We start from the raw sequence: 144,179 nt of genomic DNA on the forward strand, positions 1-144,179 counted from the left end.
GTCAATGGTCAACCCCATGCCTTCCCTGTTGATAATAGCTTTTGCCTTCTATTAATACATGCAGGCATTTTCCCTTTCTGTTGCTTTCCCTCCTGCTTAATTTGCCTTGGGATGGAGCTCCCACAGTCCTGAAAGAGAGAACAGAGTTTACCAAAGGAAAATCCACAGGAAGAACAGAGCAACTGTGGACTCTGGAGGAGGCCATGAACATTAGATTAGAGCAACAGCCCAAAGGCCAACCAGGAAAAGCAGTGGGGCTTGAGGCTCATGAGCCGAGCCTCACTCCCACCTCACCATGCTGCCTTAGTTGTGTTCATTCATCCAACAAACCTTCGGTGAGCCCCACGCTGCATTGCCTGGCAGTCTTGTGGGTGCAACGACACAGCAGTGATCGGGACCGGACAAAAACGCCAGCTGCAAGAGCCTATAAACTCAAAGTAACCTTTATAGTATAATGAAAGGTGACGAGCACCATGGAGAAAAATCAGTCAACAGGACAGGGCGAGCCGGAAGGGAGACTGCAGACTGTCGATGAGGTGTTAGGATGGGTCTGCCTGTGAAGGTGACTTTGGGCAGATTTGAAGGAGGTGAAGAAGCGAGCCACTGGGATGGCTAGGGGGAGAAGTTCCAGGAGGAGGGAACCAGAGGGGTACAGACTCCAAGGGCGGAAGGTATGTGGTAAATTGGAGGAGGAGGAAGGAGACACATGTGGCTAGACGGCAGTAAGCCACAGATAGAGGTCAGAGAGGTGGTTGGGCAAAAGGCCAGATGGTACGGTGTCTGTAGGTCACAGGGAGGATTGTGGCTTTTGCTCTAGGCAGGATGGGGAATCATCTGGAAGGTTACAAACAGGGGAGCAATGAGAGCTTCCCTGTTTGAAAATGGAGCTTTCTGGATGCCAGCTTGAGAAGAGAATGTCTGTTCTGTGGGAAGAGGGATCTAGTCTTGTAAATTTATTTGTCCTTTGAGACTCTGTCTCCTTCCCCACTGCCCCCAGCAAACTAAGGAGCAGTCACCTGTATAAGAGTCTACTTGGGAATTAGAACAGTGGTCTTTGTCTAAATCTCAAGGCCAGAAGAGACGTTAATGACCATCTCTTCCTGTTCTCTCACTGTCCTGATAAGCAAACCAAGGATAGTTTATTGTTTATTGTTATTGCCTGTTTATTGGGAGCCCACACCTTGCCCAGCTTTGTAGTCATTACAGACGAGCTCATGACAAAAACAAATCGTGCCCTTTAGAAATGTCCATTTGCCAGATGGGCAAGTCAGCTATTTCAAACAGGCATGTGTGGTATGATAGAGGTGTGTGTGGTACTGCTGAGGCACAGAGGAGAGACCTCCAACTCTGCCTGCAAATCAGGGAAGGCCTCATAGATGAGGTGACCAAAAATCAGTGTCCTGCTTCCATACTGAGCCGGGCCTCAGCTCTCCTGCCTTGTCCGTCCAGCTCCCGTCTTTCTCCTACCTGCTGCCTCCTGGCAGGCAGAAGATAGCCTTCGTGCAAGGGAGTTCCTGCTCCGATCACTTAGAGAAAAGACAGCACAAGGACCCAAACTGGTCCTGTCATTCATTCCTCTGACAGAGTTGCAATTTGACAGAACTAGGAAAGAGATTTCAAAGATTGCAATCTTGTGGCTTTCCAGGTCTTTTCAGTCACAGTGGCCATTGTGCCGTGGCCTTTAGACTTGATTTTCTCAGGGTGGTAGGAATAGTTCTGAGAATAATTACTACACGGTTGCTTGTTTGCAAACCCACCCAAAGACCAGGAGAGTGAGCAGTTTAATAAATGCAAGAGTAAGTACAGATCAGCCGTCCTGTTGTACTTCTTGGCTTGTTTGGTTCCATCTAAAGTCCTCCAGCCATTTATGGGCAGTAGCTCATGAAGCTTGCAGCCTCGGGGGGGTGGGTTTAGTACGGGGCTCCTGAGGCAGACTGAGCTCTGCTCCCAGCGCTTCCCTCTTGTGCGTGTGGCTGGGTTCCTAACAGCTCCGTCTCAGCTTTCATGGTGCACGCCTGCCTTCTAGGTTTGTTGATGGACCGAAAGGATATCCAGAAAAATGATTCTGGAGCCTGGCTGCCTGTGTTCAAATCCCAGTTCGTCACTTTGTTGCTGTGAAACATTCTCTATGCTTTGGCCTCAATTAATGTGAGCCATAGTTAGAATTATTGGCTAAGAGCAGAGGAGTTCAAAAAGACATGCCTTGGGGCGCCAGCCTGGTTCTGTAGGTAGAGCATGCGACTCTTGATCTCGGACTTGTGAGTTTTGAGTCCCACACTGGGTGTAGAGATTACTTAAAAATTAAACAAAAGAAAATACCCCCCCACACCTTTAAAAGGACACTCCGGGGCGCCTGGGTGGCGCAGTCGGTTAAGCGTCCGACTTCAGCCAGGTCACGATCTCGCGGTCCGTGAGTTCGAGCCCCGCGTCGGGCTCTGGGCTGATGGCTCAGAGCCTGGAGCCTGTTTCCGATTCTGTGTCTCCCTCTCTCTCTGCCCCTCCCCCGTTCATGCTCTGTCTCTCTCTGTCCCAAAAATAAATAAACGTTGAAAAAAAAAAAAAAAAAAAAGGACACTCCTTGGGGCACCTGGGTGGCTTACTCGGTTGAGCACCCAACTTTGGCTCAGGTCATGATCTCACAGTTCATGGTTCGAGCCCCGCGTTGGGCTCTGTGCTGACAGCTCAGAGCCTGGAGCCTGCTTCGGATTCTGTGTCTCCCTCTCTCTCTGCCCCTCTCCCATTTGCACGTGCGCGCGCTCTCTCTCTCTCTCTCTCAAAAATAAATAAAATGTTAAAAAAAAAACATTTTAAAGGACGCTCCTTGTCTCTCAGGTTTTCCTCAAGCTCAGAGTCATAAAACTCAAAGCAAACTCCATCTCATCAGGCACTGGGAAACGACATCCTGTCGGCTAAATCTGGCCCACTGCCTGTATGTTCACAGTCCACAGGCTAAGACTTGTTAGAGAAAAAAATCGAAAGAATAATATTTCATGACACGTGAAGATTATATTAAATTCAAATTTCAGGGTCAATAAATGAAGTTTTATTGGCACACCGTCATGTTCATTGATTTCTGTACTAGCTGTGGTTCTTTCTTGGTACAGTGGTGCAGCTGAATAGTTGCAACAGACGATGTAGACTGAAAAGCCTAAAATGTTTCCCCTTTGGCCCTTACAGGGCCTGGTCTGACACCTGATCTAGTCGAACACAAAGGTCACGGGCTCGGAGGCTTTTTGTGTTGGCCGATTACTTTATTAAGCCACCTCCTCTGTTGTCCAGGGAAGTTCTCACAAATATCCCCACAGAAAGTCTGCCTCCTGGGGCGCCCCGGGGGGCTCAGTCGGTTAAGCATCTGACTCTTGATTTCAGCTCAGGTCATGATCCCATGGTTCCTGAGTTCCAGCCCCCAAGTCGGGCTCTGTGCTACCAGTGCATGGCCTGCTTGGGATCCGCTCTCCCCCTCTCTCTCCTCCCCTCCCCCGCTTGCCCTCTGTCTCAAAATAAATAAAATGAACCTTTAAAAAGAACATAAGAAAGTCTGCCTCCTTGGAATTTCTCCTTGTTGGTCCTAATTCTTTGAAATAACAAATATAAGAGTTGTTCTTTATCCACATAATGACACTTCAGCCACACCCCAAAAAAATCTTCTCTTGTCTAAATTACCCATCCCTAGGTCTCTCAACTATGCCTTACTGTTTCCAGATCCCTACCCGCTGAGGTCGCCTTCCTCTGAAGGAACGCCAAGGCTAGGGCCACCCTTATCTGCTCTCATTAGCTCTCCCCTCTTCCTTTGAATGCTGGTAATGACGGACTCAAAACCTGCCTTCACAAGGACCAAGACTTTGTTTCCTTGTGTTGTCCTATATTCCCAGTACCCAGCGTGGCGTCTGACACTGAGGCCTCAATTATTTGTTGAAGGCTGTTGAATGGCTACTCTGTAACATACCTCTTAAAATGCTACACTCAGAAATGGGTGTACTATTCCCAATGTCATCTGAATTTTGTGCTTCCAGTACTGCTGCTCACGACCATCATATTATTTTTATAAATAAATGATATATCCAATTTATATGGAAATTGTTGGCATGTAAAACCCACTGACTTCTTTTAAGTGAGTGAGTGTGAATCTGGGTCTCCTTCATTGTGTTCATGTGAAATGGATTTATTGAACTTTTATATCTAATTTTAATTTTATTTTGTTTATTTCAGCACTTCGTTCCAACTTATCAAGATACTTTTTAATCTTCTGTCTATTAGCTAATGTATTCTCTGCTCCTCCTAGTTTTGAGTAACAAATTGAATGAGGACCCTGGCTTCAGCAATGTTGATAACAGACATGGTCCTGTGGCAAGCCACAGGAATCTTCCCTCCAGCTTGATCAAAATCCATTAATCAAAACACTTTGTTTAGTATACATTTGACAGGAACTGTTAGAATCAACGCCTGAGCCAAAAAGAAGGGAGTTGGGGACAGAACAGCAAGGGGAACTCTGGGGGTATGAGGACTTCAAATGCTCCTGAATCCTCCAGAAAGTAGCTACCACCTACTCCACTGAAACGAGGAGTGCCTGCTGATTGATACACTTACATATGAATAAGTAAATTGATCTGGGATTCCATTATAATGTCACTACAACAATGAAATCAGAACCTGTAAAACTTGGTATCTTCTCTGCCTCATTAAGTTTGAGGATGCAGAGGGATGCCTGGCATCGGTTAAGCGTCTGACTCTTGGTTTCAGCTCAGGTCATGATCTTGCAGTTTGTGAGTTCTAGCCCTGCCAGTGTGGATCCTGCTTGGGGTTCTCTGTCAATAAATAAATAAACTTAAAGCAATTTTTTTTCAGGATGCAGAGAATATTAGAATAGCAGGTGACGTAGAGACATGGGCAAATCTTTTATTGTTGAGGCTTATAGTTAGGCCTCATGAATGAAGGACAGTAGAAGCTTACAGACTGTGTTTATAGCCTGGTAGGTGAACCTCCATTTTCATTCAGGAGAAGTTTCATCTAGCCCTGAGCAATAAATATTTTTAACAACTTTAATGAGATAGAAATTATAAATCATAGCTGGCGAGGTGTGGAGAAACGAGAACCCTCTTACACTGTTGGCGGGAATGCAAACTGGTGCAGCTGCTCTGGAAAACAGTGTGGAAGTTCCTCAAAAAATTAAAAATAGAAGTACCCTATGACCCAGCAATAGCACTGCTAGGAATTTATCCAAGGGATACAGGAGTGCTGATGCATAGGGGCACGTGTACCCCAATGTTTATAGCAGCGCTCTCAACAATAGCCAAATTATGGAAAGAGCCTAAATGTCCATCAACTGATGAATGGATAAAGAAGATGTGGTTTATGTATACAGTGGAATACTCGTTGGCAATGAGAAAGAATGAAATCCTGCCATTTGCAGCAATGTGGATGGAACTGGAAGGTATTATGCTGAGTGACATAAGTCAGTCAGAGAAGGACAGATACCATATGTTTTCACTCATATATGGATCCTGAGAAACTTAACAGAAGTCCATGGGGGAAGGGAAGGGGGAAAAATAGTTACAGAGAGGGAGGGAGGGAAACTACCACAGAGAACAAACTGAGGGTTGATGGGGGTGTGGGGGAGAGGGGAAAGTGGGTGATGGGCATTGAGGAGGGCACCTGTTGGGATGAGCACTGGGTGTTATATGTAAGCCAATTTGACAATAAATTATATTAAAAATAAAAAAAATACAAATCATAAAATTAACTCATTTAAAGTGTATAATAATTTTTAGTTTATTTACAAAATTGTGCAACCATCACTGTGTTCTAATTTTAGAACATTTTCATCAGCCTAAAAAGCTTAATACATATTGGGACCTACTCCCCATCCTTACCCCCCACATGCATATCCAGCCCTGGCTAATATAATTTCTGTCTCTAGAGATTTGCCTATTCTGGACATTTCCGATAAATGGTATCATACAGTGTGTGGCCTTTGTGTCTGGCTTCCTTCACTCAGCATTGGGTTTTCCAGGTTCATCCATGGTGTACAGGCGTCAGGACTTCGTTCCTTTTTATTGCTGAAGAATATTCCCTTGTATGGATGCACCACATTTGGGTTCTGTTCACCTTTTGGCTATTATGAATAATGCTGTTCTTTGAGTCTAAGTCTTTGTGTCATCATTTGTTTTCCCTCTTCCTAGGTAGATACGTAAGAGCAGAATTGCTGGGTCTTGTGATAAATGATGTTTTAACTTTTTAAGAAACTGCCAACCTATTTTCAAAGTAGCTGCACCATTTTGCCATCCTGCTAACAATATATGACAGTTCCAATTTTTCTACATCTTGGCCAATGCTTGTTCTTGTCTAGACCTAGGTAGTATTTTAAATGATGCCAGAATGACATTTTGTCTGAGGACTGGTTACTTTTTATTATGTATTTCAGGTAATTGATTTTAGTTGGGGAAGGCTGGAGGTGATAGAAGTTTTAAAAGACCATTATTATGGGGGTACCTGGGTGGCTCAGTCGGTTAAGCATCTAACTTCGGCTCAGGTCACGATCTCACGGTTCCTGGGTTCGAGCCCCACATCAGGCTCTGTGCTGACATCTCAGAGCCTGGAGTGTGCTTCCTATTCTATGTCTCCCCCTCTCTCTGCCCCTCCTCTACTCACACCCTGTCTCTCTCTCTCTCTCTCTCTCTCTCAAAAATAAATAAACATGAACAAAAGATGGTTATTATGAATTCCAAGATCATTTAAAATGTATAAAAAACAGGATGAAAAAGAAAAAAAATCAGGGAAAAAATGTTGATCCATTGAGCATTAATATTGACATAAAACCTATTATAGTGAGTGACAAGTGATATTTGATACTATAAAAAATATCAGGAAAGCATGTTAGTGCATACTTAAGATTTGCAAGGAGTTCAGAGCTCCAACATAATGGCTACACTTGAGTAAAAAGGTGAAGCTGTGAGTGGGCCCATGGTCCTTAAATAAAGCAGAACAAAAGTGCTCTAACTAGAGCTTATGTGGACTTTTCTTTGCCATTTTTTTGGATTGAGTGTTAAGGTAAAGCCAATGCCAGATGAGTTAGGTTCTGCCCCGGGCAACTTTGCCCGCCAGGGAACAGTTGGCAGTGTCTGCAGACATTTTCCATCGTCATGATTGGGGGTAGGATATTACTGACATCTAGTGGGTAGAGGCCAGGCCTGCTGTCCCATGTCCTGCAATGCACAGGGCAACAACTCCCACAACAAAGATTTATCCAGCTTAGGAGTGTCAGTCGTGTTCAAGGGGAGAATCTCAGTATTAACCAATGCTTCTGAAGGTGAAATACTTAGAATCACTTCTTAAGTGTTTTTTCCCCTTACTTTGCTTCCCAAGTGCAAGGGCCAAGTCATTTCCTGACCCTTCCTGGGGGGTTTGAAGCTTCAGCTGGTGGAGGTGAAGCCTGGATGGTATATTTGTGGTAGATATTTCCAGTTATTTCTGTCAGTGTCTCTTTCTCCGTTCCTTCTCCTTGCAACCCAATGGAAAACTACTACTCTTAGGTATTTTGTAAATGCCTGTGGCCCATCTTTAAAGGAAATTAATGTTAGCATACATAATTGGAAGAATGGATACTTTTTTTTCATTTTCATTTTATTTTTTTAATTTAAATCCAAGTTGGTTAACATATAGTGCAACAATGATTTCAGGAGTAGATTCCTTAATGCCCCTTATCCATTTACGCATTTAGCCCATCCCCCCTCCCACAACCCCTCCAGGAAGAGTCTCTTATGTTTATCCCCCTCCCTGTTTTGGTATTATTTTTGCTTCCCTTCCCTTATGTTCATCTGTTCCATGTCTTAAAGTGCTCATATGAGTGAAGTCATATGATATTTGTCTTTCTCTGACTGACTCATTTCGCTTAGCCTAATACCCTCCAGTTCCATCGACGTAGTTGCAAATGGCAAGATTTCATTCTTTTTGATTGCCGAGTAATACTCCATTGTATATATATACACCACATCTTCTTTATCCATTCATCCATCGATGGACATTTGGGCTCTTTCCATACTATGGCTATTGTTGGTAGTGCTGTGGGATACTTTTTTTTTTTAATGTGTATTTATTTAATTTGAGAGAAAGAGAGGGACAGAGAGCACAAGCAGGGGAGAGGCAGAGAGGGAGAGAGAGAGAGAGAGAGAGAGAGAGAGAGAGAGAGAGAGAGAGAGAGAATCCCAAGCAGGTTTCATGCTGTCAGCACAGAGCCTGACTCAGGGCTTGATCTTACAAACCGTGAGATCATGCCCTGAGCCAAAGTCAAGAGTCGGATACTTAACGGACTGAGCCACCCAGACGCCCCAAGAATGGATATTTTCTTATTCCTGTTTCTTATCCCACGAAGAACCAATCATTCGGTTCCTTTCTTTGTGGCAATGCCCTGGATGTTTGGGACGAATCTCTGGGTTATTGGGGCCCAAATAAGAAAACATTTATTTGTATTTTCAAGGAAATGCAAGTTAAAATTATTTTTTGACATGCATATAATAACTCTTCACTTGATTTTGGCAATACCGAGGTCTCACTAAAATAATACCAGCAAACTCTTCTGAGACTGCAAAGTTTACAGTGAGCGTGGGCCCTAGTAGAATCTTGATCTGTTCTAGTTGAATTCTTTGGGCACCGTTTCTGTTCTGCAGCAATTGTGTATTTAGGTGAGTGGAATTTCTTCTCTGAACCATAAATCCTGTATTTAAATGACTACAAAAGGTATAATGCCAATTAACACAACACAGCGTGGAGGAAAGTACATGAGCTCTGGGACATATGGTTCTCAAACCCCAGGTCTGCCGCTTACGAGCTAAGTGACTGAGCATTGGTTGCTGGTAATAGGCGCGCGAGCGCTTTGAGCAATAGCTTCTTCATTTGTAATTTGGGAATACTATCCAGGTCAGAGGTCAACAAATTACTGCCCACAAGCCAAGTCTGGACTGCTTTGATAAATCAGGTTGTATGGGGACACAGTCATGCCCATTCATGTACATATTGCCTATAGTTGCTTTTGCACTACTGAGGCAGAATTCAGTAGTTTCAATAGAGATTGTACATCTGTAGAGCCTAAAATCTTTACTGTTTGGCCCTTTGCAGAACAAGTGTCAAGTGAAGCTCTAGGTCAGAGATTTGATGGACTTGGGGCGCCTGGGTGGCTCAGTCGATTAAGTGTCTGCCTCTTGATATCCGTTCAGGTCATGATCTTGCAGTTCATGGCTTCAAGCCCTGCACAGGGCTCTGTGCCAGCCGATGGGGGCCTGCTTGGGACTCTCTCTCTCATCTTTCCCTCTGCCTCTCTCTTTCTCTCAAAATAAGTACATAAACTTAAAAAAAAAAAAAGATTTGATGGACTTAAGTAGAGTTAGTATATGTAAATCTCATCTCAGACAGGATCTCAGAAAAATATCCATACCTATTCCTTTTTAGAGCCAATAAGCTATTTTTAACAATACCCATAATACCAAAGCCAGGATGTATTCAACACCTGTGAATATGTACCTATATGTAAGAAAATATTTAATTCTTACAACAGCCTGGGTAAGTATAATCCTCATTTTGTATATGAAAAAGTGGAGTTTTGGAGAGATTAAGTAACTTCTTCCACATCATACAGCTAATTAGGGGAATTGATGATAAAATATAGGTGTTTTGGTTTTTCTTTTCCTTCTATTTAAACAACCCATTTATACCATGTAAGACCTTTTGCAGGACAGTTTTTTTAACGTTTATTTATTTTGAGAGAATGAGAGAGTGTGTGCCTCCATATTTTAGCAGGCGGAGAGAGAGAGAGAACAGGCTCCCTGCTGTCAGTGCAGAGCCTAACGTGGGGCTCAATCCTACAAACCTTGAGATCATGACCTGAGCCGAAATCGAGTCAGACGCTTAACCGACTGAGCCACCCAGGTGCCCCTGTAGGACAGTTTTTGAAGCATTTAAAAAAAGCAGCTGACTATTTAGGCAAGTGACTAAACCTCAAAGGCCAGACTGTAAATTTATTTTGAATGTTTGCCATCGGTTGTTTCCTACAAGCTTTTATATGTGTATTAATTTGTTGCTATGTTTCTCGTTCTCCATACTTTATCATCCCTTGTTTCTCCTCTTTGATCTTGTGTTTTCTTCTTTCTTCAAACTCTCCCCTTTCTTTCTTAATTGAAAGCATTTTTTTAAACTTTTTTTTTAACGTTTATTTATTTTTGAAAGACAGAGAATGAGCGGGGGAGGGGCAAAGGGAGAGGCAGACACAGAATCCAAAACAGACTCCAGGCTCTGAGAGTCAGCACAGAGCCTGACGTGGGGGCTCAAACCCATGAACTGTGAGATCATGACCTGAGCCAAAGTCGGCCGCTTAACCGACTGAGCCACCCAGGCGCCCCAACTGAAAGCATTTTTTAAAGGGAGGGTCATGCGCGTCTCCTGCATCTGTGAAGCCATAAACCAAGTGCTTGAAAGGAACAGCTGAGCATTACCATGTGGCTCTTCTGAAGCTAATTGTCACCAGTGCTGTTGGATCCAAGGCATTCTTCATATTCATAAAACACTGCTGCCCCTACAGACAGGCTCTTGGCTTTGTGGCTTATTATTTTAGGACATATCTCAGAGCTCCAAGGAATGTCTTTAAGGATGGAAAACCAACTTTATGGTCGCTTCTTATGATGGGTTGTGGGCAGGAAGGACATTCAGCATGGGCAGAGTCTGTCTTATATGGCCATTGGTACCTGGCTGTGTATTTGCATGTATGGTCGGTCATTCGGCATCTGGAGATGTGTTTCCACGCTGGTTGTCTAACATCTGGGGGTGTGTTTCTATAGATGATCATCTGGGAGTGTGCGTCCACAGAGAGGGAGCCCTGTTAAGCTTTTTAGCACACTCTCATCTTGGGAAAGTATTTCTTTCTCTAAGTGAGCTTCAGTGAACCTCCCTTTACTTTTCTACCTATTGGTCCTTGGACAACTCTCTGAAGGTACCCCCAGACTAAAGTTTCATCCCTCCCCTACATAGCTGTTCATTAGTATATTTGGTGAAACTTATCTCATTCTCCAGAGCCTTCAGTATTTCCATGATCAAAATTGCACAGTCCTTCCAGTGTTTCTCATAAGACAAAATTCTGACCTTATCAGGGGGATGCTTATATTGATCCATTCTAGTGCATCGCTGTTTTTCTTTTCCCAATATAAGTTTTTTCTGACTTCAAAGAAAATGAATATTCATTATAAAAAACCTGGACAATGTATAACTCCAAAAGAAAGGAAGGAAGAAAAGGAAGGAAGGGAGAAAGGAAGAAAGTTGCCCTTTATCCCACTACCCCCAAAACACTCAAAAATTTTAGTCCTTGTTTTCCAGTCTGTGCATGTATGAGTGAATAGTGTGTGTTTTCCACAGTATTCACGAACATTGTCCTCAAGACTACATTTCACTCTTTTGTATAGATACATGAGAATTGTTCTGTGCCCTTTTTGAAGTGTGACTGACAGAGGCCATCACAGTGTTCTAAGCTGAACTGACCTTGGCAGAGAGACAGTGGGATTGGCCCCTGCCCTGCCCTGCGTCTACTTCTATTCTCATACACATAAATGGGGGTCTTGAAAGTAATTTAGTTTTCTTCGTTCTGAAGTCAAGCCTATCTTTGGCATCTAAGCATGTTTAACCCATCGATCTATAGGGGAGAGGCACATTTCCAACCGTGATGCATATATATATATATATATATATATATATATATATATATAGGCTATAAAACATCCCGGAGATAGAGTAATAAATAGGAAAATAATAAAAAGGAATTTTAATAGGTCTTACCACTCCATTTTCAATCATCTTATTCTCTCTTCCTCCTCAGTATCTGTTCCTTTCAAAGTGATAACCTATATATTTAAATGTTGGCTTTTTCTGTTTTGTTCACATAAATGTGAGCTTTTTAGAAAATTTAGTGGCACAGTTTATCTGCTGCATTACATGTTTCGGACTCCTGGGTTATTCTGTGTACTTGAAATAAGTAGGAAATACAGTGTCTGTGCGTGTGTGCGTGTGTGCGTGTGTGTGTGTGTGTGTGTGTTTTAATGCTTTAAAGCAAGGGTTCTTAACCAAGGGTTTATAGATGCCTTAGAATCAATGGGTATTTGAGGAGCAATGGTTTATGAATCCTTGGAATTTTTACTCAAATTTGTGTATGCACATTTTCCCCTTGAAATAGGGCCCTTACCAGAGTTTCTTGTGGCCCGTGATGATTGCTCCAAAAGTAACTTAGCAAAACCGTCCTGAAAGGCTTAGTTGGTGTTCTCAGAGTGTTGCTGTCGTCTCAGGAAAACAATGGCTAAGATGAGGGTGTAATTTGAGAGTGCATTAAACTTTCAAAGTGGTGGCCTTTTTGTTTATATGACTTGTCTCATGGCATATCAGGTATCAATGTGTATCTGAGAGTGTGCTGCCCGCATCCAACAAAGCCTTTTCTCTCAATTATTTCTGAGATTTTTCCAGGAGGTATCTTGAAAGCGTTGAGATAACCCCCACCCCCAGTTTGCCCAGAGGACTAAACTTCAAGACAAATATTCGCGCTCCTGCCACCCTCGCAATGACAGCGTCTAATGCAAACACTCATCAACCGACCTTCCTCTGCCGAAGTCTTGGGGGGTCTCACGTGCCTTCCTAGGCCGAGCGGAGAGGTGAAGGTGAGGGGCAGCTGGATGCACTAGGATAGGAAGGAGCCATCTACGCTGGGGTAGGAGGGGCACGTGCACTCACAGAAACTTTCATTCTAGTGTTTCGCACGCACTATGCCATCCAAAAACATAGCTATGGCAAGACATCATAGGTGGGCCAGGAGTTTGTGACTTGTGTCTTAAGGAAAACCATATTCTTGGCATATTCTTCAAGACGAAATGCCGCAACATAAAATCCTAAATTTTAGAAGACTGAGGTGTCTCAGAGGTCATGCAGTAGGGCTCCTTTTTAATTCCAGAGTTGGGCTGCTTGGTTAAGGGCACAAGGCCTGGAGCTTGGATTTCCTGGGTCTGTTCCTGTCAAATTCAACAAACGACATTGGACAAGGCACACTGACACCTCATTGATACTATGGAAATAATAATAGAATTTCCACTTCAGGGCTGTCATGGTAACTCAATTAGTTAATATTTGTAAACCACTTAGAAGAGTGCCTGGTACATAGTAAACACTCAGTAAAAATAAACCAACCTTCCTTCCTTCTCTGCCTGTCTCTTTCTTTAAACGACTTGTCCAAGCTATCGCATAGACAGTGGCCCATTTGTAATAAGTATTTCATAATGGGCAAGCCAGGCTTGAGAATTTGCTTCAGACTAACTCAGGGTCAACACATTCTAAAGAGCTAAATAGTCAATATTTTAGGCTTTGTGGGCCATGAAATCTCTTGTGACTCCTCAACTCTGCCTTTGTAGTGCCAAAGCAGCCCTGGACAATACACAAACAAAGGGGTGTGGCTGTGTTACAATAAAGCTTTATTTACAAAAGCAAGGAATGGACAGAATAGTTTGCAGGCTCTTTTTTTCCCCTCCTGCTTAGATCAAATAAGAAGATACTACTTAAATATCTTCTGTTCCATAATGTAGAAGTTACATATATATGTATATGTGTGTGTGTATACATATATATATGTATATTATATATATACATATATATATAGTAAGAATATATATAAAAGTTATATATAGGGGTACCTGGGTGACTCAGTTGGTTAAGCATCCGACTTCAGCTCAGGTCGTGATCTCATGGTTTGTGAGTTCAAGCCCTATGTCAGGCTCTGTGCTGACCGCTCGGAGCCTGGAGCCTGCTTCAGATTCTATGTCTCCCTCTCTCTCTCTGCCCCTCCCCTGCTCATGCTCTGTCTCTCTCTCTCAAAAATAAACAAACATTTTTAAAAAAAAGGAAAAAAAAGGTTAGATATAGGGGGACACCTGGGTGCATCAGTTGGTTAAGTGTCCGACTTCGACCCAGGTCATGATCTTGTGGTTCATGGGTTCGAACCCCGTGTCGGGTTCTGTGCTGACGGCTCAGAACCTGGAGCCTGTTTTGGATTCTGTGTCTCCCTGTCTTTCTGCTCCTTCCCCACTTGTGCTCTGTCTCTGTCTCTCTCAAAAATAAACAAACATTAAAAAAAATTTAAGTTATATATAGAAATTAAAATTTATAAATTAGCTACTAAAAATCTTGAAAAGTAAAAATCACTTATATTTTGCCACCCAGAGATAACTAGAGTTCACATTTTGGTGAATAGTCAATGAATATTCTTTTTTTTAAGTTTTTATTTTTAAGTAATTTCTATACCCAACATGGGGCTTGAACTCACAACCCCGAGATCAAAAGTCACGTGCTCCACCAACTGAGCCAGCCAGGGGCCCCAAAGAATATTTTTGTAGTAGAAAGAGGCTATTCTCAGGGCACCTGGGTGGCTCAGTCGGCGGAGCATCCAACTCTTGATTTTGGCTCAGGTCATGGCTCATGGTCATGAGATGGAGCTCCTGCCCGTGTCAGGCTCCTTGCTGGGGATTCTTTCCGTCTCCCTCTGCCCCGCCCCTGCTCATGCACACTCTTTCTTAAAAACAAAAACAAAAAAGATGCTGTTCTCAAACGCTTCCGTCTGTAAATCTCTGAGAACTTGGTTTATTTGTGATTGGCTTAACCTTAAGGTTTAAATCTGATAATTGGCAGGCAGGGCCACTGTCTGGGTCCAGTACCTGTGGCACTAAAGGCCAGGGGATGGGTGGAGAACTAAAAGATAATAGATGTACTCTTTTTGGAGTTGTCTTCTCTCTTCATTGAATAGCAGACTTCCTTAGGTGATTGTCATGCCGGTTGCTTCAAAACTATTTAATCGACGGGGCCTGGACCTATGTCACCATGTTACGTATCAGCGAAAACCTTTTGATCCTTGTCTCGCAAGTTTTATACATGCACACAATAGATAGTTGAATTTCATAGTGATTTTACAAGTTAATGTGGGGGCACACACATGTACTCATCTTTGTTCTTGTCATACTTCCACTCCTGAGACTCATTCATGATTTACTGAGCACTTGCTGTATACTGGACAGCAGACTGAATACTTGGCGCGTGTCTTTCCCTTGCATCCTTCCCCAAACGTTATGATATATGCATACCGTTCTCATTTTACAGACCAGAAAACTGAGGCTTCTAGAGGTTGACTCACTTGTCCAGGACAACGCAGAGTCAGTGGCCACCGGGGATTGGCACTCGCGTCCATGGACTCCTTTTCGCTCTGCATACTCGCTCTAGCTTTGTCCGGTGCTAATTATCCCCTTTGTTTTTGCTTCAGATGGTGGTCTTCTTTAGAGGAGGGCAAGTTAAAATTCCAGCTGTGAATTACTTCTGTCACTTGACGGGCAGAGATGCACTTAAGACAGAGTTCAGTTATTTGCATAGTTATTAGTATGCGGCTGAAGTCCCCTCCTTACACTTGTGATTCCTTCCGTCACATTTGCCATTCCATTTCGCACAGGGGAAAAGCCGTCTCTCTCTTCTGGGCGAGGCGGACTTTTTGTCTCTGCTTTTGTTGATTGAGACGTCCCAGCCCTGCTTTCCTTGCTACTTTGCTCTCCAGTTATGGTGTTGGCACAAACCATAACTGCAGCATCATGTTACTCTCCTGTGCTAAAAATAACCGCGATCCTGGGTGAGACTTCATATATAATTCATGGTTTTGATTTATTAATCTCTCCATTAAGTCAGCAAATGACATTTTTGCTGGCGGCATTCCAATCTGCATTCTCTTAGACATTTAGAATTTGCGTTAACTTGAATACCTTCCGTGTGTGTATTTACATGCATGTGTGTGTTTGTGGTTGGAGTAACATCAGAATCATTGCCGTGTATAATTCCTTTAATCTTTCACTTAACCCCTGACTTCAGATTCATAACATGAACGTAATATCAGAAAGAAGCAAGCGTCAAATGGATGTTGATGATAATAAAAATGCAGAAGCCGAATGGAAAAGGATAGTTGTGCCTTTTTGTATAGGCTTAAAGTCAAATCTATATTCGGCGAGCGAGAAAGGGCAACACTTTGAAGCCCATTTACTCATTCAGTGTGTGTTTATAGAGCTCCTCCTAAGTGCTGGGACCCGGTAGGCTGATCAAGAGGATGAAGGTGCTATAGTTAATAGATCAACTTTTCTACTACCCTCTAAGTCTTTCAAGTAGATTAAAAGCCTGTCCTACTCCTACTCATGCATCAGACTTGGTTTCATTCACCTGAGATTTTAAAAGATACCTCGAGGGGCCACTGGGTGATTCCCTCTGTTGAGCGTCTCCTCTCGATTTTGCCTCAGGTCATGATCTCACGGTTCGTGAGTTCGAGCCTGGCATCGGGCTCTATGCTGACAGCTTGGAGCCTGCTTGGGATTCTCTCTCTCCCTCTCTCTGCCCTTTCCCCACTCACTTGCTGGATCGATCTCTCTCTCTTTCTCTCTCTCTCAAAATAAATTTTAAAACATTTAAAAAATAAATAAAGACACCTCGAAAAAAGTGAACACATTTTAATTGCTTTATGACACATCTCTGAGCGCTAGACCCCGACAGTTATTCCAGCGCCTTCCATGAAACCTTCGCCACTACCACCACTTTTCTTTGGGCGTGGCCAGGCTCTTCAAAGCAGGAAGGGAGGACACAGTGATAACAGATCAGTAAATGAAGGAGGAGACTCACTCACCAGAGAGTCCTGATGTTCTCCCATCTCATTCTACCAACCATCAACTCTTTGGAATTCTGACACCCTGCCATCCCAAGTGCCCTTTGAACAGTGGCCATGTCCCTACAGGGGCAGTCCCGCCTTGGATTGAAAACCATGCCACTTAGATATAGCATTTTACTATGGTTTTACCTGTTATTTATGCAATAATTGCCCTTTTTGCTGCTGAGTTACCAAATTCACTTATTAACTTAGACCAAGCTAATTTTTTTAGGAGCCGTATCCATCATGGGGGTGATGGGTGATGGTGGATCAAGGGCATTAATGAAACCACACGTGAAATCAAAGTCTGGAATATTATTTTCATATTATAATAATGTTTTTAAAAAGTTAGAATCAGGGCACCTGGCTGGCTCAGTCAGTGGAGCAGGCAGCTCTTGATCTTGGAGTCATGAGTTCAAGTCCCATGTTAAAGGTAGAGTTTACTTAAAAAAAAAAAAATATATATATATATATATATACACATATACATGTATATATGTATACATGTGTGTGTGTATGCACATACATACATATAGTCAATAGCCAAGATAAGTGCATTAATAATGAATTTTTTGATCAAATACTGAATATGTACTTTTGAAATAGTGTGTTTGTTCCCACTGGTAGCTATGATTCTCATTTCCTCAATATCCTTTCCTTTCCCCTCTCCTGTTAACAGCACTTTTCTTTCTTGTGGGGACCCAAGTCTGTATGGTTTCTATGGGGCTGACCCTTCCCCATCCCCCTTGCTGCAAACACAAGAGTGAGAGGACCAAGACCTGGCAAATGAAAGTACTGCATACCCTGAGCTAAATAATTAGTTCCAGGAAAAGGTGTGACCTCTTCCAAGCCAGTGAGATTCCCCCTTGGGCTTTTCTTTATTATGGTGGGGGGAAAGCTCTGGGTTTTCTTCTGGGGTTGTCAGGTTTAAGCAGGGCCACCACACGGTACAGCTCAAGCCTTGAACCACCTATGTTTATCTCTTCTATGACATGGGGAGGAACTGGCTGAAAATGAGACTGGCACAGAGGAAAGCCCTGTTTAGAGATCACTGTCATGGACAGGTTCACGTCAGTTGAACCACTGGATTGAAATGGGCTGGAAGTTAGCTGTACTCTTTGAACTGCCTGGTTACATGAGTGTATGAGTTTGTTCTTGCTGCTGTAACAACTAATCATACACTTAGTGGTTTTAGACAACACATATTCATTAGCGCATAATTTGGAGGCCAGAAGTGTCAAACAGGTCCGCAGGGCTACGTTCTTTCTGGGGATTTTAGAGGAGAATCCATTTCCTTGCCTTTTCCACCTTCTAGGGACTGCTCACATGCCTTGGGTCCTCATCGCTTTGACCTCTGCTTCTTCCATCACGTCTTTCTCTTTCTCTGCTTCTGACTCTCCTGCTCGCCTCCCTGTTTTCCCTTATAAGGCCCCTACTGATTATATGGAACTTGCCCCAGATAATCCCAGATAATCATCTCCTCTCAAAACCCTTAACTTAGTCACATCAGGAAAATTCCCTTTGGCATCTAAGGAAGCATATTTTCAGATTCTGGGGATTAGGATATGGACACCTTTGGGAGCTTACCATAATGAACCAATTCAGTCCTTTTTAGTTAAATATGGTCTGAGTTGGAATACTGTCATTGGCAATCAAGAGCCTTAAAAAGCACTATATTAAAGAAAATGAAATACTGGGGCAATTTAAGGACATTTATATAGATATTTGGAGTTAGGAAGCATTTTTTTTTTTCCCGGAAAGATGAAAGAATTGTACAGAACATTAAATTATACGTATAACTTTAAATGGCTCCAGTATTTTCCTGTCCTTTAATCTCTTTATATCTTTTTAGACCATCTTTTTCACTTCTTTTATGCTACCAACTGGGAATTTTCTGTCACATGCTCTTGTTCTCATTCAAGTTCACCTTTAAAATGTCTTGCTTCCTATAGCCTGTTACATGCTACAGAGCCTTTCTGCAATATATTTTTCGTCCTGTTAGCCATTTTTCTTTTTCCTTCTCAACTATCTCTTCTCTCATTTTTCAGAATATTCATCTTTTCCTTTCTTAAATTTCAACAGTTTTCCCTTGTTCACTGTTTCTGTGAATATTTGTTTTCGGTATGTCTTTGAGGGTGGGAAATCGGCTCACAGGTTTTGGTTTGTTTGTCTTTTAAAGAAAATTGTATTCTTCTGTTGTTCTAGAAAATATTTTATGATAATTCTCTTGGCTGGTATCACATAAACATGAATTCCCATTTCACAATAAATGAAGAAACAAATCTTTCTTCCCCAAAATTGTTCTTATTCTTTCCTATTTCTGAGTAAATAATATAGCCCAGATTACTTTCCTGAAAAGCTTTTAAAATCATATTTTTAATCTTTACTTGTGCATATTTCAGTTGCGTCTTATTTTTTATTGAAATATTATTTTACCAGGCCATTTTGACTTTTTGCTCATTAGAATACATAAGGCAAGGAAAAGTTTTCCTGAGCCTTTTAGGGTCCTTGACTGGGTCTGAAAAGTAAACTGACAATGACGGGTTATCAGGAGAAAGCACACACGTCAATTTAATGTAGGTTTTACGTGGCACAGGAGACTTGATGAGGAAATGAAGCCTCAAAGAAACAGCTTTGTGTATTGTTGTGCTGAGTTTGGGAACGAGGGGGCAGATGTGGAGGAGTAGGTGGGTTAAGGAGGAGTGTAAGGCAAGTATAGCAACTGGGGGAGGCGAGGCCTCTTTGCTGGGATTCTTCTCAGCGTCCCTTTGTCTTTGGAGATCTGGATGCTCCTTTCCTCGGGGTCTGCGGGTGGACCCTGGCACCTGAGGTCTCAGGGCCTGTTTCTGGGGAGCCGAGCAAGGAGGGGAGGAGCTCCCATTGATCTTCCTGCTCCTGCCGTTCACTCAAGCTCCTTCAGCTCAGAAGAATTTGCCAAGGTGCCATATTCTGGGCAGTGGGTCCTGAGTGCCATCAAATACATTACACAAAGTCTTTCGCGATGCAGTGGAGTTTAACTACATTATCTCTGGCACTTTCATCCAACAAATGAAATTTGTTTTCTCATTGTCCTAATGTGTGAGAAATGACTGTTCTAGATTTTATTTTTAGTCACCATCTGACCATCTTCAAAATAAACAAATTATGAAATAGTAAAAATAAATGAATTTTTAAATGATCTTATTTCTCTGTATGATTCTCTTCATTTAAGCTTTTTTATTTATTTAAGTAATCTCTGCCCCCACCTAGGGCTCGAACTCAACCCCGAGATCGAGAGTCACATGCTCTTCTGACTGAGCCAGCCAGCCCCCCCCCCCCCATCGGTATGATTCTATGATTGTTTTCCACTTCTTGTTCTGGTACATTCATGTGTTTTTTTTTCTTTTTCCTTTATTCATGTAAATTTTTTGTATATCTATTTGGTCCACAGTGTACCATATTGTTACACATATGACATGTAACTATATCCAAGCTTTGCTCACTTGTGAGGTGTCTTTTCTGGGTTTTTTTCTTCTGCTTTGTTTGTTTATGCAATGGACAGTGCAACTATAACCAGTCTTAAATATATTTTTTAAGTAATTCCTTGGAATATATCCCTAAAGGTAGTAGACCAGGCCAAACCATATGGTCATAATTAATTATGTCTAGTAGACTTTCAGTGCTGTCAGAGTAAATATCCCAGACACTACATGAGATTTTGATGGAAGAAAGCTTACACAAAGAAGCAAGGAGACGACGTTATTCTTTGTCGTATGAATAATATCGGAAGAAGTGTTTATTGTTTTTAAATGAGACTAGGATCTGAGGAATTTGAGGGGAAAAGAAATAAGATGTATCTCCTTGGGAGAATGTTTCTGGTCTTTGTGATTACTTTCTCTTTCTCTCTCTCTCTCTCTCTCTCCCTCCCTCCCTCCCCCTCCCTCTCTCCCTCCCCCTCCCTCCCTCCTTCCCTCCTTTTATTTTAACACTTTATTTTTAAGTAATCTGTCCACCCAACATGGGGCTTGAACTCACAACCCCGAGATCAAGAGTCGCATGCTCCACCAACTGAGCCAGCCAGACACCCCTACTATCTCTTCTTTAAGTGTCCCTTTTCTCCAGTGTTGTATGCCACCACCCACCCCCCCCACACACACCCATGATGTTGCATCTCTGATACTCTCTTCCTGCCCCCCTGTCCCTCTGTTGGCTCCTTTCCTCACTGCATCCCCTGACTCGGAGTATCCCCCAGTGCTGGCCTCTCCATTCTCTTCCTCATTTACTCCACACTGTGCCTTTATGTTTCACATATTGGGATAATTCTGTAGATCTGAGATCGACTCACAACCCTTCCCTTAGCCTTATTATCATTCCTACAATGTCTTCTCCTCCCCACTGCTGCTACCACTCCCTTTTTGCAAAACCTTATCATTTATCACCTAGGTGATTTAAATTCATTTCTGGATGGTTTCCTTGCTTCCTGGTGGTTTCAATCTTCACTCTTCCCTTGCAAGCTGTGCTTGTCTACACTAGTCACTTAACATTTTTGAGTCTTGATTTATGTACGTAGAGTCATGGATGAATAGCTCATTGCCCCTGACATGTCATATATATTTCGTCCTTTCCCTACTATTCTAGTCTTTCCTTCTTATAACTCATTCCCCATCAGTTTTCCTGTTGTGACAAATAAGCCTGATCATGTCACTCTTAAACTTTTCTAACTTCAGTGACTTTCCAGGATGTAGAGGGGTAAGGTCTAAGCTCTGTGAGAACATATCAGACCCTCCATGGCCTGTTCACATTTCGCACCGTATCATCTGCCCTCAACTGTTAGACTCACCATCCGCACCCAGCCTTATCACTCTTCTCGCCATTTCCCCAGCATGCCAAGCCCTTCCAGCCTCTGTCTTTGGACATGATGATCTTTATTTGAAAGACAATTCTACCCCCAATGTGGGGCTCGAACTCACGACCCCAAGATCAACAGTCACTCTACCAACTCAGCAGGCCGGGCGCCCCCATGATGATCTCGTTTTTGCCAAACTTACAAAATTCGCTATTTTTTTTCAAGATCCATTTTAAAGCAACCCTGTTTAAAGCCTTCACAGATACTTGAACTCTCTCCACGCTCCTGGGACTGTAAATCTTGAGCAAGTAAAGCAATAAGTTCAGAACAAAGGCAGTGAGTAGTGGGTGGCGGAGACCATCTTGTTCCGGTGCCTTCTGCTCAGCCCCCAGACAACCTTTTTCATTTCTTCTTTTCCTTTTCTTTTTTTTTTTTAAGAGAGAGAGGGAGAGAGCACAAGCAGGGGAGAGGAGCAGAGGGAGAGAGAGAATATTAAGCAGGTGCCACACCCAGCATAGAGCCTGACGGGGGCTTGACCCCCTCACCCTGGGATCATGACCTGAGCCAAAATGAAGAGTCAGACTCTCAAACGACTGAGCCACCCAAGTGCCCCCAGACCCTTTTTCAATTGGGGTGTCTCACCTAAGCCACAGAAAATGATTTGAGTGACAGTTTTCTCAGTTCTGCCAGAGATGGCACATAACTAGTATCATTTTATTACTTTTTTTCCTTTTAAGATTTTATTTTTAAGTAACCTCGGCACCCAACATGGGGCTTGAACTCATGACCCCAAGATCAAGAGTCACATGCTCTACTGACTGAGCTGGCCAGGCGCCCCAACCACTACCATTTTAGATGCATAGGAGAGCAGTGAGGCCATTATACACAATGTGTGCGTTATATGTAATGGTTGAGCTTAATTTTCTCAAGGAACTCAGGTTGGAAAGACTGCTCCGGGGCATTTTTGGATCTGTCATCCTTTTAAGCCTCACCCTCCAAGCTCTCACTGATGGGGTGAGCACCTGGTATTAGGATAAATTCCCTTGATGCCTAAGATAACCACATTCAGTTTGGGTTGCTAATAAATATGACCCTTTTCTGCTATAGCAGCATCAGAGAATATGTATTTGTTTGTGTTTATTGAATTCGATGGATACACCGTTGGAAGTCCTCCATTTTCTTTTTTCCCTGTACCAAGTCAGTCACCACACACATTACTCTTTATTTTCATTGTCACTCAGAGGCTACCTCTTCTTTTTGTTTCTACTACCACCATCCTTGTCTAGGTGTTTCTCATGTCGACCCGCATTCCCGCGGCCGCCTCCTGATGCCACCATTTACGTCTTTCACTCCCTCCCCTTCAACGATACTGAACTCATGTCAATTTTTCCTCCAAACAGAAGGCCATAATATCATTTCTCTCCCAAATACTATAGCGCTGGCTTTCACATTATGTTAAAACTCACAGGCCTGGCACTCAGGGTGTCCTATGAATTGGCCCCGTAAATGGAGTGCAGCTTGCTTCCTTCACTACACTCTGAGAGGTTTCTCTGCTGTGAAAACTTGTCTGCTTATGGTGTACGACCATCCCTTCATTTCTGCAACCTCTATTAACATTTAAAAAATGTTATCAGGGGCTTCTGGGTGGCTCAGTCGGTTAAGTGTCCAACTTCGGCTCAGGTCATGATCTCACGGTTCATGGGTCCGAGCCCCTTGTTGGGCTCTGTGCTGACAGCTCAGAGGCTGGAGCCTGCTTCGGATTCTGTGTCTCCCTCTCTCTCTGTGCCTCCCCCACTCATGCTCTGTCTGTCTGTCTCTCAAAAGTAAACATTAAAAAAATTTTTTTTAATCAGATTTGGGACACCTGGGTGTTTCAGTTGGTGGAGCATGTGACTCTTGGTCTCGAGGTTGTGAGTTCAGGCCCCACATTGGGTGTGAAGATTACTTAAAAATAAAATCTTAGGGGCACCTGGGTGGCTCAGTGGCTTGAGCCTCTGACTTCAGCTCAGGACATGATCTCCTTGTTTGTGGGTTTGAACCCCTTGTCGGGCTCTGTGCTGACAGCTTGGAGCCTGGAGCCTGCTTCTGATTCCGTGTCTCCCTCTCTCTTTCTCCCTCCCCCACTCATGCTCTGTCTCTCCCTCTCTCTCAAAAAATAAATAAACATTAAAACCAAAATAAAATCTTTAAAAAATTATCACATTTTACCAAATGATCTTCCCAATGTCCATGTTCCAACCATTTTGTCTTCTGAGCCTTATAACCTGTATTAATTGCTTCTTTTCTTTCTGATTTGCTTTTTATTTTTCTATTTTACATACATCATTTCATCTGGGTGATTCTTTTATGTTTAAAATTATTTTACTCTTAATATAACACACATACAGTGATTAGGAAAAATAAGCAAAGGATGAATTTTAGAGTGTTCAAAAAATTTTTTTAAATCATTACTGCCTTCTAAAACACCTTAAAACCATGTCAAAATCTACCTCCTTCCCAAAGCCTACTTGACTCTTAGATCTAAATACTCACTCTTTACTAATTTTATTTCTTACACTACATTATTGCCTTGTCTACATACTAGTAAGTGGAATTATTCACTGGAACTCTCTTCATCAAGAGCCATTAATTAACCTGTTAAGTACTTAAGTGGACAGCAAAGAGGAGACTTTTCTGAAAGTGTTCAGAAGTATTCTTACCCCAGTTTCTTTTCTTTCTTGGAACAAATTTCTAAATACAGTAGTTCCCCTTTATTGGTGGTTTTGCTTCCTGTGGTTTCACTTACCCATGGTCAGCCATGGCCTGGAAGCAGATGATCCCCCTGATGAATCATCAAAAGGTCAGTAGTAGTCTTGTGCTGTCACATGCCTATGTAATTCATCTCACTTCATCTTGTCACACAGACATTTTATCTCCTATCATCATAGAAGAAGGGTTGTGTACAGGGCAGTATGATATTTTGAAAGAGAGACTGCATTCACATGACTTTTATTACACTATATTGTTATAATTGTTCCATTTAATTATTGTTGTTAATCTCTTATTGTGCCTAATTGATAAATTCTATCATAGATATGTATGGATAAGAAAAAAAAACATAGTGTGTATACACACACACACACACACACACACATGCACACACATCTCCATAGGTTTGGTACTATCCATGGTTTCAAGCACCTAGTGGAGGTCCTGGGATGTGTCCATCATGGATAAGTGGGGATTACTATACTTTTTCAGAAAGAAAGAAAGAAAGGAAGGAAGGAAGGAAGGAAGGAAGGAAGGAAGGAAATTAAAATCCACAACAGATCACTGCTGACTGTTAACAAATATAGTAACAGGCAAAACCATTTTCAAGTCACTGTTGGGTCATTGGTATTGTCAATGGAAACAAAAAGGCCTTCTGCGTGTGTGTAGGAGATTCAATGAGAACACCTTCTGCCACTGAAGAGTGAAGGTGGGGGCAGGGTTGTCTTAGGTGTCCAGTGCTGTATCAGACTTGGAGCATCATGCATATCCTACCTAAGTTGTCTGGTGATGAAGATGGTCTTGGCTGGGGCTCATTTGGCTGCAAGAGTTAGAAATCTGCTCAAACTAGTTCATGGAAATAAGGGAGTTGTAGTATATTTACACTATGTAATCGCTCAGACACAGGAATCAAAGGTGGCCAAGCTTCCGGAGAATGGGAGAAGGGAAGGTCCTAGGACTGACTGACTCTGTCCCTCTTGAATACCTTGTTCAAGATTATAGGATCTCTTCCACTTCTGCTTCTCTTGGTCTCTGCTCTCCAACAATGTTGACCATTTATAAAGGGCTCAAAAGGGCCCAAGTTACATGACCTTACAGCTCTATGACCCTCCATTGGCTGACTGCAGTTTTGTGACTCTAAGTTCAAATTCTCAAGTGGCAGAATTTGGCTAATCTTTGGTGGTTGACCTTAGGCTAAGTGGTCATCGTTGGTCCACCACCCTGTGTCTAGGATTGGGGCCATAGATTATAAAAATAAACACTTGGTCCTATACTTTCAAGGGAGATTTGAGTGGAGTCACACATAGTTTCCAAAGTTTCTACTATAAAAAGTTCAGTGTGGTATATGTATTTGCGATTGCTCGTTGAGTAATAATATAAAAGAATAATTTCTTTAAGACCCTATGGCTATTTCTTTGCCTTCTTCCAATTTTAGTAGCTAGTTCACTGTGATATAAGAGAGGAATTGTCAGTTTAATCTTAAAATTAACATGTTAATGATGACTGATATCATGAGTACAGAATGAAAACAATTATGAATTATTATAGTCACATGAGCTGTGTGTTACATGGTTAAAAATCAAACTTATTAGAAGCTGGGTACAATTTGGGCCTGCACATTTAAAAGAGAAGATGGAAGAATTGGAGGGAGTCTATGGAAAGCTAAGGAAAAGATGAAAGAAATTAAAACGTGAGTTTCAAATTAAGGAAGATGATAGGCTTATTTAGCCTGGAGAAGAGAAGACAGAGTAATGATGTGAGAATTTGCCCAAACATATGAAGGTGAAACAGAGATATATTGAGCTTGTCTCTATTGCCTTGATATAATATATACAAGAGAATATAGGTTTTAATGACAGCATAAACTCAACCTTTCAAACTGCATTGCTATGTGTGGAGAAATTCACGGGCTCTCTTTATGTATAAGATGTATAAATGTATCTGTAGGAGCAGAATGTGCTATCATAGTCACAGGTGTATAAATCAGACAATGACTTTGAGATTGCCTCAAGTTCTCTGAGGCTGAGGTCAGTTCTATGCTATTTAGCAGAAATGAAAGACAGAAGTAAAGAAATTTTGTAATCACGTTTTTCTTAATCAGTTATTCCAGGCATGGCCAAATGAATTGTGCTCTCTGAGGGGCATTCAAAGGAACAGTAAGAGTGACCGATCTCTGAACTTTCTTTTGTAGAGTGGGAGTTATAAACTAAGGGTGATAGCTACATTTTCCGCCATAATAAAGTGGGATTCTAAGTGACTCTGTGAGAAGATAGAAAGGAGAGATGGAGTGACCAGAAATGGGGAAAAAGATGGTGGAAATTTCAGTTAGGGAAATTAACATACTTTCTCGTAAATAGTGTGTGGTATGAGTCATTTTTCTCCATCCCTCTCCCTTGAGAATTCTCATAAAATATTTGTCTGTTGGTTATTGAGTCATGGAGTTGAATCTGTGTTAGGATGCATAGAAAATGCTGAGTATGGCCTCATGGTGGGATTGGATGAGAGCTGAGGTCACTTGTGGAAGGTCTGCTATATTCAGATTATCTGTTTTCCTTAAATTAATAGTGGAGCACATAGATATTTCAGTATAGTATCTGGGCCAAGTAAGAATTTTGATTGGGTAGAAGGAAACCCAAGATTGGGATTCCAGAAAGATTTATTCTATGACCTTGGGTGAAACCAGTAAACTCTTCATGCATGTTTCTTCTTCAAATGAAGATAATGCGGGATGCCTGGGTGGCTCAGTTGGTTAAGCATCTGACTTTGGTTCAGGTCATGATCTCACAGTTTACAAGTTCAAGCCCCGCGTCGGTCTCTGTGCTAATAGCTCAGAGCCTAGAGCCTGCTTCGGATTCTGTGTCTCCCTCTCTCTCTGCCCCTCCCCTGCTCGTGCTCTGTCTCTCTCAAAAATAAATAAACATTAAAAAAAAATTTTTAATAAAACAAATTAAGATAATGCGTATACCACATCTACCTCAGGATACAATAAGGTATGATCACTCAAAATAAAACACAGGCCATTAATACTACAAGTCTCATCCAATACAGAGAACCATTTAGAAGTGAGCAAGCACTGGGCGCTGTGGCATGGTCCAGCACTTCCATTTGAAATGTGTTCTGGGATCCTGAGGGTCCTTAAAACTCATTTGATGGTGAGGCACAGGGTCAAAATTACTTTTACAATAATATTAAGACTTTGCTCTTTTCAATGTCATTCTGTCATGAATGCCTGGTGGAATTTTCTGGAGCCTAAAGAATGATGGCGAACGATGTCTCAACAGATTGAGTGCAGAAGTAAATATGAGAATACAGCTGTCCTCTTTAAGCTAGATCTCAAAGAGATTTCAAAAATTTAAAACAGTGCTAGTCTACTTATTAATTTTTTTATTTTGAAAATATAGCTATTTTTCATTAAAAATGTTACTTTTTTACTTTATGTTAACATGTAAAGGTTTCTTCTTATTTTTAAATAACTCGTAAATAAACATTTTCAGTTCTAATTTCTAGCATAGTAAATATCAATAGGTATTTCTCATGCAAAAAAATTTTTTTTGAGGTCTAGTATTTTTTTCATGTTTATTATTTTGAGAGAGAGAGAGAGAGAGAGAGAGAGAGAGAGTTGTGAGCAAGGATGGGGCAGAGAGAGAGAGGGAGATACAGAATCCAAAGCTGACTCCAAGCTCTGAGCTGTCAGCGCAGAGTCCGACATGGGGCTCGAACTCACAATCCGTGAGATCATGACCTGAGCTGAAGTCGGACACTTAACGGACTGAGCCACCCTGGTGCTCCTTTTCTATTATTTTTAATGAAATGAAATTGTTGGAGAACCACTGCTCTACCAGTTCACCTTGGCAAAGTGACTTTGTGTAAGGTGACCCACGCACATTCTAACTTTCTCTCCTCCTCCCAAGGTCTTCTGCTGAGTGATGGGGGACCCTCAGGAGAATCCCTCAGAGAGTGCATACATTTGGGGTCCCTCTCCAGCTGACACAAAATGAAGCAAACGGTGTGCTTGGTTCCCTAGGCAATACCATCCTATCCAAACCTCACAAAATATCCCATTCTTGTGGTGTAGAGATTCTTCAAGGTTACTCTCCTCTGGGTGACAGAGATTGATGAAGGAAGGGTCCTGGGGAAGATCCGGGCTTGATGACAAAGCCTGGTCTTGTAACACTAGCAGCCTTCTTCTGCACATCTCAGCATGTGCATCGTCAGAATGTTCAAGTGTCAGCCTCAGAATAGCTGTTATCGACACTCATGCCTTGAGAGACATTGTTCTAGGCAATTTCCATGTATTACATCTCACAACACGCTCAGGAGATAAGGATAATTATTACCTCAATTTTATGTACGAGGAAACTGAGGCCAACATTTAGGGAAATTTGCCTAAAGTCTCACAGCTAGAAAATAGCAGGAGTCGGAATCAAACATATTTGGGCTCCAGGTTTTATGGCATTAAACACCATATTTTATTACCCTCCCTATAGATATGATGGGTATATAAGACCTCTCCCCCCCTTCGCAATGTACTAGGAAGGGTAGGCTAACTGCTATAACAACCAATCTAAATGTTACAAAAATCTAATACAACAGTTTTTCCTTTGTGTACTAGTACAAAGTGGGTTGGTGAGGGCTCCATATAGTCACTTGGAGAGCCACGATCTTTCCATCTTATGGCTCCATTTTTTCTGCAGGCCCTTGGAGTTCTCTGTCTTCAGCCAGTTGATGGGTAAAGAGAGGATGCGAAACTTCACATAGGAAGTTTTTATAGGTCGAGCTGACACCTCCACTAATATTTCATGGCCTTAAATCACTCGTGTGGCTATACCCAATGGTGAGGGATGCTGGGAAATATAGTCTAGCTGCCCAGAAGGAAAAGGGAAGAGTTGAGCAAACAATTACATGAACATTCTGAAGGTTGTTGGTTTTTTTTTTTTTTTTTTTTTTTGTAGTTTATTTATTTTGAGAGAGAGAGAGAACAGGTGCATGAGTGGTGGAGGGGTAGAGAAGGGGAGAGAAAATCCTGAACAGGCCCCTTACTGTCAGTGCAGAGCCCAGCACAGGGCTCAATCTCAGGAACTGTGAGATGATTACCTGAGCCCAAGTCAAGAGTCGGCTGCTTAACTGGCTGAGCCACCCAGGCTTCCTCTTCCTCTAATTTCTACTTATCCTTCAATGCACAGAACGTATCATTTACTTCAGGAAAACTTGCCCTAACACCCTCCTCCTCCCAAGACAAAGTTAGGTCCTGAGTTCAATGCTCATGGAACATTCTGTGCATTCTCTTCCTCACTAATATTGTATTTGAAAATATATACAATATTGGATAATTAAGTATTTTCTCTATCACACTAAAAGGTACATTCCATGACAGGAGAGCCCATTGGGGTTGCCAGATCTATTACATGTGACCAAATACCAAGGGCCTATATATATATATAACTTAAATCACAGTAACAAATTGAATGTTTTATTCTGAATAAAATTCAATATAAATATTTTGAAAATCCTTTCAAGAATTGTATGGCAATGTCTATTTATTGTGTGATGAGGGTGCATTTTAATCTTTTGTTTTTAGTTAGTTAGCTGATTATTTACTTATTTATTTTGAGAGAGAGAGCACAAGGAAGGGCAGAAAGAGAGGGAGAGAGAGAATCCCAAGCAGGCTCTGCACCGTCAGCACAGTGCCTGACGTGGGGCTCAATCCCATGAACCGTGAGATCATGACCTGAACCAAAATCAAGAGTTGGATGCTTAACCGACTGAGCCACCCAGGCGCCCAGCATTTCAATATTCTCGATACAGTGTGGGGTGGTTGTGGTGGCAGTGATGGAGCCCCAAAGCGGAGCATCTCCTAGAGGGTCAAGGTCCTAGAAGCTGCATCTATTTATAGGTCACAGTTAGAACCAGAGCGTCTTATACAGTGCCTTCCGTGCGGTAATTGGTCAATAAATATTTATTGAATGAAAGAATGAGTGAATCAGCGAATCAGTGAATGCTCTTTACTGTCAAAACCCACTGCTCCAGTAATTTCTGCGTTGCATAGTTTGTTTTCCAGCTGAAAACAAATCAGCTGAAAACCTTTTCACCCTCATTTCTGTCAAGACACAGTGACCTGCCGGAACAGTCCCACAGCCTAGCTGGCTTCCTAAATCATCGTGTCAATGATGGGTCAGTGATACGGAGAGCATAGTTGGGGCCATAGGGCCTTTATGAAAGCTATGTCAGCTCTTACAGTGAGTCCATACTGAGGATCCAGATCTCTCCTCCACTGTGTTAACATCCTGACATATGGCCATAGCTTTTGTTTGTGTGCCAGTGTAGGTCATGCCAATTTTCCAGGAGATTCTCCTGGAGTCTAGTCATCCTGAGCTGTCAGACATCTGGAGTTAGAAGGATATCCCTAGGTTTTACAACACTGGAAAGAAATCATATCTGGAAGGCTTTCCAGGGGTATTATCAGAAAGAAAGTCATCTCGTTATTGGCTAATCTCAAATATACAGGAAGTCCAGAGGACAGTGCCCATTACTTTTCTCACTGAGGAATCTTTCCGGCTTGGCAGTCAGCCTCTGGTAGGTACTTGGGAGGTTTTCCCTCCCTGGTCTCCCTTCTCTGAATTCTTCTACCCCTGGTTCCTTTCTGGAGCCTTCCTGGCAAGCACGTTGGGATCAGGTGGGTAGAAGCTGTGTTTCCTATCTCTCTTCTGGAAGAGATCCAATATATCCCTCCATAGGTGAAGTCCTTCACAGGAATAGATTTACGTCCTTGTGTCCCTTCGAATAACCCTGAGTAGAATAACCCTGAGACAAACTTCCCACTTGCCACCATTGATAGCCTCTCATAACAAGAATACAAATGTTATTAAGCTTAAACGAACAGGCACAAAGTTTTCTCAGGGTGAGGAGGGCCAGGGCTGAGTAGGGTGAGGGGCCCGGAAAACCACCATGCCACACCAAACGGCCCTGAAGAATCTAGCTTGGTGGCCCATCTCCATTTCCCACACTTCTGTTCTCTCAGCTCTCCCCTCTTACCTAGTATTTTACTCCACCCCTCTCAGCTGACCCCTCCCCAGAATCCAAGGGCTTTCCCAAGACCAAGCATGCATGGGCGAATTCGCATCATTCCGTATACGAGTTCCCTAACAATTGCAATGACATTTTGCTAGATTACTTCTGGGTGATGACAGACAAGGCCTCAGTAATAATACCTTGCAAGTGTAACATGTCTGTAATTAGACTGTCCTGTAATTAGGGAGCTGACAACTTAGCCACTGCTTATCACTAGCCAGTGACACAGCAGGACACAGGAAGAACCATAGAGAAGGACATCTGTCTGACGATTGATGGTAAGGATCCCGAGGAAAGCCACAAGGAATAACATAATAATAACTGTAACAGAAAGCCATAGAGCGGAGAAGATCACATGTCTTGATTAGAGACAAAGCTTGTGCATCAGGAAGAATGAGGTCACGGATCTCCCTCTGTCCTCCTGCGATGAAGGATAATGTGTGAGAGGTAGATTTTAGTGTCTCACAGCCAGGCACACAGCTAAGGATGGGTCCAAAATTTTGGTGGTGACTTTGAGCAGTGTGAGAGAGAGGTTCCACGTTTGTGCACGTGGACCAGTATCTCTGCCATTTCCCTGAACCTGCTTCTATTGAATTCTTTGAAGTTTCATTTGGTTTCTCCCTTCCACACCATCTCTCACACCCAGTAGGCAAGTCCAGCCACCATCCCAACTCCATCATCTCTTCCACTGTGGATGCCCATCACACAGTCTGTTGTCACATCACCCTTCCTGGCTCCTGCTGTCTGGGCTCTCTTTTCTCCATCATGTACCCAGAGCTGTATTAGAAGAGCTCAGTCTTCTGTTGTGACCGCCCCTACAGTCTCTCTTCTAGCATTGCTGATGGAGCCCCATTGCCTACTGAAATACACTCTTTGGCATGAAATTGAAGACCTGGTTTCAGAATTCTTGTGTCCATAATACCTTTTGTTTCCCTCGCTCTCCCTCTCGTTCTCTCCTCTCTCTCTCTCTCCCTCTCTCTCTCTGTCTTGTTCAGTATATTCTGCATCTTCCTTTTTTCATCTTTGTGACATTCTCTTTCTGTGGAGTAGTCTTTCCTCTGACATTTTCCTGAATTCCCATCCATCCTTTAAGGCCCAGCTCAAAAGGCATCGCTTCTTTAGGAGGGTCACCTTGTTTCACCACCTGATAAGTTTCCCCCTCTCAACATTGTCTACGCCTCTCTCCCCTCTTCCCTCCCTGCTCCCAGGGGTTCCTCAGGCCCCATGGCCATTGTGCTGACTGAAGTGGCTCCAGGCCCGCTGAAAGCTCCAGACACTCGAAATTGGGATACATCTGTTTGCAGGCTGCTGCTGGTTAGTTTGCTGGCCACACGATCTCTAGCAAGTGGCTCAACCATGTAGAACCCCAGTATTATCATTTACAGATTAGAGGTAATAATCCCTGCCTCACAGGATTGTTGTAAAACCTGAGATGATATGTACAGAAACTTTATTTATTTGTTTGTTTGTTTATTTATTTATTTTCCCTTCCCTCTCTCCAGAAACCTTTTTTAGATTGGAAAGCATTATACCAATGTGGGATACCATAATGCTCTCTCTTCTAGTTATTTAGATAATTGCCTTATTGTATCTAAACACTATAGGTATTTGCGAAATTTGGCCTCCTTCTCCCACAACCAGTGTTGTTAACTCCTGAATCAGTTAGGCATGCATTCGGCTCAAGGCTTGCAGACCTCATTGGGAGACTGGAAGCACTGTGGGGATAGAGGGCTTACGGGTTCAGAGGTGGGCCCTCCTGTGGCCCTAAGATGGATTTCATTTCCATATGAAAAGAGAACTTGCCCGTGGAGTAGGCAACCGTGTCTACCACAGCCCTTGAAGACAGGAATCAGGTCTTAGTTCCTCTGACTTCCTCCCTACAGTGCCTGGTATATAGTAGGTGGCATGTGGGAGGTGTTCAATAAATATTAATTGAATGAATTAATAAGGAATCAATACATGCATGAGAATTCAAAAACCTGAAATAACTGGTCTCAGCTCAGCCATTTTTGCGCATACATCTTCCTTAAAGTTCACGCTCATAATAGCCTTCAGGATTAGAGCAATTTACCCTTCAAGCGGAAGTGCTGTTATTCAAAGTGATTTGATTCGTTTTTGTCTAGTCGGAGGCTAAGATGTAGGAACATTATGTTAGAAAGACAGCATAAAAGTGAGTCTGGATCTGAGAGGTTTAAAATGAGTCTGAAATATTAAAATATGTCTCAGACAACACGAACCTTTATGGTTTTCTTTTTATACGCTGTTGCATAGGAATTCAAAATATTGTTACAGGGTATATCACAGTAAGAATTTATATGCGGAAAATTGTACACCAGCAGAATCTTTTAAATGACCTCCTCCCTCCCTTTCTTTCCATACCTCATCAGACACGAGGAGATTCGTGGGAAAGCAGTAATTATAATCCTTGCCACATTGACAGACTTGTGGCATATGCCTGAGCAGAACGGTGAGAGAGGGTGGGGATAAAGATATAAAGGAAATTAGGTGACCTAATATGGCCTAGTGGAAGGTACATTTAGCAAATGTGGTTCTTATCCTTGAATAAAGTTCAGCTAAAAGGAGGGTAGACTAATAATTTCCTATTTTATTGATATATAAATGACTGGTAAAAATCTGATCTTGAATTTGTTCCTGTAGAACCTAGCCTTTTTAAAAATTTTATTTTTAAAAATTTGTATCTTAAAAAAATTGAGATGTAATTGACCTGTAACATTGTATTAGTTTTAAAGGTACAATGTCATGAGTTGATACATGTATATATTGTGAAATGATCACTATAATAAATTTAGTTAACTTAGTCATTGGATACAATAAGTTTAGTTAGGAGTTAGATAACTTAATAAGTCTATCATCATATAGACTTGCAACTTTTTGTGTGATGAGAACTTTTAGGATCTACCCTTTTCATAACTTTCAAGTATACATTACAGTATTAACTGTAGTGATCGTGTTACACATTATATTCTCAGAACTTACTTATCTCATAACTGGAAGTGTGTACCTTCGAATGCCCTTCACCCATTTCACCCACTGCCGACGCCAGCCACAACTGCTAATCTCTTCTCTGTATCTATGACTTAGTTTAGTTTCTTTGTTTGTTTGTTTTAGTCCCACATATAGGTGAGATCATAGAGTACTTGTCTTGCTCTGTTTGAATTACTTCATGTACCGTAATGCCTTCAAGATCCATCCAGGTTGTAGTAAATGGCAGGATTTCCTTCTTTTTATGACTGAAGAATATTGCATTCCATATATATGTGCACCACATTTTATTTATCCATTCATCCGTCAGTGGACCCTTAGGTTGTTTCCATGTCTTGGCTATTATAAATAATGCTGCGATGAACACAGGGCTGCACTATCTTTTCTTGATTACACAGTTACCAAAATACGTGGGATCTCAAAATATCTTCTAAATTTATTCTAACCCGCAAAGTTGACAGATGAGGAAGTTAACACCAAGAAAAGTTAAATAGTATCTCAAGGGTCACTTGTATTTACACACTTGGGAATGGAACCAAGAAATCTTAGTGCCTTGTCTGTTGTCTTTTCTAATGCCTCATGTGACACCTTTACTTTTTGAGTCTGATGTGAGAGAATAAAACAAAAGAGGGACAAAATAAATTATACTGACAGAACTTGAGAGCTTTTTGTTCCATAAGTCTTGATTTAAAAGCTATTGTACTGGGGCGCCTGGGGGGCTCAGTCGGTTAGGCATCACATTCTTGATTTCAGCTCAGGTCATGATCTCACAGTCATGGGATCAAGCCCCTAGCTCAGTGCTGGGTGTGGAGTGTGCTTAAGATTCTCTCTCCTTCTGCCCTTCCCCCGCTTGTGCTCTCTCTTTCTGTCTCTAAAAAAAAAAAAGAAAGGAAAAAATGCTATCCTACTGGTATTAACTTATCCTCAGGAACCAATGCTTCTTATAATAATCCTCATACTTTGTAGAAATTATTATCATCACTGAGCTTTTCTGGTCTCACCTTTTGTCATAACTAAAATGGAATAATAATAACTTCTTGTGTAACTTGTAGGGCTATTTTAAAGACTAATGTAACAAAAGCATTTAGAAAAACAAAAACTTACAAATGTACAGCATGATTCTTGTCCTTATCACTAATAAGCATAATCATCTTTTTTATTAAGTAATCTCTACATCCAGCGTTGGGCTTGAACTCATAACGCTGAGGTCAAGAGTCACACGCTCTATGGACTGAGCCAGCCAGGCACCCCAAGTATAATAATGTTAAGGGGGGGCCTGGTGGCTCAGTTGGTTAAGCATCTGACTCTTGATTTCAGCTGAGGTCATGATCCCAGGGTCATGGGATTGAGCCCCGTGTCGGGCTCTGCTGAGTGTGGAGCCTGCTTGAGATTCTCTTGCTCTCCCTCCTGCCCCTCTCCCTTGCTCACACTCACTCACTCTAAATAATCATAATAATAATAATAATAATAATAATAATAATAATGTTTAAAACCAGCTTGTCTTGGCTTCCAACCTCTAGCCTCATCCCTCACCCTTGTAGAATACTAAGATTTACATGCAAGGTACAAAGTTAAAAATGAAAAGAAAGAAAGAAAATTAAAGTAATCCTTCTTTTGCTACTTTTGTTCATTTTTTTACTTCATTTCTCAAGAATCCCATTGTCTTTGTGTTTCTTTATTTTATTTATTTTTTATTATTCTTGAAGTACAGTTGACATATGTTAGTTTCAGGTATGCAACATAGTGATTCGACAATTCTATACATTACTCAGTGCTGACTACAGTAAGTGTAGTCACCATCTGTCACCATACAGTGTTATTACAATATCATTCACCGTTTTCCCTCTGCTGTATTTTCATCTCCATGACTTATTTATTTGATAACGGAAGTTTGTATCTCTTCATCTCCTTCACTCATTTCATTCATGTCCCCCCACCCCCTTCCCAAGCATCCCGCTGTCTTTAGATGCCTAGTTCATCTCTGAGAATGCGGCTTCATTATTCATACCCATTGTGAAAACGTTTGACAGCTCACTGACATATCACAACTTCCCTTTAGGTTTAGACACGTACACATAACATCCTGTGGACATCACCCATTCAAATTCAGCAACACGTCACAAAGCGAACTTCTTGTCTTTCCCTTAAAGCTGTTTCTGAGGCACCCCTGGTCTCTGGAGCATCTCCAGTGGCACAGGCATCCAAATTAGACACCTGGAGAGTTCCTCGACCCTCCCCCACTTGCTACTCCCATATACAATCACATATGTAGTCCTGGGATTTTTTTCCCCAACAGACTTCTCCATCCTTTGTGCCATAGACTCCTTGTATATTCTCTTAACTGACCTTCTTATGTCCATTCTTCTCACCATCTTAAGAAGGATCCAACTACAGTAACTCTCTGACCAGATCATCTGCTTCATGCCAGTCAGTGACTCGTATCACTGGCACCATGGTTCTCACATGGGTTCATATGGAGCCCATGGGAATGCCTTGGTTGGAAAGCAGTAAGAAGGCAAAGGGGATGCTATTTGTGCTGGGGTCTACATTACCACTTCAAACAAGAAAATCCCACTCTGTATTTGCTTTCTGCATTGAGGTTCTTGAAAATAATTGCTTCGGGACAAAATACTTTGCTATTAAAGTTGGAAGCCCACTGACCATTAGGTACAGTCCATGTACCTGACCCCTGCCTGCTTCTTAAGCTTTATCTCTCTCCTCTCCCTTTTTCTCACTGTAGAATCAAGCGACATCAAACTGACCACACCTCCTGTATTTACAACACTGTTTCATACCTCTGTTTTATGATGTTATGCCCTCCACCGTGAGAGCCCTCTATACCCACATCGCTACCTTTAGGGTAACTAAATTTCATGTACCTTTCAAGGCACACTATTACCACCTTTGGGAAACACTCCTTCTTCACCCCCAGTTGCCGCTTCTTTCCCTAACAATCTACTATCCATTATGCACTAGTTGAGATATGAGAAGTATTAGATGGGATAGTACAAAGCACACTGGGTTCTTCTGATCTTCACTCTACTACTCACTATATGTAGGACTCTAAATAATTCACTTTATCTCTATGGAACATAGTTCATTCATTCATTCCTTCATTCATTCATCCAACAATGTATGTTGATTCCCTTTGCCACCTTTATGGAGCTTACATTCTGATAGGGGAAATAGGAAATTAAAAACAAATTAAAATTATCCTAGAGTATGGAAGCACTATGGAAAAAAATAAAGGAGTTTGGAAGGTATCTCTATTTGAAATGGCGTGTTACAAAAGAAAGGCCTCTCTGATATCTGGGAGAAGAACTTTCCTGGCAGAGAGAACACGTGCAAATGCCTCATGGCCAACTAGTGTAGCAACTAAGTGGTTGGTATGAGCAAGGGAAAGAGGGACAGTTTTTGTGATTTTGTTTTGTTTCGTTTTTTAAATGTTTATTTTGAGAGCAAGAGAGGGAGAGAGAGAGATACATGCGAGCAGAGGGAGGGGCAGAGAGAGAGGAGAGAGAGAGAGAATCCCAAGCAGGCTCCATGCTGTCAGCACAAAGCCTGATGAGGGCTCGATATCACAGACCAGAGATCATGACCTGAGCCGAAATCAAGAGTTCAACACTTAATCGACTGAGCCACCCAGGCGTCCCAAGAGGGACAGTTTATGAAATCAGAAAGGAGCGAGGAACCATGTCACCTATGCCCTCGTGAGTGAGAAGGGGAAGCTATTGGAGGTTATAAGCAGAGAAATGGCATGATCTGCCTACTGTTTTGAGAGAAGCCTGCTAGTTATGGAGTGTAGGGGCTCTTGGGGGAGCAAGGAAACCACTTGGCAGGCCACTGCAATTATCCAGGAGAGTGATGGTGGCTTGGACTTAAGTGGTTGTGGTTGAATTGGTGAGATGTGTATATAGTGTGGATCTTTTTGAAGGTAGAATTGAAAGATGTGATGATGGGTTTGACGTGAAGTTTAAGAGGGGGAAAAAAAGCAAAGGTGGTGCCACGATTTTGGAAGTAAGCAACTAGAAAAGTAGAGTTGACATTAGTGAAGATGGAAATGACTGTAGGGAGGAGTCTCCCCTATGGGAATTAGTTTTCAGATATGTGAAGTTCTAGGTGCCAAGTAGACATCGTGATGGAGATGTTAAGTAGGTGGTCTGGACTTGAGGGATAGGGGCCAGAGATGAAAATGTGGGGCTTGTCAGCATATAAGACATCATAAAACTCAATGTGATTACCTAGGAAGTAGGTATAGACATTCAGAGGAAAGAAGGTCTAGGGCTAAATCCTGGGACATTGCAATGTTTAGAGTTTGGCAAGATGGAGCACAGGGACAGAAGAGTAACAAAAGATACTGAGAAGGAGCAAGCAGCAAGGAAGGAAGAAAACCATCAAAGTGTGATGTCTGCCAAGCCAAGTGAAGAACATGTTTCACGAAAGAGGGGATGGTCAGCTGGGTCAAGTACTAGCACTAAACCATGAGTCGTTGGACCGAGCTCCACGATGGCCCTGGTTATCTCAAGAAGAACCGTTTCAGTGAACTGGTGATGGTAAGAGTGATGAGAAAATGCAGGTGGAGTAGATTCAGGATGTAGTGAGAGCACACAGAGACCGTTTTTTCGAGAACTTTCCCGTAAGGACAAGCAGAAGAATGAGACTTGGCTGAAGGCGACTGGGGGTAGGTATTGAGAGACTTGTTTAAAGGATGGGATAGGGGCGCTGGGGTGGCTCAGTCAGCTGAGCGTCCCAACTCTTGGTTTCGGCTCAAGTCATGATTTGGCAGCTTTGTGGGTTCGAGCCCTGCATTGGGCTAAGATTTTTTTTTAAAAAGGAATGGTTATTCAGAGTATAAATCCGATTTTGCCACTTCATGCTGAAAACCCTCTAATGGATCCCCATCCCACAATAAAAGGCCAATGACTTCCCGTGGCCTGTTGTGCCGCACGTGATTACGCCCCTGCCTACCCAGACAAATTCACCCACTCTCCGTCCATTTCACACCGCATCCTTCAGGCACACTGGCTCACTTCTGATTCTTCAAACATACAACAGTTCCTGACTCAGGGACTCTGTTACTGTTTTCCCTCACTGACCGTCCTGTGTGGAATGTGTTTCCACATGAATGTCGAGTGGCAGTCTCCGTCCTGTTCATCATATCTCATTTTATTTATTTTTATTTTTTTAAACTGTGTTTATTTTGAGAAAGAGAGAGTATGAATGAAGAGGGGCAGAGAATAGAGGGAGAGCAGAGAATCTGAAGCAGGTGCTGTGCTGTCAGTGCAGAACCTGATATGGGGCTTAAACCCACAAACTGTGAGATCATGACCTAAGCCAAAATCAAGAGACACTTAACTGACTGAGCCACCCAGGTGCCCCATCATACCTCATTTTAAATGTCACCCACATACAGGGGCACCTGGCTCCTCGGTCGGTGGAGCATGTGACTCTTCATCTTGGGGATATGAGTTTGAGTCCCACATTGGGTGTAGAGATTGCTTAAAAATTGGGTGTAACTGGCGCACCTGGGTGGCTCAGTCGGTTAAGCATCTGACTCTTGATTTCTACTCAGGTCATGATCTCATGGTTTGTGGATTTGAGCCCTTTCTTGGGCTGCACGCTGACAGTGCAGAGCCTGCTTGGGATTCTCTTTCTCTCTCTCTGCCGCTCTCCCTCTTCCTCTTCCTCTCTCTCCCTCAAACTCAATAAATAAACTTAAAAAAGAATCTTTAGGGGGACCTGGGTGCTCAGTTGGTTAAATGTCTGACTTCAGCTCAGTTCGTGATCCTGCGGTTCGTGGGTTTGAGCCCCACGTCGGGCTCTGTGCAGACAGCTCAGAGCCTGGAGCCTGCTTCAAATTCTGTGTCTCCCTCTCTCACTGTCCCTCCTCCTCTTGTGCTCTGTCTCTGTCTCTCTCTCAAAAGTCAATAAACATTATGTCACCTACATAGAGAGGTGTTCCTTGACCATCGGACCTTAGTCACCTAGTCACTCCCTTTCAATAGAAATAACTTTAATTCTCTGGAGGTGCCTGGGTGGCTCAGTTGGTTAAGCATCCAACTCTTGATTTGAGCTCAGGTCATGATCTCATGGTTCGTGAGTTCGAGCCCCCCGTCCAGCTCTGTGCTGACAGAGTGGAGCTTGCTTGGGGTTCTCTCCCTCTCTCTCTGCCCCTCCTTCTCTCTCTCTCAACATAAATAAATAAATAAACATGTAAAAAATGATTTTAATTCTCTGCATATCACCATCTGCTATTCTTCTCTTATTTTACTATTTATCATCTGTCTTTCCATTTAGAACGTAAAGTCTGTGAGAGCAGAAACTTGTTGCCCAGTGTATTCTCCACTGCCTATAATAGTGCCTGGCTCATAGGGGAAGTTTCGTGAATATTTGTTGAGTTAATAGATACATTGCTTTTGTTTACTCACTTCAGTTTTGAAGACTGTGATGAGATGGTCAGGATGTACCTGAAAAGTGCATGGGGCTCTATCTTCCAGAATTTGCAGCAAAAGAATGCTAAGCTGCCGTCCTGTACAGAACATCTGGCCCAATAGCAAATTCCTGACATCAGCTTGAGTTAGAGCCTTACTAGTGATGAAGAAATTCCTCCTTCTTTACCCTGAGCCCACAGAGCATAAAGGATGCTACTGCTCAGGGCTTTGGTGACTGGCTAGGCAACAATGAGGTTGATTTTTAGACAAAACAACCAACCTATGATCCATCAAAGCAAAGGTTTTCACCTTCAAAGTAGTGGTCTTAGCAGCTGAAACTTACCCTAATGGTCCAGATGGTCCCTGATTTAGGATGGTTTGACTTGAGATTTTTCAGCTTTACGACGGTACGGAAGTGATACTCAGTACAAACCGTATGTTGAATTTTGATCTTTTCCTGGGCTAGCGCTATGTGCTCCGATCCTCTCTTGTGATTCCGGGCAGTGGTACTGGGCCATGGCTCCCAGCCAGCCACAAGATCACGAGGGTCAACACCTCACCATTCTGTACCCAGGTCAGTTTTGGTACAGTATTCAATAAATTACATGAGACAGTCAACACTTTAGTATGAAATAGGCCTCGTGTGAGATGATTTTGCCCAACTGTCATCTAATGTAAATATTCTGAGCACATTTAAGGTTGGCTAAGTTAGGATATTTGGTGGGTTAGGCATACCCCATCATAAGTTGAGGAAGAAGTGGAAATCCTTGTGAGGTTAATATCCATGTGGCTCAGTTCACAACTATATGGCTCTGAATTGGTGTTCAACTTCAAGGGCTCATTCTTTGTTGTTGTTTTTTTTAATTTTTTTAATGTTTATTTATTTTTGAGAGAGACAGACAGAGTGTGAGAGGGGGAGGTGCAGAGAGAGAGGGAGACACAGAATCCGAAGCAGGCTCCAGGCTCCGAGCTGTCAGCACAGAGCCCGATGTGGGGTTTGAACTCATGGACTGTGAGATCATGACCTGAGCCGAAGTAGGACTCTCAGCCGACTGAGCCACCCAGGCACCCCTTCAAGAGCTCATTCTATGTAAGGTAGGAGTGTATTACCATCTCTATTATATAAGTGGAGAAACTGAGTCTCAGCAAGTTAAATGACTTGCTCTGGGTGTGCTGCCCCTGAGTCTCTTATTCACGAATACATTCAACAGTGTTTGAAAGTGTGTTTGGTTTTCAGAAATGACCAAATGTCACTTGGATCCAAGTGAAGCAAATTAAATAGATTCTCCAGGCTAGATAATACAGTTTCCAGTGAGTAAATCTCTACAAGTTCTAGAAGGGGCCTTAGAGAGTATCCAGGCTGAAAATAAAACTTCCGAAAATCACATATGTAGTCAAATGCCACTCATTGGTTTTTGTTTGTCTTAGGCAGATCCATTTCACGCTAGATAAAGAAACCTATCCCAATGTCGGCCACACACACCTGGCACAGAGAGGGAACAGAGCTGAGAGACCAGCTACTCAGATCTTTGCCTCTCTGCCAGGTGGGCTTAAAGATATAAACTGGCTGTGTTAGCATGTTTGGGGGGGGGGGAGCGGATTCTTCCATTTGTATGTTAATGAAGAACAAAGGAGAGGGAGAATCTCTTCGCCTTAAAAAAAGACATACGTCCGTTAGAAAACATAATAGGTAATTAATATTTCCAAGGAGTATAAAGACCTCGAGGAGCCAGTTGTCTCTCCTGGTAGCTATTAGGCTGTGGAGTCGGCGTCTGCACCATTCATAACCGTAGTGCACGAATTGGCACAGATTGAAGCCCGAGCAGCAAGCTGTTCCAGGTAGACCAGATGTCTTAAAGGAAGGCTCTACAAGTAAACACAATGCCTGTTTCCTGTCATTTTCACCGTTGAATAGCTGGCTATTTGATAATAGGAATAATTCCTGATTGATAGCATTCTGTTTTCAAGAAGGGTAACCCAACTGTTCTCAGAAGGAAGCGCTTTTTCAAAACACGTTCTCCACAGGCATGACTTTATCTCCCTTTCCCCGTCAGGGGCTGGTGTCGTGCTGCTGGATGTTGACCCAGAGATGAGGGAAGGTGTTGGTGGCCACTGTCTTGGGGAACGGTAGAAAGGGTGGAGGGGAAAGATAACTGGCAAATATGAGAGGGCCTCCACTGACGTCGTCAGCGTCGTCAGCAATCGAAAGGAGGAAGAAGGGTGTTGGGGATGCGAGCAGTGGTGGGGACGTGGACAAATACCAGCGATGGGCTCAGAGAGGGAACGGTATCCAGCACTGGCTTGACTGTGAATCTAACAAGCCCAAAATGCATTCATTGAACACGTATTTATTAAGGTCCTTCTATTCCCAAGGAGCTATTCTAGGCATTTGGGATCCATCTGTGACAAAGAAACAAACAAACAAACAAATCCCTACCCTTGTGGAGCTTTTATTCCAGAGAGGGCATCAGAGAGGAAATAAGAAACAGAAGACATAAAAACAAATTATACAAAGCATTAGCGGGTGATAAGTGCTATGGAAGCAAACAAAAACAAAAAAAGTTAACGGGTCCTGGAATCCGGGGCATGGGGGCCTCACAATTTTACGTAGGCTTTTCAGGGGTGGCTTGCTAAAAGCGATATTGGTACGAACACTCGGTGTGGTGAAGAAGCTGTTCGGGCAATTATCTGAGGAGAGAGCGTTCCAGGCTGAGGCAACAACGATTGCGAAGAGCCAAACGTGGAAGGGTACCTGGAGAGTTTGAAGAACGGCCAGGAGGCCCAGGAAGTGTTGAGCGGGGATGGGGCAGCAGATGAGCGGGAGAAAGCGAGGTGAGGGGTAGCAGGTCAGAGAGCCCACGGGCAAGGCGCCTGGGCCCTTCTCGGTCATGTAGGAGTACAACTTTAGCTCAAAGGGCAATAGAGAGCTTTCGCAGAGTTTCGATTAGACAAATAACCTTATCTGACCCACATTTAAAACACATCTCTCTCTAGTACATGGAGAATAGATTGTGGCATAAAAATAAAAGAATTCTCTTTTTTAAACATGCTGCCTTACTTCTACGACAGGGTTGCTATGGGACTCAAATGCAAAAAATAAATAAGTAAATCAATAAAACGCTTTAAAGAAGATACAGGACAGTGCAGACCCAAACTATCATTATTTTACACAAACAACAGGGGGTTCAAAAGCCAGGGTCCCCCTTGCCTCCTCTGACCATGTGTGGTAACCCCGTTCGTGAAATAAAACTAGTCTGTCTGTAAGAAGCTAAAGGCAAATTGATTCTATTTTAAAGAATGTAATTTTATGCCTGAGTTTCACATCATTTAGATTTTTCAGACTGCTACTGATTTTATATTTAATTTTTAAAAGAAATGCCTTTAAAAAAAAGAAGTGGAAATCCTAGACTCGAATGCTGAAGACTTTAAATACAGCAACAGACCTGGAGAGGAGCAGAAGTCTGGGAACTTTAAACCTATTTCCTTTTCCCTAATCCCCTCAGAGAGCTAAAAGCGCACTGGCCAGATCCTCCAACATTTCGGGGGTGGCATCTTTTCTTTGCAGTGGCCCTGCCATCAGGTGAACGCTTCTGGGTGGGAGAACACACACTTTGTGCAACCATCTGACCTTCAGAGAGTCTGGGGAGAGATTTTAAAGGATTTCGGAGAAGAGGCCTTGAGACTCCAAGAGAAAGAACAGGAATAAGAGGCCCGGAGAAGCCTGAGCCTCCGGGGAGATGGAACTGAGTTAATGAAGAGGGGTGATTATCCAAGATAATTATGTAAAAGGAAAGGCTAGGAGTTCTACATGGCTGCAACTTGGAGTTTACTCTGCCTAAGGTGAGTGTTTATGTTTCCGTGTTTTTGTTTTTATGAGTAAGGTTTTTTGCCTTTTTTTTTTTTCCTTTTTTACCGGCTGCTCAATTTGAGAAAGCATCTCAGCTGCCTTCCAGACCCCCATTCTCGTCCCTTCTCTTCCTTTAGATTCTGAACCCCGCTCATCATAGTTCCCCCCGCCTCCACCCCCACGCCCCGCCACTGGCTCCTGGGACCCTCCTCTCCGTACCCCTGTAGTGAGGAGCAGCTGTGTGTACCCTCCGCCCCTCCAGACGCTTCCCGGTCTTATTTTCTGATTTCTCCAACGCTCCCCCTGTGCCGATGTCCAAAGACACACCTTCCCAGCCAGCCCAGCTGTCGCGGCTAGCTCCAGTGGTTGGGGGAAGCGGTGGGACCTCTGTGCTCTCCCAACCGAGCCCCGCTGTGCTGGGCACCTCCCTCCCCTTCCCCTTGACGGTCCACCCAGCCTGGATCATCCCTGCTCCTTCCCCATCGCTAGTTTTGTTTATGGCACATACCAAGGCTTTGGGCGACCTGCGGTTGCACGGCTCTCCTTTGGTTTGGGGAGGGAGGGGGTAGCGTTCCCTGTCCCCGGTGTGCCCGAGACTGTGAGATCAATCTTTCGGATCTGGAGGCACACGCAGCTGGTGACAGGAGAGCCCCCCCCCTCCCCGCGGGTGGGGGTGGGGAGAGGAGAAGGGACTCAGCTTGGGGAAGGAGGCAGGGAGGCAGCTGCAGTGCCGCGAGGGGTGCGTGTGCGTGTGCCAGGCTCGCCCGCCACCTCCCGGCTCAGTCTGCGCTCCTCCACTCGCGGGGCAGCCGGGGCCGGCGGGCTGGGGAGCGGGAGCGAGCGCCCCTCGCCCGGGCCTCGCCTCCCCAGGGCGCCCGGCGGTCCCCGAGGCCGGGGCGCACCCGCCCGGGCCACGCGCCCCACGCCCCCCGCCCCTTGCACCCTCCCCGGCCCCCTCTCCATTGAGTTTTCCAACACGGGCGCCCGTCAATGGTCCTGCTCTGGGATGCACACGCAGCTCGCGGCCGGAGGGGGGTAGCAGCCACCGCCTCCAGGTGCGGGCTCTCCAGGTCCGCCGCCGCCACCCACCGTCGCCGCCACTCGAGCCCCAGGGCGCGCTGAGGTCTCCGGCCGGCCATGGGGCTGCCGTTGCTGGCGTGAGAAGGGGCGCCGCAGCCTCCGTGCTTGGGGTGCCCGGCTGCCTGCATGGATGTCTTCAGCTTTGTGAAGATTGCAAAGCTCTCGAGGTAGGGGCTGCGCCGGTTCATTTGCACCCAGGGCCGCCGCAGCCGGCAACTTGGTGCTTTATTTTTCGGGAGGCTTGGGGACTAGCAGAAGCTGGAGAGAGCAGCGGGGCTTAAGAAAGGACTGAGACGAGGTGGCCAGGGGCTGCTGCGTTCAACTTCTCTCCCACTGGCCGGTGGGGCTCGTGCATCGGCGGGTGTAGACCACACACACACACACACACACACACACACACACACGCACTCCCTCAGGCACACACCAATATTCATGACAGTTTCTTTTCCCTTAGGAAAAGCCCCGGTGGTGCTTGGGGTCACATGTATAATTCAGGGCCACCAGAAGATGGTTGTAATTGCTACTGCTAGGGAAAGCCAGAAGTGCGTAGAGTTTGGGTCCGTGCTTTCCAAGCGGCAGGGATCAAAAGTGGCCCCCTGGCCCCCACCCCTAAATTAGACCTCTACACCCTGAAAATTCAGCTTGTAGGTTTACAGGGGTAAGTAACTGTTCTGTGTTACCAGCAGTGACCTAGATGCTGAAGACAGGGAGCTGGAAGAGAAAGACCTTTAGCCTTTCCCTGGGTAACTGTGTAGTCCCAAGCCTTAAAGATTTAGGAATTTGCTTCCAAGTGGCCATGTTGTTAAAACAGAAGAAACATCATCGATTCGGGCAGATTTCTCTGGCAGTGCGGGTAGAGGAAGAATATTTCCACTTTTTGGCCTCCTAGGTATCACCTGGTCAGAGCATTCGCCCTAGGTTTTCTGCCCTGCTTAGGCTTCCAAAGTCTTCCTCGAGCCCTGGGAGTAGGTTTGTGCTTCTTGCAGTGTGGCATTAACTGGGACGTGACTGGTATCAGAAGTCTTAGAGGACCGTGCTCCACCTTTTCCACCCACGTCTTTGGAAGGAGGAGCATTCCGCCCCTTGAGCTCGGCTCTTTGTAACAGTTGCCACCATGACCTTAGGAGGTAGGCAGTAAGAGTTTTCCAGGATGCAGTTTAGACTCCTTTGCAATTACAAGAGAGTAGTTCTAGGTTTTCCTTTATTGCTTAGTGTCAGGGTGGGATGTGTTGATTGCACCAGGCAAAGATGAGCAGCCTGGCATAGCCCCAATCAGAAAGGTATGTTGACTTTGCTTTGCTACATCACATTTGGGCCATTTCAGAAACATTCGGTTAGGACGTTGCTCTTCGGACGTGCCTTTGACCAACATCCACAGGTCTTTATTTGTTCTTCTTGCCCGTCTCCACCTTCCCTCTCTCCTTGCACGAGTCAGTCTTAATGTCACAGCAGATTTTCCAGGGAAAGGGCTCCAGTGGAACTTGTCTGGGTAGACATGAGGTATAGAGCTGATGGGTAAATGTATCTGTCTTGGAGCAGCCCACGAAGAGGTGTTTCCCCGCACAGCAGAAGGCGAAGGCGGATATGTCAAAGGGTGGACGATTGTAGTGTGGCAAACTGTTCGGTTTCAAGTCAATATCATAGAGGGCCGTGGCTTCACACCTCTGTTCTCTTAACTTCCTGCATGCTTCTGCCCATGGCTGGTTTGTAAACAGCTGTCAAGTCACAGACCATGGACGGTAAACGGCTGTGAGCAACAGTTAGTGATTGCCTGGTGCCATCTGTGTGATGGACAGAGATTGCCGAAGGGAAGGAGAAGTTCAACGGTACAGTTCAAAGTAACCAAGATAGATTTTGGTGGCCTCAAATGCTAAAAATGATAAATGTTAAAACCATCTAGAGCCTAGATTTAGTCCTTAAACTCTGGAGTTTGGGAGCGGAACAGTGCCGTACATCCGTGAAAAGATGATGGTTTATGTTCCTTTTGCTAAATTCTAGGATGCCTTCATGATACCCACAAATCTGAGCTTTTGCAAAACCCAAGCCAGGCTGTGGGGGATTAGTATCTTATTTTAAAGAGAGGTTAGAATTTAGTAAATGAGTGTGAATTTCACTTTCTGTCCTCAACGTGATCCAAATCGAGTGTTTATTCTAAAGAGAGAAGCTGCACATGTTCTGAGCTTATGTGCCCATTAAGAAATCCTTCATCCATAGGCATTCTTCTTGTTGCTCGGGGTGAGCTCAGCGATGGTCCCCAAGCTGAAATAGCAGTGCGTGTAGAGGGTCAGCAGCGCGCAGAAACACATGTTTACAGCGGCTGCTTCCTGCCCTTGTAGGAATAAAGTCTTGGGTGTGTGTTTTAAACACTGTTACAGAAACCGAGTTCTTTTCTCAGAGGTGAAGTATAAAAGTGCTTACAGTGCAGGATTTTCCTGATTTCAGAATGGATAATCTTCCTAAAGGATTTAGCTTTGATCAGCGTAGTTACTTGAGTGCTTAAAATTCTCGTGGTTTAGAGGTGAACACACAGTTACGCCGGGCCTTAGCCTTGTCTTTGGTTCCCAAGAACTGGAGTTCCTAAATGTTAATTCAGAAAGCGTTTGCTGTAGAAAGCATACCTTCTACTTGCTAAATGTCCTGTCTGTGAGTAAAGACAGTGGTAATTACAGAGGATTCTGAGAGAATATTAATCCACTTTTAACCACTTGTTCCCAGAATCGAGGCCCTTTTAGTCGTGTGAAAAATCAGAATTCAAACTGCCCCTCAAGAATTCGGTACCATCTTATGACCGCCATTTAAAAAAAAAAAAAAAAAAAATTTGCTGCTGAGTGTCAGAATAGCCGGCAAGTTCCGACCCTTTACACCTTTTTGACTTGTGACCCTTGATCGCGTCCGTCGTGGGTGGCACAGCGTATCCTGGTTCTGTCTGGAGCTGTTTTTTCTCGTTCTTCTAATTTTCTGGTTATTAAACTGTTTGATAGTTTACATGCAATTTTACTTCACTGTTTCCTTGGTAACAGTTATATATCATTTTTCATCCTTGTAGATGAGAGCATTACAGATGATTGCCTTATAAACCAGTAATAGTATAAAAATAGGCATATATTTTTATTGTTACTGCTCTTAGTATCGACGATTTCATTTGTAAAGCAGCTGCACTTTTTGAAATGTTTATAGAAGAATGCAGTTCAGTAGAAAAACATATGATTATGCCCCCTTCGCCTGAGGGAAGTGATTTGAAACCCAAAACACATAGGGGTGTTATTAAACTGAGGGATGCTTTCAGGGATTGAATAGCTTGACTTCATTTCGTCTCTTGATGCACAATGGCCCACTTTGAGATAACGATTGGGTCCCAATTATTAATACGGAGATTATTTCTTATAGTGGTAGGTAAACTTGTAGGCTGCTCTGTTTCACGTTGTCACGCAGTTGCATGGGCTATTTTGTGGCATATGGCAGTGACTGATATCTGTAATGATAATTTTGTTACAAGTGTCATACATTTGAGGAAGGATAAAAATACGTAGTTACAGCTTCCTCAGATTTTTATGTAAAACCTATTTAGAGACTATTGAACTTCTGTTTTTTACCTTTACTTTATTCAGAATTCAATATTTCCTGGGGGGAAAGGGAAGTTAAAGAAGCAACGCAAAAGGTCATATTCCTCGCATCTCCTCTCTTTTTACCCGAGTAATTGCATTAATATTGCTGATAATAGTGAGCTCCAGAGGCTAGCAACCAAAAAACCCCCAAAGACTCTGGATTTGAATTTTATTAAAAATGCTACTTGCTCGTCATCTGAGTCCTTTCTGAGTTCTGCTGATTTCCGTGGCTGTCAGGAGGTGAAATGATGAACAGTTTCATAACAGAACTAGATTCCTGTCTTAGGAATATTTAACTCGAGTTTCCCAGGGGTTGGTGGTTTGCAGCTGTGAAAGTCTAGTTGGTAGCAATTCTGGGGGGAAGATGTCTAGTTCAGGCTATATAACATTTCAAGCATCTCTCTCTTTTCCTCCCTCCTCCCTCCTCCCTCCTCCCTCCTCCCTCCTCCCTCCTCTCTCCCTCTCCCTCTCCCTCTCCCTCTCCCTCTCCCTCTCCCTCTCCCTCTCCCTCTCCCTCCCTTTCTTTGGGGCGAGTGAATTTCACCTGCTTGCTCTCAGAATTTGATAGAGATTGTCACCTGCGGTGAAATTTACTTGTTTGTTAAATGCATGAGCTGAAAATTCTCACTTTCTGCTTATGGACCTTATAGATATTCATTCTTCTCTCTCTCTCTCTGTCTCTCTCTCACACACACATACACACACACACACACACACATACAGATGCACTGTTCAACTTTATTACTTTATTATTCCATTTGGAGTTTTCCATGGAAGTTTAGCTGTGAGAGAATATACATTATTGATGAGCTAGAAATTTATCTTTAATAATTGACTTAAAATCACTGATTTCGTAGTTGGCTCGAGAGGAAAAATGGAAAACCAGAATACAGTTCCAAAATCTACTAACCTTACCATCAAATGATCTTGAGCTTTGGGAGCTGATCATAGTAAAGGAAGAAAAGAATAAATAGGTTAACCCAGGGGGTGGCAAACTAATGGCCTGTGGGCCAAATCTGGCTTGCTGACTGTTTTCATATAGAATGTGAGCTAAGAATGGTTCTTAAAATGAAAAATTGTTTTCGTGGTTAAGAAAAATCAAAGGGAGAATGGTATGGAATTCAAGTGGCAGCATCCATGAATAAAGTTTTATTACAACACAGCTCTGTTCTTGCATGTGGATATTGTCTGTGGCTGCATTTGCTCTACAACAGCAAAGTTCAGTAGATGTACAAGACCTTATGGCCCACAAAACCTAAAGGATTTACTACCTGGTCTTTCATAGGAAGTTTGCCAACGCCTGGGCTAAATAATGCCTTTTCCTGTTTTTTCTTCTTTACATCACCAGCACGTGTGCGTGGGCACAAGTATAGCCAATTACACACTACCAAAGAACAGCAAAAGCCAGGCACTACTTAAAGCAGGAAGGACAGATTTTCATCAGTAAGAAAAGTATTGTAATAGGGAAGAGTCCAGTGGAAATTCAACCCAACTTCAATTTGTACAGAGGTGACTGGGCATCTTAAAGGCACAATGAGGGAATAGGGAAGGGGGTGAGCTGGGACTCAGTAGAGGCAGGGAAGTGAACAAGTACCAAAACCGAGGGGGGAGTTGGTCCAGGCGAAACCCTCTGGGTTTGCTAACTGGCACTTATCCAGGGTAGGCTCCTACCCTCCCACAGAGGCTGGGAGACAGGAGCCCTGTCTTCAGGTGTTGACTGGAACAAACAGTACATTCTTTGGGCAGCCTTGAATTTTCTCAGGCGGGCACTTTAAAGGGGTGCTGGCGGGAGGGGATGGGGAGGCCGGAGTCATCCTAGGGATGCGCCCTTGAAATGTTCGAAACTAAGTTAGTGTTTGTTCAACCTCGTTGAGAAAGGACTCAAAGGAGCCTGGCTAGAGTTGGGTTCAGGAGAGAAACTGTCAGCCCAAGATTTAGCATATTGAATACATGAATTCAGTAACGTACGTTCACCATTAGTGTAGACCTCCTTTTTATTTAAACTTCTGATCTCAAATTATTTATTTCACTCTTGGACACCAACCATTAGAAGTGAACAGAATTGCCCTTCTGGTATTTGTAGCACTGGGGACACTTTTGCATACTTACTCCTCCGTCACTAGGTTGGCCTGCTTTCTTTGTGTTGGGGAGTTACTTGTGAGAGTGACGCTTGCCTTCGGTAGGCCTTTACACTTCTGCTTTAACACGGATGGAAAATACAGTAGGACACCGACGTGCACCCGTGAGCTGATAAACAAGTCCGTGGGAGGATGCCTGGTATTTCCTTACAGTATACTTGAGCCCTCCGGTCCCAATGGCCGATGACCTTCAGTAATCTTTTTCCAAATGGAAAGAAAACGAGATAAGTGCGTTTAGTTGTAGGCAGAAGACTGGAAGGAGGCTGCATTAATTTGGAGTTGAGTTTAACCCAACTTTCTTAGGATTTGATTGAGGGCATTGTAACGAAAGACCATAGGCCGCATTGGGCACGGCCAAAACATCTCAGAAGTATGCTGCCTTGCTTGTGAGCAATTTAGGTCATTATGTACTAATGCTGCGAAAATCATCTTGAAGAAATCTAAGCCTTCGTTTTAGATAACAAAGTTAACATTCCCATGTTTTCCTGGCAAAGAGATGAGAAGGGTTTCCTGCCTGAATTCTTGCTTTTGAAATACATTTTCAAGTGTGGTTTACGGGATTTGGCATACAATAAATACTCTCTACTAAATAGTTAGTGAGTACAGTTCTACACGACCCATTCTAATACTTCGTGCAAGTAAATCCTCATAATTTGTTTAGCTGAACCATTATCATGATCAGTAACTCAGAAGTGTAAAGGAGTACACACATTAAAAATAAATGGACTGCTTTTGGACTGGGTCTTGGAGAATAAACTTTTATTTCTGTTTTGACCTTTGAAGCATTTTTTTTTTCTGCGATTGATGGTTAAAAAGTCACCAACTTGGACTGCTAAGAAATCTGCGTGTTACTGTTAACAGCTCCACAAGCAATGTTATGGTTGTGCTAAATGGGTTTTTATAGATGTCAGTATGTTTTTATTTTAGGAAGCCCTTTTTGAATGATAGGAAAATACTATCATTTTTATGAAAGAAATATTTCTCAAGTTTGAAAAGGAAAAGCACTTGCCCTACAATTACAATTTACTGTAGGGTTTTAGTTTTTTACTTCAGTCATTTTCAGATGTTTCATAAATTGTGTGAGATTTGCTTAATTAAAAATAAGGACATGACAGGGGCGCCTGGGTGGCTCAGTCGGTTAAGCGTCTGACTTCGGCTCAGGTCATTCATGATCTCCCAGTTCATGGGGTCAAGCCTCATGTCAGGCTCTGTGCTGACAGCTTGGAGCCTGGAGCCTGCTTGGGATTCTCTCCCTGTCTCTCTGCCTCTGTCTCTTCTCTCTCTCTCTCGATAATAAACAAACATCAAAAAAAAAAAAAAAGGTAAAAAAAAATAAAAACATGGTAATTTTCTGACAGAGATGAGCTTTAAAGAAACAATAGGCCAGAGATCCTAAAATTGTGAAACCGCCCGGCGCATGTAGGAAGGAGTGTATTTATACGCTTAGCTGGCCAACTCTTGACTGGCGGGAGACTGCCGTGGTGGGGAACGTGAAGCCATCTGGCTAAGTCATGCCTCTTGTGTTGATGCTGCCTTGGCTCATCCATTTTACAACAGGGTGATTTTACAACGGGCCTTCTAACTCAAGTCCATGGTGCTGGTTGCTCCTGAAACTCCTTGTCGTAAGCCCCTCAGGTGTCCAACTGAATCGCGGCCAGGGGCAGTATTTCCCTCTGTGGCCCGGGCCACCTGATTTGTTTACCTTGCTTATATATATATATTTTTTATTGTTTTTAATTTTTTTTACCTTGCTTATATTTTTATTTGCTTATAAGAGCTTTGCTACCAATGTTTATGAATAAAGTTTTATTGAAACACAGCCATGCTCATCTGTTTCTATGCTGTCTGTGGTGGCTTTCAGCAGAGCTGAATAGTCGTGACAGAGACCACATGGCTGGCAAAGCCTACCCTTTCACCCACTGCCCTTTATAGGAGGATTTTACTCTTTTGCTCAGTCTGCACATTCCCTTCGGGGGGCTCAAGGTGTGTCCCAGGCGTTTGCCCCAGGGTGTGTTGCTGGGATGGGGAAGGGTGGATGTGGTGGTGGTGGGGAGGTGACCCACACCCAGCTAACCTTGCCATCTTCTCTCTGGGGGTCTTCACCTCTCAGGACTCATGATACCAGTGGAGGGTGAATTTAGAAGTTTTCTCAACTACGAATCTATGCTATCTCCTCACTCCTCACTGCCTTTAGGGCAAACTCCCCATTCTTTATCTCCGCCCTTTTGGGGTTGGCCTTGTTTGCTCTGGCCACCTTACTTCTGGACATGTGTGAGTTTTCTTTCCCAGCCTTAACTTCCTACTCAATCGCCAAAGGCACATGTGCACGCGTGTTCACACATCAACACATACGTGCACACACAGACCCCACCTCTATGTTGAACTATTTGTTTATTTATTTATTTGTATGCTGAATGTTAGAAGTCCTAAATGATATCACACCTCTGAGCCTTTGTATATACTCTTCATTTTGTCTAAAACTATCTTTACCTTGCCTCTTTTTCACCTGAAAAAGTACCATTTGTCTTTTATGTTTTAAGGTGTGTGTTTTTTGTTTTGTTTTGTATTTTTGTATGTTTTCATTTTCAATCTAAGATTGTTCCCTGTAGCCTTCTCCAACTTTCCAACCCTGGCTTAAATGACTTGCGTCTTTTGTTAGTTTAGATAAGACCTGGAGCCCCAAACAGGTGCTCCTGATGGGAGGGACTCCGTGAGACTCATTCAGAGAACCTGCCCCATGGGGGCTCTTTCATCATCAGCTTGAGATTCAAGGTGGATCTGCCCATCAACATAGAGCTGACAGATGAGCAGGGAGAAATGGGGAAAGATTGGCTGGGAGGTTTTGAAAGGCCATGTCTGGAATTGAAATGTATCATTCTACCCACACTCCATTAACCAAGACCCTGGTTACATCCAACTGCAAGGATCGCTAGGAAAATGTAGTCCACCTGTGTACACAGTCTGCTGGACATCTTGTGTCCTGACTTCGTTGTAACATTTCTTCACTATGTGGTAGATTGCTCCTTATTCCCAATTCTCTCTCTCTCTCTCTTTTTTTTTTTTTTTTTTTTTTTTTTTTTTTTGAGAGTGAGAGCAATGGGCAGGGGGCAAGACTCTTAAGCAGGCTCCATGCTCAGCACGGAGTCCAGGGTGGGGCTCGATCTCACAACGCTGGGATCATGACCTGAGCCAACATCAAGGGTCAGACGCTTAACAGCCTGAGTCACCCAGGTGCCCCAGTTGTTCCCAATTCTTAAACACTCCTAAGTCCAGGCCTCTTCTGTGTGACATACAGTTCCTCCTGCTGGAGGTGGAGTGACCTTGCCTGCCCCATTGCTGTTGGGCTTGTGACTTGTTTTGGCCAACAGAAGGTGGGCCAGGGTCACAGAGTGTCAATTTCGGTAGAAGGCCTTAAGAGGCAGCGTGCATTTCTTTTTTGCATCTAGCATTGCCATATAAAGAACTGCCTGGGGTAGCATGTTGGTCCCAGAAGCTAGATTCACATGGTGCAGCACCATCCTGCACACCTGTGAGCAGGAAAACGTGCTTATTGTTGGCTGACGCCGAGTTTCGGGCGTTTTGTTACACAGCATTACCGCGGTGATAGTTGACTAGCGCACAGTATATTACAATTCACTCCAGTTTTGGATTATGTCCCCTGGGCTGTTTGAGGGAAGACCCCCTTTATGTGGCACCTCCTTGGTTCAGAGCAGATATTAAGTATTTGGTGAATCTCCAATGAGTCAGAGTGAAACCATGCTGTCACATGGCGTCAGGTACGGATTATCACAGTGATGGCTGCTTTCGTGCTTCATTCAGCAGAGCCTACTGCTCCTGACTTTGAGGGTCTGCCTCCAGTGCTTGCGCTGTTGGACACTAAGCAGGGAACTCTGCCGACCGCTGTGGCTTCCACCAGAACCTCTCATTCTCGCATTTGTTTTCTTTCCTTTCCTTCTCCTAGTCTGCCCCAGTTACACACATTGTTCCTCTACCGCCACAGGAGAATTGTGCATAATGTTTGTAACATACTTAAAGATCTGATAATGAGACTTTTGTGTACTTACATGTCATATTAAAGAATCTATGATCAGGGTATCTTGCATACAGTACATTGAGTAAACAAAATAAATGGAAAGGGGACTACTCACTATACCAAATGAAAGGCACTGTCTTGCTGAAGTGCACATATTTTGGGGCGCCTGGGTGGCTCACTCGGTTAAGCGTCCGACTTCAGCTCAGGTCATGATCTCGAGACTTGTGGGTTCGAGCCCTACCCATGTCGGGTTCTGTGCTGACAGCTCAGAGCCTGGAACCTGCTTTGGATTCTGTGTCTCCCTCTCTCTCTGCTCCTCCACCTCTCATGCTCTCTCTGTCTCTCAAAAATAAATAGACATTCAAAAATTTTTTTCAAATTTCCAGTGCACATATTTAGGGGCGCTTGGCTGGCTTAGGTGGTGGCACATACTACTCTTGGGGTTATGAGTTCCAGCCCCACGTTGGATGTAGAGATCACTTAAAAATCTTAAAAATAAATAAAGTGCACATATTTGACCAACAGTTTTCATATCGCCCTTTTATTTTATTGTATTAAGTTTATTTCTTTTGAGAGAGCGTGTGTGTGTGTGCAGTGAAGGGGCAGAGAGGGAGAATCCCAAGCAGGCTCCATGCTGTCAGCATGGATCCCAAAGAAGGGTTCGATCCCATGACCCACATGAGATCATGACCTGAGCGGAAATCAAGAGTCGGTTGCTTAACCAACTGAGCCACCCAGGCGCCCCTATATTATTTTTTTAAATATCACACTAAATGAGGAAATTTTAGGAAACGAGTCTATGAGAACTTTGCTTAAAAAGAACATGAGGTACAGTGCAGCGGTGGGGAAAAGTACAAAGAAACACTCTATGCAGTGAAATAGGAAGATCTTTGGATTCATTCATTCTTTTGTTCATTCATTCATTCATTTTTAATGCACACATTTTTGTTATTTTTAAAAGTTTATTTATTTATTGAGAGAGAGCGTGAACAGGGGAGGGGTGGGCAGAGAGAGAGAATCTGAAGCAGGCTCTGCACTGTCAGTGTGGAACCCACTGCGGGGCTTGAACCCACAAAACACAACACCATGACCAGAGCCGAAATCAAGAGTCGGACGCTTAACTGACCGAGCCACCAGGCGCCCCTATTTTATTTTTTTAAATAAGCTCTACGCTCAGTGTGGACTTGTATGCACGACCCCAAGATCCGGAGTCACATGCTCCATTGACTGAGCCAGTCAGGCACCCATGGCTATATTTATTGTTAGGTGAGAAGAGTAAGGTATAAAACTGTTTACAAATGAGGGAGGATTAAACATATATTTTTTTCTTGTGTTTTGCTAAAAATGACTGGAAGGGTACACAAAGACCAATAACAGAATGTAACTCTATAAATCCCGGATACAGGGGATTATATGCAAGAGGGACTGCTCCCCATGTCCCCATTCGTACTTTATATTTTATTTTGATTTTTTAGCCCTAGGATGATATGAACTATTAACAAGTAACTTTGAATTGCAAAAAAGCTAATAAGATACTTACATAAATCCAAGGGTCCAGACAACTTCAGCAGGTGTTTTAACATGTTTTTCTGATTGTAAAAGTGATGTAACCGTTTTGAAGAAAGTTTTGAGAATAGAGAATGTATAAAGGAAAATATATATAAATATTTGAAATTTCACCAGCCAGATATGATCTCTGTTATCTATTTTCTTTAGCCTTTTCATCTATTTTACATAGTTAATATCATGTATATATAATTCTATATTTAACATTTTTATAATATATTGTTTTTATATCATTGAAAATTCTTTACAAATATAAAATGCATAGCTACACATGCTACAGTTTACTGAATGACTTCCTATTTGATTAACATTTACATCATTTCTAGTGTTTTGCCTTGGATGAACACTGTGACATAATGAATATCTTTACAGCTAAGTCTTTGGATTATGGACATTTTTTATGACAATAATAGCATACTGAATATTTCAAAACTCATAAAAATCAGAAGGTATTTTGAGATGCCATTAAATGATATTCAAATTTTATGCTAAAATTGTGGGCATTCTAGTTCCTCACAGGTATTAGAATGGACAAGCAGAATTTGTCCTGGACATGAGCCTCATGACAAGACACGGAGCAGGTGCTGTCGGGGAAAGCTTGACTAATGGTTGGAACTTCAGGTGGATTTTGAGCAAGTCAAGGCTTTGTTTCCTTACACTGTATAAAGGGGAAATTGTGTGATATCCTCTCTCTATTTAATTCGATTTGTAAAATGCCATCATTTTACCATAGAATAAGTAAATTCTAAGTCCATGTAGGAGAATTTACATTAAAATAGCATGAAACACTATGCAGTTGTAAAAAAGAACATTCTACGCAGTGATTTAAAATGATCTCCAGAATATACTTATTAAGTGAAAATAAAAAAAATTATACAGTAGTAAGCATGCTTGTATTTACATAAAAATACTGAAATGATACGTAAGAAAATAATAAAAATGTTATGAGAATGGGGGGAGGTAGGGGTGGCTCAGTCAGTAGAACATGCCACTCTTGATCTCAGGGTCGTGAGTTCAAGCCCCACATTGGGCGTGGAGCCTACTTGAAAAACTAAAAAAGAAGCAGGGAGGTAGGGAGACAAAGTTTACTTGGACAAAAGAAAGAAATTGGGTAAATGTGATCCTTTCAAATAGGATAAAATGGTGAAAAATCTGCTCTGGATGAAAATATAAATTGCTAAGTCAGGCCATTCTAATCTAATAAGTTCCTAGTTTTCTGTATTCAGAACTTATGAAAATAAGAGCTATTTCAATACGTTAAGGATATATATCCAAAAAGTATCATAGAAATTTGAGATCTATAAAACTTTCATGGTAATTTTTGTTAGTAAATGCAGGTCAAGCCGGACGATGATATCATTTAAAAAGTGGTATCGTTTTGTATAGAACTGAGTATTCCGAGGCAAAATTCCTTCAGTTTTTCTATCTGGACCAGCTTTTCTTGGATAGGAATATAAACAGAAAAATATTTTTCTTTTGTTCTGCACTTCCCAACAAGGGATGCTTATCTCATATGTTTTTAAACTTAAATTTTATTAGTTTTTGACAGCAATAGTCTCTTCTCTTCTCTTCTCTTCTCTTCTCTTCTCTTCTCTTCTCTTCTCTTCTCTTCTCTTCTCTTCTCTTCTCTTCTCTTCTGATAATCTCACTCACCAAAAGGGACAACTTGGTGTGCTTTGGAGAACCACATTCTAGGGATGTATTGATGGATATTTCCTGTAGGACTCTGATTTGATTATGATGCCATTATTTCATAATTTGGCTTTCCGGTTGAGATCATGTTGACACACTGAAGAATAGAGGGTTATTTAACTAAGTAGATGGAATGCATGCAGGAGGCAATAAAGTGCCTAATCCTTCTCTACTGGTTAATTTTTTAGTTGACCTCACTGTAGTGCTGTTGCGGTCATGTGTAACTCCCTAAACTTCCATTGATCTAGCATATAGAGATGTGTTCAATCAGATTGTTTATTACAGGTATATGTGTTAACGCTTGTAGAAGATAATCAGAACACAAGAAGATACATGCATAAAAGTAGACCGGGGGATGATTTCATAGTTTTATTTCTGACCGAGAAGTCATTTCTGATTTTTTTTTCCTGTGTCCCAGTTAGGGATTGGGGGGCTGGCCAGGTACAGCCTACGGACCAAATCCAACTTGTTGCCTATGTTTGTATAAAGCTAAGACTGATTTTTACATTTAAATGGTTCCCCCAAATCAAAAGGAGAATACTGTTTCATGACATGTGAAAAGTATGTGAAAATCAAATTTAAGTGCCCATAAATAGTTTTCTCGGCACACAGCCATGCCCATTATGTATTGTCTGTGTCTGCTTCCCTGATACAATAGGAGAACTAAATGGTTGCTATGAAAAGCATATATGATCCACAAAGCCTAAAATATCTGCCCCTCTACAGAAAGTTTGCTGAGTCTTGTACTACATTATCGAATATCAAGTCGTGCTTGGTGAGAAGAGAATTAAAAACGAATATGTAGATACAGATTTAGATATACAAATATTTCTATCTTTTTGAGGTTTTGGAAATTCTGCATAGGTGGGATGCTAGACAGTATCACTTTGCACTTACAGGTGACTCTATGTAGAAATGTTCTTACTGTGCACAATCCTGTCTCTTCTCCAGTAGATGTCAGATGACTTGAATAGAAATCATCTTGTAAATAGTTAAATCCTCCTGCTCTGCTCACTTTCTTTCTCACAAAGCAGATGTAATAATCCACATGTGCGATGTAGCGAAGGATTCGAAGCAAAAGGCTGGCAGACTGTTTCCCCTTTGTTTATCGGTGGTTTTGCTACAACAGGTGGAGGCTTTGAAGGGAAGTGTAGGAACCACACTGGAAAAGTAGACATAGGAGGATAGAAGAAATAGAAGAGAACGTGCCCCTCCATCGCAGCCAGCCCCGCTCAGTTATCCTCCCATGTCTACTAACTAGGAATTGTACATCAAAACTCCACTACAACGTGGATAGTTTATTTAGGGACACCTGTACTTAGTAGTCCTTGTATAACCTAAATAGCTTCTATGTTTTAAGGTTAAAAATGTCATCCTTATTATGCTCTCTTATTATGTGTATCAGTTAGGATATATATTTTTTTAACATTTAAATTTACATCCGAGTTAGTTAGAATACAGTGCAACAATGATTTCAGGAGTAGGTTCCTTAATGCCCCTTACCATTTAGCCAATTCCCCCTCCCACAGCCCTCCCCCCAGCAACCCTTTATTCTCTATATTTAAGAGTCACTTATATTTTGTCCCCCTCCCTGTTTTTATATTATTTTGGCATCCCTTCCCTTGTGTTCATCTGTTTTGTATTTTAAGTTCCTCATATGAGTGAAGTCGTATGGTATTTGTCTTTCTCTGACTAATTTCACTTAGCATAATACCCTCTATCCATGTAGTTGCAAATGGCAAGATTTCATTCTTTTTGATTGCCGAGTAATACTCCATTGTGTGTGTGTGTATGTGTATGTATATATATATATATATATATATATATACATATATATATATATATATACACACACACACACACACACACACACACACACACCACATCTTCTTTATCCATTCATCGTCAGTGGACATTTGGGCTCTTTCTATACTTTGGCTCTTGTCGATAGTGCTGCTATAAATATGGGGGTGCATGTGCCCCTTCGAAACAGCATACCTCTATCCCTTGGATAAATACCTAGTAGTGCAGTTGCTGGGTCATACGGTAGTTCTACCCTAGTTCAATTTTTTGAGGAACCTCCATACTGTTTTCCACAGTGGCTGCACCAGTTTGCATTCCCACCAGCAGTGCAAAAGAAATCCTCTTTCTCCACATCCTCACCAACATCTGTTGTTGCCTGAGTTGTTAATGTTAGCATTCTGACAGGTGTGAGGTGGTATCCCATTGTGGTTTTGATTTGTGTTTCCCTGATGATGAGTGATGTGGAGCATTTTTTCATGGGTTGGTTGGCCATCTGGATGTCTTCTTTGGAGAAGTGTCTATTCATGTCTTTTGCCCATTTCTTCACTGGATTATTCATTTTTTGAGTGTTGAGTTTGATAAGTTCTTTATAGATTTGAGATGCTAACCCTTTATCTGATATGTCATTTGCAAATATCTTCTCCCATTCTGTCAGTTGCCTTTTAGTTTTTCTGATGGTTTCCTTCGCTGTGCAGAAGCTTTTTATTTTGATGAGGCCCCAATAGTTCATTTTTGCTTTTGTTTCCCTTGCCTCCGGAGACGTGTTGAGTAAGAAGTTGCTGTGGCCGAGGTCAAAGAGGTTTTTGCCTGCTTTCTCCTCAAGGATTTTGATGGCTTCCTGTGTTACATTGAGGTCTTTCATCCATTTTGAGTTTATCTTTGTGTATGGTGTAAGAAAGTGGTCCAGGTTCATTCTTGTGCATGTCGCTGTCCAGTTTTCCCAGCACCACTTGCTGAAGAGACTGTCTTTATTCCGTTGGATATTCTTTCCTGCTTTGTTAAAGATTAGTTGCCCATATGTTTGTGGGTCCATTTCTGGGTTCTCTATTCTGTTCCACTGATCTGAATGTCTGCTTTTGTGCCAGTACCATACTGTCTCGATGATTACAGCTTTGTAATACAGCTTGAAGTCTGGGATTGTGATGCCTCCAGCTTCGGGTTTCTTTTTCAGGATTGCTTTGGCTATTCGGGGTCTTTTCTGGTTCCGTGCAAATTTTAGTCACGATATTTTAGCTGCAAGTAAAGGAATGCCTCACTAGAAATGGCTTACACAGTGTATTTCTAGAGGTAGGTGGTTCCTGGATTGGGTTCCATTGACTCAGGCTCTTTCCTTCTTTCTGCTCCACCAGCTTTATGCTTGTTACCTCATGTGTGTAAAGTGGTTGCCACAGCTCCAGGCATCATATCATCATATGACTGGGTCCAAAGGCAGGAAACAGGGTAGCTGGAGCATTGTGAACATCTTCCTTGTCTCTCTCTTGTATCATGGAAGAACATCTTCTGCAAAAGCTGAGGATCTTCCCTTACAGTGGCCTTCACCAGAATGGGTCCCATGGGCACACCTAGCAAAGGGCAATCAGATGTTCATTTCTGACTCATCTCTCTGGAGATCCTAACACTCAGAATCAGAGTTCTAATAGCATGGAAAAAGAAAGGAAGAGAAATTGAGAAAGCAATCAACATGCTATTCTTCTTCAATATTTCCTCTTTTATTCAGAGCTGCACTTGGAGAACAGCAACAAGGCCATTGTTTGCAGAAGACACACTTGAATTTGGGGGGTGGCTATCAAATGTCCATTTGGACCCTATACTCATATTCTGGTAGAATTATGTGGCCCTTATTACAGTGTGATCAGACTATAAGTGTAGTATTTAGGATGCTGTCAGCAGCAAGTAGTAGACAACTTAACTCCAAGGAGCTTGAAGAAGAGGCCCATTTATTTTCTCACACAAGAATTGCAGAGGTAGGGGGCTCCTGGCTGGCTCCATTGGCAGAGTGTGCAACTCTTGATCTTAGGGTCATGAGTTTGAGTCCCATGTTGGGTGTGGAGATTACTGAAAAAAGAAAAGAGAGGGAAACAGAAGAAATCCCGAGGTAGGGCCATTTTAGGGTTGGTTAACTGGATTCAAGGGTTCTGGGTCTTGTCATCTTTTTCATGCACCATCTCAGTGTGTGGCCTGCATGTCTTGTGGTCACAGAGTGACTCTGCAACATCTCCAGCTATCCTATCTTCACACCTAAAGAAAACAAAGGTGATGGGGCGCCTGGCCGGCTCATTCGGTGGAGCCTGCGACTCTTGATCTCAGGGTTGTGAGTTCAGGTGCCATGCTGGGTGTAGAGATTCCTTTAAAATAAAATCTTAAAAAAAATGACGAGAGGGGAGCAGCATATGTTGTTTCTCTGCCTCTCTTTTTGAGAGTGTGGAAAAATGTCCCTGAAACCTCATAGCAGAGTCCCTTGATCTTGCATTGTCCAGAATTGTCATTGTGTCTCATCTGTCTTACATCTGTCTGGTGAAGGGAATCACCGTGGCTGGTTTAGGCATGCAGACATTGACAAACTGTGCTCTGAGGACCAAATGCATCCTATCACCTGTTTTTGTAAATAAAGTTTTATTCGAATACAGCCATGCCCATTCATAGACTTACAACTTATGGCCACTTTTGCACTACAACAGTTGAGTTGAGTAGTTCCAACAGAGACCATATGGCCCACAAAGCTCAAAAGATTTACTCCGGGCCTTTAAAGAAAGAGTTTGCTGACTCCTAGTTTAGAGCACCAATGGTCTCAAATGGGGGACGGGTATTGGGCAATGCCCCTGAGCATTCTAGTTGTTTATAATGTTGGAGCCAGTGTTCCTAGGGGCATAGAGTGGGGAGGGACCAGGGATACAATGTATCCTAACATGAGCAGAATAGTTGTGTATGATGAAGAGCTGTCCCACTCAAAATAGCTGTGGTACCCCCACATTGACAAACACTGACTTATGTTAATTAAGAGTCAGTTTCTAGCATGGGAGAGGACCTCAGTTCCTGCTACCCCCATCTTACCCCCAGCCCGGTATATGGCCATCTGACACCTCTGCAAAATTGAGACTGGGAGGAAATGGCTGCTGGTTATGCAACCAAAAGTGTTGGCTCTGGAGAGCAGAGAGGATTTGCTACATTGATATCCAGAAAGGGACACTTGCAGGGTACCTGGTAGTTCTGGACTGACTCATCAGTTGAGGACAGTGGTTGCCCTTGATGGGGAGCAGCTCATAGTGCTGTAGTTTTACATGAGTGGAAAATGTGCTTCCCTGCATTCCCTATACTACAGGATTGGAGTTTACGTGAACGGAAAAGGGCTTTTTTTTTTTTTTCTTTTCCATGCTGTTCTGTAATGAACACATTATTTCCAACAAGAATGTGTTAACCGTATGATTGAAAGTAAGGTTTAAAAGATAATTATAAACAAGTAATTTAAAATAAATTTTCTTGGTGTTTATGATAAAACCAATTAATGTGTTAGACACTTTTCACTGAAAAGAAATTTACAGTTGTGCACTTCTTACCCCTAACAGTTTTGTCGTTGAGTGAATCAGGTGTAACAGTGCATAATAAAAATGTCTCAAAAAAATGTCTCGGCTATACTTTTTTGTATATGTATAGCCATAATCACATTAGATGAAGGCATGGGGTTAGATATGAAACATATACAGAGTATTCTCATGAATAGGTAAGTGTAGATGCTTAAATGTTAAATAAATCTGATGTTTGATGATTGCCTAGAATATTGTAATACTCTGATTTGTTTTTGAAAAAAAAATGTAATGTTTATTTTTTTTTTAATTTTTTTTTTCAACGTTTTTTATTTATTTTGGGGACAGAGAGAGACAGAGCATGAACGGGGGAGGGGCAGAGAGAGGGAGACACAGAATCGGAAACAGGCTCCAGGCTCCGAGCCATCAGCCCGGAGCCCGCCGCGGGGCTCGAACTCACGGACCGCGAGATCGTGACCTGGCTGATGTCGGACGCTTAACCGACTGCACCACCCAGGCGCCCCGTAATGTTTATTTTTGAGAGAGAGTGAGAGAGAGAGAGAGCGAGCGAGCGAGCCGGGAGGGTGCAGAGAGAGAGGGAGACAGAGAATCTGAAGCCAGCTCCAGGCTCCGAGCTGTTAGCACAGAGCCCGACACAGGCGCAAACCCATGAACCACGAGATGGTGACCCGAGCCAAAGTTGGGTGCTCGACTGAGCCACCCAAGTGCCCCGGTACTCTGATTTTGTTTTCAACCAAAACTCACAGTGAGAAACTTGTTTTCCATCGTTACCAGTACATGCAAATACCACACGTGTGCACACGAACACATACACACACAATTAAAACAAGTTTCACAAAATAATGATTTGGACACAATCTGACTGTTCTATTTCATCATGTTTCATTTTTTTTTTATTCTGATTTGCAGCTCACTGAACTATAGTTGACCCTTCAACAATGCAAAGGTTAGTGGTGCCAACCCCCCATGCAGTCAGAAATCTGCCTACAACTTTGGACTCCCCAAAACTGAACTGACAACCACTGTTGGCCAAAGTCTTACCAATAACATAAACAATTGATTAACACATATTTTGTATATGCTCTGTATTATATACTGCATTCTTAAAATAAGCTAGAGAAAACATGTTAAGAAAATCATAAATACACTTGTAGTACTGAATTTTTCGAAAAGAATCTGCATATGATTGGAGCCATGCAGTTCAAACCTGTGTTGTTGAAGGGTCAGCTGTATTTTCTTTTGTGCATATTCCTAGGAGAACTGCTAACTCTGTAACTGTCTCTTGTAGTCACTCCTGTTTCTCCTCTCGCTGGACTGTAAATTCTTTATTGGAGAGCCAGTCTTATTCACCCTCATCTAACCCCTACGCTTTGCAGAGAAGCTGTTGTACGGAGTGCACAGACTTCTTGAACGTTCCTGAAAAGGTCCTGCGTGAACCCTTTAGCATGTAAGCCGGGTAAGACAAAAGTGCTCAGGCAGGTTCTGGTGGCTAGCCCATCTGGACTTAATAAGGTAAAGCTGCTGTAACAAAATACGTCCAAATGCGTAATGCGTCCAATACCAGAATCGTGTCTTGCTCTCATAAGGTCTCCTGCCAGGGGTGATACCGGAACCTCAGTTCCTTCTGTCTGTGGCTCCTTCAACTTCAGCCAATTTTGAAGGGAGGACAGAGTGGACAGGAAGGCCTGGGGCGCCTGGGTGGCTCAGTGAGTTAAGCACCTGACTTCAGCTCAGGTCATGATCTCGCTGTTTGTGGGCTCGAGTCCCGCGGAGGGCTCTGTGCCGACAGCTCGGAGCCTGGAGCCTGCTTCGGATTCGGTGTCTCCCTCTCTCTCTGCCCCTTCCCTGCTCATGCTCTGTCTCTCTCTCTCTCTCTCTCTCTCTCTCTCTCTCTCTCTCTCTCTGAAAAATAAACATTGGAAAAATAAAAATTTTTAAAAAGAAGGCTTAAGCATCACCTCTGCTTTCATCCATTAGTGAGAACTTGTTCTTAGGCTGTTCTAACCACACTGGTTGTGGGGAGGCGCAAGGGATCGTAGTCTCGTGGGTATCCTAAACAAGAGAAACTGCTCTGGTGACCCGCTGGCCAGTCTCTGCCACACAGTCCCCTCATGCTTATCTAAGAGCCTGTTTCCTTCCCAGTGCCCTCTCCTCCTCTGAGGGGTGAGAGAAGGCTTGATCTTAAAGACCACCACAGTTTCCTTCTGACAGTTGCTCTGGGCCACCACAGTCTCCACCCCCTGTAATCCTTTACAGAAGTTTGGCAGGTCACATTTCTGTCTTATGCTGGGGAAGATTTAGAAGATAGATGCGGCCAGTTCTGCTATAATGCAACATAGGCATTCTTGAAATTACAGCATGATTGCAAAGTCCTGTAATAAAACCACCAGGCTTGTAGGGAAAATGGGTGAAGGGCACGGCCCTTAAAATATGAAAAAACTCTATTAGTGACACAATTAAAACAAAAGACAGGGCCTAATAAAAATGGTAGCACAGTTCTCCACAAGTCAAGTGCTTAAGAGATACATAAGTGCGACAGTACACATGTCGCTTTCCCTTGAAAAGCTGTGGTTGGCTCGCTGAAGTGGAAGCAGGGAGGGCTGCGGCTTGCCTGCTACTGGGAAGGGGTGGAGGAGAGGGTGATCTCTGGAGGTTATAGCAGGAGGTGTGAACGGGCGGGGCTCCTAACACAGGCTGTGAACTGTAGAGCCTGAAGGGGGGGGGGGGATGTGTGTGTGCACGCGCACGCCGTGTGTATTCCAGTACAGCGTTCTTGGGCTGGATACAGCTTTCTCAGTTGAAAGTGCTTCTCCTAGATGAAATTGTGCGTCGGCCAACGGGAAATTTGTACCGTCCTCAAATCCTTCCCCGGTGTATCAACCCCAGTGAAACAAATTCACGCTTACAAAACAAGCGCCATACCAGAACGGACTGTACCAGGAGAGTGCAGGTGATTCCAAGAAGACGTAAGGTGACCTCTGTTCGTTGCAAGAAAGTTCCCGTTAGGACACATCTTCTTGGATGTGGATGTTTTTGCAGAATGTTTTTGACTGCCGTCATTCTCAAACCAGGTAGCTTGCTTCTAGGGAATCAAGAATTGTCTATAGTTTGAAAACTATTGCTGCTAGAGGAATATGCTGATGTCTTTGTTTCAGGTGTCTTCCTCTGTGTTCCTTTCAGAGTAGTGTTTTCTCCTCATTGGTAATCAACACAACTCATAAATAACCTTTACTGTAATGGTTCCTCTGTGGCTTTGATTCCCTTTAATCTGTGTGAAGATTGCTCTCTGTTTTCCTAATATTGCTCCAAGATACAATTATCTTCTTTGAGAAGAAGGCAGAAGAGTATCACACTCTTTAAAATACCCCTGTGTTCAAAATAAATGATAATTTTGGGTACAAAATGGGTCAGCTTTATATTGCATTATTTTTATTGACTCTGTGATGGTTTTCAGGGCCGAGAATATTAGTATAATTATGAATACTGGTAATTTTAATATTGTTTGTGTTACTAATCACCAATGATACTATTAGAAATGGTACTATTAGGGTACCTGGGTGGCTCAGTCGGTTAAGTGTCCTGCTTTGGCTCAGGTCATGATCTCACGGCTCGTGGGTTCAAGCCCCACATCGGGCTCTGTGCTCACAGCTCAGAGCCTGGAGCTTACTTCAGATTCCGTGTCTCCCTCTCTCTCTGCCCCTCCCCCGTTCATGCTTTGTCTCTTTCTGTCTCTCAAAAATAAACGCTAAAAAAAAAAAAAGGAAATGTTGCTATTAGCATTAATAAGAGTATTACTAATATTGCTACTAATATTAATATTAACATTAATATTGTTACTCAGCTCTGCAATTTTACTATTACAGTATTTTTTACTCTTTATTTTTTTTTAAGGACGGCTTCTTTTTTTTTTTAACTTTATTTATTTATTTTTGAGAAAGAGAGAGCAAGCACAGGCAGATGAGGGGCAGGGAGAAAGAGGGAGACACAGAATCCGAAGCAGGCTCCAGGCTCCGAGCTGGCAGCACAGAGCCTGATGCGGGGCTCAAGCTCACAAGCCGCGAGGATCACGACCTGAGCCGAAGTTGGCTCTTAACCAACTGAGCCACCCGGGCACCACGACTATTTATAGTAATTATTTTACCATTTCCAAAACCTATGGGTGATACCACTCCATCTGCTACCATGACTACCTAAAATGTATTGAGGGCTTATTATGTCCCAGGCACTTGGATAAGCATTTTTTCAACAATAGCTCAAGTATCTCATCTTCATAACCACTCAGTGAGGTAGGTTCTATTGTTATTCCCATTTTGCAGTTGATGACACTGGGGGACAGAGAAGGTAAATAACTTGGCCAAGGAAGAATAGCCAGTGTTGCAGCATCGTCACACAACGATTAAGAAAGAATTCTTGAGGGGCGCCTGGGGGCTCAGTGGGTTGGGTAGCCGACTCTTGGTTGCAGTTCAGGTCATGATCTCTCGGTTCGTGAGATCGAGCCCTGCATCAGGCTCTGCACTGACAGCACGGAGCCTGCTTGGGGTTCTCTCTCTCCCTCTCTCTCTCTCTCTCTCTGCCCCTCCCCTGCTCTCTCTCTCTCTCTCTCTCTCAAAATAAATAAATAAACTTTAAAAAGAAAAGAAGTCTTTAGACATTGTATGGTGCAGTTAGTAAGTTCATTTAAGTAGCCCTGGGACAGGACCCATGGGCAGAAAGAGCTGCATTTTTGCTCTATGGAGCTGGTGGTTATCTGCTTTGTGCTTAAGGGAGAGGGGACGTGCAGGGAGTATTAGATCATAAATGTCTTCAAATTTCTGCTTGTAAACTACTTTTGCAAGATTTCTCTGGTGCTTATCATTCAGTTCAGTATTAACTATCAGTGAGATTTACAGGCAGTCATGAGACCTTTTAAGAATGAAGCAAATTGGGTGCCTGGCTGGCTCAGTCGGAAGAGCATGTGGCTCTTGATCTCAGGGTCATGAGTTTGAGCCCCATGTTGGGTAGAGAAATAAAACTTAAAGAAAAAAAAAAAAGGAAGAAGAAGGTAGTAACCAGAATGTGTTTTATCCTTATCAGAACTGTGCAGGCTATAGGTCAGCCTTCTGGGCTAAGAGTGAACATTTTTCTGCTTCTGTCCCTCCTCATCCTGACCATTGCTGCAGAGTCCCTCCTTGGAACCACCATGCATGCTGAGTAAACTCATGCCACTTTGACGTAGGTCTCGTTTGCCTCCTATGATCACATGGAACTGCCTTTATAGATAATACTATATTATGGCAAAGAGAATATTTATAATATTCTTTGTCGTATCTTAGTATTTCCAAAGCTATAGAATCAAAATAGTCTCATTTCCAACAGTGTGGCCATTAATGAAAATGGTTTCTTCCCTCTCTTTTTAAAAATATTTGTTAAAATGTTTGTTTATTTATTTTGAGAGAGAGAATCGCAAGCAGCCTCCGTGCTGTGTGCACAGAGCCTGATGTGGGGCTTGATCTCAAGAACTGCGAGATCATGACCTGAGCCGAAATCAAGAGTCAGACACTTAACCGCCTGAGCCAGCCAGGTGCCCCTCTTCACTTCCTCTTAAAGCAGAATGGTTATCACTACCACCAAAGGACATAGAGCAGGTTGGCATTTCACAAATCCTTAGTAACCCTCTTTCTAGATAACCATGTCATTGTATATTCCCTACTTTCTTTTGAATCTATACTGCCTTTGTACATTTTGTATCTGAATTAGATGAATGCAGTCTACTCAAAAGAACCACAGCTATCATGAGATATCAGAGAATGTAAAGAAGCCTGCACTGTGGAGGTAATCTAAAATTGTAGGTAAAACTGGTTATTTTCCTCCTGGAATAATTGTTGGAGGTTCTGATTAAGAATTCTTAGTGGCGTGTATAATTAACTCCAGGGTGGGAACAGGTTTCTCATATTTAACAATGTTTATCCAGTTGGGAACAATGTAGAACTCAGAATTAATTACGTGGAGTTGTGTGGTCCATTTTGGGCAGCACCATATCGAGTTGCTGGTGGTTTTTAAGAACAAGATAAAGAGCCTTGAAGGAACAGAGGCTTTGAAATTACTGCAGCAGCTTCTCATTGGAACAGATGTGGCTGCATGAGGCGTGTTCGTTGGAAGACCAGATTCCCCACTCTGAATGCAATAGTAAATTGAATCCAGACTGTTCTATAAGGAGATGATTTTTTTTTTTTTTTGGTGACATTTATAATTAGTGCCCTTGAAACTGAGGACCACGAGTGCCAGGAAAAGTTCGTCTGTGTAGCACTGAGTCACAGTGGTGATAACATATGCCTTGGGATTCACTGCCCACCAAAGACACCCTGACGGGAGCATCTGGGATTGAGTCCCGGGCAAACCTGGGAAGACTCTTCTGCTTCTACCCCTAGTGGGTGGCATGTCCCCTCCCCTGGGGTGAACATGGCATTTTCAGGTCAGGGAGATTCCTTCTTGACCCAACACACGAGCTGCTTATGCTATTTGATAGATTTCTTTTCTAATTTCAAATGTTATGATGAGCGATAGACCTTATTCAACTACCTTTTTAAACTTTTGTGAATTTCTCTACCATTAAAAGGTCTAGATTGATGGAGAGTGAGGATTTTCCTTTCTCGCTCATAACATATTTTGATGCCTACCCCTTAGGTCACGTCATGAAAGCAGGAGGATGGAGGGAAGAGAAGGAACATTTTTGTGTGTGCACAGGTAAAAATGAAATAGATGATTGCCAGAAGATGGTTTCCAAATGATAAATGGAGCTATTAGGTTCCAATTAGGGACTCTAACCTCCCCAGTGCATGGGTAACCCACAACAGAGATATCCAAGATCTAAGGATTTTTGTTGGTGACATTTTCCCGGGACTTTGAACAAGATAAACTATTCCAATTATTCCTTCTCCTTCTCTGGAGTGGTGTTTCTCCCTGTGTTTCCCACTCTTTGGGCCTAACATTATTACTATTATTATTTTCTCTTATATGCCCATTATTACTTGATCATTCTGGATTGTCACAATTGGATTTATTGGCTCCAATGACCTTTGTGGGGAAAAAAAAAGTGCTGCTTGAGAGCTTGGGATTTCAAAGTTTGGCTTCATGGGCAGCCTTTGTTCTAAGTCCCCTCAGCCAGGTGAATTGTAACCATTAGGGTTTTGGTGCCATACCAGGCAGTATTTATTTACACTCAGTGCATTATGCCTTTCACCTCTACAATGGATGACTCCATGGGCTCCAATCTGTGCCAGTTGTAGGCAAAGCATTATTGGTTTAATTATACTACTCTTTCCTAAGCAACCAGTCAATGTTGGGAGGGGGAGGGGGAACACACAAAAGACGTAGGCCTGCCTTTGATTACTTTTAGCAGCTTTGCACCAGCAAGAGTGAGAGGTAATACTGTTTCAAGTGAATTAGGATCATAAAAGTAATTAAGGATCCCAACATTTGGCTTATAAGAACCATATTTACACTCTCGTGGCGTTTGTTCTCACTTATAGAAGTGGTTTGGGCATAGATTATGGCCTTCCATTGGAGAGAAGATGGCAGGATAGTGGATTTTAAAGGGAAGAGGAATGTGGTACTCATTGGGATCTGGAAACACTCCAAGAGGAATCCATTTTACTCAGGCTTTTAAAGACTTTTTATGGGATTCATGGATGGAGGTTGTTCCTGTGGCCAATGGAATGGTTCTGAAATGCTTATGAAGTAATTCAAGGCAGGAAGAAAGGGCACCTGCTTCTTGTGGGAAGATAATATAATGGACTTTCCAGCTGAGCGCCTTGTGTCCAACAGCTTTTGGAATCACGTGCCATGTATACTACATGACCAAAGATAACCTGATTTAATGTTAAAAAACCTTCTGAAATAAACATTACTAGTCCTTGAATCAATGGAACACATAATCTCTGATGAGTGGTAATGTTTTTGAGTAAGTCACTGGTTCTCACGTGGAGGTGGCTTTCTAATGCTACTAGACAAGAAGTTTAGAAGAAAGAGTAGTAAAGAAAGAGTCTAGGAATACGTACATGCACAAGGACGTTTGCTTTGTGATTAGTGAAATCTAGAAGAAAGGGGAAGTATTTGGTATGTATGATCCCCCCAAATAGGAAGGAAAGAGGTGGTGGGAAATAGAGATGTAGGTTTTTTTCCTGGACTAGCCACAGTTGGTGACATTGGCATGTACCTCAAATTTTATGGAATACAAGAGTCCATCAATTGCTAGGCATCTTTTTGTGTGCACCGCTAGGAAATTAAGACATAATGTTTTAATACTTTGATCGTCGGTTTGCAAATTGGCCTGTGGGTCAAATCTGGCCCACTGCCTGTTTTTATAAATAAAGTGTTTGGGCACAGAGCCACACCCATTCATTTACATATCATCTAGGGCTGCTTTTCTGTTACAGTGGCAAATTAAGCCGCAAAAGAGATTGTATGACCTACAGAGCCCAAACTCTTTTCTATATGGTCATTTACAGAAAAAGTTTGACAAGCCCTTATACTTTTATTTTGTATTTCCTGAGATTTTAGTTTTTTTCTTTAAAAATTGTTTTTTAATGTTTGTTTTTAAGACAGAGAGAGACAGAGAGAGACAGAGAGAGAGAGCAGGGGAGGGGCAGAGAGAGAGGGGCAGAATCCGAAGCAGGCTCCAGGCTCTGAGCTGTCTACACAGAGCCCTACACAGGGATCGAAATCACGAGCTGAGCCATGAACTCATGACCTGAGTTGAAGTTGGACGCTTAACTGACTGAGCCGCCCTGGTGCCCCTCTTAAAATTTTTTTATGCTTATTTTTGAGAGACAGAGAGACAAAGTGAGGGGGTGCAGGCAGAGAGAGAGAGAGGTAAATAGAGAATCCCAAGCAGGCTCCAACACTGTCAGAGCAGAGCTTGATGAACGGGGCTCTAGCTCACCATCGTGAGCCGAAATCAAGAGTGGGATGCTTAACCGACTAAGCAATCAGGCTCCCCGTTGAGCTTTTAGACGTAGGCATAGATTGTAATATTATCATTCGGAAAGTGAAATATAAGCAAACAACTTAGTTAAGGTATTCCTCACCCTTTTGTAGATGTAACTTAGAGAGCCTGACCCATTTGAATCACTCTTCAATGCAGTAAGTGGTATCCACGATTTTCCACAAAATGTTTTCCCCAGTGCCATGGACACCATCAGTGGTGCAGCATTTCTTGAACGCGTACTTCATTATTGCCTCGAAGATTTTCTTCCAAGTTGCCAAAACCAGTTCTACGATGTTTTGATGCAGACGCTTTCTTGATTTTCCCAGAAGTTTTCAACAATTATTTTTTCATTGACAACCAAGTCTTCTATTCCTTCCTCAAGTGGTCTTTCAATAGTCTGTTGGCCGGATCAGTGAGGAAATGTGGTTGTCCAATCGTGACTCCAGAATTAACCAACCAATTGTGCGTGCTCCAGAAGGCCAGGGTTCAAAAATGCCATTCGTTGTAAGAGGAACCCAGGGACTGGGGCGCCTGGGTGGCTCACTCAGTTAAGCGTCCCACTCTTGATTTTGCTCAGGTCACGATCTCTTGGTTTGAGCCCCGTGTTGGGCTCTGTGTTGACAGCGGGGAGCCTGCTTGGGATTCTCTCTGTGTGTCTCTCTCTCTCTGCCCCACCCCTACTCTCTCTCTCTGTCTCTCTTTCTCTCTCTCTCTCTTAAAATAAATAAACGTTAAAAAAAAAAAAAAAAAAGGAACCCGGAGACTTGACAACGTGAAAGCATGTGCTTCTTATAATTCATAAAATACCTTAGCTTGTTTGTTTCCCAGCAGGTGGGCAACGGCTTAGTTTCTGGTTAATTGAGGGCAGGGAAGGAGAACAGTCTCCAGTTTCGTGTTCCTGCAGGTCTTTTGTAAGCCAGGCACTATTTGTATACTTGAGATTTTCTGTCCAGTCTTTGCTTTATTTTATCAAGCCAAATAGACTTCCTCCCCAGGCTCAAAGTGAAACCTCACGGAAATGGACGTTCTTCCTGAGCCTCGAGATTTTCCGCGGCTCCGCTCCCCTGGGGCCGCGGTGATTCAGATTGATTGCGGTGGAGCTTAGCGCTGCGACAGGGCTGGAGTCCCTCAGCTCAGGCAGCCTGGCCCTGGAGCCTCCATCAGGCTTCTGCCTGGGCAGCCGCGGGATCGGCGGTGAAAACTTGACAAGTTCCCTCAGCCCTCCCCGCTTTCCTGTGTGGAGGGAGCATCAGTGTCCTGTGGAAGGTCTAGAAACCCCTTGTCGGGTTAACAGGGTGAGGTCATTCTTCGAGCGGCTCTCCATTCACTGGTGTGTTTAAAAAGAGTTGTGCCTCACGCACAGGTGTCCCCACTCTCTCTCTGAATTTCTAGCTGCTGGGGCCACACTTCAGAGAGGTTTCTCACAGGGAAAGTTAGAAAGCATCTGAGGGTCTGTTAAGTTGTTTTTCTCAGGACACCCCAGCATGTGGGGGTCTACAAACCCCTTTTTAATTTCCCCGACGGCTGGGGTCATAATACTATGTAACCCCAAGCACAGTGGAGAGAGGGCTACCAATTTCCAGAACTCTCCCTGTGGAGGAGACCCTGCAAACTGAAGAGGTAAATGATCCAAGCCAATGGGAGGCCTCGTGAGCGGAGCCAGGTTTCAGATGCACCAGGTAAGGACCAGGGTTTGGTGCTCGGGCCTTTCTGCCCGGTTGTGTGGTCCAGTGCGGTCTATACGTTCTTTTTTTTTTTTTTTTTCTTTATGCCAGCTATGGTTATGTGAGCAGCTTTCAAAATGAAAAATAAAGCCTTCGCTTTTCCTATACTCTGCTTTTGTGGGATCCTCAAGGCCTTTCAAAGAGCTGGGGCCGTTTCCACAGCCAAAGAACAGCAGAGAGATCAGTTGTACTTGAGAGCTTGGTGTGTGCGTCGCTAACTTGTTCGGGCTGAAGAGCTCCCTTACAACTTGGCAAGACATGAGAGATAAAAGGCAGTGTTGCGGCACTGCGGTGGTTACAGATTCATTATTTTAGAGCCCAAAAGAAGCAGGCGAAAGCCGTCACAGACTCCGAAGCCAAAACCTGGTTGAGCTGTTCTCCTTGCAGGCAGGTGAGGCTGGGCCTTCGTGCCTCCCGGTCACCATGACTTGGGGGTAACCCAAAGATTTCTTGGGTTCACTAACCGGTGGAAGCAAAGAAGGTCCTATCGACAGTTACCAGAGCCTTGGGGGTGAAAGAAGGGACTAACGGTAGGGAAAGCGAACCTGGCTATTGGTTAAGGCCATAAGCAGAAGTCCAGAGGCTGGCCCCAGAGGCTTTGTTTCTGATTGCCTCCTACCACAAGTCCTGATTGCCTCCAGAATTTGAATCCAAAAGCTGGGGACAAAGGGCAGCCAAGTCTGTCACAGATAAGAAACTTTTCTTGAAAACCAACATGATCTGCAGGGATGCACCATTACCTCAGGTCGCCACCATGGCGGTCTTGGCGTTTCAAACTTCTCCTCGACTCATTAGAGTCTCCATTTCACGTTTGCTTAACTAAGTGTTCCATGCAAGCACCTTTGGCCAAAAATAACGTAATCGTGTCTCCAAAGCATATATCTCCCTTCTACCCAGAAGAACCCCGAGTTGCCGTAGCTTTTGGTTCCAAAGATATAGAATCCGACCTTGGGGTCAGGCCTAAGCTCAAGGTCTCTGACTTTTTTTTTCCCCCCCTGGCCAGAAGTTTCTGGAAATGGAAAGGTTTTCTATGATGAGGAAGCCTTAAGTGACTTCTGCTTAAAATAGCTATGGTTGTCTGAGGCAGGTAATTGGAAGATATTAACAGATCCTGCACCCAGAGTGTAGTAGTAAATTAAATCTGGGCTCTTCTCCAGCAGATATATTTGGAGCAAGGCAGGGGTGCCTGGCAACCAACCCCAGTGGGGTGCGGTGCTGAGACCGAGGCCACAGGTGTGCTTACACATCTTGCTCCAGGGATCACCAGCTTTTCCCTCTGGCTGTGTGTCAGTAAGGCCAGAAAGAAAAATGGCTTTTAATATTCAAATTCAAGGAGAGCCAACCAAAGAGAAGGTCATCTGAAGTCTGAGCAGAGTGTGGGGGAAACTAAGGTGTATCAGGAAATTCCACATTTCTCTTTTCCTAAATCAAATTCTACCTGGCTTAGCCGTCACCTGCCCTACAGGAGGAGTGCATAGTGGGGGCAGAGTCCCTACTCCCATACTCGGGCTTAGGACCGTGCAGGTGGGGCCTCTGGTCTGTATTTCATCGTGACTGCTATTGTTGCGACACTCAGGGTCCAAGATGGTGTTGGAAGGCGGGCGGGTGCCTTTGCTGATGATGACCTGCTCTCCCTCCTGGTCACTTTGGCCTCTGAGCCTTCCCTGCAGCACACAAAGCCACAGATCCTGGTAGCCTTTCTCTGAGCCCTTGACCAGATGGTCCCAGGAAACACCTGCTGCCTCTGGGGCCCAGACAGGGGCTGAGACCAGGTTTCCGGGTCTCCGAGGGCTCCATTGTACATGGAAGCCACCACTTGGCTGGCCCAGGCTGGGGGACTCTAACTCTGCCTGGGGTCGGGTCCCTCCTTTCTCCCTTACCCTCTAGAGTCTTCTCTAGCTCCAGACTTTGACAGCCTTAGCCTTTAGAATGAGGGTCAGCAAACTGTTCTGTAAAGGACCAGCTTTGCTGGCCACAGTCGCAGGTGCGACTACTCAACTCTGCCACTGTCGCCTGAAAGCAGCCACAGACAATTTGTAAATGAATGAGTTTGCTGTGTTCCAATAAACCTTTTTCATGGACATCGAAATTTGAATTTCATGTAACTTTCATGCGTCACAAAATATTACTCTTTCATTTTTTCCAATCATTTAAAAATTTGAAACCATTTCAAAACCGTTCCCAAGCATTCAGAAACCATTCTTCCCTTGTATGTGGTACAAAAGCGGGTGGTAGGCCCGATTTGGCCAGTAGGCTGCAGTGTGCTGTTCCCTGCTTTAGAAAACCAAAGCTTTTTGACTTTCCTCGGGGGCAGTGGATGCCCAGATGGCCAGGGGGAGGTATGAACAATTCCTCAGTTTTTGGTTTCATTTACTTGTTTTTGTTTTGTTTTTTAAGATTTTATTTTTAACTAATCTCTAGACCCATTGTGGGGCGTGAACCCACAACCCCGAGATCAAGTGTCGCAAATTCACGTCCTCTCTACTCCGGGTCTTCCTGCCATCAGGGACCCTTGATGCTGGTCTAGCACATCATGTCTGGTGATGATACTGAGTCCGTGGTCCTCTGACTCTGGTGTCCCTCAGAATCACCTGGAGCACCAGGAAGGAACACAGAGGTCCCCAGAAAAGGCCTGAACATCTGTATTTTGACCAAGTCCCCCAAGTAATTCCCTCCTGATTTTGAGACAGCACCCCCCACCGCCTCGGCTTCAGTGTGGTTTCATACCATTCTGCTCTTAAACCAGCTGTTTGCTTTGCCTGGAATAGTTATCTCCATCCTTCCTCTGGTCCACTTTACCTACAGTTATTTTGTAAAAACAAACAGAAAACATATGTCAAGTAGTAGTGCCTCTGGGCAGACTCCCTGATCCCCTATCTTAGTTTGAGCTCCTGAAACAAGCTGCGTATAACTTTTTGATGGCACAATTACCAGACCTTACTTTGAGCGGATGTGTATTTGCTTGTCTTCCCAATCACTATGGAAGCTTCTAGACTGGACCTGGTCCCCTTCGATTTTTTTTTTTATCTTTTATTTCTAACCTTATATCATACCAGACATAATATAGACTCAGTAACCGATGGTGGAATGAATGTGTGAATACACTCAGAGAATGGACGGCAAGTGATAAAGAATGGGCAGGAGTTGAAAGGCGTGAATAGAGACTTCTAGTGTTCAGGTCTTATTCTCCAGCTTTTACTGTGAGCTGTGGTCTATCTGGGTTTCTTTTGCTGGATTTCTCCTCTCAATGGCTAGGATTAAGTGGTCCTCCAGTCAGTTCACACTCATTAAATGACCTGCACCAGTGGTTCTTAAGATGTGGTCCCTGAACCAGTTTCACCAACCTCACCTGTGAGAACTGCAACTTTTGCACCTGTACCCCAGATTCATGGAGTCAGAAACTCTATTGGTGTTTTAGCAAGCTCTCCAAGTGATTCTCATGAACCCTCAGTAAGGACCACCGTGTCTGGATCACTGGCTCTCAAGTGTGGCCGAACATTGAAACCATCTAGAGAGCTTTAAAAACTGATGCCGTGGCGCCTGGGTGGCTCAGCCAGTAAAGCATCCGACTTCTGCTCAGGTCATGGTCTCGAAGTTCGTGGGTTCGAGCCCGACGTCGGGCTCCTTGCTGCTAGCTCCGAGCCTGGAACCTGCTTCAGATCCTCTGTCTCCCTCTCTGTCCCTCGCTCAGAAATCAACAAACATTAAAAAGAAAAAAAAAAGTACTGATGCCTGTGTCTGTGCCCCCATTCCACTGATGTGCCAGTAAGTGTTTCACAACAGACTGCCTGGAAAATAAAGAGCCCCGATTTATAGTGTGTGCCCATTTCTGTAGTATAAATACTCCACCATTGCACTTTCAGGCTACTAACATTAACGTCACTGAATATAGAGTCGGGAGCCGTGCACGACTGGCTCTTGGGAGCTACTAGGAGCAAGCTGGCTTCAGCACACATTGGTTCTGTCCCCAGAGGTCCAGATTAATCGGTCCAGGTCATGACCTGGGTGTCAGGATGATTTAGAAATGCCCCAGGTGATCCCAATATGGAGCAAAGTTTGAGCTCCATAGCAGTAGAGTAGGTGTGAAGTAAATGAGTGAACCTGAGTCCTCTCACCCAGTCATGGGCAAAGCACTTACAGTTTTCTTAATTTCATCTTTTCCATACTATGACGAAACAGGTTTTGTAGGGAAGTCATTGATTTTCATACAAAAAAAAAAAAAAAAACTCGTATAAAAACTATGCATTTCTCCAAATTTTCTTCTCAAAAGTGTGGAAATATAAGGCTAAATGTGGGTTAATCATCTGTATAATTACAATCAAATTTAGTTTACATTCAGTCATCTAAATCAAATTTTTTTGATCATCAAATACTATATTTTAAACAATGTTGTTGTTTTGTAAACAAAACAGTAGCAACACTTTTATCTGTGCAAGTATAAAGTTGCAGTGAAAACCAGACATTTTGTGTTTTTAAGTTAAGATTTTTTTAGAAGAGGAACATTTTAGGTCTTTTTTGAAAGTTTATGTATTTTTAAATTGTTTATTTTATTTTTGAGAGAGAGAGTGTACTTGTGAGCAGGGGAGGGGAAGAGAGGGGGACAGAGGATCCGAAGCAGGCTCTGTGCTGACAGCAGAGAGCCCAGCCTGGGGCTTGAACTCACGAACTACGAGATCAGGACCTGAACTGAAGTCAGATGCTTAACTGACTGAGCCACCCAGACACCCCAGTTTATTTATTTTTGAGAGAGAGAGAGAGAGAGCATGTGCATGAGGGGAGAAAGGGCAGAGAAAGAGGAAGAGAGAGAATCTCAAGCAGGCTCTGTGCTGTGAGCACAGAGCCCTACTCGGGGCTTGATCCCTTGAACCATGAGATCATGACCTGAGTCGAAGTCAAGAGTCGGATGTTTAACCGATTGAGCCACCCAGATACCCCAGTTTCAAATATTCTAAACTTAGGCAAAATAGCAATATTTTGTATTCTGAACATTAGAATAAACCACAATCGGGATATATAGTTTGACTAAAAGGCACAGAAAATATAAAGATGTGGCATTTTGAAAAATCTAGTACTAGTAGAAAAGATAAGCCATAAGGTGATTTTCTTTTATGTGGCTTGTTGTAGTCATGTTTGAAAAAATGCAATTTCTCAGATCCTCGGGAAGAAAAATGGCTATATATATATATATATATATATATATATATATATATATAATTGATTAAAATAAAGATGAATAATTTATTCTAGTGTGACATTTGGTTTTCTGTGCATGAATAAAAATAAAGGGTCATAATGCATGGGTTATTCCTCATATACTTAGATGAAGTCATCACTAATGAAAAGATGCTCTTAATTAGTGTCCATTAAATACAAATAAATCTGGAAACCTCACCTACTAGATTATAGGTGATAGTGATTAACTGGATCTTAAGCCAATTATTCATTCCAAAATACTCCTACAGTGTGAAAGGAGACAAAGTTGATATGGTTTTCATGAAACAAGATTGGCCAAGAGTGGATGATTATTAAAGCAGAGTGATAGTCACGTAGAGATTCATTAAATTATTCTCCACTTTTATGCATGTTTGAAATTTTCCATAGTAAAAGGTTTAAAATATTCATTTCCGTTTTATTGTTTATACCTGGTGTCCTAGGCAGAGCGGGAAAATACAGAAAGAACGAGGAACTGGGGCTGTACCATTGAATAAAGGAGACCAGAACCCCCGCCCTCATGGCATTTTTATTCCACTGGCTGTTGGTGTGTTTAGGTCAGGGTAGGTGAGAACTTTGAATAAGAAGATACACCAAAGAGCTCCAAGTGCTGTACTCTTTCTGGCTGCTATGTCTGTTCTTTGTAGTTAATTTCATCGGTCTCCTTTCACCTTCTATGTTGTCACTTTTGTTACCTCTCAGCCTACTGGGATTTTTTTTTTTTTTTAATTGATGTAGGCTTTCTTGCCTAGCATTTGGGTCATTGCTATTGGAGTCTGCACGATATGATCACTAGATTTGTGATCTAGTAAGACACAGTAGATTTTGAGTGAATTCCTGAGTTGCAAGTGAGTGGCTCTTGCTTCTTGCCTTGCCATCTTCTTCTCCACCCCCACCCCCCAATTATTTTTGTGTTTCTAGATAGCTGAGGTCCTTAAATGCATGAGGCATTCGTTTGGCAGTTAATAGTTACTAAGCACCTACTATGTGCCAAATGCTATTCTAGGAGCTGGGGATACAGGATATAAAATATGAATGTGATATATGCCCTGAGAGCTAGGAGAAGGTACAAGAGTTTTTAATACGCTGTGCTAGACAGAAAAGCATTCGCAAAGGCACCTCACCAGGCTGGGTGTGGGGGCTTTAGGGAAGGGTGTGGAATCTGGAAGGGGATGAGGGCACGTCTCACTGTGAATTTGGAACGTTTATCGTGCTTCTGAGACGTGCAAGTGGAGACGTCTGGGAGAGAGCTGGCCTTCCTATTACCTCTCACCGTATAACAAACTGCCCTAAAACTTAATGGCTTCAAATAACAATGTATTATTTCTCACAATTCATTGGGTTTTCTGGACAGTTCTACTGCTGGTTTCGCTTGAGCTCACTCATATGGCTGCATTCATCCCGGACAGCAGCTAGGCTGGAAGGACCAGTCGAGCTTCACATGCTTGTTTGGCAGTGGCTCCCTGCTTGGCTAGGGGACCTCGGTTCTTCTCCATGTGGTCTCTGATTCTGCGGGACACCGGATTGGCTTTCTTCCTTTCCTGGTCTCGGAGCAGCATTCCAAGGCTGTGGAAGCAGAAATGGCTAGGCTTCTTTGGGCCCAGCTTTGGAAGACCCATAATGTGATTTCAGCTACAGGCCGTTTTCAAGACCAGCCCGGGTTTCAGGGATTGGGAAATAGACTCATTTTCTTACAGGGAGGAGAAGCAAAGGCACTTGCAAAGGGTCATGGGAAGAAGTCATGGCCACATTTTGTGATCTATTGCAGTTGCATTGATGCTTCTGAAGCTCAAGTGATTTGGATGAAAGATAGAGATTTGGATGTTAACAATGTACATATTGAAGGCTTCAAAAAAATAAATAAATAAAGGCTTCTAAATCCTGGCTGCACATCAGATTCCCCTGTGGAACAGGGGCGGTTTTCCATATGCTCCACATGCAATAATGGTGATTCTTATGCAAGAAGGAGATGCCCCCCCCACCCCCACTCCCACCCCGGGGCGCCTGGTTGGCTCAGTCGGTAGAATATGATGCGGCTCTTGCGGCACCTGGGTGGCTCACTTGGTTAAGCGACCTACTTTGGCTCAGGTCGTGATCTCACGGCTTGTGAGTTCGAGCCCCACATCGCACTCTGTGCTGACAGCTCAGAGCCTGGAGCCTGCTTCGGATTCTGTGTCTCCCTCTCTGTCTCTGCTCCTCCCCCATTTGTGCTCTGTCTCTCTCTCTCAAAAATGAATAAACATGGGGCGCCTGGGTGGCGCAGTCGGTTAAGCGTCCGACTTCAGCCAGGTCACGATCTCACGGTCCGGGAGTTCGAGCCCCGCGTCAGGCTCTGGGCTGATGGCTCAGAGCCTGGAGCCTGTTTCTGATTCTGTGTCTCCCTCTCTCTGCCCCTCCCCCGTTCATGCTCTGTCTCTCTCTGTCCCAAAAATAAATAAACGTTGAAAAAAAAAATTAAAAAAAAAAAATGAATAAACATTAAACAAATTAAAAAAACAAATATGCAGCTCTTGATCTCGGGGTCTTGAGTTCAAGCCCCACATTGGGCATAGAGCTTACTTAAAAAAAATAAAAGAGATACCCCAAAATGTTGGGTGGGAGAACACAGGACTTCAGAGAAAAAATGAAACTTACTAGATACCAAGAAGTAAAGAACTCAGTCTCGCTTCCCACAGTGATTCCGTGGAAACTAGGTTAACCCAATTGGCTTTATTCCCTAGTCCTAACCACAAAGTTCAGTGCCCACACATGGATTTATTGGGTTCAATAAAGATTTGTAATAAAATCAAAACTTAATGAATTCGTAAATAGTTTCTATGTTCTAGTATGCATGCCGTCTTGCCAACCTCACCTTAAAAAAAGAAAAATAGTGGGTTTGTTTCTTTCCCAGAATCCATTCAGACATGAGCTGGGTTCTGAGCCCTTATTTGCCATTAACTATCTTTGACAAGATTGACTTTAGCCTACCAGTCATCTGTTGGTACTGGATACCAGAGAAATGAGGGAATTCTCTCAAGGTGGTTATAGGGAGAGTCTCTTAAGAGCCCTGAACAAGAAAATGTTGCTTAGAGAGAATGGAACTTTCTTAGTGTTTTTAACTCCCTAATGCTGTCATTTTCACTACAGTAGTACTAGCCACGTGTTCATATTCATATTCATATTAATTTTCAATTCACTGTCTTACATTAAATTAAAATGAGTTCCTCATTTGTACCAGCCATATATCTATATATCTATATCTATATCTATATCTATATCTATATCTGTATCTGTATCTATAGATACCTATATATCTATATATCTAGAGATATAGATAGATCTAGATCTATCTATATATAGATCTGTCTGTAGATAGATCTATAGATAGATATAGATCTATGTATAAAATATACAGAGATATATATAACATATCTGTATCTATATATCTATAAAATATATTTTTATATATATCTATACCTCTAGATATAGATATGTATAGGTATAGATATAAAAAAAAGTAGGTTCCGTATCCAACGTGGGGCTTAAACTCACAACCCTGAGATTAAGAGCTGCATGCGCTACTGATTGAGACAGCCAGGCGCCCCATACCAGTCATATTTCAAGTGCTCAATAGCTACATGTGGCCAGAGGGTACCATCTTGGACAGTGCAAATGGACATTTTCCATCAACGTGGAAAGTTTTACCAGACAGCACCTTTCTGACACGTCTAGTTAAGAATAAAACAGGTAATGCCATTGTTAGATCCCCATGTTGTGGATTGAAATTAAGGGTAAGGGTAATTTCCTATGTGATTAAAAATACCCATTGCAATGCATTATAGATCAATTAAAACATTTTAGGTGAAGACTGTGGATAAGGAATACAACATAATTATGTTTGAGACCATTTGTAGATTAAAAGTTAAAAATTTTTTTAATGTTTATTATTTCGACAGAGAGAGAGAGAGAGAGAGAGAGCGAGCGAGCAGGGGAGGGGCAGAGAGAGGGAGACACAGAATCTGAGGCAGGCTCCAGGCTCTGAACTGTCAGCACAGAGCCTGATGAGGGGCTTGAACTCATGAACCGCGAGATGATGACCTGAGCCGAAGTCAGATGCTTAATCGACTGAGCCACCCAGGTGCCCCTAAAAGAGTTTAGATATAGGTTACATACTGATGGAATTAGGGAAAATCTAACTAAGCTGGAATGAAGGGCCCAAACTAACAAAATAAAACCTAACAAGGCTAAATTTATATTGTTGACTTAAGTCAGGGCTTGACAAATATTTTCTGTAAAAAGCCAGTTAATAAATATTTTAGACTTTGCAAGCCTGCCAGTTTCTGTTGTAACTACTCCACTCTGATATAATAGCATGAATGCAACCATAGACAGTATGTAAACAATTGTACTGGGCTGTGTTCCAATAAAACTTTATTTACCAAGAAACAGTGGTGGGCCGGATTTGGTTTGCTGGCTGTAGTTTGTTGACCCCTGCACTTGGTCAGTTGTTCAAGTGCAAAATGAGGTGGTTTGGCATGACAGCTATTCAGCTGACAGTGTCCTGGAGGTCTTTAGTTGGCTTGGGGCTTCGCTTGAGCCAGTTGCCTTAGGTAATGCCATTTGTCTGTGCTAATAGACGTGTTCCATCAAAGTCAGGGAATGAAGATTTCTATTGTAGTTTATAATGGGAGTTTGTATTCGGTTTGAATGTTGACAATCTGCATATCGCATGGGATGTTCAAGATTTGGAAACTGAATAGAAGGAGAATGGAAGGAACTGGGGCCTAACTTAACAATGGTGAATTATTGCTAGATGTGAGTATGCTGTCTTCAAGTATGTAGAGTTCTGCCGTGTGGCAGCAAGTGTTATTTATCTGAATAATTCTAGAGATTAGAAATAGAACCGTGGTGGGCAGCGGGGGGGGGGGGGGGGCGGTGCGCCTGGGTGTCTCAGTCAGTTGAGCATTCGAATCTTCATTTTTGTCTCAGGTCATGATCTCATGGTTTGTGGGGGCGAGCCCCACACAGGCTCAGTCCTGACCAGTGCGTAGCCTGCTTGGGATTCTCTCTCTCCCTCTCTCTGCCCCTCCCCAACTTGTGCTCACTCTCAGTATCTCTCTCAAAATAAAATTAAAAAAAACAACCAATAGGCCCAAGTTTATAAAAGGGGATCTTTAAGAATATTACAGTTGTTACAAAATGGGCTACCTTGCAAAGTAGTTACTTTTCCACCACAGAAAGTCTGTGGAACTGAGTTGATTAAAGAATTTGTTCTAGAATGGGGTGGAAGGTTGTAAAGATGGTCGTCTAAGTTGTTCTGCTATCAGAACTAAGTTGCATATAGAGAAATCTCAACCCGAGATGGTTAAAGAAAAAAGAAAATCTGTTGGCTCACACAACTCAAAGTTCCCAGGGCAGGTCTGACTTCAGACGTGGCTGGGTCCAGAGAGGTCTTACCAAAGTCTTGAGGTCAGACTGGCTCCATAATATGGGGGACCTAGTACAAAATAAAAAGGCAGGCTCCCTTGGTCAAAAAATAAGAATGTCAAAATGGTGATAGCACAGCGTTCAATCAAGGGCGAGGGCCTTTCCGAATAGAAGGGCCCTATGAACTGGCATAGTCTGCGTACCCACGAGGCACTGCCTTCAGGTTATGGTCTCTCCATCTTTGCCTCTCACTTCTAGTTTTCTCTAGATTAGTCCCATTTTCAGCAGCTTTTCTTCACTGGCAGCTCGAGGCTTGCCTTTGTTTTAGCTGCAAAAGAGTGTTCCTCTCCCCTGGTAATAGCAGCAAATTATACCAGATAATTTCAAGTAAACTTTTCTTATCTCTGATTTCACATGCATGGCGGCGCTCCCTTTGACCACGACTGGGTGGCATGTTTAACCCTGAAGCTGAGAGGAGAGTCACCAGTACTCAAACCATACAGACCAAGAGAGAAAGGGATAGTTCCAAAATGAAAACTGTGGGGGCACCTGGGTGGCTCAGTCCAACGTCTGACTTCAGCTCAGGTCATGGTCTCAAGGTTCATGGGCTTGAGCCCCACATCGGGACTACAGATCATCTGTCCCCCTTTCTCTCTGTCCCTCCTCCGCTCATTCTCTTTCTCTCTCTCTCAAAAAATAAACTTAAAAAAAAAAAAAAAGAAAAGCATGGAGGAATTACTTGAAGAAAGGGTAATGAAGAAAAAGTACAGAATGCAGAGTAGTCCAATAATAAATGTCTGCCCTGTTTAGCAAACCATTGTGAGCGGTCATGAGTTGACTCAGAGGAAGAAAAAGTCTTAATTCAGAAATCTTGTCAATAATTGGACACATTCCTTTTACTCTAAAGAGTTTGCCAAATTTAAAAATTCTGTTTTCTCAGGTATGGAAGCAAGATTTTTCCTGTCTCATGTATATTCAGTGTAACATTTGTATTCTTAGCCTGATTCTTACTTAAAAAACTGTCAACATTCTGAGATCCAACCCTTATTGCCCTGCCTTGAAATTATTTTAATCAATGACTATTCCCTGGGACGCTATTATGTTTCTCAAGCACACCTTTCATTCAAAACTTTGTTCAGGTTCTTAGAAGAGGAAATCTATTTATCTGTATGTATATACACATATGTGTCAGTCATTACTTTGTGTTGGTCAGTCCTGCTGCTGAACCAGCACATTGTTTAATAAGCTCTGCTCAGACCTTGACATTTTTGGTGAAATCTTGAGGCGAATGCCCGGAAAGGTGAAGAGAACCAGGTAGCACCAGGACCACGTACAGTTGGCATTATAATGGAGTCACCACACTTGCAAATCAGTTCAGCTCAGGTATCCAATCTAATCCCGTGATATCTGACTTTATCTTTCTCGTCACACCTGACACTTTTGGGCGTCTGACTTAACTAACAATTTTATTTCCGTCGGTTTGTCAGGAGAGGCAGGGGAGAATTGAGTACAGTCTGCCCCTGCTATAGTTCCAAGCAGCTCCTGGAGAACCCTTCCCTGAAGTCCGCTGTACCGAGGCAGAAGTTAAACACCAGGTATCTGGAGCTGGACCTCTGGGGTTTGATCCCCGGTCCTGCCATTCACAAGCTGTGTTTTCTCAGATGAATCTGCCTGAGCTTTCTTTTTCTTGTCTGTAGAAATGTCATTGTTGCTATCTATGTATCAGCCCACAGCATGAAAACATGAGAAAGAACTTGTTTCCCAGGTCTGCCCCACCTGCTGAGATTCACAGGGTACATTTTTCTGGGTCATTCAACTAGGATGCTAGCATAGAAAATGAAATGGGAATGCCTTGATTTCCTCTTAATATAAATAAGTTACCAATTACTAATGTGCTTGGTGAAGCATCCGTTGGCCTACATGTACATTGGTTGACTTCTGCCTAACATCTGTCCTGAATCAGCATGGTTCATCCTCCCCAAATCTGTGAGGCATAAATTTACATTAATTGAAAGTTCAAGGAAGGCTTAATTTTCTGATCTCTAACCTGCACATTGAAATCTGGTCTAATCATTACATCAAATCGTTTGTTCCCCAAATATATGGATTTTTCCACTCTACAGGTTTGTGCTTAGCTTTGGTTGGTCTTAAAGATTTTTTTAATGTTTTTTTTTTTATGTTTATTCATTTTTGAAAGACAGAGACAGAGCACAAGCAGGGGTGAGGCAGAGGGAGAGGGGGACACAGAATCCGAAGCAGGCTCCGGGCTCCGAGCTGGCAGCACAGAGCCCAACTCGGGGCTCGAACTCCACGAAGCGTGAGATCATGACCTGACCTGAAGTCAGTCGCTCAACCAGCTGAGCCACCCAGGTGTCCCTGGTCTTAAAGATTTTTAATATAAACTGTAGTGTATGGGTGTGATCCCTTCCTTCTATCTTCCAAGGAGGTAACTTTAACATTTCTTTCTTCCCACCGATAGGCACACAGGGTCCACAGCCTTTTTTTTTTTTTTTAATGTTTGTTTTTGAGAGAGAAAGAGAGAGAGATGAGTGCACAAGCCGGGGAAGGGCAGAGAGAGAGGGAGACACAGAATCCCAAGCAGGCTCCAGGCCCTGAGCTGTCAGCACGGAGCCCGACGTGGGGCTCGAACCGACGAACTGTGAGATCGTGACCTGAATTGAAGTCGGATGTTCAACCGACTGAGCCACCCAGGTGTCCCACAGAGTTCATGGCTTTTTAAGACCAGCACACCAGTCTAGTGTTTTTCAGAATATAAATAGAGACATTGAAAACACACTTGGAGCCTTCTAAATTGACTTCCCTGAACTAAGTTAGAAATTAAAGTTGGGCTGAGGTGCCTGTTTTTGACTCATTAAGTCTTGTGGTGTTTTCTCTGAAACGGCAGGTCTCCTGGGACCAATCGGCAAACTGTTCTCTTTAAATTCCCTGAAAATCAGAAGGGCACAATTTTCTGATAATTTTTAATTATTCTTTACTAGGACTACATACTGAAAATGGAGCACATCACCTGGGTAGATAAAGGAGACACATGAAAGAAAGGAAAGAAGGAAAGAAACATTTCTGTGTGAATTCGCAAAGCAGTCTGCGGCACAGATTTTTTAAAAGTCCCAAGCTACTGTCCTATCTTTGCTAACAGAACTACACTGATTTAAAACATACCACAGCTTTAGGGAACGGGAATAAAAATCCTGCACATCAAACAAATGCACATCGGGGAGCAGCCTTTTGAAAAATATTTGCCTGACTAGACACACAGAGATGGCCCTGGGCTTCCCATGAATTCCTGGACATACCTACATTGTGCAGGAGACCATCATCGAGTTTGATTTCAAAGTTCAAGTCACTGTCTCCAGTGGCCACTCACATACTGAAAGGGATAAATACCCCCACTACATGCTCAGCCTTGAAACAAATTATAATAAAAACCGTCACTCGTAGCTATAAAAAATTACAATAAGAGTTCTGCCAGTCCGTTTTGTGTCCATAAGCCAGGGAGCGAGTGCACCAAGGCACGTTTACCCCCGGAAGTGCTCATGTAAAAACTAACATTTGTCTTGTATAAGAATATTTCATGGCAAGCAGATGAGGCAACGTGTAACTCCTCCCCTTCTACTGATACTCAGCATGGAAGCGGTTTGGACCACAGACAAGCAAAGGACTCACGTGTGGAGATTTTCTAGAGTATAGGTGCCCACCCCACATCCACCAAATCAGAATTCTGGGCATGGTGTTCTGGCCTGGGTACAAAGTTAACGCCCCACAAGTGAATCTCATTAAGAATTACTGGCGCCAGATGAAGCCAAAAGAACCTTCTCGTCCACCATTAGACCTCATGCCAGGGCTGATGCTTCCAATGGTCCTTCTACACCCGTAATCACCCATCTTCTCCCCCCCCCCCATCTTTCTTTTTTTTTCCCTTGACTTACTCTTACAATTCCTGGAATGGAAAACACCTTAAAGGGGCAACCTGTTCACAGATTCATTTTTAAAATGTCATTGCAAATGGAAGCAGTTCTGGCCTCACATCAGTCACAAAGGGAAACAAATGGAGTGCTAATGGTGGTGATAGTTTAAGGAACTCAATTTGTTCCCAGGGGCTCCATGTATCAAGTCCCGCTATAGCTTTATTGCATATTCACCAGAAATCATTACATTTTGGTAGTTTTTGAATTACATTACCCGGGGTCATAAAATTCCCTCTAATAAGAAATCACGGCTGTCAAGTCCAGTCTGATTAAAGAGAATGACACATGATCTGCAGCCTTGCAGATGATGTTTTTGGCCGCCCAGTACTCCACATTTGAAAGATGATTAAGTGATTATAAAAGGAAACCCATAGGTACAATTACAGGGACCCCACACCATAAATAATTTTAAAGGTGAGTAATCTGTATTTTTCATGTCTTTTATTGTTTGCATACAGTTCCTTGAATTGCCTCCTATCCCAAGGCATTTCACCGCTATACTTCATGTAAGACACCTGTTAAAACTCTCACCAGCGATGCACACCATGACCAGAAGACTAGAATTAGTTTTCCCTGCTAATGATCTAGAATGCCTGTGTTTTGTGAAGCATGGCATACTCTTCAAACAAGAAAGCAGGGGTAGTCCCTTCTTCCTTCCTACTGTCTTTCTATTGTAGTACTTGAGAGTGGCTGGGATCTTTCATTTTAACAAGTGGCTCCATATAATTATTATTATTTTTTAAATGGAATCTCCCAGGGGCGCCCGAGTAGCTCAGGTTGAGCATCCGATTCGATTTTGGCTCAGGTCGTGATCTCACGGGTTCTTGGGTTCAAGCCCCACATTGGGGTCTATGGTGACAGCATGGAGCCTGCTTGGGATTCTCTGTCTCCCTCTCTCTGCCTCTGTCCCGCTCACGTGCCCCCCTTCTCTCAAAATTAACTTTAAAAAATGGCTCCATGTAATTATTTTTTAAATGGAGTCTCCCAGGGGCACCTGGTTGGCTCAGTTGGTGAAACGTGCGACACTTGATCTCGGGGTTGTGAGTTTGAGCCCCACGTTGGGTACAGAGATTACTTAAAAATAAAAATCTTTGGGGCGCCTGGGTGGCGCAGTCGGTTAAGCGTCCGACTTCAGCCAGGTCACGATCTCGCGGTCCGTGAGTTCGAGCCCTGCGTCAGGCTCTGGGCTGATGGCTCAGAGCCTGGAGCCTGTTTCCGATTCTGTGTCTCCCTCTCTCTCTGCCCCTCCCCCGTTCATGCTCTGTCTCTCTCTGTCCCAAAAATAAATAAACGTTGAAAAAAAAAATCTTTAAAAAAAAAATAAAAAATAAAAATCTTGGAATGAAATCTCCCAAAGTGCTTGTTGGTGCTGTTTTCTGTTTTACTTACTGTATGTCATGTAATAATATGATTGTATCCCAAAGAAAGTACTTAAATAATTTTTGGTGATGATAGCAATAGTATATTTTGATACCTTGGCTATTCAAAATTGGTAACAATGACTCCTAACAAAATACTGAATAAAGCCAAGGCTCAAATGTGTCTTTGGTATGTGACATGATGATAGAGAATTTCATCAAGAGGAATATAAATAATAATGCTTTCATTCATAGAATGAAAACTGGGCTGTGAGTTCTGGGAAGGAAATAAAACTATGTTATAACTTTTTTTTTTAAATGGTATTTTCTCACTCTCTTCTACTTGCACCGTCGCACGATATCCTTTTTCTCCAACTTTTAAGAGAAAGTTAGATGCATCCACAAACGCATCAATGCGTCTTCATATTTTCCTTGTAATCTTCCGTGTGTATCTCCTCAAACACCATGCACAGCAGAGGGGATTAGGGAGCTAAATTAAGGAGTTTTTGTGAGGGGCGTCTGGACAATCTGAATGTATCTTACCTGTATAGGAAAATGCAGCATAATTTTCTCTCCTGTGATCATTAAAAGAAGAGAATAGAGTGGAAAAGGTTGCAATAATGTAAGGAAGTAGGATTTTTGGAAAAACTGTTTTAGAAGACACAGACCACCTGATAATAAACAAGATGTATACCCAGGTTCTGATGCCTTGAATGCGCGCCCCCATTTGTCTCCATTCCTATTGGTCCTTCTCAACCAGATCCGGTGTTTTTTAGGGGGCCTTCCCCTACTCTTCCCTACTCTGATGTATTTTACAGTATCCCTTCATAAATGTTTCACATTATCAGCCATGTCACACTGTGTTTTAGTTGTTTCTAAGGCAGTCTTCTCTAAACAAGTGGATGAAATTTACTTTCGTTTCCATAACAAAACCAGACTTGGCTTTTTTTTTTTTTTTTAACGTTTTATTTATTTTTGAGACAGAGCAGGAAGAGGAAGGGCAGAGAGAGAGAGACGGAGACAGAAGGCCCGAAGCAGGTTCCCCACTGCTGACAACAGTGAGCCTGATGTGGAGCTGGAACTCACAAACTATGAGATTGTGTCGTGAGCCAAAGTCAGACGCTAAACTGAGTGAGGCACCCGGGCGCCCCCAGAGTTGGTTCTTTGAAAATACCAGTAAAATCAATAAGCCTGCAGCTAGGCTAACTAAGAAAAAAAGAGAGAAGATGCAAATTACTGATGTCAGAATTGAAAGAGGGTACATCACTACAGACCCACGGACATTAAAAGGATTATAAAAAATATTATGATAACCTCTGTGCTGACAGATAGGTTAACCTCAATGAAATGGACCAATTTCTTGAAGGACACAATCTGCCAAATCTCACACAAGAAGAAATAATCCGAATAGGCCTATAACTATTAAAGATATTGAATCAATAATTAATAACCTTCCCAAATAGGAAGCACCAGGTCCAGATGAATGGTGAATCCCACTACCGAACATTTAAGGAAGAAATTAGACCAGTTCTCTACAATCCCTTCCAGAAGATAGAAGCAGAGGGAATGCTTCCCAACTCTTTCTGAAGCCAACATAGCCCTAATATAAAAACCAGACAAAGACATTGCAGGAGGGGCACCTGGGTGGCTCAGTCAGCTACGCATCCGACTTCAGCCCAGGTCATGATCTCACAGTTTGTGAGTTCAAGTCCCACATCGGGTTCTGTGCTGTCAGCGCAGAGCCTGCTTCAGAGCCTCTGCCTCCCTCTCTCACTCTGTCCCTCCCCACCCCCCCCCGTCTCTCTCTCTCTCAGAAATAAATAAAAACATTAAAAAAAAAAAAAGCCATTGCAAGAAAACTAGAGGGGCACCTGGGTGGCTCAGTCGGTTGAGTGTCTGACTTCGGCTCAGGTCATGATCTCACGGTTCATGAGTTCGAGCCCCTCATCGGGTTCTATGCTGTCAGGATGGAGCCCGTTTCGGATCCTCTGTCCCCTTCTCTCTCTGTACCTCCCCTGCTCACGATGGGATCTCTCTCTCTCTCTCAAAAATAAAAACATTAAAAAAAAAAAACTGTAGACTGATAACCCTCATGAACACAGATGCAAAAATACTCAACAAAATATTACCACATCGAATCTAACAGTGTATAAAAAGAATTATACACCATGACCAAGTGGGATTTATCCCAGGTAAGCAAGGCTGGTTCAACGTTCGAAAATCACTGTCATCAATCACATCAACAGGCTTAAAACAGAAAACTCACATGACTGTTTCAATAGATTCAGAAAAAGCATTTAACAAAAACCAACACCCATTTATATAGGAACTCTCCATACCTTCCGCTCAATTTTGCTATAAACTGAAAACTACTCTAAAGACTATTAAAAAATTAATTAAACCAAAAATTGGGGCACCTGGCTGGCTTAGTCAGTGAAGCGTGCGATGCTTGATCTGAGGGTTGTGGGTTCGAGCCCCATGTTGGGTGTAGAGATTACTTAAAAATAAAATCTTTAAAAACTATTGCTTATGAATCAACTCTTTCCTTACTAGAAAGCTTTCCCCTCAAGGTCTGCTTCGGGTTTGGTTTGAATGAGCTGTCTCTTCTGTGCTGGCTAAATCAACTTTATCACGTTTTGAAACACAACCAAAATTTCTGGGCACATTCTTCAAACTGGGGCTCAGAGCCCTGTGGTGGCACTGCTGTGACTGGCCTCCATGCCACTGGATACCATGTGACCCAGACATCCACGATGATTTAATTAACCTGCCTTGGTTATTTCTGCACTGGTGTACAGGAGAGGTAGTAGCCTTTAGTTACCAACAGGTGTTTTGAAGCTTTGCCCGTAGCAAGCTGTAGGAGTGGCTGAGCACGGGGGAGCGTGTGCAAGATGGCAGCTGCATGGACACTGAAGCAGGGTCTGACACAGTGGCGGTGGCGGGAAGGATGTCGTGAATGTTGCGCGATCGCTTCTGCTTCGTTTACCAGTCAAGCCTGACAGACAATGATCCTCCTTATCATCTTCTTCTCCCCCCTCGACAAGATGACAATTGGGGTACATCTGCAGTAAGTGTTTCCAAGTTTACCTAGGTATGTGTCAAATGTTGAATAGTGATTTCCAAGCTTTAGTGTCCATCCGAATCACCTGCAGGGCTTTTTATAATCAGACCCTGGACCCATCCCCAGAGCCTCTGATTCATTAGAGAGAGAATTTGCCTTTTACCAGTTTCCAAATGATGCTGATGCTGCTGGTCTAGGGACCACATCTTAAGAACTTCTGCCCTGGGGGGCACGTGGCCGGCTCAGTCAGTGAAGCGTGCGGCTCTTGATCTCGGGCTTGTGGTTTTGAGCCCCACGTTGGGTGTAGAGATTACTTAAAAAAAAATAAACTCTTAAAAAAAAAAAAAGAACATCTGCTCTAGAAGACGTTTACCTAGACAACAGAGGAAGAACTCAGTAGAAGGTGGTAAGACACCAGAAAGTAGCATCCGTGTTTATCTGACCTTTTGCTAATGGATAAGTAGCTCAGACCAGTTTGTCTTGAAAGAAAATATAATGAGTGTTCCAGATGAAAAAAATAGAGGCTTCCTTTTAAGGCATGGGCAAAAATGGTATGAAATGAGAGCAAAGAGCCAGCAGGAGGTGGAGAGCCATGTCAAATGTGAAAAATGAGAACTTTTGGTGCCTGGTTCCCAAATCAGTTCTTACGATTTTTTTACCTATTTGTCTCAGGATGGCTAGATGGTTTCCTCATGGAAACCAGGTTGTGCTACCTGCATGGCTTATCCGCAACACATAATAGGCTTCTAAAATAAATATGTTGACTTTGAAAACTTTTTCTGTCTGTCTTTCGGATTCATTTTTATGTAATCGCTACACCCAAGCCGGGGCTTGAACCCACAACCCTGTGATCAAGAGTCACATGCTCTACTGACCGAGCCAGCCGCACCCCCCCCCCACCTCCGTCATTTTCTGAATGTGGCTTTTGATGAGCCGCTTGAATCGTTGGTAACCAGTTCCTAGTTTTCCTGCAAAAGATTATCAAACGTTCCTTTAATGTCAAAAATATCCAGGTGCTATATGTTGTTATTGTAACAGACATCTATGCCTTTTGGAGATCATAGGGCCCCGGGCCAGTGTCAAGTAGCAGGTGACGGAGTAGTTGCGAGAGGATTTATGCTAATTGGATAATTGGAGGATGTTTGTTTCTTTGGTAAAAGTCTGACAAATAGAGGTGGGTGAGATCTCGATCTCTTTCTTCCATAACCCGGCATGTGGGTGGTGTGTTAGGATGCTAGAGTGAAAGCGAGTCTTAGATCAGCGTTTGTCTAGATATTAATTAGCTGGCAGAAAGAAAGAAAGAGAAAAAGGGAACAGATTTACTACCTCTTCCTGGCGAGGTTGGTGACAGCCCCGTGCAGTAGCCACCTAGAGTTCTCTTGGAAACAGGCCTGGCGTCAGGTGTCTAGCTGGACTGGGCGAGGAGCCCTCTGTCAAGTGAGAGGCGGGTGAGGGTGAGGGCTTGGGCGCAAGACCAGATGGTCTGGCAGAACTGAGAGCGTGGCTCATGGGCGTTCGGCCGCTGGTATTGCCCACTTCTTATTCTCGTCTCCCGCAAGGGCGGTGGAACCCGTGGAGTCGTCCTGGCGAGCCCGTTTCTGCCATGCCACCCATTTCTGCAGAGAACGTGGAGGTCTGACACCTCTTAGGCTGATTAGCAAACGCTCCGGTGCAGATTTGGATGACACATTTGGAGTGCTTGCCTCGGCTGCCTCTGAGGTGTGGATTCCCGACTAGGAGCCCTTCCATACAACCTGATCCGCTTTAGGATATGGGTGGAAATGAACTTAGGTGCTCACACAGATATCACTGTTTCGTACCCATAAAAGAAAGCTAGAAGAGGTGAGGTATAAAGTTCTACAGCTTAATTACGGAGAGGCTTCAAAAATTTGGGGGGTGATGCCCCCGTATCAAATGTACGTGTTATAGGGGTTGGAGGTAAAGAAAGAAGTTTGGGGACTGTTAGTGTTTACTAAAGTATCATTCTATAAAATTTGGATGTTTTGTGTATGATTTAGGTTACTATTTAAGAGAATGTTATAAAAGCGATCTTAGTGTTTTCTCTCTCTTTTTTTTTTAAGTAAACTCTACCCCCAACACGGGGCTCCAACTCACGACCCCAAGTTCTAGAGTCACATGCTCTACCAACTGAGCAAGCCAGGTGCCCCAATTTTAGGGTGTTTTAATTCCATCTTAAAGACCTAAGGTTTTCGATTCTGTAAGGGAAAAAACAGCTAGCGAGAGCAAAGCCACGCTGAAAAAGCAGGATGGATCTTCTTCAGAGGGAATACTATTTCTTTTCACATGTTTCTATTCCTAGCACAACACTTGGGTAATGCTGATAGCAAGCCCTGCATTTAATTATTGAAAACAATGCCAACACGAAATGAAGTTCCCAGTGATGGCTTTTCCCCTTTATCTGAGATCATTTAATTTGCCAAATAACTTGAATGAAAGGCTGAGGTCGAAAGGTTAAGAAAAGACATGTCGCCCTTGGCTTAATTCTGTCTTTTCTCTTTATGCCATTTGATGGACAGCTTAAACATATAAATTCAGTGACAGGACGATATATATGTGTATGTGTGTCTATATTCATATGTGTGTATTTAAATACTGCTTAGATTTTCTGGTTTTTAAAAAACACTGAGCATACAGGCAGGTGAGTCAAAATTCAAATGAACTTGGAAAAGTAATTTATTTAACCTAATTTAAAATTTTATTTTATCTCAAACTTTCAAATTCACTGACTAGTTGTCTCCAACGGCATAATGTATAAATACCGATCCAAATAGTAGACTATTGGGACAATGCCATTGTTTTGGGGTCCAAAAGACTACCTGCATGGGGGTGACTGGCTGGCTCAGTAGAGCACGTGGCTTTTTTTTTTAAGTTTATTTTATTTATTTGGAAAGAGAGAGCAAGTGCGAGCAGGGGAGGGGCAGAGACTGAGAATCCCAAGCAGACTCTGTGCTATCAGCTCGGAGCCCAACATGGGGCTCAAACTCATGAACCATGAAATCATGGCCTACGCCGAAATCAAGAGTCAGATGCTCAACTGACTGAGTCACTGAGGCGCCCTGAACGTGTGGCTCTTGATCTCAGGGTTGTGAGTTCAAGCCCCACGCTGTGTGTGGAGACTACTTAAAAAAAGGGGGGGGGGCAAAAGACTACATACATATTTGGCATTTTTCTATAAGGGCTCATCAGAAGATTCCTGCATATGGTTTAATTTATTTATTATTATTTTTATTTTTAATGTTTACTTATTTTTGAGAGAGAGAGAGAGCATGAGTGGGAGAGGACAGAGAGAGAGAGGGGGGAGGGAGACACAGAATCCGAAGCAGGCTCCAAGCTCTGAGCTGTCACCACAGAGCCCAACGTGAGGCTCGAACCCATGAACCGGGAGATCATGACCTGAGCCCAAGTCGAACACAACCAACTGAGCCACCCTGGCGCCCCTATTTATTTATTTATTTATCGCTGTTCCACAGCAAGGATGCACACTAGAACCAGTGAGAGGGGAAAGCATAGGCAGCTTCTTGCACTGTCCCTGAATGAGGTCACCCAGAGCCCTCTCTCCCCCAGCAGGACAGCGCACAAGTCCTGTACGATGTTTCTGCCGAGGAAAGGCCGTCTGAGCCTCGGTGCCTAGGGTTTTTATTGGTGTTTGGTCACGTCATCACAACGACCTGCCAGTATTTCTGAAAGTCGGGATTCCCCCAAGGAAAGCAGGTGTTTCGAGCCGCAGGTAGGCAAAACGAGCTGCTAGCTAAGGGAAGTCTTCCGAAGCTGAGACCCCAGAAGCCAGCCAAGGGCAAGCCCTACAGCTGACCTTCCTGAAGATAACAGCTCAGGCCTGCGAAGTTAACCCTTTCCTGCAGAGATGTGTGCTGTTTTGAGTACTATTGTAGCATTTTTCGTGTAATAATCTAGAAATGTGTGCTTGCTTGAATGAATACATCACACCATCAGCTCCTTGAGGGCCGATGTCACAGCCTGTTTATCTGTGTTTCGGTGGCACCCAGCATGACAGACGTGAAGAGAAACCTGAAGGTTGTTTCTGGAAACATGAATGAATGCATCCGTGGAAAGTGGGGTTTTAGTCTTGTGTGTAAATTACAAGTTGGATATTTCTTAGATTATAATTTAACTGTGGATATCATTTATAGATGATAAGATTCTTATTTTCTGAACAGAATTCTGGCAGTCTAGCCACAGTAATCTTTTTAAAAATTTTTTTTTAACATTTATTTATTTTTGAGACAGAGAGAGAGTATGAACAGGGGAGGGTCAGAGAGAGGGAGACACAGAATCTGAAACAGGCTCCAGGCTCTGAGCTGTCAGCACAGAGCCCGACGCGGGGCTCGAACTCATGGACCGCGAGATCATGACCTGAGCTGAAGTCAGACGCTCAACCGACTGAGCCACCCAGGCCCCCCTAGCCACAGTAATCTTAATATGACCTCACTTCTAGACTCTCCAAGCTAACCACTAAGTACTTACGGTGTTGTGTATTTTCCAACTTTGGAGGGGTCATACAGCGCTGATCGCGAACATTGTGGCGGGGGCGAGGATGGGTGCTGTACTTCTGTAGATCACAGAGCTGCCTGCCTTGGCCCAGGTCCCTGCTGCCATCGTGTTCGGCCTCTGGCTTTGGATGGAGCAAACCATCATTGCAGGAAGAGCTTCCGTTTAGGACACAGTATCACAGTAATCACATCAGGGAGGAAGAAAGGAAATCGCAGAAGAGGATATGGCTCTTTACCCACCACATCTGGGCCAGTTGAAGCTCTGGACTGTTTGCAGGAGCCTGAAGCAGATTTAGTACAGACTTCTCATCCAGAACATTTGTTGTGCCAAAAGAAGCTGTGTGTGTGTGTGTATGTGTGTGTGTGTGTGTGCACACACGTGCGGGTGTGTGTATACATACATGCTAAAAAGAACATGAAAGTGTGTGTGACCACTGAAGGATGGAGTACAAATTATTTATGAAACAGAGCCTCTGAATAGAAAATTAAGACGTTTGAATCTGTGTGTTTCTTTCCCTTTTTAAATTTAACTATCTAGGGGCGCCTGGTAGCTCAGTCAGCTGGGCTTCTGACTCTTGCTTTCGGCTCAGGTCATGATATCATGGTTCATGAGCTCGAGCCCCACATCGAGCTTTGTACTGACAGCATGGAGCCTGCTTGGGATTCTCTCTGCCCCACTCTCTGTGCCTCTCTCTCTCTCCCCCCTCCTCTCTCTTTCCCTCCCCTGAGTGCAAGCGCACACGCTGTCTCAAAAGGAATAAACAAACTTTAAAAAAAAAAAAAAAAGATTTGACTGCCTAGAATGTAGATAGAAACACACTTAAAACAGAATTGAATTGTTAGGAAAGTTTGGAGTCTCTTTAACTTTCTAGCAACTATCCTTACAGACGTGTAGGAAACACTATTATTGAGCCCCATCGTGATATGGAATGTTCTAGTGTTAAAAGGTAAACTGAGGCATATTACAACTCACTTCAAATTGGGTGGTGCCAAACTGGAAGTGGTTAGGAGCATTCCTCGACAGGAGCCAAGGGGAAGGAATTATCTAGAGAAGGCGTGGAAGCAAATAAAGGAAATTGTGGATTGGCTCTAGCTTGAAGCTTAGTTGGCTGTTTGTGATTGGTTGTCCTTAGATACTGATTTCATAACCTAGAGGCTTAGAGTTTGGCTTGTTGACATGGGCCACCACGGCATTAGAGCCACCTCGCTCTAATGGCCTCCTTGTTTCATTAATTTAGCATTAGCTTATCCCATATTACAGTTTAACAAAAGTTAGCATGTGCGTGTCACGTACATCGCCTGTTTTCAAATACATATATTTGTGTATTTTTTAAATTCAGGATTCCCGTTGGGGTTTTCTCTGAATGTATGTGGACTGTGGATGTCCAGGGGTAACAATAGAGCTCCCTCATGACGCTTTAAGCCTTCCTTTCCTCATCCACGAAATGGGGTTATACAGACCAAATAAAGCAAAGACTCCTAATTTACCAGCCGTGAAATACTGATATAAGGGATTCTTGCTGTTGTCATAGCACTAGCAGTGAGACATTTGACAACCCCAGAAATGTGTTCGCTCTCGGTCTTTCGCTTGGTTTCCATTGATTGCTTGTTGTATAGAAGCAGGAAAGCTGGGAGAAGGGGAAAGGGAAGCGGGGGCATGAGTTGAGTGGAAGCTGAAGTAGGCTGCCAACAAGGGTAAGCTTCCTCATGGCGCTTCTAGGTTCTCAAAGACGCTGCTGCGGCATCTGGCTGTAAACGTGATTTTGTTGTGTGTGTGTGTGTCGAGGTGACTTTGGTACATAGAAAAGATTATTTTAGAAAGTCTTTCTTTTTAATGTTTATTTATTTTTGAGACACAGCATGAGCAGGGGAGGGGCAGAGAGAGAGGGAGACACAAAATGTGAAGCAGGCTCCAGGCTCTGAGCGGTCAGCACAGAGCCCGACGCGGGGCTCGAACCCACGGACTGTGAGATCATGACCTGAGTCGAAGTCGGATGCTTAACCGACTGAGCCACCCAGGTGCCCCATAGAAAGATTATTTGAGGACAAGGTTTTGGACTAACTTGGTAACCAGTATATTCAACTTATGTATTCAAAATCCTGTTTCTTCCTTTAAAAAATTTTTTTAGGGGTTCCTGCATGGCTCAGTCGGTTAAGCACCCAACTTAAACTCAGGTCATGATCTCGCAGTTCACGAGTTTGAGTCCCACATCAGGCTCTGCACTGACAGTGTGGTGCCTGCTTGGGATTCTGTCTCTCTCCCTCGCTCTCTGCCCCTTCCCCACTTGCACGCACTCGCTGTCTCAAACTTTAAAAAAATTTTTTTTTTAAGTTTCAACCCGACAAAATTTCATAGTCACTTTTATGAAGACTTATAATGAAATTCTCTTATGCATTTAAAATGGCATTTCTGTATTCCTTTGACAGTCCTTCCGGTGTCTAACAAATCCTTCCGTGTATTTAAATTACTCTTATAAAGTTAATGTTTTAAGCTTCTAGATACAAGTGTTTCGTTCTCTTGAACGTTCCAGCCCCATTTACAAAATGTCATTTAACGTATAAATCCAAATCTCTTGAATGCACAACCCCAAGATGAAGAGTTGTGTGCTCTTCCCACTGAGCCAGCCGGGTGCCCCGCAAGTATACATTTTGAATTAGAATTCCAAGGCTAACCTTTTAGATATTCTCTATGCCAAATTCTCTTAAATAATATAAAGTATTTATAATGTGAAATATATGCAGATTAACTCTAAACTTAATGCGAGGGTATTAATGCTGTGGGATTGATTTACTCCCATCATTTCCATATTGGATTCTAAATCTTTCTGGGGTTAAAAGACATTCCAGGAAGGGAAAAAAATTCATTCTCACCAAGGCAACTTGGGGTTCCCATCTCCATTCACCCAGCTTTTCATTCAGCGAGGGGGGCATAGGTCTGGGGTTGATTCATTCTCCTGCCCCTGATGAGAAATACTGATCAATGTTAATACCCCTAGTTCCTGACCACCGCTTCTCAATCTTTAACGTGCACACGAGTCCCCTGGGCGTCTCGTGGAACTGAAGCTTCTGATTCTGTTTTGCTTATTTATTTTTGTAATGTTTGTTTATTTTTGAGAGAGGGAGAGCATGAGCGGGGGAGGGGCAGAAAGAGGGATCCAAAGCGGGCTTTGCGCTGATGGCAGAGAGCCTGATGCGGGGCTCGAACGCAGGATCCGATCCGTGAGATCATGCCCTTGAGCCCAAGTCGGGCGCCTCTGAAGCTTTCGGTTCTGAAGGTGTGGGCGGGTCTGGGATTCTGCATTTCTCACGGAGAAATCTACCTTCCCTCGCAGTGTGGTTGGTTTTCCATTTCCTTGACTCTCTTGAGATGTTCAAATGTCATCCCCAGTAGACTATGCAGACTTCTCCGGGCTTTGTGTCACTGTTGTCAGAAAATTAAAAGAACCTTGAAGAGTAAAATTACTCTGACTCATCTAGAAGGAAAAACTGTTGTGAAACGAATGCATAGAAATAATTCACTAGGAAAAAACAAATTAGAAAGAATGGGGATAATGTTGCCAGGGTGATAACGCGAACTCCCTTGAGTTTTAGAAATAGAAGGTAAAGCATTTTTAAAAGTTGGTTCCTGGAAAAAAAAAAAAGTTGGTTCCTGTATCTAAGTGATTTCTTAGATTGTTTTCAGATACTCTGTATTGATTGAAGATATTAATACAGATGCGGAGTTTGAGGGGTTTGTTTTCACGTAATGGCTATGCCCGCTCTCCCCTCTCCTCTGGGTCCTTGTTTGATTGTCAAGGAATACAGCTTGCTCGGTGACTTTTTCTGTCTGTTATATGAGATACAAGGCACCTCCAGAGCAAGCTCTTTATTTAAACTAGCTAATCCTGGGCCAAATTTCTCACTGACATTTCTTTACTCAATAAATTAGGCAATTTAAATTTTCAGAAAACTCTCTGTACGTGTGAGAGAGAGCGAGCGAGCGGGAGAGAGAGCGAGCCTATGGTACTGAGAACTTGGGGGCAGGCAGCGAGCACACTTCAGATCCCATCACAGATCATCGCCATGGCCTTACCGAGGCCCGGGTAACATATTCCTGCTGCCTGCCTGGCCTTTTGGGCAATTAAGTTTGCCACTCTACTAGAAATAGATCCACACAGGGTGTTCCACTTCTAGAAATCTGCCAGAAGAATTAATTGGACAGGTGTGCGGTTTTGTTCAAGGATGTTCATGGTGGTAGCGTTCGCCGTAGCAAAATATTAGAAATTACCTAAAGGGCCATCAATAGGGAACATTCATGTAGTGGGAATAATCTGCATTCGTTACAAATCTATATTACCGTCATGGAAAAGCGCTTTGTTCAAAGACTAAAGCAGGCTACAACGAAGTAGTTAGAGTGGGATCACATTTTTCGTAAAAAATTAAATGCGTATTAAATTTTCCAAACCACGTAAAATGACTCTTACACAAATATAGAATGAACGCGTGTTAAGCATTTTTATTTAACTCCTCATTCGTGAGGGAATCACTAGGATGTGCGGATGGTTTCCTTCAGCAGCAGGAAAGGGAGCCATTGCCCCTGCACCTTACAGCATTTATTTACTTGTCTATAGAAAAGTATTATTCCTCATTGCTTTCCGTCGTATACGCCTTCCAGGGTCGCAAAATAGTTCAAAGGCAATCACAGGGGCAGAACCACCATGGAGTCAGAATCAACTTAGAAAGGCGGGTTCTAAAGTTCAGTGTCTAAACAGTGCGTAAGTTTTTCTTCAGATACACCTGTTTCCCATGTGTACGTATGTGTTCGAGTCTGAAATGAGAACAGAAAAACTTTGGTGTCCATGGATGGTAGGTTTTTCTGTATTCTCCCAATATTTCTAAAAGAGCATGTAATATTTTTTTTTATAATCAGAACAAAATGAACCCCTACTTCCATATTGCAGAACAACCAGAAACCACCCTCTTATGCTGTTGCCAAATCCTTCAGCAACCACAAGAGCCGTGGATGTGGCACCGCTGTGCTGGGATCAAGAGGAAGCACGAGAGCGAGGGCAGGGAATGCGGGCTGGTCCACGATCCCCTTGCTGACCTGCTATTCCTCAGTGGTCCTCCAGTTGATGGCTTCGCCTTCCGTCCCCAAATACCCCCACTTACGGGACGTGGTGATGAAACCAGGGCGCACTGGCGTGTCAGAGGCTCTTCTGGCTTTACGTCGGTGAATAAAGTGCCAAGAAGCTGCTGACGTTTTCTGTCGAGTCAGGAAAAGCCCTGTTTGCTAACAAGCAACTTCCGGGTGGGAGAGGGGAGAAGGACAGTGGCTCCGCGTGGTCGTGGTGTGTCGGAAGGAAAGATGCTTCCCCTAACTGTGTGATGACACTTATTCACCAAGAGCTGTTTCTGACCGCATGCAGCCTCCTTCGGGTTAATGTGTTTATTTATAGAACTCATTTGAAAAATTAAACAGAGCTGTTTCTCTCCCCAGTTGTTGTAAAAAGATAATAAACATGCTGGTGGCATATATTCTTTCGTAAGTATTTGCCTAGGTATCGACTCTCGCCCAGAGATCTGTTGTCTTTCACTGCCCTGGGTGTTTTTTTCTTGTTTTCTCTTCTTCTCCCTCTCAGGCCACTGTGCTTCTGGCTGTAATTCTCATGTCCTTCCAGCCTGCCAAACGGCAGCTTCTTTTCGGTGCCAGGTTTTTCTTATAATCCTCATTCTGACTGATGGGAGATTTGCAGACAAGCTGGCCCACACATACAATACAGTGTGTATCTTACTGACGGCGCACACGGAACCTTTTGGATAACCCTAGAAGGTTACACTCATCGCCCGTTGTACGGAAGTGATTAAGATTGCGTCAGTAATTAAACGGCAGTCTCTTGTTCTTCTTGGGTTTAGCTCAGAGCTGTGTGCGTGTCGGTGCCAGAATATTTTTGTTGAATGAATGAACTGAATAATGTGTATGTATATCAAGTGCTGTGTCACCTTTCTGGAGCAGCACTGTGTCTGGCTGAGGAAGCGTCCTGCTCTTTGAAGGAATAACTTCGCCTATTCATTTCATTTCATTTGGAGGTTGAGTTGTAAAACCATTGCATTTGGTACAGTGCTGGGCAGACCTCCCATGATGCTCAGGGCACCACCCGTAGGGCGGGACTAGCCTTGGGAGAGAAGGAGCGAGAGGGGCTCGGAGGCCTCTACCGGAGGGAGGAGTGTCCTCTTAAACTTCAGGTCCTGGTAACCATGAATATGACCTTACTTGGAAATGGATTCTTTGCAGAGGTCATGAAATTAAGATGAGGTCGTGTTGGATTAGCGTGCGCCCTAATCTAATGACAGCGTAGGAGGGCATGTGAAGACACGGACGCAGACACAGAGACACCGAGAGAAGGAGACAGATGGACGTAATGTAGCCACAAACCAAGGGATGTCAAGGCTTGCGGGCAACTACTAGAAAATAGGAGGGAACAGGAAGGATTATTCATCTAGGGCTTTTCCCTAACCTTCAGAGGGAGCATGGCCCTGCTGATACCTTGATTTGAGACTTCTGGCTTCCAGACCGTGAGAGAACACATGTCTGTTGTTTTAAGACCCCCGATTTGGGGTCATTTATTATCCAGCCCTAGGAAACTAATATAGTGTCCCTACTTCCAGGCGATGTCCCCCTTTCTTTCTTAGTGTCTGTCACTCCCCTGGTCTCCCACGCCCTTATCGTATAGCTTCACCCATATAGGAGTCAGGATTCAATAAGGTAAGTGGAAACTACTCTAAAGTATATTGAGCAGGAAGGGATTGAATAGACAGAATTATCAGCTTGTGCCCTGTTGGAAGAATTAGGTATCAGAGATCAGGGAACTCTTTCTAGTATCCAGAGGTTGGGAAGTACAGGGAAGACAAGAAACCACGACCTGGTATTTTAGCAGCCTTCTGCACTGAATGGGGTGATTCTCAGGAAGCTTCTTGGAAGATCCCAGCAAAAGTCTACATTTATCATCTGCCCATGCCCACGCTTCGGCTCCTGCTACTGCCCATGAATAATGCCTTCTCTCTCTTCCCCTACCAGGTCTCTGTGAATGACTTCCACTGGTAGAATGTAAATGGAGCCTTGCTGCTAAGGGGTGCTGGGAGATGTAGTTTCCAGGCATTTAGCCCCACGGCACTATGGAGACTGTTGAAGGGCAGGGACAGAACTAACTACAGATGATGACATCTTGGGGCTCCTGGGTGGCTCAGTCGGTTAAGCGTTTCACTCTTGATTTTGGCTCAGGTCATGAGTTCAATCCCTGCATGGAGCTCTGTGCTGACAGCTTGGAGCCTGCATGGGATTCTCTGTCTCCCTCTCTCTGCCCCTCCCCTGCCGACTTTCTATCTCTCTCTTTCTCTCTCTCTCTCTCAGAATAAATTAATAAAACGTTAAAAAAAAAAAGATGATATCTTGCTTACTCATCTCAATTTTTCCCCTCAAAACAAGCACAACAAAAAGTACTTATTTCTCTGGAGGATTCTAATGATCTATTCATTTACACCAAAGGTATTAAGGACCAATAATAAAATGTTCGTTCTCCCACAACTCTTTTTGCACTTTAATAAGATCAAAGATTTAATTCGAAGAAGTGAATCAGTTTATTTGACCCTTAGTTGGAACAGGGACACACTAACAGCAGTGTTTTCTGCGGAGTCCTCAGAGATACGAAGAAATTTTAGGGGGCAGCCTCTGCTCTACAGGATTTGAATCCAGTTTGGCTTTCCCTTTGTGCACGCAATGGCATTCTGTTTTGTTGCTCTCCTTTTGTTTTTATACAAATACGTACGTGAGAGCCAGATTCATTCTGGTTAAATGGTTACATTCCTCCAAATAGTCTATTAGTAGTGGATATCGGTGGGGCAATTTTACTCCCCCCCCCCACCTCCCACCTGCCGTCTCCCCAGAGCACACGGTGCAGTGTCTACAGACCTTTTTGGTGTTCGCACCTGGAGTAGAGGGGGTTGCTACTGGCCTTGAGTGGGTAGAGGTCAGGGATGCTGCTAAACATCCTGCAGCACACAGAACAGCCCCACAAAAAAGAACGATCCTGCCCCGTATGTGGTCAAAGGGAAGAGAAGGGGTGAAGTAGATCTTTAGTATTGTGACCCTTTTCTAACCTCAGGTGATTTCTGATGCTGCCGCCGCCAGTGTTGTCCCATGTTCACTGCCTTAACCCCCTCACTGTCCTCTGAGGTAGGCAGCCTTGGCGAAAGGCGAGGCCGGCGTTCTCCCCCTGGCCGCCCAGTGCAGAACCAACGTGCTGGCAGTGCGTCCCCTCCCTTTTAACCCCTCTTTGGGTTTGTTCCATTCTGAGATTCCCCTCTCTTTCAAAGCCTTCTTCCTCCCACAGTGTGGAAACAGCGTGTCAGTTTGCCCCACTTTTCTGAAGGGTCTCAGGGTCTCATCACACGTCTGGGAGGCTCGTTCTGTTCTCTTCCCTTTATCGCTCTCCCCTTCACCCCTGCCCTTTGCCAAATGATCTGTGTCCTCACATTCTGGACGTTCTCATCTTCACTGCATCGGCTGGAGTAAAGCTGATGCTGTAGCAATCCGCTCTTCTCCCCAAATCCCACCCTGCTCATTGACACACACTTGCTCCCCTACGCCCAGGGTGCGATCCTCAATTTGCACAGGTTGTAAATTGCCCCATTTGTGAATTGGGCTAATTGTATTCATTTGTTCATTTGCTTAAAGCTGGAGGAGTCACTTCTCTGGATTACTCAAGACGAAATTCTTAGAGGGCAAAAACAAGGTCCCTGTAGGGCTTTTCCACCAACCCGGTCGCAAAATCAGGGCTAATTAGATGCTAAAGGAAGACTCTCTGACGATGAAGGTGATGATAACCGAGGCTGGAAGGGACCTTGGAAACCCCTGAAGCCTGTTCGCGGTGCACGCAGGCAGACGGCCTCCCATCATCCAAGACAGATGACGATCTGTCCACTTCCAAAGATTTCCAGAGAGGAAAATTTCGCAACCTGTTTCGGCTGTTAAGTACCGGGCGTGAAGTGCTTCCCTCTAATCTAACCTACATCTCCAGCCTCTTAAGGAATCAACATTGTGTAAAAATATAGAGCAATACGTTTTGAAGTACGAGTTAGGATTTTCTTTATATATGAGAAATGTATATAGTACGGTTTCCCTTCAAGTTAAGAGGATTTTTATTTTTATCCGAAAAAATTGCTAAGCTAGGGCCTTTGGCAAAGTTTAAGTCTTTCTCTTTACGCTCGGGGTGCTTCCCCACAGCTGCCTTCGGATGCCCACGGCTCTTTTAGGATGACTCATATATTGGGGTGTTGATTTCTCGAAAGACGTCACCTCTCCTTCTGTATTAAAGTGGTGCATTGTACTGTTTCCTTCGTAACTTCCTACAGGGCAGCTGTTAAATGATGCGACTTCACAGGGCGCTTCTGTCTACCTCAGCATTTCCCCTTGCAGCGCAGAAATGAATTCTCAAGATTTGCGCAGTTTATTCAGCAAACAAGGACTCAGCTTCTCTCGTGTGCTCTGGCACCGTGTGGGCTAATTATAGAATGGGAGACGCCACTTTGGAGTCGAGCGGGGAATTTAGACACGTGATGGGAAGTTCGGGAAAGGACCGTGGGCTCCGGGTAGCCGTATGTTCAAGATCAAATGGGAACTATTTCGTGTACGATTTTCCAGTCAGGTATGCCTTTCTGCATTTTTCAAGAACATATGCCTTTAAACCAAGAGAAACCTGGTGACAAGTCTGGTCTCCGTGGCTGTGTGATCTTTCTGAACTTCGGAATATACCCTTGCAAATGGAAAGAAATCACATGTGCCTTAAAGACCATTGCGATGATTAAATTAGGTCAAATTCAGTTAGGTTAGATTCAGTGAGATAACAGCCTTTGAAAGTGCTAAGCAAAGGGCCTAATACCGAGTGCTTAATAAATGTTGTTTATATCCTCTCTCTTTGGTCGCTCAAAGATACTGTAAAGGACTTTTATTCTTTTCTTGGGGGGAGCAGGTCACCTGGTTTCAAGACTACCTTCCCGCAGGTGGGGACTCTTCCAAGTCATGAGGCAGAGCCCACCCTACCATAGAATCTGAAGATGCCACAGACCCGCCTTCCCATCCTTCCTTGCAGCCAGCGGCGGGGCGTGTGGCCGATCAGACACACCAGCCCTTGTCCTTGAATTAATGGCTCTTGGTTTGGAGAAGCAGGGGCCACAAGAATCCATTCTGATGCTAAGTCACGCTGGTCGTAGCCCGTGTACCTGGCCGTTCGAGGTCTCAGTTGCTGCAGCTCTCGCAGAGACAGCTCAAGTCCACACTGGTGGCGTCCACCATGCAAGTTTCAGTGTCTGTCCTCAGTGGTGACAGTAGTGGTGTCTTTTTTTTTTTTCTTTTTAAGTGTATTTATTTATTTTGAGAGAGAGAGAGAGAGTATGAGCGGGGGAAAGCCAGAGAGAGAAGGAGAGAGAGGGAATGCCAAGCAGGCTCTGCCCTGACGGCACGGAGCCCGATGCGGGGCTTGAACCCGTGAACCGTGAGATCACGACCTGAGCCAAAACCAAGACTTGGACGCTCAACCCACTGAGCCACCCAGGTGCCCCAGTGGTGGTATCTTTAGTGTTTCGATTTGTGATGTGACTTCTAAAGATCTTTTTTTGTATTTAAAATTTTTGTTTAAATGATTAGTCATTTTTGAGAGAGAGAGCGAGAGTGAGAGTGAGAGAGAGAGAGAGAAAGAGAGAGAGAACATGAGCAGGAGCAGGGGAGGAGCAGAGAGAGGAAGACCCAGAAACCTAAGCAGGCTCTGGGCTCTGGGCTGTCAACAGAGAGCCCCATACGGGGCTCGAACTCACGAACCTTGAGATCAAGACCTGAGCCGAAGCCAGGTGTGCACTGACTGAGCCACCCAGGCGCCCCTGGGATGTGTCTTTTAATGTTGACCCTGGGGGCGTTGCCTCTAATCCTGGTTCTCAAGACCTTCATGAACAGCCTTCATGAACAGTCATGTTTCATTAATCCCTCTGAGCTTATTTTTTATTTGCTCAATGTTTATTTATTTTTGAGAGAGAGAGAGAGAGAGCACGTACAAGCTGGTGAAGGGCAGAGAGAGAGAGAGAGAGAGAACAGAGGATCTGAAGCCAACGCTGCGCTGATAGCAGAGAGCCGGATATGGGGCTCACGCTCGCAAACCGTGAGATCATGACCTGAGCTGACGTCCCACGCTCAACCGACTAAGCCACTCAGGCACCCCTGAGCTTATTTTATTTAAGTTCATTTAATTATTTAAGTACTCTCCACACCCAGCATGGGGCTCGAACTCACAACTCCAAGGTCAAGAGTCACATGCTCTACCGACTGAGTCAGCCAGGCACCCCCCTTTGAGCTTATGTTATCCACATTTTGTTTCTGATGCTCACAACTCGAACCGGAATGGTAAAAACACTTATAATTACCATAATGAGTTTTTTGGTTATGTAATGATATCTGATATGCTATCAAAGAAGGAAAGACTGTTCCATTCTATATTAAATTGACCCTTATAACCATCCTTTTTCAGTTAGTTTGCCTTTTCTATTTTTCAGTCTTTCTGCATCTTTCTATTGTTACGTGTTATTTCTTATTAGAAAAATAACCGTGTCCCAGAGTTTCCATTCTTTTGGTGCTATAGATCTACATGACAGGAAGATATACCTTGTAGAATTGCCAAAACCTGTAATGCCATATGCAGAGAGCAGACAGTTGTGACTTTCTGTTTTTGGTGTGAAAAGCAATGCGTCACTATTCTTCATCAATATTCTATTTTAAACCCCAACTATTAAGCCCCAAAGCTCTTTGCTATAGATAGAAATTTTGCAATATTTTAACCAAAGCTGCGATTTAGAGAAAAGAAAAAAAAATAGTACCTCTTTAATTAAAAAAAACAACAACAGGGGTGCCTGGCTGGTTCAGCATGCGACTCTTGGTCTCAGGGTCATGAGTTCAAGCCCCACATTGGGCATACAGCTTACTAAAAAATTCAAAAAAAAATTACACAGTAATCAGTCAATCAAAACTAAATCTCTGAGGTTTTTGTTCCAGCATTGGCAGTGTATTATACTATCATTGGACTAACCATTTTGCTGATGACAGTTATAAATTCGCAATCATAAACTGGAAAAACAAGTGTTTAAAAGCTGTCTGGAGAACAACAATAGCAAACAGGAACTGCAGGGCATGTGACCCTTCACAGAACAGGAGCACATTGGGTGAGATCTACACTTAACTCTTCCCCATTCATGTGGCACACAGGCACGGACCTAATGCAGAAAGTGGTCTTCTAATTAAGCGGAGGACTCAGCGGTTAGAGTTCAGGGCTGCTGACACACCTGGAGATTGAGAGGCAATCCTGGAAAGTGGGACCCCAAAATCTCCTTACAAATCCCCAATCGATTTCTAAATTGTGCGTGTGCAGGTATGGCTCCGAGAAACACAACAGAAAACAGTAGTTGAGGAGTTAAAGACCTGAGCAGAGATTTCACCAGTTTCCTGGTGCTGGGGAAACAGAGATTGATAAACAGGTTTTCTTTGGAACCCTCTAGTAGCCACCTTAGGAGTAAGGACTGTGTCCAGGAATGAGGACCAGGCCCTTGAAATAAGGACAAAACTGAAATAGATCCATCCTAAGAGACCAAAAACCAGGACTCTATAGAGTTAAAGAAGTGATCCTCTATTAATAATTGCCTGCTACAACAAAAATTAACACTTTTCGGAGGAAGATAACAGAATCCAGACGGTATACAACATATACATAATACATAAAATGTAACCCATGATCAAGAAAAAACAAATCAGGGTGCCTGGGTGGCTCAGTCGGTTAAGTGTCTGACTCTTGATTTTGGCTCAGGTCATGAACTTGCAGTTTGTGAGATCAAGCCCCACGTGGAACTCTGCACTGTGAGTGCCTAACCTGCTTGGGATTCTCTCTCTCTCTCCCTCTCTCCCCACCTCCCTTGCTTGTGAGCATGCTCTCTCCCTCTAAATAAATAAACTTAAAAAAAAATCTAAAATGTAAAGAGTAAAATTATGGAAAAATTCTATTTGGGAAATCTTTGGTAAAATTATGAAATAATTGGAAGAAACTACAATGATTATGAATCATTCTCGTAGGGTGGTTTTGCCAATTTAGAATTAGCTAACCAAAGTAAGTTAGCTCTCAATAGGTGTTTAATTTGTTGGTTTTAATCATTGGATATAAAAACTATGTATGACATTAAGAATCATAAAACCCGGCACAATTAAACTCTAATGGACTTTTGTCATTTTAAATTGGTGTAGTTGCTATACTATCTTGTTTTTTCAGCCCTCCTGTGAATCAGTCCAGTGTATCTTGCATCAATATATAAATTATTTCCAATCATAAGATATTTCCCTAATTATCTATAATGTAGTACAGACATTTTTAACCTGGAATTCATAAAACTAAGAGCAGACATCCCTATATATATTTTTTAATTTTACAGAGTAATGTCTTAAAAAGTATATTTTCTGAAAAGTATATTTTTTGAGATGAACTCTAATTTTTTTTGTCAGTTTTATGTTGGATATTTGAAAGAGCAAACCAAAAACCAATACCAGGTATTATCTTCACTTCACAAAGGAAACAATGCTACAGAACCAAAAATTAATTGAGGAAACCATAATAACAAGAGAAACTGAAATCCTCTATAAGCAAGAGCTGTAGACATTTTATAGCCACATGTATATATATATATATATATATGTATGTATATATATATGTGTATATATATATATGTGTATATATATATATATATATACCACATAGACATTATTATTATTTTTCTTTTTCTGCTGCAGAATATTGGACATCTCCTCCCTTAACCCAAATCTACAGCTTACCATTTGCAAACCCTTGCTGTAGTGTTAGGGGTTTCGGTGTAGTGGGTGGGTATAGTGAGTGGGAGTGGGTAGGTCTGTGAGTCCCTTGAACATGTTTGCAAAAATTTATCTATCTAGGGGCACCTGGGTGGCTCAGACAGTTCAGCATCCTGACTCTTGATTTTGGCTCAGGCCATGATTTCATGGGTTTGTGGGCTCGAGCCCCGCACCAGACTCTGCAGGGACAGCACAGAACCTGCTTGGGATTCTCCCTCCCTCTCTCTTTCTGCCCCTCCCTCACTTGCATGCTCTCTCTCTCTCTCTCTCTCTCTGAAAAATATATAAATAGAAAGAAAATTTTTTAAAATTTATCTATCAATACACGTTGGTCCTTTTCTGGGAAGAGGGTTTGTAACTTTCAGATGATTATCAATTGTGTCTTTGGTTCCAAAAAGGCTAAGAATCTCTACGAATAGTCTTTTCCAGTATCGACAGTGGTGAATTTCTTTCATTTCCTCATTGCTTCTAACTTTTAGTAAATGACAAAAGAACTCAGTTTAAAGAGATAGTCATTTGGTCATTTCTTAGAATTATTTCACTTATCAAAAACGGAGATGAGGGGTGCCTTGGTGGCTCAGACGGTTAAGCGTCTGACTCGGCTCAGGTCATGATGTCACGGTTCGTGAGTTGGAGCCCTGCATCAGGCTCTCTGCTCTCAGCACGCAGCCCGCTTCGGATCCTCTGTCCCCCTCTCTCTCTTCCCCTCCTCTGCTCACGTGTGTGCGCTTGCTTTCTCAAAAATAAACAAATAAAAAAAAAAAAACTGAGGTGAATCTTTTCAGTTATCAGATGTTGCTGTTGTAAACTATGAAAGCTGCTGCCATATTCTCATAGGTTCCACTTAAGTGACAGTTGCTTGGCTTTCTTTCTGCAGTAGTGCCTTTGGGAATAATTATTGGCTCTGTGACTTTGAGCACATCAATGTATTTATGACCCACCTTACTCAAGAAAAGATTTCACGCTGTTCCTAAATATGTGCGTGAAACAATAAGGCAGAATCTGAAGTATGTGATAAAAGCAAGTATGCAAGAAACTTAGATCAGAAAGATGATAGGAAGCCAAATATTAGTGCATAAAACATGTGCCTCAAGTGACCTCGCTTTTGCTGGACACACAATTCAAAATTGGACCAGTCTTCCGAGTAATCAGCACAAAGGGGAAAGTTAGTTGAGTTAGAGGGGGAAAGAATGCAAGTTAGCAAAACTGGCTTGAACCAGCCGAATTCCGCTTGCACGAGCACAAGCCTGCATGGGCTGGCACAAGCCAGTAGGAACCGGTTAGAAGCACGAGAGTACAGTATCCTTCCCCCAGATGGTGGAGTGCCTCTGGCTTCTGTTCTCACGGAGGGCCTCTGGGACCGAGAGCCAGGGCACATCCAGAAAAACTTCTGGAGCCCTGGGAGTCTCTCCCACCCCTCTCCTGCCCCTCCAGCCCACTGTCTCATCACTGGCTGTCTCCTTCCCTCCTTTCCATTCTTCTGTAAATTTTGCCTGAGCCCCTGTGGCACCAGGTGCTGTGCTGGACACGGGATATAGCAGAGTGAGGAAGTTTGCCTCTGGGGCGCCTGGTCATGATCTCACAGGTCATGGGTTCGAGCCCTGCGTTGGGCTCTGCACCGTCCCTGCGGGCTCTGCTTGGAATTCTCTGTCTCTCTCTGCCCCTCTCCCAGTCGTACACGCGTGTTCTTTCTCTGTCTCAGGATAAAAAAAAAGTTTGCTTCTGAGGAAGGCGGCAGTCTTCTAGAGAAGTCAGCTGTGACACACTGTGAAAAGTGATCTAAGGCAGGCAAAGGGTACCCAGGGAACCCGCCTTCACACTGTCATGTGTTTCTCTGGAAATGATTGGAATATTTGGCAAAGAGAAATCCACATATTTGAGGGACTTTAGATTTGCCCTGACCAGGTACCGCTGGAGCCTGAAATAACCCCCAATTTACATATGTGCCGGCCATCTCACTGGGACTTTCTGAAGGGGCCGGCCAGGCGACAAGGGTGGACCAGGATGTCCTCGTCTTTCCTAAAAGACGAGGGGGTGTAGCTTCTTAACACACAGTTACAAAGAGCTTGGCAGTGCTCCCAACGAGCACAGTCTGATGTTCTGGAGACTCTGCGGGCAGTCACCGTGTGTCACTGTTGGAACCCTTCCCTCTCGCACACCAACACGCACACGCTCGAAAACGGGGAAATAAAAGCAGACGACCTGCAGTTTGGATTTAGACGTATGAGAGAAAGTGACAGCCTTACCATTCGCCAACTTTAAAGAGACAACATTAAATGGTAAGTTGTATTTTAAAAGATCAAACACCGAAATGTTAGACTTTCAGAAATACACAGGTTTTAAAATGTCAAAATGAGGCATAAAAAAAAAAATTTATATAATTTCAAAGTGACAAAAGGAAACTGAATATTTTTTGGGAAAGGTACTTCTGTGAAAATCAGAGTGTTTGATTTCGGTGGGGGTGATTGTTTCGGTGCTCTGGCTTTTATTTTGCGTTCTCAGCAAGGACCCAGGGGAGGACAGCTTCATGTAATGTGACAGAGTTGGAGTGACTGGCATTTTTGTAGTTCTCATTAACGGGATTGAATCCACAAATGGAGCTAGTTGCTTGAGCCTCTGGCTATACTCGAATTTTCTTTGATAAGCAATGAAAGGCGGAGCTCTGGCAAGAAATGGTGGGACTCAAGTTTGGCGAAAGCAGCGGTATCTTCTCTAGACTTGGATGGAGTCTCCTGCTTGCTCCCGTTCTAGGGCTCAGCCCCCACTGTCCTTGGGCTCCACTTGATGTCACAGGGACGCCTGTGTGTATGGAAAGGATCATTTACAGTAACTGCTTTGAACGTCATGTTTAGTTTACTACAGTTACTCTTGCAAGAATCCTAGTTTTCTTTGTGCTTTGAACCTCAGTGAATCCATTTTATTAGTCCATTTTATTTTTGAATCTAGTAAAATAAAGGCGATCGCCTTTGTCTTTCTTTGCCTGATATTGAATTCACGCCAAACAAATGATGCTTATTTAAATAATCAAAACCATTTTCGAAGGTAGTTCATTAGATTCTTTTGAATGTTTTACACCGCTGTCCTGCATTTAATATGTTATATTTTCCTTTCCAGTGTTCCCAGTGACTGACGGGACAGCTGGATGTGCAAACTAAGCACTTAAGAGGGCTCTTACAGTAAATTAAACTTACAAAGCAAACAACCTATGTGAAATGTCCTAATCCTCTTTCAAAATTATCAATTTTCTTACTCTTTTCAGCTTAAAATGGGAAGGCGGGTATGATAGAGTTTCTTTTTTCTTTTTCTTTTTAAATTTATTTTGAGAGAGAGAGAGAGCACGTGGTGGAGAAGGGCAGAGAGAGAGGGAGAGCGAGAATGCCAAGCAGGCTTCACACTGATAGCCTGACACGGGGCTTGATCCCAAGACCCTGGGACCATGACCTGAGCCGAAATCGAGAGTTGGACGCCTAACCGACTGAGCCACCCAGGCGCCGCTGTTAGAGTTTCTTAAGTCATTTATGTAACAAATATAGGTTGTTCATAAAATTTACTAAAAGATACTAATTGTATGACCTCGTGTGATTTGAGTTGTTTACTTAATTCTAAATATTCCCCGTGTTGAATATTCCACTGTGGCAGAAACTTCCAGTTCTTCTGTATCTTATCTTCCTTTCCTCCATAACAGGCGTTGGCAAACTTTTTCTGTGAAAGGCCAGAGAGTAAATATTTTAGGCTTTGTGGAGCACACACAGTCTCTGTCTCATTTATCCTTTCTCTTTCTTTCTTTTCTTAACAATCATTTTAAAATGTAAAAACCATTCTTAACCCTCTGGCCCTAAAAACACAATGGGCTGAACTTGGTCTGTGAGTTGTAGTTTGTTGACTCCTGTTGCATAATTTTAAAATCTTAACAAAAATTTTTCTTATGTGAGCTCTACACCCATGGTGGGGCTCGAAGTCACGACCCCAAGGTCAAGAGTCGCACGCTCTACTGACTGAACCAGCCAGGCGCCCCCAATCCAAGAAATTTTAGGGGAGCGTGGCTGGCTCAGTCCATGGAGCATGTGACTCTTGATCTCAGGTTCATAGGTTTAAGCCCGACATTGGGTGTAGAGATTACTTAAAATAAAATCTCGAAAAACATTCTTTGGTTTTGTTTTTTTTTTTAATTTTTTTTTCAACATTTATTTATTTATTTTGGGGACAGAGAGAGACAGAGCATGAATGGGGGAGGGGCAGAGAGAGAGGGAGACACAGAATCGGAAACAGGCTCCAGGCTCCGAGCCATCAGCCCAGAGCCTGACGCGGGGCTCGAACTCACGGACCGCGAGATCGTGACCTGGCTGAAGTTGGATGCTTAACCGACTGCGCCACCCAGGCGCCCCTTTTTTTTTTTTTTTTTTTTTTTTTCAACGTTTATTTATTTATTTTTGGGACAGAGAGAGACAGAGCATGAACGGGGGAGCGGAAGATCTTTGGTTTTTTTTGAGTGGGACACATTTCCCAGACTCCTTGCCGCTCGGCCAGATTAATTTCTGTCCTCCTTCCCTCAGAATGGAATGCAGACCTAGTGGTGTACCATCTCGGACCCATGGTCAAGGACAGCGTGGTGGGAATGGCAGAGCGTCAAGATAAAAGGAGGCTGGTCCTGGCGCAGCGGGGATGCTGTCACGCGCCCACAACTTCACCCAGCGGTGTTGACATACCAGCCTAGCCTTTTATGTAAGAGAAAAGGAAATTCTATTCAGCTGAAGTCTTAATAGCCAAATAAAGCCAAATCTAGTTTTTAAAATTATTTTTTAACGTTTATTCATTTTTGAGAGACGGGGAATGAGTGGGGGAGGGGCAGAGAGAGAGGGAGACACAGAATCCAAAGCAGGCTCCAGGCTCTGAGCTGGCAGCACAGAGTCCGATGCGGGGCTCGAACCCACAAACCGCGAGATCATGACCTGAGCTGAAGCCGGACGTTTAATCGACTAAGTCACCCAGGGGCCCCCAAATCTATTTTTTTTAACTAATCCACTTTCTAAGGGGACAGATTTCATAATGCAAGGGATCTCAGGTTAGTGAGTCAAAAGTTCCTAATCACCTTATGGTTGTCATTAGAATGAACTAGGTCTTTAGTAATTGCTAGTTGCTTTCACCTTTTTCTCATTTTCATGCTAAAATCCTGTATCCCTCACCCAGGTGTACAGAAATCTTAATGCTATTTCGTTGGTTGTTTAAATTCTCTTCATGGCTTATTAGAAGTCCTGATGACATTGGGGTGCCTGTCTGGCTCCGTCAGTAGGGCATGCAGTGCTCCATCTTGGGGTCGTGAGTTCAAAGCCCCGCGTTGGGCATGGAGCCTACTTGAAAACAAAAGGCCCAGTGACATTGCTTCGGTGCCTTGTTTTGTGTGTTGGCTTGTTTGACTGGTTTCTTCTAAGAAGGCAGGACTGTTTGTGTGTGAGAACATGAAGATCCCGGCTCCTTCTCTTATAAATTGTGACTGAGATGCGGGGCTCTCTGGTTGGATTGAGAACCACCAAATGTGAGCCGACCCAATGGGGTGGAGGCCGGTGGCGCTGGCGGTGAAAGAGTTCCCCCAAGGCAGAACAGAAGAGATAGATGTTTATTAAATACACCACCTGAGAGCGGCCGGCAGGACCGTGAGGGAGAGACTGTCTGCCGCGGGGCGGTGGTGAGGGGCCACGGTCATAGGACAGAGTGGGGCAGTATGGAAACTTACGGAGTGTTCCCTTTTTTAGGAACTGTGCCTGGTTGTGACGGGTCAGTTAGGGCCTATGGCAGTTTCCAGGCGGGTTTCTTAATGAGCCTGTTTGCATACGGGTGGGTGGTCGCCGTGGCCCCTTTGGCCTTGATCCCAGTTTCATTGCTCAACCTGTTGCCTAAAAGCAGCCTCCACAAGAGGCGTGAAGGACATTTGGACTCTACTCTTAAGACCCTGGATCAAGTCTCCCTCACGGCCTTCTTCCTGAGACCCAGTGTCTGAACTGGCCGTGGCCATAGCTGCGTTTCTTCCTGGTTCCTTTTTCTGACCCTCAGCTTTGATTGATTTGCTCCGAATTCTCAGGTTCTCGAGCTCTGGCTTATGTTTGCCAGGTTCCTTCCAAAATGGAATCCACCGTGCACTCTTCATCTGTGATACGGTTCCCTTCAGGATGGCGTGCCTGCCACGCAGCAGAGGCTCCATAAAAAGTTCCTTCTCTTACTCCTGTTGCTTTTGAAAATTAGAACCAAATCATAACTTTTGGTGACACTTCTCATTTTTGGCCTTGAAAATAAAAGCATACCATATAAATGCATTTGGCCAGAATTAATTGGTCTCTTCACACATAAAAGTTGAAGGATGGGTGGAAAGCATCTAGAATTTATGGAAAATATTTTGTCCCGAAGAAGCTGGGACATATTTTCCTCAGAAGAGGAATTCACCCCTCTGAGAATACGTTTTTTTGTGTTTTATGTTTTGGGGATATTTTTTTTGTTTGTTTGCTGATTTTTGCTGTAAGTTCTAAATGATGGACGGGAATTTAATCATCTTTGCTTGCTACATGTTTTTCAGTGGGGGTTCTTGTCGGATGAGTACTGACTTACCTTGAAAAATGGCTTGTATATCAATTTTCAGAGTGTGGGCTTTCCATATTTCGGAAAGCTTTCACGCGGTGCTTTTTACCTGCAATCTCAGGGTACTTTACTTTCTTTGTGGAAAAGAGGAAAGGGTGAAAATGTATGGCTTAACCAAGTTCCGCTAAGGTAACTTGTATCATTTATAAAACTGGAAATGGCTTAAGTGTTGGTCCGCGGTTATTCGTTTCATCCAGTGTCCTGAAAACCTCTGTCATATTTAGGTAGGCATATATTGAAGAGCGCATATCTCCTGGTACATTTATTTCACTTGCCTTTGGGATACATCTTTTAAAGATCTAGTCAAAAGTGGAGTTAGAGGGCTGCCTGGCTGGCTCAGTCGGTAGAGCGTGTGACTCTTGATCTCGAGGTCCTGAGTTCAAGGCCCAGGTTGGGGGTAGAGCTTACTGAAAAAAATAATAAAATCAATACTTAGAAAAAGTGGGGGCGCCTGGGTGGCGCAGTCGGTTAAGCGTCCGACTTCAGCCAGGTCACGATCTCGCGGTCCGTGAGTTCGAGCCCCGCGTCGGGCTCTGGGCTGATGGCTCAGAGCCTGGAGCCTGTTTCCGATTCTGTGTCTCCCTCTCTCTCTGCCCCTCCCCCGTTCATGCTCTGTCTCTCTCTGTCCCAAAAATAAATAAACGTTGAAAAAAAAAATTAAAAAAAAAAAACTTAGAAAAAGTGGAGTTAGAAATGTTTATTGAGAATCTGTAGCTACTTTATTTTGGAACATTGAAATTTAAGGGAATATTATAACATATTTCAAATACTTTCCTAGGTTCTTATGTTATATTAACTTAATAAGAATGATTTATTAAATTCTTTACCAAGTTCAAAGTTAATTAAAAATAAAAACTTTCTAGCAGTATGAACAGTTGAAGTTTTTCTCTGTATATATATTTTTTCTTAGCAAATGGCATTTTGAAATAGTTTGTTGCTGATTATTGACCTTTCAAAATACCAATAAACTTGCCTAAGAAGTATAGGCTTTATGCAGTATGATATTCTCTTGCCATCAGATACATAATATTTTCCTTTTAAAGTCTGATGTCACTTAGCTTTATAGAATCCCACGTTCCAGACTAGGGATAAGTTGGAGCTTAATTTGTACCGAAACTCAATGTATATATATATTTCTTTATCTGCTATGATTTATACCTTGTTGTAGATCAACTTACTACCGACCAATGAATCACAGCTAAAGACACAATATAAAATTTATTCCTTGTTTGTAAGAAATCTAAAGAGTTAAAAGAAACCTGAGGGCAAAGAGTGATTTTACTCAGATATGGCTCTAGAGCACAAATGTCACAGAATTCTTTTGTCACCTTTTATGTAGAGCATCATGTCGTTGTAGATGTCCCTCCTAAACTTTTGGTGTTTCTTATGAAACTAATCACTGTATCTTCACATGGATAATTTTGGGTTGCATATGGCAATGCACATCTTCTACAGTAATGAGTGGGTGGGTTTGTAAGCATCCTTTAAAAATCTTTCTTACAGGGTAACCTGGGTGGCTCAGTCAGTTAAGCGTCCGACTTCGGCTCAGGTCATGATCTCACAGCTCGTGGGTTCGAGCCCTGTGTTGGGCTCTGTGCTGACAGCTCAGAGCCTGGAGCCTGCTTCAAATTCTGTGTCTCCTCCTCTCTCGCCCCTACCCTGCTTGTACTCCGTCTCTCTCTCAAAAGTAAACATTAAAAAAATTTTTTTTAATCTCTCTTATAAAAATGACCTTAATTTTATGAGAAAATACTTAAGAGATCATGTTTAAGTAAAAAACCGATAAATAAATATGTGACATATAATTTTGTTATATGTGTTGATATTTCTATCATTCCTTTATAGTAAGTATGAAATATCATAAAATATTAGAAATATTTATTAATATTTACAGGTAAAATATTATTTTCCCCCTTAGTATATATACATATATATGTGTGTGTATATACGTGTTATGTGTATGTTGTATAATGTCAATACTCTGCTAAGTCAAACAACATAAAATTGTTGTGATTCAACCTTTTTTTTGTCCTGCAAAAATGGCAATTTTATTTTTTTTTAAGTTAAAAAAATTTTTTTAATGTTTATTTATTCTTAATGCAGAGAGAGAGTCTGTGCGAGCAGGGGAGGGTCAGAGAGAGAGGGAGACACAGAATCCGAAGCAGGCTCCAGGCTCTGAGCTGTCAGCACAGAGCCCGATGTGGGGCTCGAGCTCACTAACTGTGAGATCATGAGCTGAGCTGAAGTCAGACACTTAACTGACTGAACCACCCAGGCGCCCTACAGAAATGGCAATTTTATATGGTTCAGGAAAGTAGCATTGATTATTTCTGAATAGTGAGACTGCATGAGATTTTTCTTTTTCTTTTTCTTTTTCTTTTTAAGCGTTTATTTATTTATTTATTTTGAGAGAGAGAGAGAGAGAGAGAGAGAGAGCGCAAGAGAGCAGGGGAGGGACAGAGAGAGTGAGAAAAAGAATCCCAAGCAGGCTCCGCACTGTTAGTGTAGAGCCCGATGTGGGGCTCAATCCCAGGTACCGTGAGATCATGACCTGAGCTGAAATCGAGTCGGCCGCTTAACTGACTGAGCCACCCAGGCACCCAAGATTTTTTTTTTTTTAAGTTCATTTAAAAAAGTAAAAAAAATTTTTTTAGTAATTTCTACACCCAACGTGGGGCTCGACCTCACAACTCCAAGATCAAGAGTTTCACGCTCTTCCAATTGAGCCAGCCGGGCACCCCTGCATGAAATTTTCTCAACATAGTTATGTTTCCTTTGCTTCAGGATATAGGGTTGTTATCAGGTGCATTTCTAATCAAGAAGAAACATCCAAGACTGTTGTTAAATGAAACCTAAAGGCCACCCCTGCTTTTCTCCCTCTCTCTGATACTGGCATCTTCCCGTCCCAATTGGCCGTGTTCGTCTCTTTCTAGGCATCAGTGCTCATGGTCTCCCCAGGTCTCCCGAACATACCCTGACTTCTCCTCTCCTCCTCTTGCTCTAAGGCCTGTATGTGGCATCTGAGGTCACGTATACTAAGTAACCTAAGAGGTAGATAGGAGTATTATCTCCCATTTTAATATGAGATGCCAAATTGAGTTAAGTGGCTTGCCAAGAGGTCATCTGGATCAATAGGCCATATCCTTAGGTACCACTTTGTCCTGATCTCTGAGTACCTTTTTTTGCCTCATTTAAGAGTAGTTTCTGTAATTTTTGGAATTAATAGCCACATTTCTGCCTCTGGGCCTAACATCGGGTTTCTTCCTTTGCTTGGAATTAGGGGTCAGCAGACTATGTACTGTAGACCAGCCCCGCAGGCCTGTTTTTATAAATAAAATTTTATTAGAACCTTGTCACACCCATTCGTCTACCTATCGCTTGGCTGCTTTCTCAGTACAACAGTAGAGTTGAGTAGTTGTGACCCATATCACATGTCCTCCAAAGCCTTGAATATCTACCTTGTAGTCATTTAAAGAAAAAGTTTGCTGACCCCTGGTCTGCAATACAGTTTTTAGGGGCACCTGGCTGGCTTAGTTGGAAGAAAATGCCACTCTTGATCTCGCAGTTGTGAGTTCGAGCCCCACATTGGGTGTAGAGATTGCTTAAAAATGAATCTACCAAAAAATACAGTTTTTATATCTAACCATTCTCGTTACCCTGGCTGAATGTCAAATTGTAAGGAGGGTATGAGGTGCAATATATATTGCTGTGACCATGTCTGGAATATAAAATTACCACCCCCACCCACCTACCTGTCTTTAACTCTAGACATCCCCCAGGACCTTAACAGGGAGATCGGTTAGGGTCCTAGGCTAACAAGTATTCTGCCATGTGTTCCCTCCTCTCTGAAACCTTCACTTTGTAGCTGGAAGTCACATTCATCGTTTCCCCATCCTCTGTTAGTAGAAAACATCTGTGATGTTGTGCTTTCTAAAAACATATTTTGGTCATGCATATGAGCAAAATGTATTTCTCCTATATATTTGGTCTTCATCCCCGGTTCCTGCTCACAGCTCCCCAAACCCTTGGCATTTCCTGAGTGATAAGAGCATCTTTTGTTATAATATTGGCTCTCAGGTCCTCAGTTCCTGAAATCCCTTCAGCACCACAGAGGTGTAATGGATGTCTTGTTATTCATAACAAGCCCCTTTCCACCACAATGGGATTTATGTTAATGAGGTGAGTTTTGGAAAACACCTAAGGATGGGGGCTGGTTGCTAGGGAAACCGACCTCAAATGAGGGGTGGGAACTTTCAGTTCCACCCCTTGATTTCTGGGGCCGGGAGAGGGAGTACTAGAAGTTGAACCAATCACCATTGGTCGTGATTTAATCAATTGTGTCTCTGTAATGGAGCCTCCATAAAACCCAATAGGTTGGAGCTCAGAGAGCTTCCGGGATGGTGAACACATCGGGGTTGTGGGGGAAGTGGCCCGCCTGGACGGCCTTGGAGGCCACATGCCCTTTTCCTATGCCTCGCCCTATGAAGCTCTTCCATTTGGCTGTTCCTGCATTATATCCTGTGATCTAGTAAGTCAAATGTTTCTCTGATTTCTGAGTTCTGTGAGCCACTCTAGCAAATTAATAGAACCCAAGGAGAGGGTTGTGGGAATCTGATTTATAGCCGGTTATCAGAAGCACAGGTGACATACTTGGATTTGAAGTTGGCCCCAGAAATCAGGGGGGCGGGCAGTTTTATAGGATTGAGCCTCTAACTTATCCATCTGATGCTGCCTCTGGGTAGGTCTACTGTCGGGATTGAGTTGAACTGTAGGTCACCCACCTGGTGTCCCAAGAATTGTTTGCTGATGTCGGGATGCTGCCCCCTTCCCACATTGAAATTGGGTCCCTGGACCCAAATAACATCAAAATCTTAATCTAAGCCCTGAGGATTACTCCCAGCCTCTAGCTGTGGTTTTTTTTGTGAGTGTTCTAATCGGTGTGTTTGTTTTTCTGAGTCAGAATCAAATTTTAGAAATCTGGAAGTGACTGCTCTTCCTCTTTGTGCTTAAGCAAGGCCTGTGCTGTGCCCAGCGATTAAACGTCGGACTCTTGATTTCTGCTCAAGTCATGATCTCGTGGTTCCGAGTTCGAACCCCACCACGGGCTCTCCGTTGTCAGTTAGAGTCCGCTTCAGGTCCTCTGTCTCCCCCCCCATCTCTGTCCCTCCCCCGCTCTTGCGTGCGCACGTGCTTTCGCTCTCAAAAATAAACATTAAAAAAATTTTTCTTTTTAAATGTTCAATACCCCTTTTGGCAGTCTGCAGAAATTCTATGTAAAAGGGATGTATGTGTGATAGGAGTGGACCAGGAGACTTCCCTTGGACCTGAATGTGTGTCTATGGACGTTAAGACACTTGTGGGTGGTGGAATTGATGTCTTTCTATCATCCCTTCGAAGGTTCTGCTACTGACTTCCTTATGTTTGGACTAACCTCTTTGCCAGGTATGATTTTTCCTTATCTTTGGGGAGTAAGGTTCTGCAGGGTTCCTCTGAGATTTACCACCTAAGTCAGAGGTCAGCAGACACAGCCCTCCCTCCACCTGCTTTCGTAAATGAAGTTTTAGTGGAACTCAGTCTAGCCCATTCGTTTATGTGTTGTCTTTGGCTGCTTTCGCACGACAGTGACAGGATTGAGCAGGTGTAAGAGACATCTTATGGTCTGCGAAGCGAAATATTTACTCTGGACATTTCCCGAAAACGCTTGCTGATCTAAAACATGTGTTGCCCCTTGAACTAATTTCGTAGGTTTCTTTTTCCATTTAGTTGACAGCTAATACAGCGAATCGATCCCACGGAAAACTTTATTAATTAATTTTTTCAGTGTTTATTTTTGAGAGAGAGTGCGGGGGGGGGGCGAGGGGCAGCGAAGGGGGAGGGGACAGAGGATCAGAAGCGGGCTCCTCGCCAACAGCCCCGACGCGGGGCTCAAACTCACGAACCTGAGAGAGATCATGACCTGAGCCGAAGTCGGAGGGTTCAACGACCGAGCCCCCCAGGCGCCCCTCACACGGCAAATTTTAGTAGGGCTGTCTTTAACTTTACATTGAATTATGTATTTAGAAGTATCAGGAGAAACCAAGATACCTCTTCCTTCTGGTACTCGTCTGACTGGAGCTGAGAAGTAAGCTGTCTAAAAAAGGAATGTGGTCTTAAGTGTTCATTCCCATCATGAACTTTTTTTTAAACATTTTCAAATAATTAATGAGAAAAAAAATAAGAGGTCAAGACAAGAAGTTATGAATCTGGGAGATTGAGCTCTTTAGAAAATGCAATTATTAATAACATCCCATTAACGTACAATGATATTTGGTTAAAAGAAACGCGTGGAGAGGTTTCTAATGGCTTTCCAGAATGGCTGCAGCAGGGGCCCTCGCCTGTAAGGACAGAATGTGAGGCAGAGAGCAGGTAGCTCCACGGGGGCCAGACATGCTGGGCAGGAGAGGCTAGCGCCTGTGAACTCCAGGAGGGGCAGAAATCTTCCTAGTTGAAGCACGCAAGTTGTCTGAGAATTTAGGTACGGTAGTTCATGGGGTCCACGGTCAGGGTTCATAGATCTGTGGAACTGCTGTGTCTCCCCTTCTAGCACAAGCTGCCCTCTTCTCCAAACGGGAAGCAGAGGAAATAAGTCAGCTCTACACATAGGAAAATAAATGGTAGAGTCGACTTTAATTAAAGGCATTTGAGGGTGATAATCATGAGTGTTCAAATTTCAAGAAAGAAGGAGCCTAAGAGGAGCTAGACCTGAGATTGTGAACTCTGCTCCTGGGTCTAGGTTCTGTGGGTCCTGCGGGGCACCTTCAGGGGCCCTTGAGGTTGGAGGCCCAGCGGGTGGCTCAGGGTCCCTTCCCCTCCCTCTCTCCTTCCCACCGAAACGCTATGCTTTTGTTTCCTGTGTACTGCCTTGCACAGAAGATTTGCTTTATGAATAGTTTTCAGTAAAGTGTTTTGAAACCATAGATCCTAGGCCAGCTCTTCACATTCTGTAGATGAAGAGACGGAAGTTACAGTAATTCGGAGGACTTCACCAGGCTCCTGCCGGCCCCTGTGGTGAATTATAATAGCACCCTAGGTCAGCCCCTCGCTCTCCAGTGCTCTGTCCAGAGCTTTTCTCTATGATTTGCATAACCAGGAGGAGCCAGCCCCCAGGCCTGAATCCACTGAGACACGGGGTAAACCTTTGCCTTTTTAATACCCTTACTAAAGGCTATTGAAACAATAGTTTAGTATTTGTCAGCTATTGTGACTTTTGTCATCACAGTATAATAATAGTTCTCAAGTTTTTGTGTACGTAATTACCGGGGAACTCAGAAAAAAAAGAAAGAAAGAAAGAAAGAAAGAAAGAAAGAAAGAAAGAAAGAAAGAAAAAAGAAATCAGGTTCCCATCCATCCTTCTTAGAAATTCTGCTGTGGAATATCTGTACTTTAATCAAACACCCCAAATGTCTCTGATACAATGGTCCATGCACCATACTTAAAAAATCCTGTGCTAAAGCTTTGCAGTTGGATCTTGAAGGTACCATGGGAACCGTTGGAGGTGAACTGTTACAAAGTAGATGATGTTAGCATATTAGACTGTACAGTAACCGCTCCCATTTTTGGCATTCGACTGGGGCTGCTTGTATGTTGCAACTCTGTCATCAAAAAACATGTGGTGTCCGAAGTGGCCAAGAAGGGGAGAACAGACATACAGAGATACAGAGATGAGCACAATCGCACAATCGTTGAGTGTGCAGCTGAATGGATTTTCACAGCTGAGCACACTTTTTAACTAGCCAGATCAAGAAACAGAACTTAAACCTTTTGTTTCCTTCTCCAGTCTTTACTCACCTCCAGCCCGAGTAAGTGTAGCTAACGTATGGGAGTTTTTAAGATTTTGTTTTATTTTTTAAGTAATCTCTACACCCAATGTAGGGATTGAACCCACAACTCTGAGATCAAGAGTCTCCACAGACTGAGCCAGCCAGACACCCCTAATATGAAGGATTTTTTGCTGAGTTCAGGTTTAGAAGTAACTTATGTCTCTTTCTACCACACTCCATTGGCCAGAACAATGACATGTGCACCTCAGCCTAACTACAGAGCGTACTGGAAATGTGTCCTTTGTTTCCAGGAAGTGAATCAGTGTGGTTAACATACAATATTTTATCTCTTACAGTTAGGCTTATAATCTAGAATATAATCTCGTGGTCCAAACAATGATACTTTTTAAAATGTTTAAATGTTTATTTAGCCCCGGTACGGGGCTTGAACTCACAAACCGTGAGATCATGACCTGAGCTGAAATCAATAGTCAGACGCTTAACCGACTGAGCCACCCAGGTGCCGCAAATAATACTTCCTATGCTTATCTGTGGGTGTGGCAGATTAAATAAAAGCTTACATTTTTTCCTTTTTAAACATTTTATTTTTAAGTAATCTCTATACCCCTTGTGGGGTTCAAACCTACAACCCTGAGATGGAGACTTGTATGCTTCACTGACTGAGCCAGCTAGGCACCCAAAACCTTACATACTTTCTAACTTAATTCTTCTTTTTTCTTTAATTTTCTTTAGACATTAAATTCATTCGCAAATAGCTATATATTTATATTCATGATTACTTGAATATGATTACATGGAGTTGTGGATGGCTGATTATTGATTTATTTTTTTTTCTTTTTAAAAATTTTTTAACGTTTATTTATTATTGAGAAACTGAGAGACACAGAGCGTGAGCAGGGGAGGGTAGACAGAGAGAGGGAGACACAGAATCCGAAGCAGGCTCCAGGCTCCGAGCTGTCAGCACAGAGCCTGACGCGGGGCTCGAACTCACAAACTCCGAGATCATGACCTGAGCCGAAGTCGGTTGCTTAACCAACTGAGCCACCCAGGCGCCCCTGGATGGCTGATAATTTAGAAAAGGTAAAATAAGGGGCGCCTGGGTGGCTCGGTCGGTTAAGCGTCCGACTTCAGCTCAGGTCATGATCTCACAGTCCGTGAGTTCGAGCCCCACGTCGGGCTCTGTGCTGACCGCTCAGAGCCTGGAGCCTGTTTCGGATTCTGTGTCTCCCTCTCTCTCTGCCCCTCCCCTGTTCATGCTCTGTCTCTCTCTGTCTGAAAAATAAATAAACGTTAAAAAAAATTTAGAAAAAAAAGAAAGAAAAGGTAAAATAATGTGTACTTCTAGGGACAATTCGTTTTTCAGATATGTCCCAAATATATTAATTTCATGGGAATGAACATTAATCCCTGTGGGTTCTGGGTTCCTGAAGAATGTCCTGGTATGTACTAGTTGTGTCTTTCTTTAGATCACAAGATAAATTTCTCCACTTTACTTTCTTAACCATTGCTCTTTGACATTTGGAATTGGTAGTCATCTTTCCAGTCTTTGTGAAACACTTAAGCTTGCTCCTTAAACACTCGGTGGTCAGCTGTGTCATTTCACACAGCAGTGTTTGTTCCTTTTTATTGTTTAGTAGTATTCTATTGTAGGGATGTACTACACTTTATTTCTTCACCAGATGTTGGACATTTGGATTGTTCCCAGTGATTAGCTATTATGAATAAAGTTGCTGTGTACATGTGCATAGAAGTCTTTGTATAGACTTGGACGCACAACCCCGAGGTCAAGAGTCGCGTGCTGCATCACCTGAGCCAGCCAGGCCCCCCTGCCTACAACTTTTGACTCCCTCCCGAGTTAACTGTTGACCAGGATACTTACAGATAACACAGTCAATTAACACATATTTTGTATGTTGTATGTATATATACTGTATTCTTAAAATGAGTAAGCTAGAGAGAAGAAAATGGTTTTAAAATCCTAAGGAAGAGAAAACGCATTTACAGTCCTGTACCATATTTACTAAAAATCAATATCCACGTATAAGTGGTCCTGCGCCGTTCAAACCCATGTCGTTCAGGGGTTTTTCCACCATCCTGTTAGCGATATAATATCCTTTGTTGTGTTCCTTTCTGAAATGTATCCAGAAGTCTCTGTTGGTAAGTGGGGGGACCAAATACCTTTTGTGATTCAGTTTGGCTCTGATTTTGTGTTCTTAAGTTCCACCTTTCGGTGTGCTCCTCTGTTCAGATAGGTTTTATTTTTCTTACTTGGAATTATCTTCCGAGAATGAATATCTATGAATAGTATTACTGGGATAAAGGGCATGACTCTTAAAATTCATTTTAATATGTATTACCTCTTTGTTTTCTAAACTCGTACCAGTTAGGAAATGGCCATTTCCAATTTGTAGAGGCCCTACTCTACCAAAGATAGTCTCTGAATAAAGTGTTCTTTCTCTACATCTTGAGAAGCAGCTGTGCCGGTTTGTAAGCCTCTAACAGTAATAACTTCTCCTTTCTTAAAGATCCTATATATGAAACAAACAATATGCTAAGTCAGAATTCTAGTGCTAAATAAAATCCCCACAACAGATTAAGATTTGAAGTGTGGAAAGAAAGGAAATGAGTTTAAAAAGATGAATCTGTTGGTGCACACGGAGTAAGGATAGTATTTTATGCAATGACGCCTCCTTAAGTAAACATTTGATGGAAGGAATAAAATCTTACTTGGCACATAAATCTTTTTTATTAACAGCAAGGTTGTGTACCCAAGGGAAGAGGAAATAGAAGGAATGATTATGGCAAAATGAGATGAGGGCAGAACTGTTTCACTGTCATAAATTGGTCCAAAATTGTTTAACCAAAACCGAGGAAGGATAGACGGCCATCCTGATGGCACTGTACCGAGCAGAGTGAAGCTAATACTTAATCAGTAGCAACTTTCTCTTAAGGGCTCCGCGTGCTCTAAACTCCTAATGTGATTTGGGTATAAATGGAAAGCCTGCCCTGCTTTTTGATTTCCTTAGCTTAACTGAAAATGGAACAACAGAAATCCACACCTCAGATGTAGGTTGGGGAAGGTAGCTCAGTTTCTTTTATACACAGCGGCCGCGTTTCAGTGGGTGGGATTCTCCACAGTGCTGTGAGATTCATTTTGAAGACCTTTGGACCAGAAAGAGCCTGCCTCTTGCCCCGATTCTCGAGTTGTAGCAATTTGTGGCATTTCACAAGCAAGGTCCTTTTTTGCAGGTGTGAACACTGAGAGGTAGTAGATGAAGGAAGGGAGAGGAAGAAGAAATGACGATGAAAGCCGGTTGGGCCCCCAAGTGGCGGGCTCTCTTCGGGTTCAGTGCATGCGGGGTGGCGGGCCCGTTGGGTCCCTATGGCATCAGCCTACCTGGTTGGAACGGTAGTAACTACCTCCTAGGGGTGTTTCTGGTGTTCAGTGAAAAAGCCAGTGCCTGGCACGAGAACTCCGTAAGTTTCAAGTATATATTATTGTTGCCTTTTTTTTTTTAATCTAGGAAATTTAGGGCCTCCAGTGAGTTGGAGGGAGATTCATCGCAAAGACAAATGGCTCAGATGTCAAGGTCTCATCCATGCTGAGGAGGGGTACTCTTTAGGAGTAAAGTGGAGAATTTCACTTGGATTTTTTCTAGTTTAGTTCCAAAATCTGCATTTAGATCTTAATTCCGGACAGTAGGCTCCTAAATATAGGCTCCTATCTAGATCTACGAAGGGTTGGGCGCCTGGGTGGCTCAGGCTGTTGGGCTTCTGACTCTTGATTTTGGCTCAGGTCATGTGATCACACAGTTCGCGAGTTCGAGCCCCAAGTCGGGCTCTGCGCTGGCAGCTTGGGGCCTGCTTAGGATCCTGTCTCTCACTCCCTCTCTGCCCTTCGTCTGCTTGTGCACTCTCTCACCAAATAAAGAAATAAACATTAAACAATTTGAAGGGAAAAAAAGATCTATGAAGGGTTAGAAAATTTTTTTAAGGAGGTGAACATTTTTTAAAAATTTATTTATTTTTGGGGCGCCTGGGTGGCGCAGTCGGTTAAGCGTCCGACTTCAGCCAGGTCACGATCTCGCGGTCCGTGAGTTCGAGCCCCGCGTCAGGCTCTGGGCTGATGGCTCAGAGCCTGGAGCCTGTTTCCGATGCTGTGTCTCCCTCTCTCTCTGCCCCTCCCCCATTCATGCTCTGTCTCTCTCTGTCCCAAAAATAACAAAATAAACGTTGAAAAAAAAATTTTTTTTAAATTTATTTATTTTTTTAGTAATCTCTACATCCAACGTGGGGCTCAAACTCACCATCCTGAGATCAAGAGTCACATGCTGTTCCTACTGAGCCAGACAGGCACCGCTCCGTCCCGGCTCAGAGATCGTCTTTCCTTACTTGCAAGCTAACAAGGTAGCCCGCTGTAGCTTCATGGATGCTGGCAGAAGACACAACACCTGTGTCAGAGACAAAGGACTGTTTACTGCTCACAGCCAAGCCGTAGCCAGGGTCTCAGTGTTAGTGTCTGCTCCCTGAGTGCCAGTTGTCACAGGTCAACATGAAGAGGAGCAGATGGATGGCAGGGCACGCTGTGGTTTCCGTTACAGGAAAGGAGCCCTGAGCTCAGAGGACCCCAACCTCTTCTAGGGGGCAATAATGGTGTGTAGCCTTTGCTCCAGAGGTTGGGACTATCTCTACTTTCCCAGGCTGCAAGCAAACCTGTCCTCTGCTTGGGAGGGAGGGAGGCACTGTGCTTCAAAGTAGCATCAGGGGTGCCTGGTGGTACCTTAGTGGAACCGCATGGGAAGCAGCTCTTTCGTGGCCTTGGGGAGGCAGTGAGGAGGGGCCTCTCCACAGATGTGCAGCCGAGAGAGGAGTACGTGGTGGATAATGCATTGGGGCAAACAGGAATTATTCAAGAGCCTATAGGCCCTTGTTGAGGGGTCCTAGAAGCAATGGGAGGCAGGTCTGTTAGGGACTGTGGGCTCCCCAGCAGTTGAGGGGAGTGAGATTCAGTAGAACACGGGTTAGATGGATAATGGCTCTGGCTACTCGCGATTTAAAAGACTTGTTTCTATGGTGTGTAAATGTGTGTAGAAATGGAAATTTGGTAAGGAAAAAATGAACAATGATGAAATGGTGATACAAATCGATGTCCCCATGTCCACTGGTTTTCTGATTCGTTTCCGGTCCAGATTTTATCAATGATACGTAATTACTAATTGTCTATTTCAGTGCTCCCAAAGTATATTTTGGGGTACCCTAGGATATCCTTTCAGTTACACTACAAAAGAAAACCTTTGGTCCAATGCATTTTGAAAATGCTGGATATCATAGCCTTCCCTCTTGGGGATTTATACTTCACAGTAACATATTAAAGACTCTTAGTTTTTCTGCCTTTAAGGATGCTCATGGGGGCGCCTGGGTGGCTCAGTGGGTTAAGCGTCCCACTTTGGCTCAGGTCACGATCTCACCGTTCTTGGGTTCAAGTCCCAAGTCGGGCTCTGTGCAGACAGCTCAGAGCCTGGAGCCTGCTTTGGATTCTGCATCTCCCTCTCTCTCTACCCCTCCTCTGCTCATACTCTGTGTCTCTCTCTCTCAAAAATACATACACATTAAACAATTAAAAAAAAAAAGGATGCTCATGAACTTTGTTTAAATCGACTTTTGCTAAATTCACCTGATCACAGAATCCTATTTTTGCATAACATTCACGAAAATCTCATGCAACTAATGCCTGGGAGAGCACATTGCAGAAACTGCCTTCCAGTAACGTGATATCACTGTCACAATTGAAGTAGTAATAAATAATACAAGAAACTTGCAGATTACTTAAGACCTTTTCAGTGATACCCGTTGTTTTTCACTTGTTGCTTGTGTCTAAGGTCAGTTACAAACATAAAATCTTTGAATCCTGGCACTGCATTGTAATTATGACCGGCGAGAAGCTCTGGTCCACCAGACATGATCTAGGATTTCTGATACTGATGTGAGAAGCTAATCCGAGCTTTTAATAAGCCACGGTGACCGCATTGAGGTGATACGAATCTGGTGAAAGGCAAACATGGTTGGCATTTCGTAGAGCTTGAGCAGTCTTATGGGGGTAGATTCCCATTTTTGCAACAGGTTTATGGAATTTTAAAACGTGCTGACAATCATTTAAATTCCTTGACCGTGTGGGTGGGACACAAGTTTGGTCACCACTGGATAAGAGCATCTTTCTCTCGGATCTGTGTGGGGTTTTTATGACTTTGTCTTTGTTGCCAGGTAAAGTATTAAGAATGTAGTTAAGACTTGGAGAGTGGCCTTGGTTTTCATGTTGAGAAAGCTGTATCAATTGGTGGATTTATTGGGTGTTTTTCATTATGTTTAGTGGAAGATAAATTAGTTTTTTATCTCGTGTTTGCATAAATCATCTATCAAATTTTATGCATGACAGCTGCTTCTTTTGTCGTTATCTCTTAAACAGGAAGTGAGATAAGACCAAGCTGGTGGAATTGGTAGGAGGTATTCTGGCAGGAGTCATCACATAATCACGTTGGATATTGTGATAAATTTCACAGTGGCTAAAAGTGCGACGTGGATAAATTTTTCCCCTAGTAACATCTTTCCCTTTTCTGTTTTATCATGCATTCAAGGCTGGGAGATAGGGAGGTTTCTGTTTCGATCCTGGGGCCACCGTAGAAACTCACTTAATATTTACGAGCCTCAGTTTCATCTTTTGGAAGACTCATTTGGGTGAACTTTAAAAAACGGATACATTTCTGGGCCCTGCCCAGATTTGCTAGATAAGAACCCCCTCGTGTAGGAGGAATAATGTGCTTCTGTGTGCTTTGAAACCTCCTGGAGCCTAGGTGATTCTCCTGTGAAGCTAGGCTTTTCCACCAGCATTGTGAGCCAACAGATGAGATTAAAAACCCCGGTACTTCCCGCCTTATGAGTCAGTTATTCCAGTTTCTAGTTATTGAGTGGAGCGCTGATTAGCTGGCCTGAATGTCTCTGTCATGGCCATTCTGAGGATAAACATTTGTGTGCTCTACTGGCTATTTCTATGCTACCTTCCTACTTAACATGAGTTGTTGAGTGTTATGTGAGTGGGATGACCATCCAATCCAGGGTACTTCTGGAGTGTAAGAAAAACTGTTGATAATTACCCGGGACAACAGACGTAAAGCAGAGTTGGCCCAAGCAAACAGGGATGGTCCCCCATAAGGACCTGGCCTAAACCAAAGGAGAGAGAACAAGAGAACGCATTGAAGAAATCACATCAGAGTAGTAGATCTGCCATGTTTTTTCTTCTGCTTCTCTCCTTTCTGTTACATTGTTTGGTGCCCAAGGGAACATACTGGTTTTGCTTAGGGAGATTCGATTATTGGCAGACGTCACCGTTGGGTGGGATTGGGGCAGGGAGGGAACGATATCAGGATGATCTGTGAATTAGATTATGCAGAGTTGTGCCGCCTTGGAATTCAATCCAGACAGAACAACTCAGTCAACCACAAGAGGGAGTAACTATTCATGCTCACTCACCATATGTGAGGATGTGCTGGGCTCTGGGGCACCAGAATCCACGTAAACCCAGAAATAATATTCAACAGGACCCCAGCCACTACCAGGAACCTCATCAAAATTCTCCATTGTTTCCCTGGCCTCTTCTATGTCTTTACTTTTGGTGGCCCATTTTGAATTTCTGAATATGTTTTATAATCCTAAATTCTATGTGGCCTTATTCAGTACTAAAGATATAAATGCTTTAAGTTCTAAATTCTCCTACTCTGTGCTCTTGTACCTGTTCGCAAGTCCAGTTTTCTGGGGCCATTTATGTGTGGTGAATACTGTTTATAATAATTGATGTGACGGTGTGACCCTCTTAGGGACTACTTTTAATTTAAAAGCGAGATATCTTGGGGGGCCTGGGTGGCTCAGTCAGTTGAGTGTCCTACTCTTGTTCAGCTCAGGTCATGATCTTGGGGTTGTGGGATCAAGCCGCACGTCAGTCTCTGTGCTGACAGCACAGAGCCTGCTTGGGATTCTGTCTCTCACTCTCTGCCCTTCCCCTGCTGGTTCTCTTTCTCTCTCTCTCTCAAAATAAATAATAAACCATTAAAAAGTGAGATATGGTAACCCAAATGAGTCTCAAAATGGCCTATTTGTAAGGTCAGATTTAACAAATAAAAGTAGAAAAGATGCTCAGTTAAATTTGAATGTCAGGTAAACAGTGAATAACTTCTTTTTTTTTTTTTTTTTTTTTAGCAGGGATATGTGTTGTGGAGTATTGGGGATATACTTATACTAAAATTAATTCATTGTTTATCTGACATTCAAATTTAACCTGGTGTTGTATATTTCTCTCTCTCTTTTTAAACGTTTAGTTATTTTTGAGAGAGAGAGAGCACAAGCAGGGGAGGGGCAGAGAGAGACAGGGAGACACAGAGTCTGAAGCAGGCTCCAGGCTCTGAGCTGTCAGCACAGAGCCCAACGAGGGGCTCCAACCTATGAATGGTGAGATCATGACCTGAGCCGAAGTCAGACACTTAACCGACTGAGTCCCCCGGGGGCCCCTGGGTGTTCTATATTTTATCTGGCAGCCCTACATACCTGGAGAGCTATGTGGGAAGCTTCCTGAAACTCTTTGATTTGGTCATTATTTTTATAACCTTAGCCCTAACCATGCCCCACCATGAGATTATTTTCTTTCATTTTTTTTCAAACATAATTCATTATTCCTACTGTAGTTTAGGACTCTGAGATACAGAGGTCGCTGTGATGAGTGGGAGTGAACAGTGAAGTTGCCGAATGGGAAGTCTAGGTTCAAGTGTGTGTGGTTGGCTTGCACCTGTAAGCAGTGTGGCTTTACTGAAGCTTCCATGGAAGGCAGTCAGTGGCCGGAGTGGGGTGGAGGAGGACCAGGATCGGGAAGTAGATTTGGAAATGGAGACAGACAACTGTGGACCATGTAAATGAGGCAGGGAAACTTCTCGAAGGCAGGACTTGTGCTATATTAATTTTGCATTGCCACATGGTTCACACAGTCCTTGCACGTAGCAACTATTCAAATATTTGGTGGATTAAATTGCCTCTTCCAAGGGGCTATCTTCTGATTTTTTTTCCTTCTGTATAATCCACTGGGAAATGAAATACTTGGCTAATTTATTTCTTAGCTGCCTCCTGCATTTATGTGCTTCCCTTACTCAAGTTTATAAATGGCCCCATGGGGTTAGGCAGAAGTATCAGTATGAGCAAGAATGGACTGGTAGACTGTGTGGCCAGCCACCGTAGGCAGAGGGCTACTTTTAACATTAGGGCTGAATGGGAGGGTGTGTGTGTGTGTGTGTGTGTGTGTGTGTGTGTGTGTGTGTGTATAAAGTGATAGAGCGCGAGCACCGTGCTGAAGATAGATTGCTGTATACAGTATAAAACTTTCATTAGATCCTTTGAAGTATAGATTAATTACAAAATGAGCTAAAGTCACTTGTGAAGGTGAGAAATGTCAGTGTTACAAGCCATGCGGTGGGCGGCTGAGCATTTGCTCCGGCTTAAGCCGAGAGGTGCGTAAATGCCAATGAGAGATGATTGCACTCAGCAGCGCTCCTCGTTTTCCTCCCCTGCTGCACTGCTTGGCAACTCTGATTTGCAGCCTTCTGGAATGTTGCCAGCCATCTCCAGGGGTGTTAAGAAATATCCAAAACAAAATTAAAATACATTCACTTTGATTTAAAATGCAATTTTATATATGTAACACTTTCAGGAGCAGTGGGATTGGGTGTTAGAAAACCAGACGAAGCAATGCGGTAGCAATTACAAAGTTGGGAAGGGAAAAAAAAAAAGCCATGCTAACAACTTGCTAATGGATTGGACATTGCTTGGGGAGGAGAGAGAAACCAGGACTAAAACCAGCCTCTCCATTTAGTTTTCATCAAACTCCTGGGAATTCATCAGTATTCTTGCCTTCTTTCTTTTTTTTTTTTTTTTTTTTTTGAGAGAGAATGAATGGGGAAGGGGCAGACAGAGAGAGAGAGAGGGGATATGTTCTGACTTGAAGAGAGAAGATGAATTGTTCTCTTACAAACTAAATTTAATTGTAGTTAATAGCAGTTGACTTTCCCCATGCCTTTCCTGTTGGAAGAGAGGCCTTCCAAACTCTGAGTATAATCACACCAAAATAGAGGCCAGGGTTACTCAAGATTTTAGGTAATCTGATTTTTTTTTGGCTGACCATCAGATAAGTAAATTTTTTTTCATTTAAAAAACTTTTTTGGGGCCCCTAGGTGGCTCAGTTGGTTAAGCGACTGACTTCGGCTCAGGTCATGATCTCATAGTTCGTGAGTTCGAGCCCTGTGTCAGGCTCTGTGCTGACAGCTCAGAGCCCGGAGCCTGCTTCAGATTCTGTCTGTCTGTCTCTCTCTCTCTCTCTGCCCCTCCCCTTCTCATGTGTGCATGTGCGCTCTCTCTCTCTCTCAAAAATATTAAAAAAATTGAAAACGCTTTTTTTAATTGGGCAAAAAACATTTTCTTTATATGAACTGTTAGTAGATGCTAAATATGAGATGTATTTTAAAATGAAATCGTCTGTGTGTAGTTGTAATCATAAAGGTAAGTACACTAATCAAAAGCTGTACAGCATTAACAGCAAATCCAAATACAAATGAAGGTAATCTTCTGCATTCCATGTTTCATCGGGCATCAAAACCCACCAATCTTTGAGTCCTTTCTGATACATTATTCTGTATTCACATTCCCTGCATCTGATTGGATCCCTGGATTTTATTTCATTTTCCGTGTGACCTTCTTCACAGATACAGGTCACTGGCTGCTACTTTGAGAGTTAAACTCCTTCCTGATGTCCATGGACAGTCTCTCCAAATCCCACTAGCCGATTCCCTGCTCACACAGCCCAGAGAAACTTCTCGAAACTCTGTGCTTCTAAACAGATTCTGATTTGTTGCTCTCTAAAACATTTTTTTAGATATTAAGATTCATGCTTTCTCAATACCAGAAAAACAAAGGAAAATTAGGTTTTTGGCATGTATAACTAATGCGGTAATTAGTGCTATTAAGTTGCTTTAGAAGATTAAACCGTCAGTAATTATGAAAGTAAGTATAAATTGAAGGGCAGTGTTTAGATTTCAGTGTAGTATTTTATATCCAGTATTCAGTAATTAATTTTATTTTATCTAGAGACCTTCCTCAACACATACATTTGAAAGTCAGAGAAGAGTCATAGGAGGATCCTGGCTTTTTATCAGAATATAGAGAAACAAGAAGAAAAACTATGGCACTAAGAATAGATGTGTACATGTTTAAAAAAAATATTTAAATAACTCAGTAAAGATATTTTTTAATGTAGTGTAAGTCCAAAGAATGATACAACATACAACCATGTATCCACAACTCAAATGTGTGTATCTTTTTATAATCCTAGTACAAAAATGATACAGTGAAGTTAAGAAAACTAAGTTCAAAAAAAAAAAAAAGAAATCAGAAGCAAGTAGAAATGAAAGAGGAGAAACCATTCAAAAGTAATTTCTGCATTTGGAAATTAGGCACCAAAAATAAATAAATAAATAAAACTCCTTCAAGGATATATCTTCTATATATTCTATAAAAAATTACAATGACAAATTTGCATTGAAAAAATTATTTCATTGGAAATAACTTCATTAGAATTGTTTTATGTATTTATACGCAACTTATGTGTAATATATATAATAATTTATATATGATTTGAAATAATTTCATTGGAAAAGTGCTTTAAAGTTATTTATTTATTTAAAAGCTTATTTTTTTTAAGTTTATGTATTTTTTTTTTTTCTTTTTCAAATTTTTTTTTTTCAACGTTTATTTATTTTTTTGGGGACAGAGAGAGACAGAGCATGAACGGGGGAGGGGCAGAGAGAGAGGGAGACACAGAATCGGAAACAGGCTCCAGGCTCTGAGCCATCAGCCCAGAGCCTGACGCGGGGCTCGAACTCACGGACCGCGAGATCGTGACCTGGCTGAAGTCGGACGCTTAACCGACTGCGCCACCCAGGCGCCCCTAAGTTTATGTATTTTGAGAGAGAGAGAGAGAGAGAGAGAGAGAGAGAGAATCCTGAGTAGGCTCCACACTGACAGTGCAGAGCCCTATGTGGGGCTCAAACTCAAAAACCTTGGGATCATGACCTGAGCCAAAGCCAAGAGTTCGATGCTTAGCTGACCGAACCACCCAGGTGCCCCCAGAAAAATGCTTTATATTTAAATCCTGAGTCCTGGGGGGTCTGGCTGGCTCAGTTGGTGAAATGTGCGGCTCTTGATCTTAGGATTGTAGGTTCGAGTCCCATGTTGGGTGTAGAGCTTACTTAAAAATAAAATCTTAGGGGAGCCTGGGTGGCTCAGTGTAGAGCCTGCTTGGGATTCTTTCTCTCTCCCCCTTTGCCCCTTTCCCCACTTGTGATCTCTCTCTCTCTCTAAAATAAAATTAAAAGGAAAAAGAAAAAAAAGGTCATGAATCCTGAGCATGTATGTTTTAAGAAATGAAAAAATGTAAGAGAAAAGGAACATTTTTAGTCATCTTGGGTAGTTTATGACTTTTTTTTCTCTCTTTTTCTGAAATGCATTAGAGACACTATCCTTGTCTTGCCAACGTGTTTCTCTGTAAATTATTGGAATGTTTGGCAAAACGAAATCCACATTTTTGAGGAACTTTTGGTTTCCACTGACTTATACAGGCTCCACTGTGGAGCCTGAAATAACCCCCAAATGAAATATGCACCAATCTGATCCGAAAGAATGCTTCACAACAAGCTTGGGTATACATTAGGAATTCCTAATGACAGTACCTTGTTATGGTCATGGCTTAGGAAATCTCATCCGTTTCTGTAAGCCTGCAGGTGCTAGCTTCTTGCAATGCTGATGGATGTTTATTTCTCGGATATTACAATGTGAACTGATCTCTACCGGTTGTTTTCAGCTGGAGATGATGTTGCCCCCAGGGCACACTGGGCCATTCCTGGAGACATTTTGGGTTGTCACAAGTGTCGCAAGGGTGTTGCCTCTGGCATCTAGAAAGTTAAGGTCAGGGATGTTATTATACCTCCTACCATACACACAGCAACCCGCCACGGAGAATTACTTTGCCCAAAGTGTGAATAGTGCTGAGGCTTAGCTTGATCTACAGAAAACAAGAACAAGGGTTTAACTGTATTTCCTAAAAATAATGTGAATGTGGATATTTCTTATGCATAGTTTTTCTTTTTTTTTTTTGAATTTTTTTAATGTTTATTTATTTTTGAGAGAGAGAGCTTGAGAGGGGGAGGGGCAGAGAGAGGAGGACACAGGATCTGAAGCAGGCTCTAGGCTTTGAGCTGTCAGCACAGAACCCGAGGTGGGGCTCAAACTCACCAGCTGTGAGATCATGACCTGAGCCGATGCCAGATGCTTACCCGACTGAGCCACCCAGGCACCCCGCATAGTTTTTCTTCTAATAATAATAGAATAAAAATTGTTTTTAGAAGTTTGTCTTTATATCTAAGAACTATATTTTTGCATCATTTTTCCAATATATATATCTAAGTTTCATAGCATATGTTCTGTTTTTCCCATTTGTTTTGCAGCTGTATCAGAAAATGGATGATTTAGTGTGTTCAGACATGCTCCATTCATCCTGATCATAAATGAAATGTCAGAAAAGGAGCATTTCATACCATACTTTTGGTGATCAGTGTTGCTCTGTTTCAGGTGTACTCTTAGCATTTGAACAAGTCTCTTCCATATTCACGGGGAGGAAGGTTTATTAAAAGATTGCCAATTACGTTGTATTTCAATTCTTGGTGCCAACATATTGTATTTACTTTGGTATTATATGAGTTTCATACTTGATAAATTCCAAAAGAGAGGCTACAGTTAGATACTCTGGAAATTTTTCCATTAAATTATTTTCTACTACCGCTTTCTCTTTGATATTTGCTCCAGAGGTTTTTATTTACCCTGATCCCGTTCTCAACAATCCTCTTGGCTTTTGTTTGTTTGTTTGTTTGTTTTTAAGTAGACACCACGCCCAACATGGGGCTTGAGCTCAGGACCCTGAGATTAAGAGTCACACGCTCTACCCACTAAGCTGGTCAGGTGCCACAACTATCCTCATTTTAATTGCACCTAAACATTAACAACTATTGAATATCACTCATGCATTTGGTGTTCAAATTTTTAATTGTTTAATTTTTTTTTTTTTGCAATTTATTTGAATTAGAGTCCAAATAAAGTCTACACATTATAGGTGATTGATGTACCTCTTAAGTGTCTTTTAATCCATATAGGTTCCCTCATCTCTCTCCTTTTCTCTTATAATGCTTTTTGTTGTTGTTTTGTTTTTTGTTTGTTTGTTTGTTTTAAGTAACTGGGTCATTTATCCTGTAGAATTTCTGGATATTGCTGATTCAGTTCCATGGCAAGGCTTAACAGGTTTCTTTGTTCTTCGTATTTTCTGTAAATTGATAGTTGAATCAAGACATGATTCACTCTTAAAATTAAAATCAAGACAGAAAAACCATTCTCATGTGTTTGCAAAATCTTTTTGAAAGTCTGTTTTTGCAGAGGGGTAATGACTCGACCCACATTTCCAGAAACTGGATAGACAATTAAAGTATATCGTTATGTATTTCCTAATGTTTATAGTCCTTAGAATTTTCTTCCTAAATACCAGTGGTTCAACGAGGTGAGGCAACTACTTTTTTTTCCTTCCAAGTTTTTATTTAAATTCAAGCTAGTTAACATACAGTGCAATATTGGTTTCAAGAGCACAACTTAGGGCTCACCACTTACATACAACACCTAGTGCTCAACTCAACAAGTGCCCTCCTTAATGCCCATCACCCACTTAGCCCATCCCCCCACCCAAGGCCACTAATATTTTAATATACTCTTTTAGGTTACCACTGGGAATCTGTACAACGGGAGTTGACAAACTGGCAAGGACAGGAACCTGTTTTTGTAAGTCAAGTTTTACTGGGTCACAGCCAAGTTTTACTGGGTCACATAGCAACAGCAGAGTTGAATAGTTGCTGCAGAGGTACGGTGGCCCACAAAGCTGAAAATATTTACTATCTACCCTAAAAAAAAAAAAAAAAAAAAAAAAAAAAAAAAAAAAAAAAAAAAAAAAAAAAAAAGGCTTGTCAACCCTAGCAGTATGAGGTTAGGCCTTTTAAAAAGTGATCTGTGAAAAAAAATGATCTGTAGTCTAGTATAAACTTTCTAAAATAGATAAAATTTTTCTAAAAAAGGTTAAATGTCCTTATTATCTGTCACAGTATATAATTTAAGTGATCGTAATTCAATCATGATATATTTGTACTTTATCATCCTAATGTTAGCTTTATAGCCCTTTACTTCTCACATATCAAAAGTTTGCATATTTAAAAATTCAGGGGCTCCTGGGTGGCTCAGTCGGTTAAGCGTCCAGCTTCGGCTCAGGTCATGATCTCACGGTCTGTGAGTTCGAGCCCCGTGTCGGGCTCTGTGCTGACAGCTCAGAGCCTGGAGGCTGCTTTGGATGCTGTGTCTCCCTCTCTTTCTGTCCCTCCCCTGCTCATGCTCTGTCTCTCTCTGTCTCAAAAATAAATAAAACATTAAAAAAAAATTTTTTTTTTAACTCCGTGTAGGGACCCCTGGGTGGCTCAGTCAGTTAAGCATCCAACTCTTGATTTCGGTTCAGGTGTTGATCTCACGGTTTATGAGATCTGCGCTGTCATCACAAAGCCCACTTTGAATCCTCTGTCTCCCTCTCTCTGCCCCTCCCCCACTCACCCTCTGTCTCTCTTCCTGTCTCAAAAGTAAATAAACATTTAAAAAGATTTAAAAAAAAAAGAAAACTATTAGGAATACAAGCTGGTGCAGCCACTCTGGAAAACAGTATGGAGGTTCCTCAAAAGACTAAAAATAGAATGACCCTGCGACCCAGCAATGGCACTACTAGGCATTTGTACACGGGATACAGGTGTGCTGTTTCGAAGGGACACATGCACCCCCATGTTTCTAGCAGTGCTATCGACAATAGCCAAAGTATGGAAAGAGCCCAACTGGCCATCGATGGATGAATGGATAAAGAACATGTGGTATATGTATACAATGGAGTATTACTCGGCGATCAAAAAGAATGAAATCTTGCCATTTGCAACTACGTGGATGGAACTGGAGGGTATTACGCTAAGTGAAATGAGTCAGTCTGAGAAAGACAAAAATCATATGACTTCACTCATATGAGGACTTTAAGAGACAAAACAGATGAACATAAGGGAAAGAGAAACAAAAATAATATAAAAACAGGGAGGGGGACAAAACAGAAGAGACTCATAAATATGGAGAACAAACCAAGGGTTATGGGAGGGGTTGTGGGAGGGGGGATGGGCTAAATGGGGAAGGGACACTAAGGAATCTGCTCCTGAAATCATTGTTGCACTATATGCTAACTATTTGGGATGTAAATTTTTAAAAATTAAAAATAAAATAGAAAAATTAAAAAAAAACGGTGTGTATTCTCAGATAATATAGTCTATAGTCTTCAAATAGACTATAAATATTTTTATTAATCTTTTCTGTACACTTCTACTGTCCTTAAATATTCTTTTTAACATTAGCTGTGCAGGTATAAAATCTATAAAATGAGGAATGTTAGAGGGCTTAATTATAGTGTCTGTTCTTGAGTATTTTTTGGATTTTTTAGGAACAGTATTTTCCAAATTGCATGAAATGGTCTGTTTTGTGGTTCTCTCTGTAGGAAAAAAAAGACTTACTGTTATATCATGTATACAAATTATGTGCTATTAGTTCATCCCATTAAGTCAGAACTGCACCATTGCCAAGAATGAAATTGGGCCTTCTTTGTTTTAGACAGGTACCACTTCTGTTCTCAGGTATCCATCCTTTAGAAATTGGTCACTAGCAGGATTTCTCTGAAAAAATCTTGGGGAGTTATCCCATCAGATTATCCTTGACATATGTTAAAAAGGGTGAGGGGCACAGTGCCTGGGTGGCTCAGTCGGTTAAGCATCCGACTTCGGCTCAGGTCCTGATCTCACGGTCCGTGAGTTCGAGCCCCGCGTCGGGCTCTGTGCGGACAGCTCAGAGCCTGGAGGCTGCTTTGGATTCTGTGTCTCCCGATCTCTCTCTGCCCCTCCCCCGCTTGCACTGTCTGTCTGTCTGTCTTTCAAAACTAAATAAACATTAAAAAAAATTTTTTTTAATGTTTTTATTTATTTTTGAGACAGAGAGGCAGCATGAGTAGGGGAGGGGCAGAGAGAGAGGGAGACACAGCATCCGAAGCAGGCTCCAGGCTCTGAGCTGTCAGCACAGAGCCCGACGTGGGTCTCGAACTCACGGACCGTGAGATCAGGACCTGAGCCGAAGCTGGACGCTTAACCGACTGAGCCACCCAGACACCCCAAACTTTAAAAAAAAATTTTAAAAAGGGTGAGGGGAAGAGGCA

Source organism: Lynx canadensis, chromosome X (assembly GCF_007474595.2).
Source record: "Lynx canadensis isolate LIC74 chromosome X, mLynCan4.pri.v2, whole genome shotgun sequence".
NCBI lineage: Eukaryota > Metazoa > Chordata > Mammalia > Carnivora > Felidae > Lynx > Lynx canadensis.